The sequence below is a fragment of the Oryctolagus cuniculus genome, chromosome 13, assembly GCF_051225735.1.
Source record: "Oryctolagus cuniculus isolate XC-2025 breed Fujian yellow rabbit chromosome 13, ASM5122573v1, whole genome shotgun sequence".
Lineage (NCBI taxonomy): Eukaryota > Metazoa > Chordata > Mammalia > Lagomorpha > Leporidae > Oryctolagus > Oryctolagus cuniculus.
In genome coordinates this window covers 1,148,790-1,261,062 of record NC_142879.1, presented here as the reverse complement: position 1 = coordinate 1,261,062, position 112,273 = coordinate 1,148,790, and the positions used below count along the sequence as shown (strand labels likewise).

The following is a 112,273-nucleotide window of genomic DNA, read 5'->3' as shown; positions in this document are numbered from 1 at the left end:
AAAGGCAAGAAGCGTGTGCAGGAAGTCAGCCCTGGGGCACAGCTTCCTGCGGGCGTGGCCCTGGAGGCCCTGGAAGTCCCCCTCACCCCCAGAGCACGCGTCAGTCATGTCACAGCACTGTCGCTGTCCCCCACCCCCACCCCAGCAGTGACAAACCCCGGCCTGGGGTTTTGCTGTGACCCCTCATTGCCTGAGTTAACTTCTGAATGGCTGGCTGCCCCTCCCCCCACCGGCCCCAACCCCGCCCTGCACACCCTCCCCAGACGCTGGGGAGCCCCTCTCCCGGAACGCTCCCTGCAAAAACACGCCCCGGAGCGCCCTTTGTTCTGGAAATGCCCATACATGGCAAGCACGGCAGGCTGGCGGGGCTCCAGGAGCCTCGGCCCGCGCAGGTCCCTGCTGCCGCCCGGTGGGGCCGCGGCCTCCGCAGCCGGAGCTGAGTAAGGGCGCCGTGGCCGGTGACACACCTGGGCCGGGAGGGAGGGGGAGCCGCACCCACGGAGCAGGCACTGCCGTCCTCTCTCGAGTGGCCGCGGAGTTCCCCAGGGACAGAAGGAGAGCACGGGGAGTGGGCAGGGAGGGGGACAAAGGACAGGGACCCAGGCCCAGCCCCCCGACCCGAACCCCGGGTGCCCAGGTGTGAGCGCACACGCAGGAGCTCCCTGCGGGGCCACGGACACCAGCCAGGCGGTGTCACCCCGGCTGCCCAGGGTTCCCCCCCCCCCGACCACAGGAGCCCCTCACCTTGGGAAGGCGGGAGCGATAGGCGGGGCGGGGTGGGCCGGGGCGGGGGACCTGCATCCATCACTCAGCCAGGACGCCCGACAGCTCTCTGCTCAGATCCTGTCCTCTGCCACGCGGGGCACACGCTGGCCATATGTAAAGTCTGACGGAACTTCTGACAACTCCAGTACCCACAGCCCCTGCCTGGAGGCCACGGGCTGACCCCCCAGCAGGGGCCACGGGGCTTACCCACCCTAGTAGGGGCCACGGGCTGACTTCCACAGCAGGGTCCACAGGCCAAGCCCACCCCCCAGCAGGGGCCACGGGGCTGACGCCCCAGCAGTGGCCATGGGGCTGACCCCCCCAGCAGGGGCCACGGGCTGACCCCCCAGCAGCAGCTCCCTCCCGAGTGCCCGCCTGCTCCCGTCTCGTCCCTCACCACGAGGACAGCGGTGGCCTCTGCGGCAGGAGCCCGCCTTCCCCAGAGAAGGGGCGCGGGTGGAAGCTGCACTAAGGGGGGCCTGGTGCCTCCCCCCCCCCAGCCGCCCGGCCCCTGCAAGGCCTCCCAGCGGAGTTGTCCGCAGAGCCCGGGGCTGTGTCCGAGCTCTGCTTCTCTAGGATTTTCACAGAAATTCCCGAACACCCCCGGCGCGGCTGTGGGAAGACGGCCCAGTGGTCAGCTGGGGCGGAGCTGCAACCCCCCAGGCGCGCCGGAGCCCCGCCTCGCTGTGCTGGGTGCAGGCGCGGACCCAGCGGGAGCCCTCGGGCCACCCCAGACCCCACCAACCGACAGCCCCCTCGTCCAACCTCGAGCTGGCCTGCGTGCCAGGGCGGGCTGTCCCGCTGTCCTGGGAGTCGGCCCCGCCCCTCCGGGTCCGCAAGGCCCTCTCGGCAGCCCGCGTGCCCGGCCACAGCACCGCACGGCGGCCTGGTTTTGCCGTAGAATTGCTTGTGCCTCAGGTAAACCCACAGATGACACAGATGCTGAAACTTCACACGCGCACTCACACAAGTACACGCTCACTCACACAATACACGCTCACTCACACGCGCACACACACAAGTACACACTCAGCCACACAAGTACACACTCACACAAGTACATACTCACACGTGCACACGCACACTCACACAAGTACATGCTCACTCACATGCGCACACGCTCACACAAGTACACACTCACACAAGTACACACTCACTCACACGCATACACATGCGCACACACACACACGCAGGTGCACATGTACACATAGACATGCTCACTCCTGCATACACCCGTGCGCACGTGCTTGCTTACACAGTGCACATTCATGCGCACACGCATTGCTCGCATGTGCACACACGTACACTCACGCATGCACGTGTCTGTCACTCGGGCTCTGGGTGCAGATTCTTGGTCCCCGGTTGGGGTTTGGTCTGGCGGACCGCCTGCCAGCTCCCACTCCGCTCTCTGGGACTCCCAAGGAGAAGGCAGTTCTAAGCCCGAGGCTCTCCGGGGTCTCGGGAGAGACCGCCCCGCGGAGCTCAGCCTCACCGCGGCCGTCCCCTTTCCAGAGGGTTCCGAGTGGCCGTGCGAGGGCATCTGTTTGCATAAAAACTGGGTCAGGGCGCTTCCCTTCCGACGCAGACCCTGTCTAACCAGGGCACCTGGCGGCTCCCCTCTCCGGCGGGGCTCAGGCCAGCGCCCCCACCCTGGCCCGGCCCCACCAGCAGGGGCGCCGGCAAGGAGCCGGCACAGGGCGCACCTCTGACTTCACCTTACACGCTCAGGAAAGCGTCTACAATACCTTGGTGCTTTCTGGCCAGCACAGTGTGGGATTCTCCGCGATTGCCGCCCCTTTTTAAGGTCATTTATTTATTTTAAGGAATTTCCTGCTACATTAGAGCCTCGGGATCAGGGTAAATGCGTGGTCATTGCTGCAACGCAATTCTCACCCATTCTCAGAATCACATTAGTGATACCGATACAGAGAGGACAGATCGACCAACCCTAGACACATCTTAGACATATGCTACACCTCATACTTAGCAATACACATATCGTGTGCACATCTTGGACATGTCTTATCTTAGACATATCGATATTTTCTGGAAGCTCCTGACCCACCACGTAAAGTCGGCAGCTTTTGCACTGAGGGGGCTCTCAGCTGCCACTGGGCCGAGGCATCAGGATTTGCTGGTTCTCTTGCAGGCTTGGGAGGGGACCCGTGTCAGCCGGTGTCCCTTGGCCCACCCGGCTGGAAGACCCCGCTGTCGGGATTTTCCTGGGGACCCCGACCCCGTCTCAGGGTGCGTCCTTCCTCTCCCTCGTGTGTGTGGCTAAGACAGACCCAGTCTCCAACGTCTGCCACCCTTGCTCGAAGCACAGCCCGGCAAGTTCCCTGGGGTCACCTAGCAAGGTCATGTCAGCCCTGCGCGCCCGGCAGGGCGTCCTGGGTGCTGGGATGGCGTGGACAACTCTGGGTGCAGGCGTCCTGGGTGCTGGGATGGCGTGGACAACTCTGGGTGCAGGCGTCCTGGGTGCTGGGATGGCGTGGACATCTCTGGGTGCAGGCGTCCTGGGTGCTGGGATGGCGTGGACGCCTCTGGGTGCAGGGGTCCTGGGTGCTGGGTCCGGCGTGGACGCCTCTGGGTGCAGGGGCCCTGGGTGCTGGGTCCGGCGTGGACGCCTCTGGGTGCAGGGGCCCTGGGTGCTGGGTCCGGCGTGGACGCCTCTGGGTGCAGGGGCCCTGGGTGCTGGGTCCGGCGTGGACGCCTCTGGGTGCAGGGGCCCTGGGTGCTGGGTCCTGCGTGGACGCCTCTGGGTGCAGGGGCCCTGGGTGCTGGGTCCGGCGTGGACGCCTCTGGGTGCAGGGGTCCTGGGTGCTGGGTCCGGCGTGGACGCCTCTGGGTGCAGGGGTCCTGGGTGCTGGGTCCGGCGTGGACGCCTCTGGGTGCAGGGGCCCTGGGTGCTGGGTCCGGCGTGGACGCCTCTGGGTGCAGGGGCCCTGGGTGCTGGGTCCGGCGTGGACGCCTCTGGGTGCAGGGGCCCTGGGTGCTGGGTCCGGCGTGGACGCCTCTGGGTGCAGGGGCCCTGGGTGCTGGGTCCGGCGTGGACGCCTCTGGGTGCAGGGGCCCTGGGTGCTGGGTCCGGCGTGGACGCCTCTGGGTGCAGGGGCCCTGGGTGCTGGGTCCGGCGTGGACGCCTCTGGGTGCAGGGGTCCTGGGTGCTGGGTCCGGCGTGGACGCCTCTGGGTGCAGGGGTCCTGGGTGCTGGGTCCGGCGTGGACGCCTCTGTCCAAGCTGATGAGCGCAGGGCTGCGCCTCTCTGACCCGTCTGCCCGGAGGCGCTCGCTGCTCTCCTGCTGCCTGCAGGGGCTGAGTGCTGAGCCGGACGTGGCCTCCCCAGCCCTCAGCAGGAAGCAGGAACCATGGTCCCTCTCCGACTTCTTTTTTAAGATTTGTTTCACTTGTTTGAAAGGCAGGGAGAGAGACAGAGAGGACTTCCTTTCCCTGGCTCACTCCCCAAGTGGCCGCATTGGTCAGGCCTGGGTCGGGCCAAGGCCAGGAGCCGGGAGCTCCTTCCGGGTCGCCCACGTGGGTGCAGGGCCCGAGCACCCGGGCCGTCTTCTGCTGCTTTCCCAGAGGTGTTGGCAGGGCGGGATGCTGGCGGCACGGGGGGCTGCCCCACCCCTGCACGGTGCAGTCGCTGCCACAGGACTTCTTGATCCTGTCCTGGATGGGAAGCAGACGCGGTCCCCTCGGCTCTCACGGTTCACCTCCCGCTTCCCCCATTCCCAGAGCCGTCTGGGGGGTTTACTTGCTGTTTGGCACTGACTTCGGCAAAGCCTCACCTGGAAGGTTCTGTTTGGGAAAATGTTGCCGCCACGGCCACCTCTGGGGACGCGTCCTCCGCCCATGCCCTCAGCAGGTGTGCGCGGGCACCAAGATGTCCATCCAGGTCTTGGGCATGAGAACTTAACTAGCTCCTGGCACGGGCGTCTCCTAGCTGCTGTCTCTCCCACTACAAGTAGAGGACCCTCCCTCCCCCGGAAGCTGTGCAGCCCGTGCCAGGGCAGGTGCACAGCCCCCTCCTCGGAGCCCATCCACTGGCTCCGTCTCCACGGCGACGGAAGCGCTCAGTGCCTCCTGCTGGGGCAGCCACAGGGCGGACGCCACGAGGAACTCAGTTCTTGTCATTGATTAAATTTTAATTCCAGTAGCTGCAGGTGACTAGTGGCAGACCGGGTCCTAGGACGTCTCAAACCGCTCCCACGTTGGTCATCACACCAGGTACCTCCTTGCAGCCTCCGCTTGGAACCAGATGTCAGTGTTGGGGTCAGCGAATGGGGACTTCACCCTCGAGCTCTTTCGAGACGAGTGAGTGGCGGGCAAGCCCGGGAAAGCGAGAGCGACCGTGCAGTCTTCCCCGCACAGGCTGTGGCGCTAGCCTCCTGGTTCTGCGCCGGCAACCTCTGGGAGCCAGGTGCGGGGAGTGGTGCCTGCTAACGCGCAGCTGAGTGCCAGCCTCCCGTGTCCGCACCCCCCTCCGGAGTCTCCACGGCCGGAAAGCGAGGCGTTCGCCTTGCTGTACCCTGGGAGAAACGAAACAGCAAGGGTTTGCTGAGTTCCAGAAAAGTGTGCTCTGAGCTGCTTCCGAAAACACTCGCGCACTTGCTCGGGTGTTGCGATCGCCCCAAACGGCATTGCCCTCGGATACCGCCCGCGTGGCCACAGGCTCCCTGCGGGACTGGAGACGCCGGGAGGAAAGAGTCCGCAAGAAGCGCTTGTGCCCCGCGCACCCCCCCCCCCCCGGGCCTTGGCTGAGTTCTCCACGTCCCAGCCCGCGAGTTCCCGCTACTGAGATGACTCCACGGAGAGTCCGCCGTGTGGCGGACCTTGCTGGTGACCTCCCACGAGACCGCGGCACCCACCCCTGGGGACAGGTAGGACAGGTGTGCAGAAATAGCCCTACCCGGGCTGCCAGAGGGCAGCTCCCAGGCGGCCCGGCTGAGTCCGTCTCACCCAGCAGGAGCGCGGCTGGCTGCTGGGTGAGACAGGGGCCCACGGAGATGACTGCCGCTGGTACTGCTGGGGACCCGAGGGCAGGCCAGTGGGGGCGGGGCCAGTGGGGGCGAGGGCGCCTGTCCCTCTCAGAGTAAAACCCAGCGTCCCAGTGGTGGCCTCCGAGGTCCTCGTGCTGTGCCCTGGCCGCCCCCCGAGCCCGTGTCTGCCGTCTCCCCACCCCCTCTGCTGGATCCAAGGAGGACGGGGACCCAGGCCCCCCAGGGCGTGCCCCACTGCAGTCAGAGGCCCCGGCAGCCCCTCCTCCCTGTGGGTCACCACCTGTCTCCCGCAGGCCGGCCCTCAGCCGACCCTCAGAGACATCTCTGAGTGGGCAAAGGGGAGCCATCCATCGCTTACCCTACAAGGCTCCAGGCTCCGTCCTGTGTCCCGGCACGGTCGCCGGTGTGACTGGGGAGCTGTGCCTCACCCCTAAGGCTGTTGGGGAGGGGGCCACACTGAAATCACCCAAGCTGGCCGGCTTGGGGGACGGTCGGTCCCACAACTCGAGTTCCTTCCTTTATTAGAATAAAATGAACCCAGGGCACTCATGACACTGAGACCAAACAGACACAAAGGATGGCGAGTGACCACAGCAGGAGAGGTGTGGGAGATGGCGGGCCGGGCCGGTGCGGTGGTGCCGTGGTTAAGCAGCTGCCTGCTGCGCTAGGCGCCGGTTCTAGTCCTGGCTGCTCCTCTTCTGATCCAGCTCTCTGCTGTGGCCTGGGACCGCAGTGGAGGACGGTCTGAGTGCTTGGGCCCCTGCACCTGCGTGGGAGACCGGGAAGAAGCTCCTGGCTCCTGGCTTCGGCCTGGCTCAGCCCTGGCCGTTGTGGTCATCTGGGGAGTGAATCAGCAGATGGAAGATCTCTCTGTCTCTGTCTTTGTCTCTGCTTCTCTGTAATGCTGACTTTCAAATAAACAAATAAATCTTTAAAGGGAAGAAAAAGAGCAGTGAGCCCCGCGGGAGCGAGTGCTGTGGACACACTTGGCCGTGCTCGCAGTAGGAAGGTCCCAGAGGCGCGCTCCGCAGGGACCGGGGTGTGCGCGGGGGCGGAGGCCCCATCCAAGCCCTGCAGAGGAGGCGCCTGCACCCGACACCCACGGCCCGCAGACTGCCCAGCCCAGGGTCCCCAGCGCCTCCCAGGCTCTTGTCCTGACGGCGGCAGGGGACGTTCCGGCAGCACGCGCGGCTGTTTCCGGGCTTGCAAACTGTGGGAGCCACGTACTTGTTTTCCGACTTCCCGGCAGCCAGGCCAGGACTCACGCTCACGCTCACGCAGGGGCAGGAGGCAGGGCTCCGGCGTCCGCCCAGCCGGCTGCTCGCCCTGTGGAAACGGCCTGCTGCTTCCCTCCCAACGGGCGGGGGCACTTTTTTCCATTCGCCTTCCTCTATTTTTAAAATAAATTTCATTGATTTATCCGAAAGGCAGAAACAGAGAGAGGGAGAGGCAGAGAGAGACTTTCCGTCTGCTGCTTCACTCCCCAGAAGGCCACGCCAGCCGGGGCTGGGCCAGGCCGAAGCAGGAGCTCCATCCGGGCTCCCACGTGGTGGCGGGAGCCTTCCAAGGCAGCCGAGCAGGAGCCGATCGGACGTGGAGCAGCCGGGGCCTGGCCAGCGCTCTGATGTGGGGTGCCAGCCGCTGAGCCCGCTGCGCCACACACCGGCCCCCAAACCAGCCTCGCCGGGGGTCGTTATCAACTCCGTTAGGGAGATTTCTGGAGAGGGCAGAGTCGGAGAAGTCGCTGTTGCGAAGCAGTCGCCTGCCGCCTCCCACAGGCCGTGGACGCATCTGCCCACGCGGCCCACGCTGCTTCCCTGGGCCAGTGCTGGCGATTTCTCCGGAGTCTGAAATGAAAGGGGCTGAAGCACAGGTCTGGGAGCACCTTCAGGACACAGAAACCATGGGGCCACGCGAGCAGGGACAGCTGGGGGGCCACGGGAGCAGGGTGGACACCTGGGGGGCCATGGGAGCAGGCGGGACGGCTGGGGGGCCATGTGAGCAGGGTGGACGGCTGGGAGGCCACAGGAGCAGGGTGGACGGCTGGGGGGCCATGTGAGCAGGTGGACACCTGGGGGGCCACGGAAGCAGGCGGGATGGCTGTGGGACCATGTGAGCAGGGTGGACACCTGGGGGGCCACGAGAGCAGGCGGGACGGCTGGGGGGCCATGTGAGCAGGGTGGACACCTGGGGGGCCACGGGAGCAGGGTGGACACCTGGGGGGCCACGGAAGCAGGCGGGACGGCTGTGGGACCATGTGAGCAGGGTGGACACCTGAGGGGCCACGGGAGCAGGCGGGATGGCTGTGGGACCATGTGAGCAAGGTGGACACCTGGGGGGCCATGTGAGCAGGGTGGACACCTGGGGGGCCACGAGAGCAGGCGGGACGGCTGGGGGGCCATGTGAGCAGGCGGGACAGCTGGGGGGTCACCTGTAGATTATAGGAACCACTGACAGTGCCCGGGACACCAGGGCGAGCAGCGCTGGGTTTGAGGCGAGAAGGGACTGAAGATCTGTATTCAGCCCCACGGGGGTCCCTGGACACCAGGCATGCTGTCCATGGGCAAGCTCACAGCACCCGCCCACCCCCGAGTCGTCCACACCGTGGGTGTGGTCGTCCTAAGCTCCACCACTCACACTCCAAGGGCAGCCCCTGTGGATAGCGCCGACCCCCACATGTCTGCGGGGAGGGGTGATGGGGAGCCAAGGACGCGACAGAGGTCAGGCTGTCTGCACCTGGATCCCTGCCCACCCACAGGCAATGGTGGTCCTGGACAAGGTCCCCCTTTCGCAAGGAGTAAATAAAGCTTATTCCAGAGTGTTCTCAATGTTAGTACAGGCTGAATGGAGGTGAGAGGCCAGAGAAGGGCTAGGAACGTGCACAGCACAGCCCCTGTTGCTCCCTCTTCTCTGTGCAGGGGAGGGTGCAGAACCAGGACGATGCCCGCCCACCACACGGATGGACAGGTGCCTGAGCTGTGGGGCGGGGCCAGACTCTGCACCAGACCTGGGGGCGGGGCCAGACTCTGCACTAGACCTGGGGGCGGAGCTAGACTGCACCAGACCTGGGGGTGGGGCCAGATGCTGAACCAGACCTGGGGCGGGGCCAGACTCTCCTCATCAGAGCCAGGGCCGGAGTCAGACTGCACCAGACCTGGGGGCGGAGCCAGACTCTGCACCAGACCTGAGGCGGGGCTAGACTCTCCTCACCAGAGCCAGGGGTGGGGTCAGACTTTCTACACTAGAGCTGGGGGCAGGGTCAGACTGCACCAGAGCTGGGGGCAGGTTAGATGCTGCACCAGAGCTGGGGGCAGGGCTAGACTCTGCACCAGACCTGGGGGCGGAGCCAGACTCTGCACCAGACCTGGGGCGGGGCCAGACTGCACCAGACCTGGGGGCGGGGCCAGACTCTGCACCAGAGCTGGGGCGGGGCCAGACTCTGCACCAGACCTGGGGGCGGGGCCAGACTGCACCAGACCTGGGGGCGGGGCCAGACTGCACCAGACCTGGGGGCGGGGCCAGACTCTGCACCAGAGCTGGGGGCGGGGCCAGACTCTGCACCAGAGCTGGGGCGGGGCCAGACTCTGCACCAGACCTGGGGGCAGGGCCAGACTCTGCACCAGACCTGGGGGCGGAGCCAGACTCTGCACCAGACCTGGGGGCGGGGCTAGACTGCACCAGACCTGGGGGCAGGGCTAGACTCTGCACCAGACCTGGGAGCGGGGCCAGACTGCACCAGACCTGGGGGCGGGGCCAGACTCTGCACCAGACCTGGGGGCGGGGCTAGACTGCACCAGACCTGGGGCGGGGCCAGACTCTGCACCAGACCTGGGGGCGGGGCCAGACTCTGCACCAGACCTGGGGGCGGGGCCAGACTGCACCAGACCTGGGGGCGGGTTAGATTCTGCACCAGAGCTGGGGCGGGGCAGACTCTCCGCGCCAGACCTGGCTCTGAGAGCAGTGGGGCTCATCTGTCAGTGAGGTAGTTGTTTCTCTAACTAGATGTTATTTCTACAAACAGCTGTAGACCTACAGAAACCTGGGCAAGGCAGAGAGCCCCGCCTGGCCCACACGCGGCCTCCCTCTCTTCCCATCACTGACACTGCTGACCACGTCCCTTGTCCGCGCACAGGAGCTCCCCGGACAGCAGGTGGCCGCCCTGGCCGTTGGAATCTTCGGTGGCCTTGAGAGTTCGGGGAGCACAGGCGGTGTTGGCAGGAGTGCCGACGGGAGGTGCTGGTGTTTTCTCGCCATGCGCCAGGGCTCTGGGCGTGGCACGCCGTCTCCGTGCCTCTGCTCAGGAGCGTGAGCCCCGAGCGTCCGCCTGGGACCCTCCTGGTCGTCTCCTCTCCCGGGGGCACAGGGCGATCCTCGGCGGGAGGGCTGTCTCCTCTCGAGGAGTTTTAGTCTAATCTTTACGTGGATGGATGATTTTAGTTCACTGATATCTGTGGAAAGTGGGCTAGGGCCGATTTCCTCCAAGTGGGTGGAATTTTCTGGAATTAGGCGTGTCCGTAGTCTGGGCATGCAGGAAACACGACAGACGCCTCGCTCCCAGCCCCTGATGTCATCTGCAGGCTGAGTGTCCGCTGGGTCAGCGCCAGGGTCAGCAGCTCCTGGCTGACCCCACACGGCACGGGGCTGCTCCACGGGGCCTGGCCACCAGGCAGGTATCTGCAGGTTTGAGCTGGTCCCGGCCGGGCTGTCCCGGATCTGCGCCCTTGGCCTTCCTGCCATCAGCGCCTTCGTGGGCGTGGACCCTGCCCTCCCACACGGGGTGGCTGTCCCCACGCTCTCCTGAAACACACACCTGCAGGTTGGCCTGGCCTTACTGCTCCTGGACAGCCACCCGTCCGCAGCCGCGGGGGACGGAAGCCGCGACATGGAACAACGAGGGTCTTCTGCTCGGTGTCGGGCTCTGCCGGGCTGCTCTTCAGAGACGCCTGTGAAACCAAAGCCCACCCTGGCCAGAACATGGGCGGAGGTGCTGGTGTGACCAGGCTGTCGGGGTCCTGCGTCTGTTTGGCCAGATCAGCCCTCAGCCTGAAAACAGCCCAGGATCTGCTCCCAGAGCCTGGGCTGGCAGGCGAGGCTCCCCGGGGCAGAGAGCCGGCTCCAGCACCGGCACCGGCTCTGGCAGGTGGCCGTCGACCCTGGGGTGGTCCGACCCCCGCCTCCTGCCCCTATGTAGGCCTGGGTTGTGGGCGGGGCTGGCAGGGGCGGGGCCAGATTGGAGGCGGGGCCATCGCGGGGTGGGGCCGTCGTGGGGACGGGCCACCGGGGGGCGGGGCCTGCTGGACACTCCGGCTCCCCAGGGCGGCAGCTCGGAATCCGCAGGGATCCAGAACCACTCCTTGCAGCCCATGAACTAAAGCGGGATCCATGAATCGGCAACAACGTGTGCAGCGCCCTCGAAGGTTCACGGCGAACGCCTGGGATGACACTACGCAAGGATTTCAGTTCTCACACCCAAACAATCTTTTTATAAAAAAGATGTTGGTTTATTTCAAAGGCAGAGTGACAGAGCATCTTCTATCCGCTGCTGGTTCACTCCCCACCACCTGCTGCCTCCAGGGCGAGCGTTAGCAGGGAGCCAGCTGGGAGGTGGAGCTGGGGCAGCCAGCACATTGTCACACAGCCCTGACCCGAGCAGTAGACGCCTCCCGCCTCCTGCTCAGGGCCACTGGGGCTGGACACCAACCCAGGGGCTGAGAAAACGCTGGCCTCGCCCAGCCCCGCCCAGCCCCGCCCAGCCCAGGCAAACTCCACCCAGCCCCGCCCCGCCCCACCCAGTCCAGGCACAGCCTCAGCCTGCCGCATGGCCCCGGCACGTGTGCCTATTCGGGGTCTCCGCGCCGCCCACTGCGCCTGCCTCTGGAAGCTCCTAGAGTCCCACGGGGAGCACAGGGGTCCCAGCAACGCGGGAAACGCGGACATTCGGGGCATCTGGGAGCAGGAAACCTGGGGGCTTTTGCTGCCAAAGTCGCCGCTCTGTGCTCTGAAATTCAGCGGATTTTAAACGTCTAGGACGCAGCGTCCCTAGCGTAAGTCAGCCCTGAGACCCAAGCCTGCGGTTCCCGTGCTGAGTCAGCTCTCGTGCGCAGCTGGGTAACGAGTCACTAAGTCACCTTGGCGGTCACCTGTGCCCAAGCCCACGCCGGGACGACGAGCGGGACAGGAAACGGAGTCCATTATTTTGGGCTCCGTGCTCCTGTTGCCCTACAGCTCGAGAATTAATGTTGAGTGTTCTCATTTTCTGCTAAAAAGTCCAGCCTTCCTGCAAAAATGAAGCCTTGGGAAAATGTTTAGAAGTAGGCAGGAGGCTGTAATTTAGTTAACAGTCCTGGAACGGCAGTGCACGAGAGAGAGAGAGGGAGGGAGGGAGAGAAGGGGGCAGTGGTGTCTTCCATCTGCTGGTTCTCTCCCCAGGTGCCCACAGACCGCCCAGGAGCCTGGAGCTCCATCCGGGTCTCCCACGCGGGCGGCAGGGCCCAGGCACCTGAGCCACCATCCAGGCACCTGAGCCACCGTCCAGGCACCTGAGCTACCGTCCAGGCACCTGAGCCACCATCCAGGCACCTGAGCCACCGTCCAGGCACCTGAGCTACCGTCCAGGCACCTGAGCCACCATCCAGGCACCTGAGCCACCGTCCAGGCACCTGAGCCACCGTCCAGGCACCGTCCGCTGCCTCCTGGACGCGCTGGCAGGAGGAAGCTGAATGGGAAGCAGCGGACCCAGGCCTTGAAGCAGGCACTGACAGGGGGTGGGGGTGGGGGTGCCTGCCACGCTCGCGCCAGCCCCTCAGCTTTGACTGTGATCTCCGTGCACAACCACGTCAGCAGCCACGTCTGGGGGAGCAGGTGACGTGTACAGGGCACTCAGCATGGCCTTCGTCACTCCAAGCCTCAAAGTCTCAAAGTAAACAACATTTGAAAAAGCAGAAAAAAGAGCTACAGAACGCAGGACTACAATCGCATGTTCACCACATGCTGCAGGACTGGGTTCATGTACAGCACTGTGACGAGGATTCGCGCTCACAGGCAGCATGAGGAGTAGGACAGCGGACGCGGAGTAGGACAGCAGACGCGGAGTAGGACAGCGGACGCGGAGTAGGACAGCGGACGCAGTACCGAGACATCCCAAGAAAGGACTTGCAGGTGAATTCCTCTGCTTTTTAAAAGATTGCTTTTATGATTATTTATTTAAAGGCAGAGTTACAGAGCCAAATGGATAAACAGAGGTCTTCCATCTGCTGGTTCTCTCCCCAAATGGCTGCAAAGACTGGGGCTGGGCCAGGCCGAAGCCAGGAGTCCGGAGCTGCATCCCAGTCTCCCCCGAGTGTAGCAGGGGTCCATGTACTTGGTACATCTTCCACTGCTTTCCTGGGCGCATTATCAGGGAGCTGGATAGGAAGTGGAGCAGCAGGACTCGAACCGGGGCCGGTATGAGATGCTGGTGTTGCAGGCAGTGGCTTAACCTGCTGCGCCACAGTGCTGGCCCCTGAATCCCTCTTTCAGCCAAGTTACAGGAGCGGCCTTGGATGATCACTCCTGAGCCCAAGCAGGGGAGAGGCGGACGCAGGCAGCCAGCGGGGAGAGGGGCCAGCTCTGTGATGTGCGGGCCCACGCCTGCGGAACCCGGGGTTCTGAGTGAGAATCCTGCCCTCGCTGGTCCCTCGCGCTGGGCACGTTGCTGGTGTATTCAAATCTGCCCTGCCCCCTCCAGAGCAGGGATCAGAGGCGGCTCGTCACGCAGGTGTGCAGCCAGGGCCCCAACAAGACGACACAGTAGACCCGGGAGCGAGGCAGGAACAGGCGGACAACAGAGCCCAGAGGTCGGCAGCCACATGCCCTGGGAAACCCTTAGAATGTCACCCTGGGTCCAGTGAACTGGGGCCCCAAGAGGAGACTGCGGGTGCACGCGGCCTCCACGGTGCCGGTCCTGGCAGGACGCAGCCGAGACACGGAGGGCCGACTGTCAGCTGCACAGCGTCTGCAGGTTCCAACACACCCCGGCCACGACGACCCCGTCATCACCGCAACCACAGCCGGCTCGGGCGCTGGCTCAGCAGCCCCAGAACCTGTAATCCCCGGCCGGTGTCCGCTCCCAGACGGCTCTGCTCGGGCTGACCTCGCACTTGCTCCGCACTGACCCCAGCCTGAGGCCACGGGCAGGCAGAAAAGGGCTGGGGGCCATCCGTAACTCTGTGCCCAGGCTGGGGGGCCTTCCCCTCGGACTGTGCTGCCCCACCTCAGGACCCTGCAGCCTTGGGAGCTGGTGGAGGAGCTGGCACACCCACATTCCTCACGGGGCGAGGATGGGCACTGAGCTGGCCACGTTAGGGGGTGCTCATCTGAGGTGCGGCCCCCAAATGGCGGAGGGTAGGAGCCCCTTGAGCCGCCTCTTCCCGGCTCCCAGTGGCCACACAGGAGCACCGTGTCTCTGATCCCGCCAGCACCTCCCCAGGGGACACCCCAGGAGCCGGGATCCTCCTTATGGGGCCTGAGGGCTCTGCCCTCCGGGGGCGGGGTGCACTCCACTTCTAGCTAGCTTGCACTTTTTCGGGTGCGTCTGTGAAAGCCATTGTTTACTTGAAAGGTAGACAGACCTTCCATCTGCTGGGTCACTCCCAGAATGCCCACAACAGCCAGGGCTGGGCCAGGCGGGAGCCGGGAGCCAGGAGCTCCCCCGGTGTCTCCCACAAGCCACTACTTCCCAGGGTGTCCATCGGCAGGAGGTTGGACGGGAAGTGGAGCCAGGACTTGAACTGGGTGCTGCACCATGGGAAGTGGACGTCCCAAGTAGTGTCTTCCCCACTGTGCCAAACGACCCCTCGGTTCTGTTCCCATGGGACCCCAGGACCTGCCTTGGAAGGCTGCGCACAGGGCAGCCTCGACGGCGTCTGCCCGGGGACCCCAGGACCTGGCCGCCTCTCGCTGCCCCAGCACAGCCGGTCCGAGAGTGTGGGGCCCTGGTGCCCTTGGAGCTACACCGCGGTGTCCCAAGGTGCCGGGTAGCCCGGAGACGCCGCTCATCCTGCCTGGCACATGCCGGCGTCCCCAGAAACACACTCAGGCCACGCCCAAGAGAAAGGGTTACAAATATTCAGATTTTATTATAAATAAAATACTGTTTTTTAAACATAAAAAATGCCAAGTGTTGCATTTTATTAACCACCCTGAAAGCAAGACTGCAGAGATTAAGGCAAACAGCTCAAGTGAAGGCACGGAGGCACGGGCCGCGGCCGCGGGCGGGGCGGGGCGGGGCGGGGGCACCTGCGCCCCTCGGCAGGCATCCTGTCGGCCACTGCGGCCACGCCGGGAGGCCACGCTGGCCCGTGGGAGTGTGATCGTCTACAAGAACTCTTCTTTGAAAAATAAAATCTGTTTAAAAATACACCACACAGGTGGAGAAGGAAAGAAACCCACAACGCGACAGAAACCCCGCGGTGGCCTCAGAGTTGCCAGTGTGACCCCGGCGTCCACCCTCGGCCCTTCCCCCGTCCCCTGCGACCTCGGCCAGCACATACGCAGGAGGCTGTGGCCGCTTAACAACAGGCACGAGCCAGGAAACACGGATGGGACCCTGGGCAAGTAAGAGCTGTGCCTCCCAAGACACGGGGGTGGGCGGAGGCCGCCGTGCGCTCCTCCCCGCCCAGAGAGCCGGGGACTCCACCACCCACCCGGCTCTAACCGCCGCCAGAAAGGCCGCAGCCAGCTCAATGCTGGGGAGACCCAGGAGGCACCGACGGTGGAGCCCAAGGCCCCCACCCGCCTGGGAGGGGGGGAGCAGGCGCTGTGGGCGGAGGCACCCGGACCTGGGCCGGGAGTGTGGAGTGGAGCCGACAAGCACGGGCTCCTGGGACAGGGCCGGGGAGGGGGTCCCGGGGGCGCGGCCAGGGGAGCAGAGGGCCTGAGGCGGCGACAGCAGGGCCGGGGATATTCACATGAGTTCCTTACTCTATGGTCATGGTAAAACACAATGTTCACACAAAAATATAGATCTGAAATAAGTCATAGCACCAGTGTGTCAGGTCCCGGCTCCTCCCCCGCGGGTAAGGGCCGACGTTGCATAGTGTTAGAGGCTAAGGGAGAGACTCGTGGCAGGCGACGGTGTCGGGGGCGACCACGGGGCAGAGAGGCAAGGCCGGGAGGCCCCCGGGGGCCGCCGCACCACAAAGGGCGGGGCCTGGGGGCTCGAGGCCAGGCGCTAAGAGCCAGACACGCTCTCTCTCCAGCACAGAAACACAGCGCAGGGTCCGTGACTGAGCTGCAGCCGGCCCCTCCCCAACCTGCTCTTCCGCTGCGATCCCACCGGGGACGAGTCCCGGACAGCTCGCTGGGTTTCAGGAAAACCGCAGCGGTCACACGTCCCTGTTGCTTCTGCACCAGGCCCTCTGGAAGGGGCTCGGCGGGGGTCTCCCGCCTCTGCGTCGCATGGTCGGCGGCCTGGACAGCGGGAGCCCACCGGGCCAGCATCGGAAGGCCCACGCCCCGCTCTGCCGGACTCGGTCACTGCGGCCTCCGCGCGCGGGCGTCTGCCTGCTGTGGCTCCGTGGGGGAGGACACGGCACCGACGCTGGTGGCCATCCCACTGTCTGGGCCCGGCCTTTCCTTCATAGACGTGAGTGCGGGGATGGGAGGGGGCGGGGTGCCGAGGCTGCCCGGTGTGTGCCGCGCCCGCGCTGAGCCTGGGGCTGTTCCCAGCGCTGAGGGGCAGTGCGGGGCAGCGCGGGCCCGCGGCCGCGCCTAGGGCTTCTCGATGGACGGCGTGTTGAAGCAGCCGGCCGGCAGCGAGCCGCGGATGTCCTCCAGGTTGCGGATGTCGCGCAGCACCTGCTCGATGTCGCGCTCGTAGTCCAGCAGGGCGGCCTCCTGCTTCCGGGCTTCCCGCTCCAGCTCCGCCACCTTGCGGTCCACGTCGCTGGCCTGCATCTCCTCCTTGGCCTTGTTCAGGCTGCCCTCGATCTCACTCAGCTTGTTCAGGTCCACCGTGTCCAGCTGCCCTGCAGGCCAGAGGGGACACAGGAGGGCTCGGACGCGCGCGGCACCTCGCCCCGAGGGCCTGCAGCAGGGACCTGCGGGCCGTGCTGTCCTCCAGGGCCTGACGGCGCGAGCCCAGGGCAGACGCACGCGGCTGCTGCTTCCCTGAGAGGGGCCGGGCCTGCTAAGAGCAGTCTCCGCCCCCAGACCTGACCGGGCCGGACTCCGGGGACGGACAACACCTTCTGCCGGTGCACACCCGGACACCGCGTCATGTTAGCCACAGAGAAGTGGCTGGGTCACGTCAGCGCCACGTGGGCACACAGCAGGGAACACAGGCCCCAGCCCTAGGCTCAGACACAGCGAGGAGGAAGCCCTCAGGAGACGCCGCTGGGGGCGCTAGATGACTCCAGCTGCACGGTCAGCTTGGGAAGGCGATTCTCGTGAAGAAACCACTTCCACGGGAAAGCACGCAGGCGCAAAGTGCTCAGGAAACCCTCCCGGCCCCGGCACCGCCGGCCGACGACCGCCCCCCACCCTGGATCCCAGCACCGCCGGCCGACGACCGCCCCCCACCCTGGATCCCAGCACCGCCGGCCGACGACCGCCCCCCACCCTGGGCCCCGGCACCGCCGGCCGACGACCGCCCCCCACCCTGGATCCCAGCACCGCCGGCCGACGACCGCCCCCCACCCTGGACCCCGGCACCACCGGCCGACGACCACCCCGTCGCTCCTCCGCGAGCGGAGGAACGGCACCGGGCCTTGCGCTGTTTTTCCCTAGGTTCTCCCTAGTTTCCCTCCGGTATTTTCCCGGCTTTCCTCCTCCTGTCCGTATCCGAGTCACGGCACCACTTGTCGCTCCTCTGCGAGCGGAGGAACGGCAGCGGACCCTGTTTTCTTTCCCCGGCACTTCCCGGATTTGCTGCCGCTCGCCCGCCTCCGCGGAGGAGCGGCACCCCCGCCACTCCCCTGCTTTTGCGGAGGAGCGGCACCAGCGAGCTCCCCGACCAGCTCTCTCAGGGGGCCCCGCATGTTGTCTCTCTCCCCCTTTTATAGTCCCCTCCCACCAATCCGTGCTCTGCTGCCCATGTGCTGAGCTCGCCGCTTTCTTCCAAACAGGGGTTGGGTCAGGAATCAGCTAATTAACGAAGCAGCTGTGTAAGATTTGTTTACTCTCTCAGCGCCATATGGTGGGAGATCAGACGCATAGTTAGTTTCAGTCCACAGTCTCAGTACTTATTTGTCTCCCGGGCACCCTGCCATGTGGCGGGAGACGGGCCCTGCTCCCCACACCCCCCACCCTGGACCCCGGCACCGCCAGCTGACGACTACCCCCCCCTCCCAGCCCTGGACCCCAGCACTGCTGGCTGAAGACTGCCATCCCCCCCCCCCCGCTGTCCTGGACCCCAGCACTACCGGCTGACGACTGACCCCGCTGCCCTGGGTCCTGGCACTGCAGGGTGGCGACCGCCCCCCCACTGCTGCCCTGGGTCCTGGCACTGCAGGCTGGCGACCCCCCCCGCTGCCCTGGGTCCCGGCACTGCAGGCTGGCAACCACCCCCCCTGCTGCCCTGGGTCCTGGCACTGCAGGCTGGTGACCCCCCCGCTGCCCTGGGTCCTGGCACTGCAGGCTGGCGACCCCCCCCGCTGCCCTGGGTCCTGGCACTGCAGGCTGGTGACCCCCCCGCTGCCCTGGGTCCTGGCACTGCAGGCTGGTGACCACCCCCTGATGCCCTGGGTCCCGGCACTGCAGGCTGGTGACACCCCCCCTTGCTGCCCTGGGTCCTGGCACTGCAGGCTGGCGACCACCCCCCCTGCTGCCCTGGGTCCCGGCACTGCAGGCTGGCGACCACCCCACCGCTGCCCTGGGTCCTGGCACTGCAGGCTGGCAACCACCCCCCTGCTGCCCTGGGTCCCGGCACTGCAGGCTGGCGACCCCCCCCCGCTGCCCTGGGCTCCCTCGCTCTAGCCCGCGTGCATTTTCCATCTGCTGCTGGTACACAACACACTCTGCCTGACCCTTGAGACAAAGTGCCCACCCCAACGAGAACCCCACACAAAACTCACCACCCCCTAAAGCCTACACTCCTGGCTGCAGCGGGCACAGCTGGAGCGGCTCCCTGACGGCTGGCCCGCACCTGTCCCCCAGCCCCAAGCTGCTGGTTGGCTCTGGCATGTCCCCCACTGGGTAAGGAAGCCCCGAGCAATCAGACCTCACCGCTCTCGGGGCAGAGACCCCCGGGCCGCGTCCTCTACCCGCTCACAACCTTCACCGTGAACCCTTGAGGCGCTGCCAGAAGATGGCCGGGGAAGCCCGGCTCGGCCCCGCTCTGCCTAGCCCAGACCGAGGACACAGCCCAAAGCCACGCCACGGCTCCCCCTCCAGCTGACACCATTCACCGTGTGCGGCATCTCACACCGGAGCCAGACGACGCGGGTGACTCCGAGGGGGCCTCTGGCCCGCGGCCCCCCGGCCCTGGCCCCGGCACAGAGCCAGCTCCTGCCACTCACCCAGCTGCTGCAGGAGGTCGCTGACGATGCCCAGGAGGCTGGTGGCAGAGTTCTTCACCTTCCGGGCGTTGATCTCGGCTTCCTGGGCGGCCTGCGACGCCTGGGGGAGGAGGCACGTGCTCAGGGTCCTGCCCCAACCCCACGGCAGGGTGTGGTTGGGCAGGCTCGGGGGGGAATTTCTCATCTGCACCCGGGTGACAACACGTAGAGTGGCCAGCGGGCTCTAGATGATCGCGCCTTTCCCTGTGGGTCCGTCAGGAGTGCCCAGGGGTGCAAACCCAGCCTGCGGAGGCCGTGCACGGGGCGAGGGCAGGGGCCTCCGGGGCAGCCAGTGCTCGCCCTCCAGGCCTCCTGGGGCCCCACAGAAACAAGTGCTCTTCAAAGACGTCGTGGCCAAGGGACGTCTCCTGCAGCCCCCTCACCCAGACTCCAGCTGCAGACACACCATGCATGGACACGCCACACACAGCACACACAAACACGCCACACAGCACACACCAGAGACACAGTGTCTACCACACACAAACACGCCACACAGCACACGCCAGAGACAGTGTCTACCACACACAAACCACACACAGCACACGCCAGAGACACAGTGTCTACCACACACAAAGCACACAGCACACGCCAGAGACACAGCGTGTACCACACACAAACATGCCACACAGCACACGCCAGAGACACAGCGTGTACCACACACAAACACGCCACACAGCACACGCCAGAGACACAGTGTCTACCACACACAAACCACGCACAGCACACGCCAGACACAGCGTCTACCACACACAAACATACCACACAGCACACGCCAGAGACACAGTGTCTACCACACACAAACCACACACAGCACACGCCAGACACAGCGTCTACCACACACAAACACGCCATACAGCACACACCAGAGACACAGTGTCTACCACACACAAAGCACACAGCACACGCCAGAGACACAGCGTGTACCACACACAAACACGCCACACAGCACACGCCAGAGACACAGTGTCTACCACACACAAACCACGCACAGCACACGCCAGACACAGCGTCTACCACACACAAACCACACACAGCACACGCCAGACACAGCGTCTACCACACACAAACCACACACAGGGCACGCCAGAGATACAACACATGTAGCACACATCAGAGACACAGCACCCATCATGCAGACACGACACACACTGAACACGCCAGAGACACAGCACCCACCACACCATGCAGAGCACACATCCCAGACAACACCCAGCTACAACTACAAGCACGCAGGCACACCACACACATAAAACCCATCACAGACCCGAGACACAGCCGCAATGACACGGCACGCATAGGCAAGCATGGCACACACACAGCATGTACCACGCAAACATGCCCAGACACAATACCCAGCTACAACTACACACCATGGAGACACACCCCCCCCCCCACAGAAACACCACCCGCACAGCACACCAGACACACAGCACACAGCCCTCCGCAGAGACAGATAAGTGGGGAAGCCCGTGGCAGCTGACATGCAGGCAAGGCCGAGGCCCAGGAAGCAGGTGCGCTCCAGACACGGCTGCAGGGAGTGACCCGGTGGCCCCGCACGGCCTTGCACACCCCGCCTTCCTGTTCTCAGCGTGTTCTGCGCTCAGAGCCACAGGCACCTCACACCAAGCAGCAGCACGCGGGGTCAGCGGCAAGCCTGGGGCCCCGTCGTGGCTGCCGTCCCACGCCGGGCTGGCAGGACGAGCCCAGCCGGCCCCAGTGTGGGTCCTGGCAGGCAGTGTGTGAGGGGGACACAGCGGGAGCTCCGCCCTGTCATTTCAATAAACCCACGCGGAACCCAGCGTCCCGCAGCCCAGGGACCCCCTCACTGCCTACATGGGGATGCGCCCTGCCCCCAGCTGAGGTGAAGTGATGAGCAGCTGGGTGCTGCCTTGGCAGCAGAGGGCAACGCCCTGTCTGCCTCAAGAGCTCCTGTGCGGGTCAGCCAAGGTCCCTGCCCAGCCCTGCCCCGGACAGAAGGCGCCTTCTGCCAAGACCTGCACCCCAGTTCCAAGGCACAGTGGGAATAGGAGGGTGCTGGCACCCACAAGTCACCCGCACGTGGCCGCGGAGGCGAGCCTGGGGGCTGCTTCTCTGGGGCTGCCCCGGAGCCAGCGCTGGGGGACACTAACTCTGACCTCACACCGCTTAGCCATCAGCCACTCAGAGGCACGCCTGCTCTGCCGCGTCCCCCGGCCTCCATGCGAGAGCGAGTCGTGGCCGTGGGCGGGGATGTGTGGCAGAACTCCTGGTGGAGGCCAGGATTCGGACTTCCTACGCAGCCGCAAACCCAATGCCTGGGCAGAACACGCTCGCAGTAGAAAGCAATCAATGGACAGGACCCTGCATGGCACACCGGCCTCCGTGCGCTGCCTTGCCTCCACTGTGGCCACCGCGAGCCCATGCCCCCGCCACCCTGCCCCGCTCAGCACCCTGGGCTCCTCACCATCCCCCCTGCCCCGCTCAGCACCTGGGCTCCTCACCCCCCCCACCCTGCCCCGCTCAGCACCCTGTGCTCCTCACCCCCCCCCACCCTGCCCCGCTCAGCACCCTGGGCTCCTCACCCCCGCCCCGCCCCACTCAGCACCCGGGCCCACGCCCCCGCCCCCGCCCCCCGCCCCGCTCAGCACCCGGGCCCTCGCCCCCACCCGCTCAGCACCCGGGCCCACGCCCCCGCCCCCCGCCCCGCTCAGCACCCGGGCCCTCGCCCCCACCCGCTCAGCACCCGGGCCCACGCCCCCGCCCCCCGCCCCGCTCAGCACCTGGGCCCTCGCCCCCGCCCGCTCAGCACCCGGGCCCTCGCCCCGCCCCTCCTGCCCCGCTCAGCACCGGGGCCCTCGCCCCCGCCCCCCTCAGCACCCGGGCCCACGCCCCCGCCACCCTGCCCCGTTCAGCACCCAGGCCCACGCCCCCGCCACCCCGCCACCCTGCCCCGCTCAGCACCTGGGCTCCTCACTACCCCCCCCCCCGCCCCGCTCAGCACCCGGGCCCTCGCCCCCACCCGCTCAGCACCCGGGCCCCCGCCCCCGCCCTGCCCTACCATCCCCGCCATCATCATGTCCTGGTCGGCGTCGTCCTGCTTCCTCCTCAGCTCCCTCTCTGCGTCCTGCAGCTGCTTCAACATTTCGTTCACCTCGTGGTCCAGACCCGTGACCTCCGCAAACGTCCGCTCAGCTTCTGCCTTGGTGCTGGTCGCGTTCTGGGCCAAGAGCAGCAAACTGCTGAGCACACCGACCCCGTGTCCGAGGGCGGCTCCGGCCCTGACGGGCACAGCGGCCGCTGGCCTCCGCCACCCGAGGAACCGACGGCTCCCAGCGCGGCGCCTCACGGGTTACAGGCACCTCCAGGTGCAACCGCTTTGACCCCGACGTCCGCTCTGCTCCTGCCGTTCCCACCCAAGACCGCAGGGCCAGCGCACGACCAGCGCACGACCACGCTTCCCGGCACGCCAGGCCACGCACGCGGCTGCGGCCCTGCCTCCTCCCAGTTCACAACTACAAGACCTCAGCCCCAGACCAATCCAGAGCCCCCTGGGGAAAGACACCCACAAACCCCTGTGAACCTCCATCTCTCCTCCGGGAGGGGTCTCTGTGGGAGGGGTCTCTGGGAGGGGTCTCTGTGGGAGGGGTCTCTGGGAGGGGTCTCTGTGGGGGTCTCTGGAGGGGCGGGTGATGCACTTGCTCACTTGCTGGCTTGCAGGTGAGTCGTGTTCAAGGCACTCGGAGCAAGGTGGAAAACGTGCCAGTGCTATGGCTGAGGGACCCAGGAAGGGGCTGCTCTCTGGGAGGGGCTCGCTGGCCTTCAGAGCCCCCATGGAGACGCAGCAGGGGTCCCCGAGCAGGGGGCTTGTCTGGCGTCCTCCCCAGTCGGGGTGGGCGCTGCTCTAACCCTAGCCTACGAGGGGAGCACAGGGTCTCGGCAGTTTTGCTGGAGCCCAGGAAAGGGGGGCAGGCCTGTGGGCACCTTCTGGACGGCACTGGCGATCCGCTCAGCCTCGTGGGCCTTGAGCTTGGCCTCAGTGGCGTCGGCCGCGGCGTTGCCCAACGCCAGCTGCGCCTCGCGGGTCTTCTCGTTGGCCTCGGCGAGCGTCTGGCTGATGGCCGGGATCCTGCGCAGCGCCTCCTCCGCAGCCGTCTTGTTGTCATTCACGCGCCTGTCGAAGTCTGCCAGGGACGGGCGGGGGAGAGACCGCTGACCACAGGTGTGCGGCAACACAGACGCCCCGGGGCGTGTCACCGCCACACACGGTCACGCCTGAGACACGCCTCATGGAAAACGTGTCACCGGGAGCCCAGGGAGGCCAGCCCCCGCCGCTGGACTGCGCAACGGCCGAGTGTCCCTTGTGTGCCGTTCTGTGAGTGAGAAACCAAGGGGGCAGAGCTGACCCAATCCATGAGTGGGGATTCAGACGCAGGCCACGGGCCCCACCCCCGTGTGGACAGGGGCACCGGGGCTGCTCAGGGAATTGGGTGAAAAGACCAAGAACAGTGGGACGCCATAGGCAGGGGACAGGGAAGCCAGCGCAGCAGGCGACGCAGCCGTCCCGAGCTTGCGGGGGGCATGGGGACGCAGGCTCTGGGGGTGCTCTGAAGCCCTGGGCAGCAGAGGGGACGTGGGTGCAGGCCCACCCCGCCTCCCCTACCTTTCAGGTTGCTCAGGATGTCGTTAGCTTCCTGCAAAGTGTCTCGGCCCCGCTTCGCTGCCTCCTCGGCAAGGGCCTTGGCCGCATCGGCACGGGCCAGCAGCTGGTCTGCGGTCTGTGAGGGCAGGCGGCGAGGCGTGAGCCCGGCACGGCTCAACAGGCACGGCACCCTGACGGACATGGCCCGACGGGCAGGGTCCCTGATGGCCAGGACCCCGATGGGCAGGCCCCTGATAGGCAGGGTCCCTGATGGGCAGGCCCCCGACGGGCACGGCCCCTGATGGCAGGACCCCCGACGGGCAGGCCCCCGACAGGCAGGGTCCCTGATGGGCAGGCCCCCGACGGGCACGGCCTCCGATGGCAGGACCCCCGACGGGCAGGCCCCTGATGGGCAGGCCCCGACCCCCACCGGCCAGGCTCAGCTCTGCACGCTCTGGACACCGCCCACACGTTCAGCCAGAGGCAGCCCCGGTCAGACCGACCTGCTGCTCTGTCTTCCCCTTCTCCAGAAGGTTCTTCACGTCAAACTCCTTCCCTCTCATGTCTTCCCTGAGGTCCTCGTAGTCGCTCAGCTTCTGGTCCACCAGCCGGGCCAGGTCCTCAGCTTCCTTCTTTATCTTGCGTGCTTCATTCTGAGGGAGACGGCTCCACTTCAGACAGGGCACACAGCGACGCGTGGCAGGATGCCACGGACGTGACACGCGGGACCACGTGCACCCACGCCCTGACCAGGACACGGGACGGCCCCTGTGTCCTTCCAGGCACCACAGCAGCGGACACTTCCTGGCTTTGGTCACAGCCTTGTCTGTTTTCCAAATTCCCCGTCCGAGGAAGCAGGTGGCAGGCGCGTGTCTGAAGAGCCCTGACCCTAACAGTAAAGACTGGCCTAGCCCCTCGGACACGGCGAGTGACAGCCGGCACCCTGCATGGTCCATGGGCAGGCACTGTGGCGTGGCAGGTGCAGCCATCGCCGGGGTGCCACGTCCCACACTGGGAGTGCTGGTGTGAGTCCCGGCTGCTCCACATCCCATCCAGCTCCCTGCTCACGGTCTGGGAAGGCAGTGGAAGGTGGCCCGGGTGCTTGGGCCCCTGCACCCACGTGGGAGACCTGGATGGAGCTCCTGGCTCCTGACTTCAGTGTGGCCCAGTCCTGGCTTCTGTGGGCATTTGGGGAGTGAACCAGAGAATGGAAGATCTTTTTAGCCTCCCTGTCACTCAGCCTTTTGAACAAATAAATAAAAAAAGTTTGATGTGGAAAATGTACCATCCATTCAGAGCCTAGGGAGAGGCCCCCCAACAGACAGGAACACAGAGCCCACGCAGCCCCAGCCTGGGGCACGCCCCTCTGTCCCTGGGAGTCCCCTGCTGCAGGTGAGTGCCGTGCACCAGAGCTGGGCTGACATGGGGGCCTCAGGCCCAGGCGCCTCTGCCGTGCATGGGTGCCACCTGTGCCCATGCGCCACGACGCAGCGGCTCGCCGGGGGTGGGTCTCGGTGTGCATGCCCTCGGCTGCCCCGTACCTCCAGGGCCTCCGAGTCCACGGGGCTCAGCTGGGCCACGCTGGCGTAGATCTCCACGGCCTTGTCCCCGGCACGCTTGGCCTCCTCGTGGACGCGGGCGGCCTGCTTCTCCAGGTCCTGAGAGATGTTCCTCGCCTGCTCGTACCTGGAGTGAGCGATGAGATTTGACAGAACCTTAGCCGCTCGCAGCCTCGTGGCAGCCAGACCCCACTCAGTGTCCGTGACCGAGGAGACTCCGTCACGGGATCCAGCCCACGTTCACGCCTTGGCTTCTCTGTAACGTGGGGTCTGCCACACAAGGCCCGAGCACCCAACCCAGAAACGCTGCCAAGCCTGGAGCTCTGGGGCCCACAGGGCGCCTCACGAGGCAGCAGGGTGAACGCCTAGGCGTCTGTGAGGTGCACAGAACACAGTGGATTCTGGGTTCAGACCTGGGTCCCAACCCCAAGGCATCTCGGTACGTACACACAAATATTCCACAATCTGGAACACCCCCCGCCCCAGCACTCGGGTGCAGGAGGGACGAACAGGCACGTTTCCTCTGGCAGCGAGTGCACTGCTGTGAGGCCTCTCACCCTACCCTACTACATAACGCCTTCTTCCCCTTGAAGCAGAAGCGTGAGGCCAGGGCTGTCTCGCCCCCGCCCCTACAGCTGCAGTCACGGGATCCAACTCGACCCGGCTCCACGGCCCTGCCCTGACCACCGCGCAGTCCTGGTGGGCTCCAGTCCCGATGCCGCCAGCACTGTGACGTCACTCACTTCCTGTTGAGGTCTTCGATCTCGAGCGCCGTCTGGTTTTCTCCGGCCAGCGTTCTCAGGAGCAGCGCCAACGCCTCCGCGGACGTGTCGTTGGCTGTTGTCGCCACTCGGACGATGTCATCGGCTTCCTGCTTGTGGCTGCGGGCAAAGGCGACAGAGTGAGCTCCGAACAGGTGCGCCTGTGGCTGTGGAGGGGCGGGGACTGCTTCACCGTGCTGGCACACACTGGTGGGAGCAGAGTTCTACTGGGGGAGCCCCTAACCCGGCCGCGTGCGGTCACTTCAGCTGGCTGAGGTTACAGTGTTCTGCAGACAGGGATGCTGTCCAAGACTGATGGTCTCAAACTTGCAGCTAAAGGACTATTCCAGAAAGACTACCTTGAAACACACTTATCCGGGGAAAACTCACAGGTCAAACCACATGTGCTGAGCAGAACCTGCTGCTCTCATCACGAACGTGGTCTCAGGCTCTCAGGCCACCTTCTGTGCAGCCGACCCTGGCTCCTGGCGGCCACGCCCCAGACGCTGCCAGGGAACGCCACTGGACCCCCATGGTCATGCATGGCACAGTGGTCCGGCCAGTGCCTGGGGTCTCTTCACCTCCCCAGTTCTCACAGAGGCTACATTCTAGCAATTCTGCCTTTTTTTCTTTTTCTTTTCTTTCTTTTTTTTTTTTTTTTTTTTTTTTTTGACAGGCAGAGTTAGACAGTGAGAGAAAGAGAAAGGTCTTCCTTCCATTGGTTCACTCCCCAAATGGCCACTACAGCCCGTGCACTGCACCGATCCGAAGCCAGGAGCCAGGTGCTTCTTCCAGGTCTCCCATGGGGTGCAGGGCCCAAGCACTTGGGCCATCCTCCACTGCACTCCTGGGCCACAGCAGAGAGCTGGACTGGAAGAGGGACAACCGGGACAGAATCCGGTGCCCCGACTGGGACTATAACCTGGGGCGCCGGACTCTGCTTTTAAAATCTAACGTGAGCTGGTGCTGTGGCACAGCAGGTTAAGCTTCCGCCTGTGGCGCTGGAATCCTATATGGGCACAGGTTCATGTCCCAGCAGCTCCACCTGATCCAGCTCCCTGCTGATGGCCTAAGAAAGCAGTAGAAGATGACCCAAGTGCTTGGGGCCCTGCCCCCATGTGGGAGACCTGGAGGAAGCTCCTGGTCAGCTCAGCTCTGGCCGTTGTGGGCATTTTGGGGGAAAATCAGTGGATGGAAGACTTCTCTCTCTCTCTCCCTCTCTCTGTAACTCCACCTCTCAAATAAATAAATAAACCTTAAAAAAAAACTTTCTAACTTGAGACTTCTCAAGTCTCCTAAAGAAATCACCTATGTTTAATAAAAAAAAAAAGTCTAAAAAATCAGGAATTAAAATGGTTGCTTTCCTTGGCATATTTTCAAATGCACTATGGGCTATTAAATGCTTTCTATTGAGATTTGAAAATTAAACTTTTCTGTTAGAAGTTAATTTAAAATTTTTTTAAAGTTTGTGATTGGATGCTACTGAGCCTCTTAGCCGCGTGTTCACTGCAAGGCCTTGATGCTAAAATCTAAGCAGGCCGGAGTTAGCTCTGGGAGGTGCAATGTCACTGCCCCCCCAGGACAACGTGGAGGGGCGGGGCCGTTACCGTTCTGCGAGCTGCCGGGCCTCCTCCGCCAGCAGGGTCATGTTGTTCGGATCCCCCGTGGACTCTGGCTGCGTGATGGACTGAGGGAACAACAGCGCTGAGTCACGCCCATCTGAGCGGGCGCGGCCGCCTCGTGTCCTGGGGAGTCACCGGGCGCCAGCACCTCGGATGGCAGATCCCCCCGCTCTCACTCCCGGACAGAGGACACCCCCGTGCCCACGAGGAGCAGGGCCTGGCTTCTGTCCTGTCTCACGTGTTGGCAGCCAGGCCTCCCTGCTCCTGACTTAGGGACTGATGTTCACTGCTCCACGGCCAGGGACAGATCACAGGTGACTGGCCCCCCGGGACCGCCCTGTGCGCTCACCACGTTGGCCACGGCCACTTTCGCCTTCTCCAGCTCTCTGGACGCGATTTCTATGAGTCGCTCCGTGTTGGCCACTCGGCTGCGGGCTTGTTCAGCCAAGTCTCCCGTGTCCTCGATGGTCTTCCGGATGTCCTGCAGACGGCCGAGCTGGCTGGACAGGGTGCTGTTCACTCTTTGAAGCCGACCCAGCAAGTTCTGGTCCACGTCTGGTGGGGGGAACGGACCCGTGAGCGTCTAGGGTACTTAGCACCTCACACGCAACCCAGGCCTCACGGCACCCTCCTCTCCGACGGCCTCTGTTGCCGCCCCCACGCTGTGCGCTCACAGCACGGGCCCCAGGCGCCCGTCTGCCCCCACCCCTGCCTCCATGAGCTCCTCTTCCTCACTGCTCACTCCGACGCCAGGCTTGGCAGAGGGGACACTCGGGGACAGCTAGACACAGGAGAAATGCCTACTGAGAGTCCAGCCCAGACCCGGCTTAACCAGAGATGGTGCCAGGCCCAATGGCCGTTTACCACAGCTCGGCTAAACCTGGCTGGGAACAGAGGCTGAAGGCCAGGAAACTGTGTACTTCCCTCCCTCTCTGCTGTAAACCATCTTCAAACTGCTTCACTAACTGCGCCCATCCCACTTAGCTCTTGTACTCTGGTCCTGGTACAGCCAAAGATAAACACGAGCCATGCGAATGCAGCCTGCTCATGTCAGATCCACACAACAAACCGAGTCCTTCTGAGAGCTGAGCCGTTCTTACGTCAGCCTGACGCACAGTGCCGGCCCGACTTTCCCAAGGAAAGTAAGAGGGTGGGAGGTCGAAGTTCACAAAGATGAACACAGATCTGGAAGCAGGGCCTCACCGGCTGGGCGCCCTCGGCGCAGTCCCTGGCCGGAGGACCGCCTGCACTGTCCTCTGATATGGAAAGACTTGTAAGAAACAGGGGCCCTTGGCCAGCGCCGCAGCTCACTAGGCTAATCCTCCACCTGCGGCGCCGGCACCCCGGGTTCTAGTCCCGGCTGGAGTGCCGGATTCTGTCCCGGTTGCCCCTCTTCCAGGCCAGCTCTCTGCTGTGGCCTGGGATGCAGTGGAGGATGGCCCAAGTGCTTGGGCCCTGCACCCACATGGGAGACCAGGAGAAGCACCCGGCTCTTGGCTTTGGATCAGCGCGGTGTGCCGGCTGCAGCAGCCATTGAGGGGTGAACCAATGGAAAAGGAAGACCTTTCAAAAGAAAAAAAAAAAAAAAGAAACAGGGGCCAGCGTTGTTGTGGAGTGGGTAAAACCACTGCCTCTGATACCGGCATCTCACATGGGCACCGGTTCAAGTCCCGGCTACTCTACTTCCGATCCAGCTCCCTGCTAATGGCCCAGGGAAGGCAGTGGAGGATGGCCCAAGTACTCGGGCCTCTGCTGCCTATGTGGGAGTCCTGGAAGAAGCTCCTGGCTCCTTGCTCCTGGCTTTGGCCTGGCCCAGCCCTGGCCGCTGCAGCCATGTGGAGAGTGAAACAGTGAATAGAAGATCTCTCTCTTTATCTATCTCTGTAACTCTTTCAAATAGAGAAAATGAACCTTTAAAAAAAAAAAAAAGATCCGTAAGAAACAACAGAGAACAAAAGCAACTTGGCATCAGAGAGTCATCTGGACTTAGCAGAGGAGGGTATAACACCCCCTTCTCTCTCGAGCCGACCCCGAGAAGGCAGCAAGGGCGGCCCCTCCGTCCAGTTCTCGAGACACAACTTCATCTGCGAGGGCAGACGCCCTAACTGCTGGGCTCACTTCGAGGTCACCCGCAGGCCCTACCAGCACCTCACGCCCTCCTTCGGCGTGTGCGGAATGAACGTGAGCTCTAACTACGAGTGGACATGCACGAGCCTCAGGAGACAGGTCACACCGAAGCCACGGTCCTCCCTGGCTGGTCGGGACTCCAGCTGGACAGGTCAGCCGGGGCCTGGACCTCAGCCCAGCCCTGTGGGGACGCTCCCAGAGCGACACGAAGAGGAGCCCAGCGGACCGTCCAGACGTCTGTGGGCCCTTGCTGGGCCGGCTGCTCCGTGCTGCGTGTGGAGGCCCCGTTCCCTGTCCCCGGATGGCACGCCGGCGTGCTGTCACCAGGGCCGTGCACCACACGGAGGCAGATTGGACAGGAATGTCCTGGCAAGTGCTGATGTCTGCTGCTCATTTCTGCAGGGGCTGGGTGCGGCGTGGTCAGCAGCCCCGTCCAGGCCAGACGTGGAGACCACGGCATTTCCTTTGGGGCTCCTCTCTGAGGCCATGAGGCAGCACAGAGGGAGAGGCCCACTGCCCCACCCCCAACCGTGTGCAATGAAAGCGGACTCCCATAGGACACCTGTGACCGACTCAGTGGCTCAGGACACATGTGGCGCATGTGGCTTGCTAAGTACTTGAACTCTGACAGCTCTGACTGCGTCAGGAGAGCGGCCGCTCACGGCAGCTGAACGCAGAGCCCTCGGGCTGTGCCAGCAGCCACGGCGTGGAACGAACTCCCGTCCACGGAGCCCTGCAGCTAGGAAGGGTCGGTGCAGCCGCCCCGGGGACCCCACCAGCCGCCTACCTTTGACGTCCTGGGCCTCGCGGAGGAGGTCGGTGACCTCCCTCTCGGCCTCCTTCAGCCTGTCCTCGAAGGCCTGGTCCGTCACCGCCTCATCGCCCGTGCCCAGGTTCGCTATGAGGCTCTCTAACTCCTGGAGCCTGGCGCGATGCTCGGCAACCTGAACACAGGGAGGGAAGGCAGAGTCGGAGAAGGGGCTCCCCGTGGCCTCCCCGCCCCAGCCTGACTACCCCTCGGACCACACAGGCTAACTCCCGGCTTCTGAGAGGTTCTCGCACCCTGCGTGGGGCCGGAGCTGCACGCGCACCCCCCGCCCAGGGCCTCACCAGGCCGGACCCCTGGAGAGGCTCGGCACAGCGCCCCCAGGCCCTCCGCCCCCAGGCCCTCCTCTCTGGGTCTCCCTGACTCGCCACCCAACGTGGGCGCAGCGGCTGCAGCTGGCTCACCTTGTCCTTCACCAGCCGGTAGCAGGCCGGGCACTCCTGGCAGCCGGGCCAGGAGCGGTTGTAGAAGTAGTTCTCCTCACACTGGTCACAGCGGCTGCCCACGAAGCCCGGCCGGCACTCGCAGCGCCCGTCCTCTCCACACTGCAGCGACAGGGACCCCTCGGGGTGGCAGTCACAGGCTGCGGGACACAGGGGGCCACAGTGAGGGGAGGGCAGGGAGGCGCAGTGCACCTGCGCCCGCCCGGGCCTCGCCCCCACGGCTGCGCACCAAACCCCAGCATTCCAGTCTGCTGAGAGCAGGCAGACCTTTCAAATGAAGACAAGCCTTCAGGGAAAAAAAGTGCACCCCTGGGGAACAGCACGCGACTTACAAACCCCAGAGACTGCCGACGGGCCTGCGCCGTTCCCTTGAGCTCACCTCCCCCTCGCCTCCCCATGGCCGCCCTTCACTAGGCTGTGATTGGCTCATGTGCCCTGTGCCCTGTGGCTCTGGTTGCGCCCACAGGAGAAGGCAGGCACCCATGAGACAGAAAAGCCAACTGTCCCGGGGAAGACAGCGAGGGGGTGGGGCGGCGGCCAGCGGGTCATCGGCACCCACAGCTGACCCCCTACAGCGCCCACTGAGTACATGGAGGCTCAGGGAACACCGGGAGGCTTGCTCGCAGAAACCGGCACTGGGAAAACCAGGGATCAGAACCCCAGCACGGCGGCTGCCGGGGACCGGAGAAGCGGGGCCCAGGGCTGTGGAAGGTGCGGGTTGCGGAGCAGGCACCTAAGCCCGGGTGGGGGCAGCCGCAGCTGGGAACCAGGCGGCCGGATGGGGCTGGCAGGCTCCTCCCGGACTCAAGGTGCCTGCTGGAATGGGGGGTGGGCGAGGGGCTCTCCTTACGTTTGCAGCCTTCAGGGCCAAACCCGAAGTGGTTGACCTCGCAGCGCTCACAGTGCTGGCCAGTGACGCCCGGCTGGCACTCACACTGCCCGGTGCGGATGTCGCACTGCCCGTCGGTGGAGCCCAGGGCGTGGCAGTCACACCTGAAAGCAAGCACAGGGCGCTCCCAGGTGAGGCCGGTGGGCGGGCGCTGCTGGGCCGTACGGCGGAGACACTGCCTTCCCAGGAGCCATGCACAACCTCTTTTCTTCCTTTTTTTTTTTCTTTTTTTTAAAGATCTATCTATTTGTTTGAAAGGCAAAGGGCGAGAAAGACAGATCTTCCATCTGCTGGTTTATTCCCCAGATGGGCTGGGCCAGCCAAAGTCAGGAGCCTGGAGCTTCACCCAGTCTCCAAGCACAGCCGGGGTCCAAGCACTTCCGCTGCCTCCCAGGGTCTGCATTAGTTCCAGCACAGCCGGAACTCAACCGGTGCAGGTGGGGGCTTAGCCCGCTGTGCCACGACGCTGGGCTCTGCAGCTCCTTCCTAGCCTCGCCTCCACGAGCGCCGTCCCACCCACACTGCGCGGGCACTGCCTGGGTTCGGAAGCCCTGGAGGGCTGACCCCGAGCACCTGAGGCAGCACCCTGCCGTCTGCATCTTCACATGGCGGCTCAGGTGGGTCTGCGCACCCTTCTGGTCCCATCAGCTCCCTGCTGCTTCCCCAGAGCCGCCCCCCAGGGCCTCGCCTGTGCCAGGCACGGGCCGGCACCTCACCTCTCGCAGCCACGCCCGCTCTGCAGGTTGTAGAAGCCGGGCTCACAAGCCCCACAGTCCCGGCCGGCCACGTGGGGCAGACACGCGCACTGCCCAGTCACAGGGTTGCAGCCGCCCTGCTGCCTCAGGGTCCCGTAGGGGTTGCAATCGCAGGCTGAGGTGGGAGACAGAGACGGAGACAGAGACAGAGTCAGGGGAGGCGCCCATGAGCCGGCGCTGCCTGGGTGTGGGGCTTGGTGTGAGGAGAGGCCATCTATCTCACGGGTTTCACCTCAGCTAGGGGAGGTTGCGCGACTGCGTTACAGTCGAGAAAGCGTGAGCCGGTGTGGCTGCCCCGCGGCCCGTGGCCAGTACCTCTGCACTTGTCCGTGGGGCTGGGCGCCAGGGGGTTCCCGAAGAAGCCGTCCTTGCAGCGGTCACAGTAGAAGCCGGCGGTGTTGTAGATGCACTTGAGGCACTCTCCCGTCGAGCGGTCACAGTTGCCAACAGCGTTGGGGTCCACGTTGTCACTGCACTGGCACGGGCGGCACAGCCTCACGGGGCCACCTCTGCCCAGAGGGTCTCCGAAGTAGCCGTCGTCACAGAGCTCACACCTCTTACCTGCGGGGAGATGACGGCAGGCTCAGACAGACGCCGGCAGCGCGACCACGCCGCTGGCTGTAAGCAGACCAGCCCAATCCCCACAGGCAAGGCGGGTGGCGCTGCGGCGGGCGAGGGACCGGGTTGCATCCGGCACTGGCCCGTGCCTGAATTCCACCCGCCTTCCCGTTACACATCCTCCAGTCAGAACTCAGCACAGGGATTACTCAGTGGAGATACAAGGACGTCACAACGACACGGCGCTCTGCTCTGCAGCTGCCTGCCCACTGTCCCTGAAATGCCCCACGGCCCGGGCACCCCAATCTGAAACCGTGACATCCGGCGCTTCTGGCACCAGCACGAGGGTGCTCGGCCAGCAAAGCCAGTGAGGCAGGAGTGGCTGTTTCCAAATCCCACAACTCCGCAAGCGGGTCACGATGGAGCAGACGTGCCAGGTCCCGTGGCTCGTGCTGGGCCACTGGGGGCAGCCTTCCTGAGAGAGCGACGTGTCCACCCAGCCCATGGGCCAGATGCCAGGGGACAGGGAACTGGACGGACCAACAGGCTCCGCCCAGTGGGCCGGGCATGGGGCGCGGGCTGCCCAGGCTTCGGCTGGGTCACCACTTAGGGAGGGAAAAGGCAGGAGCAGCCGGACGCTAATTCTGTGACTCACTGGCCCAGCCACCCGACATGCGTGACAGCCCCTGGTTGGACACTTCCCAGCGATGGTGACGGCGGAACAGGCGGCGGCCGTGGTCTGTCTCGCTTTGCTTACTCTCACGCAGAGGAGGCAAAGCCAGGCCAGAGCCTCTGCACCCCGGGGGCCGCCCTGGGGTCCTCACAGGGCAGGACAGCTCTCAGAGCAGCTGGCAGAGGCAGGCTTCACACTCCCGTGAGTGTGGGCTGGGGACAGGTGCCTCTGTGGATCCCCAGCCCCCTGACCGCACGTGCTGGACGCTGCTGGTGCCTCTGTGGACCCCCGACCCTGACCTCACGTGCTGGACGCTGCCGGCGCCTCTGTGGACCCCCGTCCCCCTGACCGCACGTGCTGGACGCTGCCGGCGCCTCTGTGGACCCCCGTCCCCCTGACCGCACGTGCTGGACGCTGCCGGCGCCTCTGTGGACCCCCCTGACCGCACGTGCTGGACGCTGCCGGCGCCTCTGTGGACCCCCGACCCCCTGACCGCACGTGCTGGACGCTGCCGGCGCCTCTGTGGACCCCCGTCCCCCTGACCACACGTGCTGGACGCTGCCGGCGCCTCTGTGGACCCCCCTGACCGCACGTGCTGGACGCTGCCGGCGCCTCTGTGGACCCCCGACCCCCTGACCGCACGTGCTGGACGCTGTCGGCGCCTCTGTGGACCCCCGTCCCCCTGACCGTACGTGCTGGATGCTGCCGGCGCCTCTGTGGACCCCCGTCCCCCTGACCGCACGTGCTGGATGCTGCCGGCGCCTCTGTGGACCACGTCCCCCTGATTGCATGTGCTGGACGCTGCCGGCGCCTCTGTGGACCCCCGACCCCCTGACCGCACGTGCTGGACGCTGCTCCACTGGCCGGAAGACTGCCAGGGAGAATTTACAAATGACCACTTCCTGTCAAGAACCCTGGGACAGACTCCGAGTGAACCCGACTTGGGGTCCTCATCCTCAAAGTGAACTGTTGCCATCGTCATCTGTGGTGTCAGGCCACTTGGCCACACGGCCTGGACAGCAGCCCAGGGTCCCCATGCCTGTTTTCTCAGCCGTGACTCGGAGGGACAGCAGCACCTGCCCCCGGGGTCCAGGGAATGGACAGCCCAGCCAGATACCAAACACGTGCTGGCCTCTCTCGCTGCCCTCAACCTCCTCCCACAAAGCCTCTGCTGCTCGGAAAATCGCAACCACCAAGCCACACACAAACCCCCAAGCTCCAGGGTCCCGGCCCCGGGTCTCGCCCAGCACGGACCCGAGGGCAGTGGGGAAGGGCGGACTCACCGGGTCTCGCCCAGCACGGACCCGAGGGCAGGGGGAAGGGCGGACTCACCGGTGGTGCCCGTGGGGCAGTTGGTGCACACCACCTCCTTCGTCGTGGGGACCACGGCACAGCTGGAGCTCCCGGGGCACGGGCAGGGCTGGCAGTCGGCGGAGGTGCCCGCCGTCGAGTCTCCGTAGAACCCATCGCCGCATCTCTCGCAGTGGGGACCGGCTGTGTTGTCTCTGCAGTTACACACGCCTGACCAGGGAGGACACAGGCACACAGGTAAACACTGCGACGCATGTCTCCCACAAGCCAGGCCCAGCGGCCGCCACAGCTCGGCCCTCACCTGTCTCGGGGTCACAGGTCTCGCTGTGTCCGTTGCAGGTACAGGGCACGCATGGGCTGTACGGTCCGAGACTCGGGGTTTCTCTTCTGTAGCCCGAGAGGCACGACTCACAGACCTGCCCTCCGTAGCCAGCAGGGCAGGTGCACGACTCCACCCAGGTTGCAGGGGCCCCAGGCCCGGGGCGAGCACTGGCCAGGGTGACGTCATCCAAGTACCCCGCACCTGTGCACAGTGTGGAAACACAGCTAGTGACCTGGCTTCCCCTTCCCAGAGCTCGTGGAAAGTTAGCGACGCGAAAGATGAGCCCACAATCCCGGAGAAGGCCAGTCATCAGTTAATTCACCCACTGGAGCAGAGAATGAGAAACGGTGTCTAGGGGGGCTGGTGCTGTGGCACAGCAGGCTAAGAATCCACCGCAGCGCCAGCATCCCATGGGGCACTGGTTCGAGTCCCAGCTGCTGCACTTCCCATCCAGCTCCCTGCTAATGCATCTGGGAAAGCAGTGCAAGACGGCCCAAGGCCTTGGGCCCCTGCACCCAGATGAGAGATGTAGAAGCAGCTCCTGGTTCCTGGCTTCGGCCTGGCCTGGCTCTGGTCATTGCGGTTATTTGGGGAGTGAACCAGAGGAGGGAAGATCTCTCTGTGTCTCTGCCTTTCAAGTAAATAAATAAACCTTAAGAAACAAAATGCTGTGTAGAACAGTGCGGGGTTCACGGCTGAAACTTCCACGCAGCCCTGCTGACCGTTCAGCCGCCCTTTCACCAGCACAACCCGGAAGAGCGCTGCACAGTCTGGGGAGCCCAGAAGAGGGAAGAAGCGGTCAACTGAGGCAGGAGGCGGAGCCTCCGCTCAGCGGCACATAGGCAGGTGCTGCCTGCAGAGCAAGGACAGGAAGCGAGAGCTGGTGCCCACGGGGGACACTCGGGCTGCACACGCTCCCGCCCTCCCCACCCCGTGGACCATCACAGCCCCCATCCCCCCAGGGGGACGCCACGCCTCAGACCCCCCCACCCCCCGTTTCTGTAGCCACAGGCCCCCGAGACCCTCGCCCCTGGCTCTGGGCTTCTGTAGCCTGGGGCTCGCAGTGTGTTTCACCGAGTTACGAAACACCCCTGGCTGGTTACATAACCGCCTGCAGCCTGACCCCTCTGCCATGGCCTCGAGCCCACTTCACTTCCACGATGTCTGTGTTTGTCCTCGGATCAGACCGGTCTGCACCGGTCAGCGTGCGCCCAGATCAAGACGTCCCTCCGTCTCCCCTCCGGAAACACCCGCTCCATCCTGCTCTGCTCCGTCGCCAAGCTGCCCGAGTCCCGTGAAACTCCCTCACTCTCCACTTCAAGCTTCTCTCCCAGCTCTGCCACCCAGCCCGGGTCTGCACAGCGCCGTGGGCAGCACCCCTCCCACAGGCCCCAAGGGGGCCTCGCACCCCAAACTGCGCCTCTCCTCAGGAGACCCCACATCTCCTCTCTCTAGAGCTTGTGGCGCTTCCGAGTTTGCCCACCACCCCTGCACTCACACCCCATTCACCCACCCTGCACCCCCAGCCTCTGCCCACCATCCCTGCACTCTCACCCCTCCCCCGACCCTGCACCCCAGCCTTTCCCAGGCCAGGCCCCTACTTCTCACTGCCTGTGACACACTTTCATCGGACACCCTCCAACACCAACACACGCACGCAGAGGACGCTACGCTGACGCCACCACGGCTCTGACATCACGTCCCCCACAGCCCTCCCTTGCAGAGAAACGTCCCCATTTCAGAAAGCCCTCGCAGGAGGAGATGTAAAGGCGCGTTTACAAAGTCGTGTTTGCCTGTGGTGACAGGTGTCCACGAGTAATGAAGAATCTCCTCATCCCGTCTCGACATCCGCTGAGCGAGCCAAGTGGGGGTCACAACCAGGCGGCCTGACCCACACCACAGCCGTGTCTCCACCGGCGCCGGCGGCTCCAGGGCCTCGGGAGCAACCGGAGCCAGCACCTCACACGGAAGGCAGGCCCAGCGTGGCTGCGGGCCGCCCCCTGCCCAGGCCTCCTGCCCGCCAGTCCCGGCGCTCACTTCTCTCGCTGTAGGTCCCGCGGATCTTGATGGCCGTCAGGTTGTTGAGGAGCTTCTGGAACTCAAACGCGGAGAGTGCGGGCCGCCAAGGGTACTCGGCCGCTTCGTGGAGCCTGCAGCGGGAGGGCGCGGCCACCGCGAGGGTCGGGAAGCCCGTCTCCCCGCGGGCACCTGCCCTGGCTGCCCAACCCGGTCCCGAGGTCCCCAGGTCGGAGGGCCCCCTTCCCACGCACCCCAGGGCCGGCGGGCGCTCACCTGAAGACGTACTTCCCGGCGGTCTCGCTCGGGTACGAGTTGCCCTGTGCGATGAGGGGCACGGACACGCGCAGGCCGGCCCCCTCGAGCACGACGTCCTCGGCGGAGAGGCGGGTGTCGCGCCTGTCCACGCGGAAGGAGAAGGACAGGTTCTGGCCGTAACTCAGCAGCTGGTTGCCCAAGAACTTGGCTGGAAGACAGATGGGACGTGAGGCAAGGGTGTGAGCGCAGGGGCGGGGGCGGGCAGGCGAGCCCGGGGCTGGCTGCGGTGCAGCTGCACTCACCTGGCGCCACGAAGTACCTGGGGAAGTAGCTGTCTGAGATCACGGAGATGTCCTGCCTCTCCGAGGACCACTCGAGAGAGGCCTCGGAGCCGTCCCTCTGCTCCACACGCCAGCCATCCTGGTCTGCAGGGACACAGGCCGCCCGCTACACCCAGCACACGCCGTGCACCCCGCACGCGGCCCCGCGGCTCTGGATGAGCGGAGCTGACACCCACGCTGCGTTCCGCTTTGTTGATTTACACAGCAGCGGTACTCACCACTCAGCCCCTCGTTCTAAACCCACAAGTCTGCTTCCACACGGAGGAAGCCATGACCTTCAACAGCGCAAGGTGACCCTACTACAAAACCCCAAAAGCCCCCAAGTGAGAGAAGCCCCACCCTGCAAGCATCCTCCCGGAACCCTGCAGGGGAGCTGGGGAGGCGGGGCCGGCGTTACCAGCGTGGAAGGTGGAGGACACGGCGTGCGCGCTGTAGCCCACGGCGCTGCTGCACACGGAGGAGTGACCATAGCAGAAGCAGGGTGTGCAGCCCCCGGGATGCGACGACTCCAGGTTAAAGAATCCAGGTTTGCATCTGAAGGAGATCAAGACGGAGCTGTCTGTCCGTCTCTGTTCGTTGGAACAGGCACACAGAGCACGCGGCACACGCTCTACCTCTCACAGGCGAAGCCCTCCACGTGGTCGCGGCACACGCATCTGCCCGTCTCCACGTTGCACTCCTCGGTGCTGCCCGCCGGGTTGCAGGAACACGGCCTGTGGTGGGGGGGAGCCGGGATAGAAGCAGGGGCGTGGGCGGGAGGGCAGCGTTTTGAGGAAACACGCACAGCATGGGCCGAATCCTGAAGGCAGCACCGTGTGTGTTCAGATACCGATGGCCCCGCACAGACCAGAGCCCTGAGCCCTGAGCCTCACCACAACCTCTGGGGGAAGCGTTCCCGCCCCCGCCTGTAAACTCACGAGCCCTGACACCGCGGCCTTGGGCTGAGCACACGGTACCTGCATCCTGCCTCGGTCAGAGAGTGGAACCCGGGCTGGCAGCGGTCACACTTGTCACCTGTCACGCCTGGCTTGCAGCTGCATCGGCCGTAGCTGTCGCACTGTGTGCTCAGAGAACCTAAGACCCGAGGGGCTGTGGTCAGCCGCAGATCCGGCCAGAAAGGTCGGGAAAGCCCACAGGCAGGGGACGGAGCATCGCCCACCGAGGGCCGTGCTGGGGAAGCTACGCAGTCCCCAGACGCTCTTGGGTGGGGAAAGGTGGACTTCCAGTCAGGACCCTGACCATGGCACTTGGCTAAGCTGCTGGCACTTCCAGTTTGGCCCTGCCCCTCCTCCCCAGCTGTGCTGCAGGCAGAAGCAGCGCGAGTCAGGCCAACTCCTGGTGGAGGGGAAGGGACCGAGTGCCGAGTATCTGGGACACACACCCCTGCTCTGAGAGCAGCTCGGCCTCCGAGGAGGGCAGACTAAACAAGCACAGACCAGCCAGAACCTCGCGGGTCAGGTTCAAGTGGTCCTGCTTTCCTGTTACTAGTTATTTACAGAGCCGCTGCCCCGGCCGCCCCCACAGGGACACACACGGGGCAACTGTCGGAAAGCTCACCCTGGCTGGACGAGGCAGGTGGCCGAGCCCCGGGCACGGGGGTCTGCACTTACCGACCGGGCTGCAGTGGCACGGCGAGCAGGCCTCGCTGTTCCCCAGGCGGAAGAAGTTCTCCCGGCACCTCTCGCAGTGGGCGCCATCGGTGTTGTCCCGGCAGTTGATGCAGTGGCCCCCGTGGCCGGTGGAGCGGTACAGCTCGGGGTCGAAGTAGCATTCCTGCGACCGCCCGCTGCAGTCACAGGCTGTGGGCCGAGGCACGAGAGCGCCGTCAGGGCCTCGACACCAAGCCTCGGGCGGCGCCCGCATCAGTGGCGTGTGTCTGCATCCCCACGACCGCTGCTAGGAAAGGCCCGCCTCCCGGAGCCAGCACTGCCAGCCCGGGGATGCCCGTGCTCGGCCACGGCCCGTCCGGGCAGGTGCTCACATGTGAGAGGAGCCGAGGGCTTCTCTCCTGCAACCTGAGACGTGGGCGCCAAGTCACGCGCAAGCTTCACCTGACCTCGACCTCTCGGGCGTCAGAGGATTCGAACCCGTTCAGACACTGACTTCCGCAGTGCCTGATTCCCGGTGATCCACTCTGGGGGCCCAGGAGCCGCCCACAGATGGGGGCTGGATCACAGGAAGCGGAGGGCGTCCCCGCGGGGCCCTGTCCAGGGCCAGAACCTGCAGGCACTGCAAGCCTGTGTGTTCGGGTGGTCTTCCCAGGACTCCCGACCCTGCCCGAGGCACATGCGGCAGCGTGAGCGCCGAGCAAAGCTGGATCCGGCGCAGCGCGGCTGTTACTAAGGAAAACCCGACTGCCTCTCCTTCCCGGGCAGTTCTTCAAGACCTCGAATCGCCGAGGGCTGCTGGCAGGTCTCGCGGCCCCGGTCCTTCCGAGAGCTTCGGCCCCCTCTCCATCACCGAGTTCCCCTCGTGGGTCTCCTTGTAGCTGTACCCCCGTCTCCCACAGGCCTGGTGCTCTGAGACCACAACGTGGAAGGACCCGGGCCCCTGCTGTCCCCGCCCGGTGGGCACAGGACTGTGGCTCCCTCCCCAGAGGAGGCAGCTGTCACGTCCCCACCGCAGGCCCCCGCAGCCTGATACACCCCCGAGAAGGCCGAGAACGGACTCAGCCCACGCCCACGTCCCCGGCGTGGCAGGCCAGCGGTCAGTTTCGTTTGTTGTTGCTGTCATTTCCCGGACAGGCTCACAGGCGACCCCACCGGGCACAGCGCTCCTCGGCACAGGCGTCTGCAGACCCAGAGGCCTGCCCGGCCACTGGAGCCGTCCTCCCTCGCCCGCCGTGATTCACGGTGCAGGGCCAGCCCCAGGTGGCACAGTGCAGACGGGAGGGCAGGACGTGCGAGCCAGGGCTCAGGGCCGTGGGGAGACTGTGAGAGCTATGTGCAAATCGGGGCTTGTTGCAAGAAAGAAAGGATGAGAAAGGAAGTCTGCTCTGACCAGCTGCAGGGGGAGGCCGTCAGGAACAAGATGCAGGGCTGGGCACCGGGCCTGGCGGTTCAGTGCCACCAGGATGCCCACGTCCCACCTCGCACAGGAGCCCTGCTCCCGGCTCCAGCTTCCTGACGCGGCGGTGATGGCTCCAATGGCTGGGTCCCTGCCGCCCACGTGGGAGCCCAGACCGAGCTCCTGTTTCCTGGCTTTGGCTTGGCCCAGGCCTGGCTGCAGTGGGCATTTGGGGAGTGGATCGGGAGACAGGAATTCTGTATGCCCGGCCCTCTCTGCCTCTCAAACCAATCGCTCTTCAGTGAGATAAAAGGGACAGCCATTCAGAGAAGCCATCTGCTGAATGGTTGTCTCGCTGGCGCCCACGGCGCTGAGGCTCTCCCCGGGACCCGGGCTGCCCGGGCGGCAGGGGCCTCCTCCGGCTGGGCCCCCTCCCTCCAGCCCCCGGCACTCACGCAGGCACTCGCTGGCGCTCTCGGCCGTGGCCCTCCTCCAGGGCCGGTCGTTGAAGAAGGGCAGGCACTTCTCACAGTCCACGCCGTGCGTGTTGTGCCTGCAGTCGCACACCAGCTGGTCCTGCTCATTCCTCACGCACTCGCTGGCGTGGCCGTTGCACTTGCACCTGGGGGGGGGGCGCGGGGCGGGGACGCTGAGGCCCGGCTGCCTGCCGGGGCCCCTCGCGTTCAGTGGGACGGACCCCAGGAAGGTAGAGGTGCCAGCTCTGCCTCTCGGTGGCACCCGCACCTTCTGCCGCGACGCCACCTCGACACCCCCACCTGCAGGTGGAGAGACAGCCCGGCACCCCCTCAGGTGTGTCGGGTGAGCCCCCGAGGGTCGGGGGAGGGTGTTGATACACGACGGCACAGCAGTGCTTCCCTGCCGCCTGCCCGCCAGCAGGCTCCAGGAGAGCTCCAGGCTGGAGCCTGGCTCTCAGCTCGTCCCTACTCTCAGCTGAGCTGACGCTGTGACCTGACGTCCCACACCCACGTCCGTCAGCCCCTCCGATCAGCCCCCCTGCGACCTCCTGACCTCACAAGAGCCTTTGGCCGGCGCCTCCTCCCCAAGCACTCCTGCCCGACACCTGCAGGACAGGCACCCGGCAGGGAACGGCCAGCACGGCCCCACTCCAAGAATCGCACTCGACTTTCCTTTGGCTGAGGCTGCCCCAGCTCTCGCTAGTTTCAACCCATCCAAGGAATTCGCGGGCAAGACGGCTCCTCTGCTCGGGACCCTGTGGTCCACACAGGCACCTGCCGTCTGGTCTCTGGCCACCTAAGTGCCAAACTCTACAAACTGGGCAGGCGCCGGCCGGGCCTGGGTTCGCTGCCCAGCACAGCTCCCGACCCCACCTCCTGCTGACGCACGCCCCGGGAGGCAGTGGTGGGGCTCAGGTGCCGGGGCCCTGCCACGCACACGGAGCCCCGGACTGAGCTCCCAGGCCTCAGCTCTGCCTGGCCCAGCCCTGGCTGCTACGTATTCAGGGTGGGAGGCAGTGCCCAGGAGCGCTCCGTGCCTCTGCCTCAGGTGGAAAAGCACCAAACGCTGCAAACTCACAGCGACTTTCCGCACGCAGGGCTGTGCTCTCCGAGTGTCCGCTCGGGCCTGCCCGCCCCCGGCCGCCTCCGTCCAGTCCTTCCTGTTCCTCCAGGCCTCGCTCCAACCCCACTCTCTACCCGAGCCCGGCACTGGCATGCGGCCCACACTTTTCATCTCGGAGCGACCGCTGCACGGTCTGAGTGAGAGGCGCCCTGCACCCGGGCGGTTGGGGACACCCCCATGGCGCTGGCCAGGACAAGCTGCTCCAGTACAAGGCGGAGTCACGAAGGAAAGCCGGCCCAGGCTCCGGCACACACACCTGCCGCCCACGGCGAAGTCGGAGACGGCGTAGTAGTAGGACTTGAGCACCTTGGGGTCGTTGAACACCTCGTCTCCGAAGGTGTTGAGCCGGTTGAGCGTGACTCTGATGTCCGTGGCTGTCACCCACTCCTGTCAGGAGGAAAAACCCGGCAGAAACATCAGGAGACAGACGGATGGGCAGGGGACAGGCAGTCAGCGTCAGACCCTGCCCTCTCCCCACTCCCTCAGTCTCCAGATGTCGCCTTGTCACTCGGACTCAGAGAGGGACACGCGTGCGCGCTCCCTCACGAAGATCTTCAGGGGAAAAGCGAGCATCTGGTCTGATGGCCTGAGTGCTCAGTGCACGCCCCTCCCCCCACGCCTCTGCACCTGCTGGTCACCACCCACGGGCCTCCCCCACGCCTCTGTGCACCTGCTGGTCACCACCCATGGGCCTCCCCCACGCCTCTGCACCTGCTGGTCACCACCCACGGGCCTCCCCCACGCCTCTGTGCACCTACTGGTCACCACCCACGAGCCTCCCCCACGCCTCTGCACCTGCTGGTCACCACCCACGGGCCTCCCCCACGCCTCTGTGCACCTGCTGGTCACCACCCACGGGCCTCCCCCATGCCTCTGCACCTGCTGGTCACCACCCACGGGCCTCCCCCACGCCTCTGTGCACCTGCTGGTCACCACCCACGGGCCTCCCCCACGCCTCTGCACCTGCTGGTCACCACCCACGGGCCTCCCCCACGCCTCTGTGCACCTGCTGGTCACCACCCACGGGCCTCCCCCACGCCTCTGTGCACCTGCTGGTCACCACCCACGGGCCTCCCCCACGCCTCTGCACCTGCTGGTCACCACCCACGGGCCTCCCCCACGCCTCTGTGCACCTGCTGGTCACCACCCACAGGGCCTCCCCATCTCTGTACCTGAGGGGAAGAGAGAGGGGAAGGGGAAGAGGAAGGGGAGTTTGTCCCCCTACATGTTGTTGTGGTCACTCCTCCCTTGACCGTTCTGCACCGTCTGCCCCTCCCTCAAGACCCTGTGTGCTGCGGGCAGAGGGCAGCAGACCCAGAACAGAAAGCGACAGACCATTACACTGGCCCAGGCCAAGCAGTGCAGCCACGTCGGTCTGGACCCTTCCAGAAATCACCCTCTGTGGGGCCTGCCTTAGCCCTGGGTGTGGAACTGCCCCCGGGCCACTGCAAACCCCAGCAGACAGAGCACTTGCACTGGGCTTCCCACAGTGCCCACCGAGCGGCTGTGTGAATGCCAAGCCCCTGGTGCTGGGAACCAGCTGCCTTCACCCTGATCGTGCAGGTTGGTCACTCCCAACGGCCCCAGGCATGACCCCTCTCCACACTGACCCTGGCCTGCAGGGGACACCCACAGACGTGACCCAGCAGAGGCAGGATAAGTTCTCATGCTCCGCGCCTTGCCCTCACTGGAAGTGTCCACTTCCCTGTGAAGACGGCCAGTCCAGCCTCCTCCAGAGAGAAGACCCTAGCAAGGGGGACCCAGCCCCCAGCCGACCTATCAGGAGTGAGCCCAGGCTAACGCAGAAATCACACCATTTAAATCGTCACCATCAGGGTGGTGCGTCACACTCCAGTTCAGAGCCCCACAGTGAGCCCGTGGGCGCTTCCAGAAGCCGACCCCCAGGCAGCCTGGGATTGGGGCGGGGGGGGGGCCCACGGCTCAGTGCCCTGTTGGCGTCTGAGAGGGAGCAGCACCACAATCCTCCCGGCATGCAGTGCTCGTCACACCTCCCACTGCTGCACCCCCACTGCAGCTTCTCCACGCGGAAGCGCCTCTTCCCAAAGCGCTGGGAGTTAGGGTTTATGGGTTCCTCATCTGTAACAGGGGACAAGGAGAGGGCCGGCGCCGGCTGACCACCTAGGCTCAGCACAGCGTTCAGCACAGGGGAGCGTGGTAAAGGCGGAGACGAACACCGACTGCTGCATGTCGGCACACTCCTGGTAGCTGGTCAGCCTCATGGGCCAGCTACGCACTCTCTGCTTCCTCTAGACATGTGTGGTCAGTCACGTGAGCCAGGTGCACCCTTGCCACTTGTCCTGGACACACGTGGTCAGCCACGTGAGCCAGGTGCACCCTTGCCACTTGTCCTGGACACGCGCGGTCAGCCACGGGAGCCAGGTGCACCCTTGCCACTTGTTCTGGACACGCGTGGTCAGCCACGGGAGCCAGGTGCACCCTTGCCACTTGTTCTGGACACGCGTGGTCAGCCACGTGAGCCAGGTGCACCCTTGCCACTTGTTCTGGTCAGCCACGGGAGCCAGGTGCACCCTTGCCACTTGTCCTGGACACACGCGGTCAGCCACGGGAGCCAGGTGCACCCTTGCCACTTGTTCTGGACACGCGTGGTCAGCCATGGGAGCCAGGTGCACCCCTGCCACTTGTCCTGGACACGCGCGGTCAGCCACGGGAGCCAGGTGCACCCCTGCCACTTGTTCTGGACACGCGTGGTCAGCCATGGGAGCCAGGTGCACCCTTGCCACTTGTTCTGGACACGCATGGTCAGCCACGGGAGCCAGGTGCACCCTTGCCACTTGTTCTGGACACGCGTGGTCAGCCACGGGAGCCAGGTGCACCCCTGCCACTTGTCCTGGACACACGCGGTCAGCCACGTGAGCCAGGTGCACCCTTGCCACTTGTCCTGGTCAGCCACGTGAGCCAGGTGCACCCTTGCCACTTGTCCTCCGCTACAAGAGACACATTAGACACATTCCCGAAAAGCCTCTGCCAACACGCCCTGCTCAGCTTAGCCACAGAAGCATAAGGAAGGGCCCACCCCAGGGAGATGGACTGGCCTCTGTTGCCACAGCCAGAGCCACATAGCCCATTAAGAATGAAACCCAAATCAGTCCATGAACGGCAGAATCCATCTGAGAGAAAGAACAAGAGGACACAGAAGAAGAAAACCCAGAGACCAGGGCCTGGCACAGGTGCCAATGCTCCTGGGTGCCAGCCTGGGAGGTGGTACCAGCTCAGAGAAAGAGGGAAGAGGGGCTGTGAGGAGACGGGCCACATCTGGCCAAATCCCTCGCCAGATGGAGACTAAAGTCAGAGCCGCTCAGGCTTTACAAACCTGGCCGAGCCCACCCGGCAGGACGCACGTGCAGGTGCCCAGCCGCCCTCGTCACCAGCAGGGACTCTGGAGAGCAGAGGGAGCTGCCGCCCACTGGACCTGGGACCCACCTGCAGCACCGGGCTGTTGTCAAAGTTGTAGGCGCTGGGCCTCCCCTCCAGCGTGGAGAAGGCCACGTTGCCGCCGGTGAGCGGGGAGATGTCGCTGAACTCGTCGGTGCACAGGGCCTGCTGCTCGTCCTCGCCCGTGCGGATGAAGCCCCGGCTGGGCCTGGAGTAGGTGTTCTCGCAGGAGCCGCTGTAGTACTGGTAGGGGACCCAGGGCCCGTCCTCCCGCGTGCGCTTGTAGATGGCGAAGCTCTCGGGGCGGCTGGTGTGGAACTTGAGGCGCACATAGGTGATGTCGAAGGCTTTGCCTGTGGGGCAGACGGTCACAGGTGTGAGCCACACGGGTGGACGAGGGACACGCCCATCCCAGGCTGTTTTGGGGCTCAGCAAGGAGAATGCGCACGGTATGAGGCCGCGAGAGCCCACAGGGCAGTTCCCACAAACCACGCAGGCCACTCCCCTTGATGAAGAGCCAGCAGGTAAGAGGGCCCCTGCCAGGCCAGGTCTCAAGGCTGGGCTCGTCTGACCATGCCCTGGTCACCACGCCCTGGTCACCACACAGCACAGGGTGTGTCAGGCACGAGGAGTCATGACCGGTGGTCACTGCCCAGACACGGGTCCCAAGTTCAGCCCCGGTCCCATGACATCCGCTCTGCAGCAAGGTCAACCGTGGTTAACGGTAGGCTCCACAAGGACACGAGGTGTGATGGAAAATCCCGGGCTGGGTCCCAAGTGTGTTCACGCAGGAGGCCACGACCCTATGGGGCAACTTGGTGCAGCCGCCACTGCACAAACACGACCTTCCACATGGGATGCGGCCACACAGGCACGGGTCACACACCTCCCGACAGCCTCTTCTCCACGTTGAGACAGGACGCCCATCTGAACCAGGTGAGGCCACAGGGTGGTGTGGGATGCTTCCGCTACCTGCACATCACACACGCACTCACTCCTCTGCTGTTCCCGGACACAGCCGGGGCTGGCAGGAGGAGGCGAAGCAGACCGGGGGTCCCGCACCCCAGCCCAGCAGCCACACCACAGAGCCCCAGGCAGACGTCCAGAGGGCGGCCTGGCCTGCAGGTGCCAGCCTGGCTCCATGGGCTCTGCGCCTCCTCTCGGAGCTGCCCATGCAGGGCTGGACGTGGACACGGAGCTGGTGGCATCTGTGTGGCGGCTGACACTTCCTCCCTCGGGGCCGCCTCGTGCACAGCCTGAGTTGGCACAGCTGCCAGTGATGACCTGACCAGAGGGATGCGCCCCACCCTTGGGGGCACAGACCTGCCAGGCCAAGGCTGGCTTCCGAGAGGAGGAGGCAGCTAAGCCCAGGACCTGAGGGTGCTCAGAATCCGCACCCGGGGATGGGCTGTCCAGCAGATGAAGGGCAGAGGAGGGCTCGCTCAGGGCAGGCGACAGCGTCATGCAGAGCGGCCGCAGAGAAAGGTGGGAGGCACCGGCCGGAGGGCAGGACAGGGAGCGGCTTCAGCTCCAGGGCGGGGCCCTTCGACAGGCAGTGCGTGGCCACCCTGAACGCTCAGCGGGGGCACGGTGCCTCGGCGGGTCAGGCCACCGTTCGGCATACCCACATCCTGTATCAGATACCTGGGATGAAGCCCAGGGACTCCCCGTGGCGGGAAAGCTGCCTCGTGGCCTCCCGCCGCGCAGAACATCCCAGAACAGACACGGGACAGGAGCCGAGGGCTACAGCCAAGTGAGGGGCTGTCGGCTGCAGAGAGCACAGGGGCTTGGCGGGCACAGAAAAGGAGGGGCCTGGCAGTGTGCAGACGCCGCGGAGCTGTGCCTGTCCGCAGCGGCACCCTCCCCCAGGCCGCGGAGGACAGCGAGCCGAGGGGCCTCCGGTTACCGCAGGGGTAAACAAGGATGCAGACAGGAGGCGGGTCAGGCTGAAGCGACCAGGAAAGACCGTGGCAGTGGCTGGGCTCATCCAGCAGCCCCCTGGGAGCCAGCGCACTGCCCGCTCTCCTCCGCGGGTCCCACTCAGCCCATGTGGACTCCCAGGCCAGCACCTCGCGTGCCGTCACCACCCCAGGGGCGCTCACGGGGACGCATCCCATCAACAGCGGGGACGCATCCCATCAACAGCGGGGACGCCCGTGAGCACGGCTCTGCACGCATTCCAGCCGCCGCACGCTCGGCCCGTCCAGCCGTCCTGCCAGCCCCGGCACATGGAGCCCGACCTGGACCCGCACTGCAGGGCAGCCTTCCACTCCTGCCAAAGCTCTGCCGCGGCCCCTCCGCCTGCACATTCCTCCCATCAACAAAAAGCCTCAAGTGCAGATGTTTAGAGCAAAGCACAGAGAATTAGCGAATGCTTCCGGCTCCCTGCTCCGGTCACACCGCTGGGGGGAGGGGGCGGAGCCCAAGGAGAATCCAGCCTCTGTCCACGCCGGGCCGGCCTGGAATCCTGAGGCCTCCTACGCAAAGGGCTTCTAATCTCAGGGCCGGGGAGGGACTTCCCGTCTGGGGGCCTCGGCCAGGACTGACCGCTAGGAACAGAAGCGCCTCTCTGTGCTGTGCAGCTCGGAATTCCAGGGGCTCAGCCACAGACAATGGAGATGACCAGCTCGCGCCACAGCACCAAATTAGGAAGCCAGGAGCAGAGCTCTCCTGACGGCCAGACCTGAGCGTCCAGATGCAAAACCTTGACCAAAGCAGCTCGAGGCCAGCAGACAGGCGCCTGTTTAGGCTACTAACTGGGGCTCTCCAAACAGTCACCACAAACAGTAGCCAGGGAGAGCAGCTCTTTGGAAACGTTCTCGATTTTGTTGGCATAAGCGCTGGCTGGAAACGGAGTTCCCAGGACAGAGCGTCCAGCTGCACCCCAGCTGCTACTGTTCACCTCGACAGCCGAAGGCACAAACAGAGCCTCAGCAATTAGGATCACTCAGGGCCAAGTTAACACTGACGTGGGAGCCTCGGCAGACACACGCGGTGCAGGGAGCAGGCCCGGGCCACACTCAGCCCTGCCGTTGTCTGCTGGAGGGCGAGGTCGGAACTCACCGCGAGGTGCAAGGCTGACTGCCCTCACGAAGTCCCCCCCGCACGACGCGCTGGAAGCACATGGGGGTGGGGTGCGGAGGACACGATCCAAGGCGGGCGCGTCCCCACGACTCTGCAGACCTTAACTTCTTTTTGAGAAGTTTTTAAGAAAACCTTTGTTTACTTATTTGAAAGGCCGAGAGACAGAGCTAGAAAGACCTCTTCCATCTGCCGGTTCACTCCCAAATGGCCACAATGGCTGGGGTGGGCCAGGCGAAGCCAGGAACCTGGACTCCATCCCGGTCTCCCACGCGGGTGCAGGGGTCCGAGCACCTGGACCGTCCACTGCTCTCCCAGGAGCAGCAGCAGGGAGCTGGGTCAGACGTGGAGCAGCCGGGACTCCAACCAGTGCTCCGGTATGAGATGCTGGCACTGCAAGGCGCAGCCTAACCCTGTGCGCCTCCATGCCAACCCCAACATCAGCTTCTAACTGAACGACCTACAGCGCGAGCAAAGGAACCCACAGTTCGAGAAAGCGCCCCTCCAGGAGGAACAAGCAAGTGGCTGCAGCAGCCCCTGTCCCCAGCACACGCTACAGCGCTTCCTATCACACCCACGTCTCGGTGACAGGGACGCGGGCTGTCACCAAAAACACGCAGAGTGGGCAGATGAAGAAGAGGCAAAGACAACGACATTCTACAGTTTTTGGAAGCTCACAGCATTCTATGCCAAAGGTCTCCGTGAAGACAACGGCCCAGCTAGGACCTCGGAGCGAGAGGAAAGCCACTTGGAAAGAGAGGGCATGAGCGGGGGGGAGGAACCTGTGATCTCTTAGGGGAGCTGGAGTTTTTCCCGAGGAGCAAACTTAGCGTCCAAGCGCAGAACACGGCGCCACTCCCTCCCCGCTGTCTCCAGGCCGAGCAGGCCGGTGGTGCCCACGTGGTGCTACAGGCTTCCCGCCACGCGACCTGACCCAGCAACGCTACAGGAGACGGTGAGATGGCAGGATGTGAGCAGAGAGAAGTCCTAACCCTTGGAGGGTAACTTCAAACAGGTGCAAGTTACTGTCGGCGGCACTGTCCTTTATCAAAACACAAGACAAACGCATCCGAACCTCTGCCGTCTCATTTGATCTCTTCACAAGAGACAGTCCCGGGTGAAATCCCAAGCCGAGGACCTGGGCCCGTGCCTCACCCGCCCTGGGTTCCTGTGCACAGGACTCGGGCCAGCCGATCCAGGCTAGTAGGTCACAGACAGGCCTGGGAGCCTGCGCTGGGCTCAGGCACGCGGCCAGTGCTCACTCCCACTCCCCGAGCTGGGACAAAACGTTCTCACAGCTGCACGAGGCCCAGGTTCCAACTGCAGGGGACGGACTGACGGGAGGCACACTGTCCCCGCGAGAAGCCAAGTTACCAGGGAAACGCAGAAGCAACAGGCAAGGAACACAAGCCACACACACACACGTACAAGGAAAAGGTCGCTGTAACCGCACAGAACACGCTTCCAGGGCAGACACACACGCGTTCCTGAGGTCTGGCTACAGGCTGGCGTTCGCCTGCAACAGAAGCGTTACAGTGGTAAGAGACGACAAGAAAATAACCTGGCTGCCAAGAGAGACTGTAACCGGCAGTCACCGGGGCTGGGGGCGGTGGGCCTCAGACGTACGTAGGGCGGCCTTCTCCCCCACTGTAGCTTCCTGTGCCACATGTGTGACCTTGCGGCTTTAATCGCATCTTCAAGTCAGCTGCAGTCTTCCACCCAGAGCGAGCAGAGGAGGGGGCTGAGCCCCTAAGGGGAGACCCCCACTGTCTCCATGAGCCCCAAACCAATCAACATACAGCATGTGAACCCCGCCCCGTCCAATGGGCACCCCCAAGAATGACCCAATGAACAGAGCAATGCCTTAAAGACCCGGGACACTTCCTCAAAGCCAGGGCCCGCTCGGCCACTCTGCCTGCTCTCCTCTCGGGCCACAGGCTTCACTGACACTTGCCAATCAAATCAAAGTTTCCACCTCTGTGAAAATTGTTTCCCGACTTTTTGTTTCAATACTGAGCTGAGGAAAAAAGAACCCACGAGATTCGCTCCGGCAACGCCTCCCCTCTTGGACCGGTACCACACCCCAACAGTGCCCTCCTCACACATGAGGCGACAACGCTAACCCATAGTGCAGTGCTTATTCAACAGCCACCTGCTGAGCGAACACTCACAAACACCCACCATGACATGCTGACCAGAACATTCTAGTCCATGTGCCAGCAAGTCTCTCGCTCCTAAGGAACCTGCCCCCCAGCACGCAGTCTGTGCCCCCGGCCTCAGAAGGAACAACCACAGGTACTTGGGACATCTTACCGCTAAAATGTCTTTCTCAGGCCTCACGCCACCAGGTCAAGGTTAATGGCCATGACCAGGCTTGCTCAATGCTCAAGTCCAAGCTCAGCCATTCACTGGACACATATGGTTACCAAGCACCCACCACGCCCCAGCCGCTGCTCCCGTCCAGAGGCTGAGGTCCCAGGGTCTGCAGTGCAGCCGGGAGCAGGAGTGAGTAGGGGACAGAAGCAAAAACAAAAATACAAGCCATCTGGGTCAGACGACAGTGGACTGACAGGGACAGGGAGCGTGGGACAAAGAGCGCCACTCACCACAGCATTATATATCTGCATATTAACTACACAGCAGCGTCAGAGGCAGTCTCCCTGACCAGGGAGGTACCAGAGACCCCAGCAAGAAAAACAGCAGTCGGCCAGACGGGCAGAGCACCTCCTGCGGCCCTGGGCAAGCTCCCACCAGCCGGGAGTGTCGGGGTCTGACTACAGCTTCCACCAGTGGGGAGTGTCAGGGATCGGACTACAGCTTCCACCAGTGGGGAGTGTCGGGGTCGGACTACAGCTCCCATCAGTGGGGTGAGTCGGGGGTCGGACCATAGCTCCCACCAGCCAGGAGTGTCGGGGTCGGACTACAGCTCCCCCTAGCCAGGAGCATGGGGGGTCGGACTACAGCTCCCACCAGTGGGGAGTGTCGGGGGTCAGAACTGTAGCACCTGCCAGCTGGGAGTGTTGGGGGAGGGGCAGAGTCGGACCGCAGGTCCTGTAGGGACCTGAAACTTGGTTTTGACGCTGAATGAGGTGAAAACCCACAGAAGTCAACACAAGGCAGCGCCGTGCTCTGCCCTCCCTAGACAAGGGCACCGAGGGCACGCCAGGGCGGCGGCTAGGGGCTCTGCAGTAATCCAGGGAGACAGGGCAGTCTGCCAGAGAAACAGCGGGCAGTGTTGAGTGCAGCTGTACCCGCGGGCAGAACGGACCGGGCTCACGGAGGCACTGGATGTGGACGGAGCACTGGTTTACGCAGCTGCCGTTCACTGAGGCCAGACAAGGAAACCGGCAGTGAATTTAGGACACAGTGAGCGTGGGATGCCCACGGGACGTGAGTGGAGACGTCATGTGGGCAGTATGAGGCACCTGTGCAGCATGGCAGTGGGGAGAACCTGGGGTCACCACCGGCTGTCTCATCTCAAGGTCACGGACTTCTACGGACGGGGCACAGGGAGGACGCGGCCAGGAAGGCTGGAGAGCAGCACCCACCGACGTGGGAAGCGGGGGACAGCAGGGACTCTGGAGGCAAACGCTCCCGCAGGGTGGAGAGAGAGATGCGGCGCTGGCTCCTGAGTGCAGCCGCCCCCGGTTACTGCTGACCTTACGAGAAGCTGGCTAGAATGACCGGGTACGATCCAGACCGTGCGCAGGGCGGGGCAGGAAACAGACAGCTATTAATACAGACAATAAAGACGATTTCCCAAGGAACTGTGCTATGGAGAACTGGGTAGCTGGAGGGAAGAGGCGGCTTCTTAAAGTCACAGCCGCAGCCTGCATTCAGGTGGTGCTGGACTTGCAGGGACAGCGAGGGCTCCTCTAGTGGAGAGCAGGCGGGTTTCCCAGAGCTGCCTGGGTCCATGGGGCAAGGCCAGGCCCAGGGCTACTGAGGGTGTCCAGAGCCCAGACGTTCAGAACCCGTGGGCCATTGGGGGTCGGCCTCTCCGGCAGGACTTCCTGCCCGGTGGTCCCCACAGCCTGGCTGGCAGCATCCCTGGAGAGCTGCTCGGCCTCATCGCCACCAGTTCCACCTGGCAGGTTCCAGGTGCGGCCCCTGCACCTGAGCTCAAGCATGGAAGGCGGTCACATCGGGGCAACACTACCCTACGGCGGACTCCGGCTCCTGCGCTGGGCTGCTCTGCAGGGGGCCCGGGCTCTCCCGCACGTGCTCCAGGGCGCTGCGTTTCCACGGCAGGGCACACGCAGACAGCAGGACGTACAGAGTGGACTACAGAGAGTGCACGTGGACAGACAGCACTGTCCACTTCCTCCAGGACACACAGATGGCAATCATGTGAACCCAACTCCCTACGTTTTCCTCTGGGGAAATTTCCAGCCCGCTCGGCCTGTACCCCAGGCTCGCGGAGAAACACTCTGAGGGTTAGAAACCACCTCTGCCGGCGCCCGGCCCTAGGCTCCCGCCCCACCTTCCTCTCCCCTGGGCCCCACCATCACTGGTACTTCGTAAAGCAGCACGGGACCCCAACAACCGTCCTGGGCGAGGGGCAGGCCAGGAAGCAAACGGCAAAGCCAAGCTTCAGTGCACTCCGTCTGCAGGCCTGCACCCAGCTAACCCTCTCGCGGGGTGGAGCCGTGCGGGGACGTTCACTTTCCAGAGAACTCCAGGTGCTTGTTTTAGTGAACATACAGAATACAGGGGGCTCAGGGGGAACGCGCCAGGAGCTGCCCTGGCCACGATGGGGCGGGGGGGGGGGGCGGCTGGGAGACGAAGGGCTGCAGACGTCTGTCCCCCAGCACTCGCACTGACCTACAGGCCACACTGCTGCAGTCACCACGGGAACACCGAGTCCCTGAGCCCACCTCCTTCCACTCTTTAAACACAGATTCGTCCATTTATTTGAAAGGCAGTTTTACAGAGAGAGAGAGAGAGAGAATCCTCCATCTGCGGGTTCACTCCCCAGATGGCCTCAAGGTCAGGGCTAGGCCAGGCTGAAGCCAGGAGCTTCCTCCAGGTCTCCCACATGGGTGCTGGGGCCCAAGCACTTGGTCATCTTCCACTGCTTTCCCAGGCTCTCACCTGAGCCTTGACAGCTCAGTCTGGGACGCAGGGGTGAGTGAGCGACCTTCACAGCCAAACGCAGAACCCACCACCTCCGTGTACAGTGCACACAGGCACCGCCCGGCACAGCCATGGTGGCTGCTCTGCCTACGAGGCGGGGCTGAGCAACCGTGGGAGACCCTGGGGGCCCACAGGGCCGGGAGATGGACTCTGTGGCCCTGTGCGGGGGAGGGCTGCTGATTCCTGACCTCAGCCATCAGAACAGCAGCGACAGCTTCTGCGAAGCCTCGTCCGCCTGCTGCTGCGGCGCTTGCCACAGACACCCTGGTCCAGGGAAGTGGGTTCTTCCTCTGTCACAGCCGCCGCGTCGGCTCGGAACTTCCACAAGGCCAGACGTGGCTGAGACATGGCTCCCACCCAGGATTACCTGCTGTCCCACAGGAACCAGGACGCAAACACAATGGCCGTTACACGGTGAGGGCACACCGAGTGGACGCCTCTCAGAAGCAGCTCTGGCCCCCTCCACCCCCCGCGATTCACCCAGTGAAGCCGAAAGATGAGATCAGCACTGGGGCAGAGGCTCCACCCCCACCCCCCGCACCCCTCCCAAGCCCACCCCAGCAGGAGCAGCCAGCTGGGAGGGGCTTCGGGCAGCTCTGGATGGCCCCTCCCTGGACAGGTCTGCTCGCAGACCTCTGACCCTCAGTGGACAGCCTGCCAGCTGGCAGTGGGTGCACGTGCACACCTCTTCCACGCTGTGCTTGGGGCGCTGCGTGTCTCTGACCGAACCCCCATATCTAGGAAGCCGCTCAAGGCCCTGCACGCTCAGAGGCCAGCGTTCGCTTGCTTCTGCTGGTAATGCAGATCAAACACCAAAAGCGTTCTGGTACGGCCTGAGCATTGGCCCCGGCTTCCGGGTGAATCAACGCTTCTGGTGTACGTAGTGTTATGGATTCAACAGGCTTCTAACAAAAACCCTATTCATGGATTTTAAAGACAGAGTGACAGAGAGGGGAGAGAGAGATCTTCCACCTGCTGGTTCACTCCCCCAAGTGCTGGCAACAGCCAACGCTGGGCCAAGCCAACGCCGGGAACCAGGAGCCCAGGAGTCTTCTGTGCGAGCAGCAGGGACTCAGCCACTCGAGCCGCCCCTGCCGCCTGCAAGGCCCACTGGCAGGAAGCCGAACTGGAAGCTGAGCAGCCGGGAGCCAGGCCCAGGCCCAGGCCCAGGCACAGGCAGAGGCAGGGCCTGGCTTTGAGTTCTTCCCCTAGTTAAACCCCTCTCTCTAATGCACATCACTATTCGGGACTTTGTTTCACATTTCTCTTCCACTGGGAAGCAGCGATAAATGAGGGACTTCTGTGTGATGGCTCCGCAGTGATTTCATGAATGTACCCACGCCGGATTCCTCCGGAACGGGCGGGGGCCCAGACGGCACCTCCGGACAAACGGCTCACGTGCGTACCTCAGGCGGGCCGCGCACTCCAGGACTTCAGACACACCGGCACTTTTCATCTGCTTTCCCTCCACAGCGAGAGCAAACACTGAGCAGTGCTATCAGGAGGAGCGCTCTTCCAACCGTCCTGTTTACCTTCCGAGAGCGGCCCGCTCTGCAGGCTTCCTTTGAAGTGATGCCAGAGACCTGGTATCCAACACCCACCTGGGAAACATTCCCTAAGGACTGGAGAGCGGCAGGAGGCAGATGGAAAACCGGCTAGAAGCCCAGCTGAGCTCCCGCCTCCTCCGCGGAGGCGGCCTCGCAGGTCCCGCGATCCAGCGTGGGCGCCGTGCTGGGGCTGTTCTTACCCAGCATTCTCAGGTCCGAAAGGCTGGGCTTCAGCTCCCACCTGGGAACCACCCTCACCTCCCCAGCGTAAACTGTGCCCCAGGCTCGCACCTGCGTCGCCCACGCCGCCTCCGGTCCATTCTCCTCCCAGACCCCCGCCTGTCTCCCGGGCGTTACTCTGGGGCCGGAGTCCAGGGCATCACGCTGCCCTGCTGGGCGTACAGCACCCCTGGTCCGAGCCACAGCACCCACCTCCTGAGGGCCGCTCCTGCCTCAACGAGAGCCTGACTTACTCAAAGGCCAGGAGCGTCTCGGGACTTTCTGGTGCCCTCTAGAGAGCTTTTGCCAAGCTTTTCTGACCACAGCACAGGACTGCATCACTAAACAGGCACACAATTATCACTCAAGTCTGGTAAAATCCGACGTTCTCTGAGGAAATGCTGGTCCCAGCTCACCAACCTGACTTCACGGCAACAGCAGGGTCTACCGTGCATACATGCGGTCTCCAGGCAGCCTTGCCGATGATTTTTTACAAAGGTCACAGAGGGGCTGGTGCTGTGGCGTATGGGTTAACGCCCTGGTCTGAAGCGCCGGCATCCCATATGGGCGCCAGTTCTAGTCCCGGCTGCTCTACTTCCGATCCAGCTCTCTGCTATGGCCTGGGAGAGCAGTAGAAGATGGCCTGAGTCCTTGGGCCCCTGCACCCGTGTGGGAGACCTGGAAGAAGCTCCTGGCTTCGGATCAGCACAGCTCTGGCTGTTGCGGCCAATTGGGGAGTGAACCAGCGGATGAAGACCTCTCTCTCTCTCTCTCTCTCTGTGTAACTCTTTCAAATAAATAATTAATCTTTAAAAAAAAAGTCACAGAATAATATTTTCAAAAAATCAGGCATAGATTTCTGAATTTTTTGTACCTAAATAAATTTAATTCCATTTTCCCATGAATTTTTGGAGTACACTTCTATCTGAACCCTCCAGCCCCACACAAAGCGAACTTCGGAGAGGCACCACCCCAGCAGCGCTGGCTCCTCCGAGAACCCCCACGGCGTGGCCACGCGCCAATGCCGGCTCCCACAGGCGTGCAGGGGATCTCCTCTGAGGGAGATGGACAGAGGCCCCCGTGCGTGGGCACAGGTCTCCACTGAACTAAAGGGAGCACACGGGGCATTTACTGGGAAGCTCAGCTTTCCCTGCCCCGTGCCTGTGGCACTTTTTCCGTGGGATTATCAGTATCTGGAATTATCTCTCTTTTTTTTTTTTTATGACCTATTTGAAAAGCAAAGAGAGAGAACTCCGATCCTCTGGTTCACGTGTCACACGTGTGCCAGGGCCCGGTCAGGGCTGAGTCGGAGCTGAGAACTCACGCACATCTCCCACGTGGGTGGCAGGAGCCCGATTACCTCAGTCCCACTGCTGCCGCCCACAGTGTGCATCAGCAGGAGGCTGGGGTCAGGGGCCACCGTGGGACACGGCACCTCGACTCGGGGCAGCGCCCGCTCCTCGTTCACTCCTTCACTCCCTGCCCCTGCATGCACAAGGCCCCCGAGGCTTCGGAAGGCCAGACTCCGCCTCTGTCCCCGCTTTGCTCTGGGGGACACTGCCGCCCGGTAGGACGAAGCACCGCCTGCTGAAAGCGGCAGCCGTGGACAGGACCACGAGGGCCTCCCTGGCTCGGGTCATTCGTTCAGTGACTCATACGTTTTATAAACACATCCTGGAACGTACCGTGCGCCACAGGGCACTGGGGACACAGAAGTCTGGGTGGGCCCCGGCCCCAAGGGGACAAGGTCATGAACACGCGACGCTGGGTCCCTGAGGAGGAGCCGGGGCACCCCCTGATGGCTAGCTCCCCACATTCACCTGTCAATCACCCCCCTCCCTGCATCCTACGCCGCCACAGCGAGGACCCGACGGGGCCAGCTGGCTTGCAGCGAGGCTCAGCGGCAGGCCACGGACACTGGGAGCCACGGTCACGAGCTCAGCCGGTTCTCCGTGCCCGGGCAGGTGGCCTGTGCGGAACAACGAGTGCAGGGAGACAGGCTGAGGCTCTGCTTCCAAGGTGGGGACTTTCTAGTGCCCAAGCTCAGGGTCCTCAGGCAGCCGTTCACTCTGGGTTTCCAGCTTCAACGGCCAGGCTCCACGCGGGACAGCTGCCTGCGCCCAAGCCACGCGGGACAGGACAGCCGCCTGCGCCCAAGCCACGCGGGACAGCTGCCTGCGCCCAAGCCACGCGGGACAGGACAGCCACCTGCGCCCAAGCCACGCGGGACAGGCTCCCAGTGGACGGGACAGCCGCCTGTGCACCAGACCACGAGGGACAGGCTCCCCAGTGGACGGGACAGCCACCTGCGCCCAAGCCACGCAGGACAGGCTCCCCAGTGGACGGGACAGCCGCCTGCGCCCCGGGCCACGCGGGACAGGCTCCCCAGTGGACGGGACAGCCGTCTGCGCCCCGGGCCACGCGGGACAGGCTCCCAGTGAAGCAGGATGGGGGCTCGGGTTCTGTCCTGGAGGAGGCAGCATGGCGTGGAAGTGACGGCACGCCCGGCATGCTCAGCCTTGCGGGCTCCGTGCTTCCTCCTCAGGTCTGGAACAAAGACCCCATTGAGCCCGGCGCGGGGGCGGGCCAGCCCTGGAGCACACTGGCTCGGCTCGGGGTTGCGCGGGGGAGCGCGGCAGCCGCCCCAGGCCTGCATGCCTCCTGCAGATGCAGCTCAGCGAGTCTGCCCCGTGCCACAGTGCAGGAGCTGAGCACGAGACAGGCCCGTTGTGCTGTACTCGGATACGGGCACCCATCCTGTATCTGCCACCCAGGGCTGGGCACCCATCCTGTATCTGCCACCTGGGGCTGTCCCCAGCCTCCCCAGGCTCACCTAGAAGGCTGGGTCGAGTGGACCCAAACGTACGAATGCATGTCCGGCGAGAACAGAGAAACAGGCCGTCCCGGAGGGCCCTGGGCCCTGGGCACGGGGGCCAGCCTTCCAGCCGCACCTATAGCCCCTGTCTGCGCGGGAATCGGGCAGCAGCGGCGCCCGAGTCCGAGCTGATGAAGGAGATCAGATCCCTCCCCAGAGCCCGTGAGGAAGGCCGGGGCGGCTGCGACACACGGCCACACGTGGGCCCCCCAACGGCGCAAGTGCGGAGCACATTCACACGGAGTAGAATGCAAAGGGGCGCTGCTGGCCCCAGAGCAGCTGCGTGGACCCCACAGCCTGAACTTCCTTGCCAGGACTCCCGGCTTCCCACAAATCCCCATCAGGAAACCAAACTAGCTTGAGGAAACCCCAAATGACTCATGTTTTGGAAACTGACATAGGACACGCATGGAAGGGCTTCCGCTTTTCAAGAAGCACCCAGATTCACACGGTCACCTCCAGGGAGGTCACAGGTCACTCCTCCAGGGAGTCGCGGGGAAGTGCTGAGCGTGCCGGGCACCGGGCCTCTGATGGACACCTGGAGGCAGGAGGGCGCACGTGGTGCCGGAAGACTCCAGGCACAAACCAAGGGGGCAAACGGGGAAATGGGCCGTGTTACAGGAGCAGTGGGGGGGCCGAGAGGGAAATTCAGTGACCACAACCTCACCCAATCTCCAAATGCGCTGTGTCACAATCGGTCACAAAAACGAGCAGGACAGGATCTGAAGGACGCTGCCGATGGCCACGATCAGCTGCACTGGAGACGCAGAAGGAAGCACCAAAACTACGCCATAGCCTCAGAACAGGGGCCGGCGCTGTGGCACGGTGGGTGGAGCTGCCATATGGGGACTTATATGCCAAGGTGGGGCCAGCATCCCATATGGGCACTTGTCTTGAGTCTCGGCTGCTCCACTTCCAATCCAGCTCTCTGCTAATGCAGGAGACCCAGAAGAAGCTCCTGGCTCCGGCCTGGCCCAGCCCTGGCCATGGTGACCATTAGGGGAGTGAACCAGCAGTTGGAAGAGCTCTCTCTCTCTCTCCCCCCTCACTCTCTGTAACTCTGCATTTCAAATAAATAAAAATAAACCTTAAAAAATAAAAAGACTCAGCACAGACATGAAAGTTGATACAGCAGCATCTGATTACGTCGCCTAGTAGGTCCCTAAATTTTTTATATATTTAAGCTGGCAAAAACCATCTTTTAAAAATCTTTTAAAATGGCAAAGGGTAAACAGCTACATGGGGCTGCCACACACGCGTACCAGGATGAATCTCACATGGGGACCTGCAGACTTCAGGGCGCACACAGGGGCTCCGCGGGAGGGCCTCGTGTCCAGCAGGCGGCCTCTCCCCAGGATGCTTTCCCCCGTCCACGGGGAGCGGGTGCCTGGCTGAGCCACTCCCCCCTTCTCATCTCATTCCTACTTCACAATAGCAAAGCCAGTTCCTTGTATTACTGCCTCATAATTTTTGTTTTGTAGATGTAAAGCTACTCTGATTAAAATGTTGAAAGGAAAAACGCCTTCATGTGTCATGGGGACAAAAGGCAGAGCGGGGTTGGCCTTTGGCAGAGCAGTGAAGACGCTGCTCCGGGGCCCACATCCGGCATTGCAATCCCTGGGTTCGAGTCCCAGCTCCACTCCCGATTCCAGCACCCACGTGGGAGACCCGGAAGCAGCTCCGGGCTCCTGGCTTCAGATCAGCGCAGCTCCAGCCGTTGTGGCCATCTGAGGAATGAACCAGGGAATGGAAGACCTCTCTCTCTCTGTCTCTCCCTCTCTGTCTATAACTCTACCTCTTAAAAAAAAATAGATAAAATCTTAAAAAAAAAAAAAACACACAACTCAGGTGACGGAAGAGTGCCAGTGCTGCTCCCACGTGAACAGCGCATCTGCACGTCCCACACTGATGCAGAGCGAGCCCCAGGATGAGGTGTGGAACCTGAAGGGAGCCCTCCACCAGACCCCCGCCCCCACCTGCCTGTGCACACACACCCTGCCCCCGACACACGTCAGGGTCTCTTGCACGCTGAAACCCACAAGTCATCAGAAGTGCACCCCAGGCACCAGCCCCTAGGCCTCAAAAGCATCGCTGCCCTCACTCACAGCGGCGTGGCAGCTTCTTGCAAGACCAAACGGTTCAGCCCAGACTCCGCACTCACAACGCTGGGCTTGGCCAAGCAGGTTAGAGAGTGTCGTACACACAAACCCTGCACACGTACGTGTGGACAGCTTTATTCACAATCAGTAAGCGAGTGAACAAACATGCCATGCACAGACAACAGTGTCAGGGATAGAAACACGCAGTCAACATGGAGGAGCACACACGCGTGCTACCAATGTGGACAGGCCACCTGCCGTGTGGCTCCAGCTCTCAAAGGCGGGACCACAGAGATGCTGAAAAGGTCATTGTGGCCAGGGCCAGGGACACTGACCACTGCCCACCGTTCAGATCCACAGAACGAGAGCCGGCCTGCACTGGGGACTTCAGGACCACGGTGTGTGCCGCGGGGGTGGCGCTGTGGTGGGGGAGGGGCAGGACGTGAGCCACTGTGCTTCCACTGTTTGTGAGTCTAAAAACACCCTGAAGTCTGTTCATTCCAAAAGGAAAGAGCATCCGTGGAATGTCCGAGAAACCTGGTAAACGCCCAGCCTTTCACAGGCACCAGCAGAACGTGAGCCGGCACTGCCCGAACGCGGCCAGCGGCCGGTCACGAGCGCAGCTGGCGCTGAAGTCCTAGCCACAGACAAGGACTGAGTTAACAGTACCGGTGGAGCCTCCACTAGCTACTGTGTTGGAAAAACTAACACCCCAGGCTGAGCATGTGTTCCCTCACTGTCGCTCCCCCATCTTCGTGGAGGAACGACACAGGACCCTGCGAACGACACAGGACCCTGCGTTGTTCTTTTGTCTGCTCGGCCCTCCCTAGGTTTGCTGCTGGTTCTTCCCGGGTTGGCACGGAGGTGGAAGGGCGGCTCCCCCTGCCACTTTCCCCACTTCCGCGGGGGAGCGGCACACCGCCGGCCGGCTCTCTCGGGGGCTGCTCAGATGTTATCCGGATGTTCCCCTTAGATGTTCCTGGTGCATGTTGTCTCTCTCCTCCTTTATAGTCCTCTTCCACCAATCCCAACTCTGCTACCCACACGCCGAGTACGCTGCTCTCCTCCAATCAGGAGCAGGATCAGCTCCTGCAGGTTATTGGTCGAACTGGAGGCAGCTGTGTAGAAGCTGTTTACTCCTCTCTCAGCGCCATATTGTGGGAGAGCAGATGCATAGAATAAGTCTTAATTCCAGTAACTTAGTCTAGTCCGAGTTGCTCCCCACACCTCACTGCGCCCGAGCTGAGCACACGTGTTCCCTCACTGCGCCCAAGTAAGCACGCGTGTTCTCTCACTGCACCCGAGCTGAGCACGTGTGCTCCCTCACTGTGCCTGAGTGAGCACGCGTGTTCCCTCACTGCGCCCAAGCTGAGCACGCGTGTTCCCTCACTGTGCCCACATGTTATGCACACGCACATCTCATGACTGTTTAGCTCTCTGGGAATGATGCTGGACCCAGCCTAAATAAAACTGTACACGGACACCTCAAACACCCCCCAGGGAGGGGAGCTTGGTGCTGCAGCCTCCTCACAGCACCCCCGGGACAGGTCCCTGACTTAGGAAACACCCAGGATCTGGCCGGCGCCGCAGTGTAGTAGGTTAAGCCTCTACCTGCAGTGCTGGTAGCCCGTTGGAGTCCCGGCTGCTCCACTTCCAATCCAGCTCCCTGCTCATGTGTCTAGGAAGGCAGAGGAGGAAGGCCCACGTCTTTGGGCCCCCACACCCATGGGGGAGACTGGAAGAAGCTCCTGGCTTCAGCCTGGCCCAGCCTGCATCCTTGCAGCCACGGAGGGGAGTGAACCGGCAGATGGAAGACCTCTCTCCTTCTTTGTACCCTGCCTTTAAAACAGAGAAAAAGGAAATGCCTAGGACCGCGTCTCCACCTGGCAGGACCCCAGGCAGCCATGTAGACACTGGTGTCTGTGGCGGTGTCCACACATTTGCAAGGCCAGTTTCTCTCCGCCCACTGAAGTCCATGAGGCTGCAGGGCAGTGGGGCACACAGCACAGAACACTGCAGGTGCAGCTCCACTGACCCAGAGCCCACAGCTGCACACAGCACAGACCACTGCAGGTGCAGGTCCACTGACCCACGCCCCAGAGTGCACACGGCACAGACCGCCGCAGGTGTGGTTCCAGGGACCTGTGTCCCACAGTGCACACGGCACAGACCGCCGCAGGTGTGGTTCCAGGGACCTGTGTCCCACAGTGCACACAGCACAGACCACCGCAGGTGTGGTTCCAGGGACCTGTGTCCCACAGTGCACACGGCACAGACCACCGCAGGTGTGGTTCCAGGGACCTGTGTCCCACAGTGCACACGGCACAGACCACCGCAGGTGTGGTTCCAGGGACCTGTGTCCTATGGTGCACACGGCACAGACCACCGCAGGTGTGGTTCCAGGGACCTGTGTCCCACAGTGCACACAGCAGACCACCGCAGGTGTGGTTCCAGGGACCTGTGTCCCACAGTGCACACGGCACAGACCACCGCAGGTGTGGTTCCAGGGACCTGTGTCCCACAGTGCACACGGCACAGACCACCGCAGGTGTGGTTCCAGGGACCTGTGTCCCACAGTGCACACGGCACAGACCACCGCAGGTGTGGTTCCAGGGACCTGTGTCCCACAGTGCACACGGCACAGACCACCGCAGGTGTGGTTCCAGGGACCTGTGTCCCACAGTGCACACGGCACAGACCACCGCAGGTGTGGTTCCAGGGACCTGTGTCCCACAGTGCACACGGCACAGACCACCGCAGGTGTGGTTCCAGGGACCTGTGTCCCACAGTGCACACGGCACAGACCACCGCAGGTGTGGTTCCAGGGACCTGTGTCCCACAGTGCACACGGCACAGACCACTGCAGGTGTGGTTCCAGGGACCTGTGTCATATGGTGCACACGGCACAGACCGCCACAGGTGTGGTTCCAGGGACCTGTGTCATATGGTGCACACGGCACAGACCACCGCAGGTGTGGTTCCAGGGACCTGTGTCCTATGGTGCACACGGCACAGACCACTGCAGGTGTGGTTCCAGGGACCTGTGTCATATGGTGCACACGGCACAGACCACCGCAGGTGTGGTTCCAGGGACCTGTGTCATATGGTACACATGGCACAGACCACTGCAGGTGTGGTTCCAGGGACCTGTGTCCCACAGTGCACACAGCACAGACCACCGCAGGTGTGGTTCCAGGGACCTGTGTCCTACGGTGCACACGGCACAGACCACCGCAGGTGTGGTTCCACAGACCTGTGTCCCACAGTGCACACAGCACAGACCACCGCAGGTGTGGCTCCAAAGACCCACGCCCCACAGTGCACACAGCACAGACCACCGCAGGTGTGGCTCCAAAGACCCACGCCCCACAGTGCACACAGCACAGACCACCGCAGGTGTGGTTCCACAGACCCACGCCCCACAGTGCATACGGCACAGACCACTGCAGGTGTGGTTCCAGGGACCTGTGTCCTACGGTGCACATGGCACAGACCACCGCAGGTGTGGTCCCACAGACCTGTGTCCCACAGTGCACACGGCACAGAACAGCACAGGTGTGGATCCACTGACCTGTGTCCTACGGTGCACACGGCGCAGACCACCACAGGTACAGCTCCCCTAACCCATGCCCCACAGTGCACATGGCACAGATCACACCAGGTGTGGTCCCACAGACCCACACCCCACAGTGCACATGGCAGGTATGGTTCCACGGACCCATGCCCCATAGTGCACATGGCACAGACCATAGCAGGTATGGTCCCATGGACCCACGCCCCACGGTGCACACGGCAGAGACCACAGCAGGTGTGGTCCCACGAACCCATGCCCCATGGTGTGCACAGAACAGCACAGGTGTGGTTCCTGACAGGGCAGTGGTCAGGACAGTGGGAGCAGTCCCCACCCAGGCCTGTCCTCGTGACACACCAGGCCCCGGGGGGCAGGGCTGGAGCGCAGGAGCCAAGCAGTCTCAGGCCAGCTTCCACAGGGCAATGCCAGCATTCTCTAAAAATAATCAGACTGGGCTAAAATTAGGGTGCTCTCCCACAGAGCACCAGAGATGAACATTTTTACTCTCTTACTCTGTTTCTCTTTTCAGCTTCAGTCCTTACTGTTAGTGAACTCTGAGCTCAGCCCCTTAACCTTGCACTGTGGCTGGCAAACCAGTCCACGGGCTGCAGCTCTCCCTGGACTGCACACGACGAAGTGGGCTTCCAGCAGGAAGCGCCGCTAACACAGAACCAGCTGCAGTGGGAGACCCTCAGTCGGCGCCTCATACCCAGGTGCAGGAAGCTCAGGGCGCAACAAAGTCTCTCCCGACACCTGGATTTAGCCTGTGTCTGAGATACCGGGAAAAGCCACTAAAACGCATACACATGTGCGAGAAGGCAGAACGCTGCATTTAAAGGATAAGAAAAATAGAAGCCAGGGTTGACTGAGCGGAAGGGAGAACTCTGCACCCGAGATAAGTGCACTCCTAAGAGACAGGAGCCGGGGGCACCCGGGCCGCACGAGGCCGGACAGAGGTGCCCTGTGAAGCGGGCAGCTCAGCTGACAGCTGTGCCACGAGCGCCCCGTCTGCCATGGCCCGGCAGGACCGCCCTGGGGACCTCTGTGCGGAAGGGCTCCTGCCTCCCTGAGACAGCCGGGGAGGGCCAAGGGTTCTCCCTCTCGGGGGCCCTTCTTCTCCCTTCAAACCACACAGGAGCTGCCCAGGCTGGCCGTCAAGCACGGACGCGCTGTTCCAGACGGCCGCAGAGGGAGGGCCGGCTCCCTGGCCTGCACCAACCGCCTTCCGCTCAGCTAGCTGGGCACAGGCTCACCTGTGCGCAGGTATCGAGGGCAGGGTTGTAGACGGTGAGAAGGAACCTAGCAGACCTCCAACGGGAACAGGGACTTCTCATGCACACGAGTGTTTCCATGCTAAGTGATTTTCTATAAAAACATCCATCAAGGCTTCAAGATCCAGTGGTTGGCCGGCGCCGCGGCTCACTAGGCTAATCCTCCGCCTGCGGCACTGGCACCCCGGGCTCTCGTCCCGGTCGGGGCGCCGGATTCTGTCCCGGTTGCCCCTCTTCCAGGCCAGCTCTCTGCTGTGGTCTGGGAAGGCAGTGGAGGATGGCCGAAGTGCTTGGGCCCTGCACACCATGGGAGACCAGGAGAAGCACCTGGCTCCTGGCTTCGGATTGGTGCAGCGCACCGGCCGTGGTGGCCATTTCGGGGGTGAACCAGCGGAAAAAGGGAAGACCTTTCTCTCTGTCTAGCTTTGCCTGTCAAAAAATTAAAAAATAAATGAAAAAAGACCCTTGGTCAGCCTCTGACCTCATGCTGGAGACAGCGACCAGTGCAGGAAGGGGTAAGGATTGAAGAAGCGTTTATGGCTAATAAACAGTCACATGGCCTGGCTTTTTAATCAGGAATAAATGAGATGCCGCTTCACATCCGAGACCTACCAAAACAACGCGTCATCAGGGAGGTGAGCCAGTCCACCGGCACTGTCTGGCACTTCCGAGCCTCGCCAGCCACTGGGGGTCCACGCCACATGCGCAGGTGTGGCGCTCAGTCCTCTGACATGGCCCTTGTGGAGCCGCCGGGCCACGTGCATTTCTTCCAAGCTGGCCGTGAGCATGCAGCTCCTACAGCCCCCCAGGGACAATGGTCAGCAGAAACCCCACACTGCCCAGGACGTCGCACAGGGTGCAGACCAGGAACAGGGAGCAAGGAACTATGTAGGGAGAGGGCTGGACGCAGCGGACACGAGGCCCTGCCGTCTCCCCGAGGGCTCTGAGTGCATCACCCTCCCGAGGCGCCGTGGTCTGGGTGTCCACGCTGTGACACTGGCAATCTCCACCTCCCCGGGGACCCGGTGGCCGAGCTCCGAGTCTCTAATCACACGGAGTCTTCCTGGTGACCATGCCCCCACTGAAGCCCTCGAGGGCCCACCGTGAATCACCGATCCACAGAACACACATTCTTGTTATGTGGAAAATTCCAGAGGTTTCTGAAACTCTGCGCCAGGAACCAGAGACAAAGATGGGGCAAATTCTCATGGCACCACACGCAGTGTCATTGACGACCTCCATGCTGCAGTCTGCGTGAGCTGCAGATGGCCAGACTCGACGTGGACTTCATTTAGTAACTTTTACGGAAAAAAAGACTCCACAAAGCCAACCACAGCCGCTTGTCCGGGGCCTGAGCTTGGGCGGAAGCTGCGGCGTGACCCCGACGCCTGCTCCACGCGCCTCCGCCAGCTACTCGGAACGTGTCAGCATTTCTCTGCCGTGTCACCTCAGAGCCCAAGTTCAAGACCTGCTACTCTGCTTCCAGCCCAGCTCCCTGCTAACACACCAGACAAGGCCCTGGGAGACGGCCTAAGTGCTTGGGCCCCTGCCACACACGTGGGAGACCCGGATAAAGCTCCTGGCTTTGGACCGGCACAGCCCCAGTCGCGGCAGCACCTGGGAAACGAATCTTGGTTAAAAAGGTAAAACCCCACTGTCAGTGCTACTCAAGCTAACTCCCAGCAGTGATGCTGACGCCACACCCAGTACTAACAGGAACGAGGAAAGCTCCACGCCCCGGCTCCAAGTGACGAGGGGTCCCCACCATGTACGGTAACAGCTGAGACGCAGCCGTCAGCTGGACCCTGCGGAAGTCCAAGAAAGTCAGGGTCGGGACCGGCACTGTGGCCATAGCAGGTAAAGCCGCTGCCTGCAGTGCCGGCACCCCATATGGATGCTGTTTCTAGTCCCGGCTGCTCCTCTTCCAATCCAGCTCTCTGCTATGGCCTGGGAGAGCAGTGGAAGATGGTCCGAGTCCTTGGGCCCCTGCACCTGTGTGGGAGACCTGGAAGAAGCTCCTGGCTCCTGGCTTCGGATCGGCACAGCTCCAGCCGTTGCGGCCAACTGGGGAGTGAACCAGTGGATGGAAGACCTCTCTCTCTCTCTGCCTCTCCTCTCTCTGTGTAACTCTTTCAAATAAATAAATAAATCTTAAAAACAACAGCAAAGTCAGGGTCAGCCGAGGACCCCGCCAAGACCACATAAATGTCCATGCTCCACCGGGGTCCGCCGTGTGCTGTGACTGCCCCGCAGGCGGTCTCCACGCCCGTCCCCACCGCACATGTACTCCAAGTTGAACAGCTCTTTTCCTCTTCAGGATGTAATTTTGCTTACATTTTAAAAGATGTAAAAGTCCTGCAAGTTCTCCCAGATATCTGAGCCACGCTCGGGACTGGTGAGCACCCACTGGCAACGCCCATTCTCCTAGTTCCTCTGCCCCAGAGCCGGACCAGGGAGCCTGGAGCCACGGGATCAACCCGCAGCCTTGTGTCATGCGCTTCTACTTAAATGCACCTGCTCCACGGACACTTGTGCATGGACAAGGAACTCGCGGCCAATAGCACCACCTCCCCACACGTGCACCTCCCGCGCCCCAGGAGCCTGGTGAGGCAGGGGCATCGCTGGGATGAGGCACAAACTGCACACTGAGGCACCCCACACACCAAGCAAGGAATGCCCTGGACCACGGCGACAAGAGAGGCACAGCTCCGCGCCTGCCCCAGACACCCGCGGGTGACACCCAGGCAAAGCCGCACACACTGAGGCTGCACGGGGGAGTCCACACCCGCACCCCGAGAGCTCCTGCCGAGCTGTGGTCTCCTCCCTCCAGAGTGCAGAGAAAAGGCACGCGGGCTGTGCGGCACCCAGTGCCACTTCTACACCTGTGTCTGCACTCAGGTTCCAGCCCCAAGTGAGACCCCACAGGGCAACAGCTGCGGAACACACGTCAGTACTCCCCTCCCCGTCAGGCAAACCTCCACACACAATTCCAGGCTCCTTGGCAGCCCCTTCCTGTGCCAACCCCCATGCCCTCACCCACCCCCACCCACCCCAGCTCTGCGCCAGGGAGCTCTGAGGGAGGCTTCCTGGGCCATTCTATTGTGGGACACCCCCAAAACCGGCTTCCTGACCCGCCGATTTCCTAAACAGCCTTTGCAAAGTGTTGTTACTTTGTATAGGACACAGCAGGTGGCACGCCAGGATCAAACAGGAAATGGCACAAATGTCCCCCATGCATTCCCAGAGCAGCCAACTCCCGTGGCTGCAGGGCCACCGGCCACCATCCTAGGAGCTCTGTCCTCCAGCTCACCCCCGCCCCGCGCTCAACCACTGCATATTCACACCAGAAGGCTGTCAAGGGTGACTGTGACAGAAAGGGAACTGAAAAAGACCCCAGGGAATTCAAGGTGGTGACGCCTTCCTAGGGACAATACTGACTCCACCCACAGCTTTATAAAACTTTAATGGGTGCTTTTATCAGAGATCCAAGTGGCCCGATCAGTCCAACACTGGGACAGCTGTGAGATCATGGCCCCGGCAACAAGGAGGGAGCACAGTGCAACCATCACCCCCAGAACTGAGAGCAGCCCAGGCTGCGGACGTCGGGACCACCCTGAGCCAGGACAACACACCAAGAGCAAAGCAAATCCCAACAGAATGCGCTGGTCTCGGCCCTGTGCCCAAACCTCAGCCGTGGGGCGGGCATTCGGCCTGGCGCTCAACACACCTGCCCAGCTTCTGACCCGCTTCCGGCTCATCCACACGGGAGGCAGCAGTGATGGCTGAGTACCGGGTTCCTGCCACCCACACTGGACCCCGACTGTGTTCCTGTCTCCTGACTGAGCTGCCTTGGTCCCGGCTGCTGCACACCTCAGGGGACAACCAGTGGACACAGCACTCTGTCTCGCCGATGCTAGAGTGGACAGGCAGGGGACGACACGGCAGGGGACTCGGCCACCTGCAAATGCAACCCCCGGGTCACAGGCAGAGCTGACGGCTGAGGATCTGCTTCCCAGCGGGCAACAGCAGGCGCCTGGCAGACAAGAAACCCAGTTCTGGGAGAACACAAGCCCCGTCACTTCATCCTGGCCTGGAGCTTCCAGTAACTTCCCCGAGCACCTGGATGCAAAGCCCTCATCACCTGGCACACGGGTGCTCATGGCTGAGAACAACCCCTGCCCTACACGGTGCCACCAGCACGCTCATCCCTCCGTCCACACTGCACCAGCTCACCCATCCCTCGTCTACACTACTCACTGCCACCAGCACACCCATCCCTCCTTCTACACTGCCACCAGCACACCCATCCCTCCGTCTACACTATGCACTGCCACCAGCACACCCATCCCTCCGTCTACACTACACACTGCCACCAGCTCACCCATCCGTCTACACTACACACTGCCACCAGCTCACCCATCCCTTCATCTGCACTGCCACCAGCACACCCATCCCTCCGTCTACACTACGCACTGCCACCAGCACACCCATCCTTCCATCTACACTGCCACCAGCACACCCATCCCTCCATCTACACTACACACTGCCACCAGCACACCCATCCCTCCATCTACACTACACACTGCCACCAGCTCACTCATCCCTCCGTCTACACTACACACTGCCACCAGCTCACTCATCCCTCCGTCTACACTACACACTGCCACCAGCTCACTCATCCCTCCGTCTACACTACACACTGCCACCAGCTCACCCATCCCTCCGTCTACACTACACACTGCCACCAGCACACCCATCCCTCCGTCTACACTACACACTGCCACCAGCACGCTCATCCGTCTACACTACACACTGCCACCAGCTCACCCATCCCTCCGTCTACACTACACACTGCCACCAGCTCACCCATCCCTCCATCTACACTACACACTGCCACCAGCTCACCCATCCCTCCGTCTACACTACACACTGCCACCAGCACACCCATCCCTCCGTCTACACTACACACTGCCACCAGCACGCTCATCCGTCTACACTACACACTGCCACCAGCTCACCCATCCCTCCGTCTACACTACACACTGCCACCAGCTCACCCATCCCTCCTTCTATACCACACACTGCCACCAGCACACCCATCCCTCCATCTACACTACACACCGCCACCAGCTCACTCATCCCTCCATCTACACTATGCACTGCCACCAGCTCACTCATCCCTCCGTCTATACTATGCACTGCCACCAGCACACCCATCCCTCCATCTACACTGCCACCAGCACACCCATCCCTCCTTCTACACTACACACTGCCACCAGCACACCCATCCCTCCGTCTACACTACACACTGCCACCAGCTCACTCATCCCTCCATCTACACTACACACTGCCACCAGCTCACCCATCCCTCCGTCTACACTACACACTGCCACCAGCACACCCATCCCTCCGTCTACACTACACACTGCCACCAGCACGCTCATCCGTCTACACTACACACTGCCACCAGCTCACCCATCCCTCCGTCTACACTACACACTGCCACCAGCTCACCCATCCCTCCTTCTATACCACACACTGCCACCAGCTCACCCATCCCTCCTTCTATACCACACACTGCCACCAGCTCACTCATCCCTCCATCTACACTATGCACTGCCACCAGCTCACTCATCCCTCCGTCTATACTATGCACTGCCACCAGCACACCCATCCCTCCATCTACACTGCCACCAGCACACCCATCCCTCCTTCTACACTACACACTGCCACCAGCTCACCCATCCCTCCATCTACACTGCCACCAGCACACCCATCCCTCCGTCTACACTATGCACTGCCACCAGCACACCCATCCCTTCATCTACACTGCCACCAGGACACCCATCCCTCCATCTACACTACACACTGCCACCAGCTCACTCATCCCTCCGTCTACACTACACACTGCCACCAGCTCACCCATCCCTCTGTCTACACTACACACTGCCACCAGCTCACCCATCCCTCCTTCTACACTACACACTGCCACCAGCACACCCATCCCTCCGTCTACACTACACACTGCCACCAGCACGCTCATCCGTCTACACTACACACTGCCACCAGCTCACCCATCCCTCCGTCTACACTACACACTGCCACCAGCTCACCCATCCCTCCGTCTACACTACACACTGCCACCAGCTCACCCATCCCTCTGTCTACACTACACACCGCCACCAGCACACCCACTCATCTACACAGCACACTACACACTAGCACACCCACTCATCTACACGGCACACTACACACTAGCACACCCGTCTGCCCTGCTCTAACACCCCCACCAGCCAGCACCCCCGCGCTCCATCACTCTGAGCAGCCATTGCAGGGCACGGGGCCATCCCAGCCCCCAGCGTCCTCAGCAAGGCCGCCCTCCTCCCACCCACCGTCTACCTGGAAAGCCCTTCCTTCCCACCTCGCTCTACTTCTGGTTCTGGTAGAAGCTGAGGACCACTAGTGGTGGCTACCTTCAGAGCCTGCTTTAGAACGTCCACAGACAGGACAGAGGCCAGCGCTGCGGCGTGGTGGGCTGGGCCTACACCTGCAGGGCCGGCATCCCATACGGGCACCGGTTCTAGTCCTGGCTGCTCCTCTTCCAATCCAGCTCTCTACTGTGGCCTGGGAAAGCAGTGGAGGATGGCCCAAGTGCTTGGGGCCCCGCACCCTGAGGGAGACCCAGAAGAAGCTCCTGGCTCCTGGCTTCAGATTAGTGCAGCTCTGGCTGTTGCGGCCATCTGGGGAGTGAACCAACGGAAGGAAGATCTCTCTGTCTCTCCCTCTCTGTCTCTGTAACTCTACCTCTCAAATATTTTTTAAAAAAGCCTACAGGACACAGCACCCAGGCTGCACAGGGGACCGGCGCGGGCGCGGGTGCCGGGAGCAGCCCTAGACTCGGAGTGGCTGCTGCAGGCACACACCCGAGACTCCCACGGGCCCGTGCTCCACTCTGACGCCCAGCCCCGACCCCGGCCCCCCACGCCCCTGCTCCAGATCCATCAGGACGGGGACAGAGGAGACTGAACACCACGAACTGGACCGGGACCTCCTGTGGACAAGGGCCTGGGTTTGCCTCTCCCGGGCCTCCCGCTGCACAAGCTCAGGACGTGACCCACACTTTAACGCTCCCCTTCACGCCGGTGAGCAGCCGTCGCCGTCACACCGCTCACAAGCCGGAGCACACCGGGGAGGCTCACATCCTGGGGTAGCCGCCGACACACAGGCGTCCCGAGGACGCCAGTGCCCAAGGGCCCTGGCCAGCCCAAGGAGCCAACACTGCCCGCTGCGCCCTGGAGGTGCCAGGCACAAGGCGGGACTGCGGCCCGTGGCTGACACCCCTGCCCACAGCCACGTCAACGCCTGCGCTCAACGCCCAGCTCGCCTGCTGCAGCTCTGCGACGCACGCCCTGGGAGGCCCAAGAACGCCGCACGGGCCTGGGCCCCGCCGCCCCTGCGGGACCAGGAGAGGGTTCCAGCCCCGGTTCGGCCCGGGCAGCGCCAGCCGTCGCGGGCCTCTGGGAGGGAGCCAGCGCGTGTCAGATGCATCCAGTCCCCGCCTCCCCGCAAACCCGCCATTCACACACGTGCATCGTTAACACAGAGAAACACAAACAGCTCAGCCGAGCGAAGGTCGGCGGTCATTTTCGACGACGCCTAACAGCACAACGGAAGCCTGCCCCGTCACCCCCGCCACGTCCCTCAGAACAGCAACGGCGCCCACCGCGTTCACGGCCCCCGCCAGGCCCGCAGCCTCCGCAGCGCCAGCTCTGCGTGCTCGGGCCCGCTGCTCAGGCGAGTCGGGGGCGACACGCGCAGGGGGCACGCCGGCCCGGGACCTGGGGGCTGCGGCGGGAGAGACCCCGGGCCGGCGCCGACGGTGTGCGCAGCAGGGACAGACGCAGGTAGGGATTCCCGAAATTCCCCAGACCGCCCTAAGGGCGGGTCACAGCGCACACCTGCCCGAGGAACGCAGCAATGGGACCGTCACGAGGGGACTCAAGGGGAGACGAAAGCATGGCACCCGCAAGCCTCTGCGCGTGTGCGGCACCGGGGCTCCGGGGCGCATGCGTGCTGGGTGTTCCCGCGCTTTCTCCTCAGCCGCGGGCACGGGGGCGCATGCGTGCCAGCTATTCCCGCGCTTTCTCCTCAGCGGCGGGCACGGGGGCGCACGCGTGCCGGGTGTTCCCGCGCTTTCTCCTCAGCCGCGGGCACGGGGGCGCATGCGTGCCAGCTATTCCCGCGCTTTCTCCTCAGTGGCGGGCGCGGGGGCGCACGCGTGCCGGGTATTCCCACGCTTTCTCCTCATTGGTGGGCGCAGGGGCGCACGCGTGCTGGGTGTTCCCGCGCTTTCTCCTCATTGGTGGGTGCGGGGGGGCACGCGTGCCGGATGTTCCCACGCTTTCTCCTCATTGGTGGGTGCGGGGGCGCACGCGTGCCGGGTGTTCCCGCATTTCCCTCAGCGAGGAAGCCCCTCGGAGTCTGCCGTCGGAGAGGCTCTTTAACCAGGCCCTCCTGGTTGGGATTTTCAAGTTCACGCCAACTCTTTGGCAAAACGTGAGGCGAAGCGCCACGGGCTGTCCCACGCCGGGGATGTGGGCGCGGGTTAGCTCGGCGCCAGCCTTCGTTAGAGGGGAGCCCGCCGCGGGCCCTCGGGGCGAACCGCACGCGACAGCCCCGGCCCCGCAGCGCACCACAAACCCCGGTTTCTGCTCCAGGTGCGCAGGGTCCCGCGTCATCGTGCGCCCGCACCAGACAGCGCACGCGCACTTAGGCAACAGGCTTTGGGGCAGGCTTCTACAGAAGGCACACTCCACAATGGGTTGGGTGCTGAAACTCGGTACCCGCAGGCGAGCCTGGCCCGGCGCCAGGTCTCACAGGGAGCGACGCTGGGCTGACCTGCTGGCCCCGGGACGCTGGGCCCCAAGGCCCTCGTCTTCAGGACGGACAGCTGCAAAGCACGCCATCTTCCTGCCCTCGCTTTCACCACAGAGCACCATGCACGAGCTCCTACCAAGTCCTCCCTGCCGCCATGGTGCCCCACACCGCGACGCCACGGTCACCCCCACGAGCCACGCAAGAGCCAGAGGGCTGCTGGCATCGAGCTCCCCACGCCGCGGGGGCCAGCAGACAGGGCGCTGCGGCAAGGAAGATGCGCCAACTGAGTTTTGCAGCAGAGTGGTCAACCCCGGGGGGTACAGCGGGCTTCTCCCCTAATGAGGACGAGCGCTTTCACACTGCACCGACCAAGCCAAAGGACCTAAAGCAAGACGGAACAGTGTAATGGGTCGAAGGTTGTCTATTTCTGAGAAAAATCCCAGAGCCTAGCACCAGGTCCTCGCGGTGCCTGACAAGGTCCCGCGTAGGAAGGACGTAAGATCGTGATTGCTTTAAAGCCTTACTGGAAAATACAATCCCACTGCGCAAACACCGCTTCCCAACCGAAACGTAAGCTACGGCGGACCCTTGGGACAGACTTCCCTGTAATGCCAGCCTCAGGGAATCACACGCCCGTGAGTACAGCAAGCCCAGCTCAGCGCCCACGCCGGAGAGGCTTTCAGGACAGCGCCTCAGCCCGCGTCCCCGTCACCCCTCCCGGGGCGTCCACTGTAGCCCCTCAGAAAGGGAGTAAGCTGAGAGGTGCCCCTTAAACCACCCGGATGCACTCAGCACCCCCCGCGTGCCAGGCACTGTGCAGACGACTTGGAGGGAACCCCAAGCGATCATGAAGCCTGGCTGAGACTCACTCCCACGCAGTCATCCCACAGGCGTGCTCCCCTGGAGGACAGACTTTCCCTCGTGGACTTAAGAGTAGCCCGGTGAGGTCACGTCTAACTTTACAAATGCGCAAACCCAGACTCCAGGTCAAGAAACTTGGCCAAAGGCACGCACACTGAACCCACGCTGCCCAGCTCCACCTCCACGTCCTCCACGTGGCGTTCACGTCCACGCTGCCCCTGCACTCTCCGCTCTTCTCAGAGCCCGTGCTTGAGAACGGTCAAAGTCCCGCGAACAGGGCCGTGACAGGACTGACCGGAAGCCGCCGACTCCGAGTGAAGCGAGGGACCTTCCACAGCGGGTAGGCCTCGTCCTGTCAGCGGCCTTCAGAGCAAAGTCTTAGGTCCCCGAAGAAGGGATTCTGTCCCCAGACTGTACCGCAGAAACCCTGGCCAAAGTCCCAGCAGCATCCACTCTCCGCCAGCTTCAGCCTGCTGGTCTGTCCTACAAATGTCAGACACGTCAGCCCCAATGTCATGTGAGCTAACTAAACTCTCGATGTATGTAGAACCCCTGGGGGATGCGTACATCAACGTATATCCCACTTACCCCACTGGGCCTGTCTCTCTGGAGAGCCTGAACCAATACACACATTTTCAATGTATTACACGTAAAATGTGGACCATCAGCTGCAATAGCTCACACAATTATCTCGTTTTCATGCAGACCTTGGACAAACTCTCCTTCCTCGTGTGGTATTTCTGATCATGGTGCCCTTACTTAGGTATCCCACGCGCTCGTCTTCCTGTAAACTCAGTCCAAGACCTGCAGTGAACACTCACTATCACTGCCGACCTTGTCCCACCCAATGACAGGGAGAGGGTGCACGCACCTGCCTCAGCTCGAGCGGCCCCTGTGCACTGCTGAGCTTCAGCCACTTGGCTTCTGACACTTTAATAATGGATTTCAACCTTTGCGTATTACTCTCTGTTATGGTTACAGCCTGACAATAAAAATATAAGTACTCTGTCATTCAAAGTAAATCACCACGGGGCCGGTGCCATAGCGCAGTAGGTTAATCCTCTGCCTGCGGCGCCGGCATCCCATTTGGGCACCAGTTCTAGTCCCGGCTGCTCCTATTCCAATCCAGCTCTCTGCTGTGGCCTGGGAAAGCAGTAGAAGATGGCCCAAGTCCTTGGGCCCCTGCACCCGCATGGGAGACTGGGAAGAAGCACCTGGCTCCTGGCTTTGGATCGGCACAGCTCCAGCCATTGCGGCCATCTGGGGAGTGAACCAATGGAAGGAAGACCTTTCTCTCTGTCTCTCCCTCTCAAATAAATAAGTAAAATCTTAAAAAAAAAAAAAAAACTCAAAGAAACAAAGTAAATTGCCACAAATGATCCACATTAGAAGCAAACATCCAACAAAAGATAGAAAACTGGATCATGGATTGCCAGTTTGGTGGCTAGAGGGTTAAGCCGCCAGCCGGGACACTTGGTCTCCCATATGAGCTCCAGTTCAAGTCTCAGATGCTCCACTTCTGATCCAGCTCCCTGCTAACGCACCAGGGAAAGCAGCAGAATATGGTTCAAGTACTTGGGCCCCTGCCACTCACGTGGGAGACCCAGACGGAGTTCATGGCTCTTGACTTCGGTCTGGACCAGCCCTGCCCTGGTTGCTGCAGCCATTTGGGGAGTGAACCGGCAGATGACGAGACCGATCTCTATCTCTACTTCTCTCTTTCTCCAGTAGATGGAAGATCTCTCACTCACTCACTCTGTAGCTCTGCCTTAAATAGGTCAGTCTTTTTAAAAAAGGAAAAACTGCACCACGTAGGATGGATGAGCAAGGCATCATGGGAATAAAATGCACAATAGTCTCACAACCACACCGGGGAATCCAGCATGAGCGCATGCTGGCACTGGGCGGGCCCCTTCAATATGGGAGCTGACTGAACTCTAATCGCCTGAGCTGACGAGACAGGGGGCCTCCTTCATGCTAGCTTCTGTAGAAGCCAAAGGAGGCAGACTTGGGGGACCCTGGCCTAGAGGGCACTGTGATAGGAAAGGTCACAGGAGCAACATGGTCCCTGAAAGGCAACTCGCAGACACAGGTCTCATGGTCAGCTCTCATGACCAGTTCTCATGGTCAGATCCAGTGGCCAGTCCTAGCTGTCATTTCTCATGGTCAGATCCAATGGCCAGTTCTCGTCATTCTAGTGGTCAGGGCTGACGCCGCGGCTCACTAGGCTAATCCTCCGCCTTGTGGCGCCGGCACACCAGGTTCTAGTCCCGGTCGGGGCGCCGGATTCTGTCCCGGTTGCCCCTCTTCCAGGCCAGCTCTCTGCTGTGGCCAGGGAGTGCAGTGGAGGATGGCCCAAGTCCTTGGGCCCTGCACCCCATGGGAGACCAGGAGAAGCACCTGGCTCCTGCCTTCAGATCAGCGCGGTGTGCCGGCCTCAGCGCGCCGGCCATTGGAGGGTGAACCAACGGCAAAGGAAGACCTTTCTCCCTGTCTCTCTCTCTCACTGTCCACTCTGCCTGACAAAAAAAAAGAGAATATTCTAGTGGTCAGGTCTAGCAGTCAGTTCTCATGGTCAGGTCTAGCAGTCAGTTCTCGTGGTCAGGTCTAGCAGTCAGTTCTCGTGGTCAGGTCTAGCGGTCAGTTCTCATGGTCAGGTCCAGTGGTCAGTTCTAACAGTCGATGCTGAACGTCAGATGCCAGCACCTCTCAGAAGGGCGGATCTCACCCTGGAAGTGGTCAGGGTTACTAGGCAGCTCCTCAAGGACTCACCATCCGGGGGGCTACACCCACACATAACAATTTCTTTTTTTTTTTTTTTTAAGATTTTATTTATTTATTTGAAAGAGTTACAGACAATGAGAAGGAGAGACAGAAAGAAAAGGTCTTCCGTCCGCTGGTTCACTCCCCAGTTGGCCGCAACGGCCGGGGCTGCACTGATCCGAAGCCAGGAGCCAGGAGCTTCCTCCAGTCTCCCACATGGGTGCAGGGCCCAAGCTCTTGGGCCATCTTCTACTGCTTTCCCAGGCCATAGCAGAGAGCTGGATCAGAAGAGGAGCAGCCAGGACTCGAACCGGTGCCCATATAGATGCCGGTGCTGCAAGCGGAGGATTAACCTACTGCGCCACAGCACTGGCCTCACACATAACAATTTCAACCTTTTTTTTTTTTTTTTTTTTTCCAGACCTGGGTTTGCTTTTTGCAATGTGCTGTCTTAATATGTCAACAGCTTTTAAAAAAAATCACTGTGGTTGGGCCTGGGGTTGTGGCACAGTGAGTTAAGCTACCACTTAGCATGTTAGCATCCATAGGAGTGCCGGTTCAAGTCCCCACTGCTCCACCTCCGATCCAGCTCCCTAAGAATGCACCTCAGAAGGAAGTGGAAGGTGAAAGTACTTGGGCCCCTGACATCCACGTGGGAGACCAGACACCAGGCTCCTGGCTTCAGCCGGGCCCAGCCCTGGCTGTTGCAGGCATTTGAGGAATGAACCAGCGAATGAAAGATCTTTCTCTCTCTCCCGCTCTGCCTTTCAAATAAATAAATAAATCTTTTAAAATATCACTCCTGTTGCTAAGCTTCCTTCACTGCCTGTCTCTGAAATGAAACACAAGCACCGACTGGCCCATCTTGCTGAGCAAGCGAGCTCCAGGCCCCCGACGCTGAGATCGGCAGGAACGCGTTCACTTGGACACAACTGCGAGAACTCGGGTGGCCCCCCACGGGCCTGGCAATCAACTTTAACCCAAGTGCTTACTGATAATCCTTCAGGTTTTCTGGATCAGTGCAGCCGAATGCTACCCTGAAATTCAGAACAAGCCGCTCAGAAAGCTAGTGGTTTAAAGACCCAAATGTGACTTCCAGCGTGTTCTGACAAGAATGTTCTGACAAGAAAACATCGTAAATAATATTGATGCAGCCAGAAAGCAGCTATTAGAATTTTCATATCCACATGACTTTGAACTTGTGTTTTGCAAACAGAATACACAGATGAAATCCAGTGCACCGCGTGCAATACGTGTACACAGCGAAGCCCCACTCCACCCATCTCTCTGGGCAGGGGGCTCTGCTACCAACGTGCAGAGGCAAACAGCAGACGGGTCCTGAAAAGACATGGCTTCCTTTCCTGCCCCGCTCTGCTCAGTCGTGCAGAGAGGAGTGGCAGCAGTGGCCCACAGCCTTGGCTTCCCTAATAAGGCAGCTCGTCCAGGTACTCGACCAGCCCCTGCGCACAGGCGAGACGAGCCACGTCTGAGCGGCCCAGCCAGGGACAGGAAAGCTCTCACCGGCCTTCCCTTCCACGTCCAGGGAACTGGTCCGTTCAATCAACACAGAAACTCCCAGCAAACCCACGTCTGCCCGGAACTCCCGCTGCCGTCCTTCACAACCCGCGGAGAGGGACCTTACAGAGACACCTGGGCCGGACAGAACTTCTCAGATCGGGCAGCCGAACGGGGGCCCGGGGGGCCAGCTCCCAGAAGCCCCGACCAGCTCAGAGCCGGGCGGCTGCTGAGGGCACTTGCGCTCCCCTTCAGCCCTCAGTGCAGGTTCAGGATTCAGGTGGAGAGAACTGCACTCCTGGAGGACGAGGGGCGGCCTTGGCAAAACAAACTGTGAGCCCCATGCGCGGGTCTGAGGGGGCGCTGCCGAGCGGGGCAGGGGAAGGCGCACACCCGAGGCTGCGTGTGCTGTGAACACTTCCAGCCTCGTCTCGCCGCGTCACCTGACCCGCTGTTCCGGCCCAAGCCCTCTGGCCACCGGGTGACCTTGCCCTCTGCTCTCTGACCACGTTGCCTCCCTAGCCACCAGCTCCAAGGGCCCCTCTTGTCACACGGTTCAACCTGGGTGTGCGTCTTCTGTCTGTCTCAAACAAGCCTCTGCTGCACACGGCCCCTACCCAGCCCCCTCCACGTCCCACCAAAACCATGGCACTTTCACATGCTGGGCTTTGTCCCCACTGATGCACAAGCCGAGAGTCCCATGTGAGGCCAGCGTGTGCGAGACCGCACTGACATTTCTCTGACCGGGAGTGCTGGCATGCACAGCGCGTCTCCACACGGACTCCATCCACGCTTCGTCATGCTTCGTGCTCGCACGCAGACACCAGGATTCTGTGTCACATGCACACGCCTGTGTCCTGACTGCGGCCCGTCACTTGCAGCGTCACGCTGCTGCTCAGACTTGGAATCAAGGATGTCCCGCTGGCGTCGCTCAGGCGAGCCTCTCTATTTCTGCTTCTCTCACTCATCCGGTCATGCAGGCATCTAGGGGCACCTGCAGGCGTCTGGAACACAGACGTGACTCGGCCCCGTCCTCGACCCCAGGAATACGAGCATGACTGAGTGAGTCAGATGTGCAGACACAAGCTGGACACTCACAGGCAACTGTGGCAAAACAGCAGCAGCAGGGAAGGGCTGGTGCCTGGGCAACAGAGCCCACAGAAGGGGCTGGATGGCCCCGGCAGAACACAGGAGGGCGGCGCATCCGAGTTCCAGGCCTGGCAGGAGTCAGCACAGAGCGGGAGCAGTGCTGGTGCCAAGGAGGAGAGCCTGAAGCGTAGGGCGGCGTGCTCAGATGCGAGGCTCTCAGCTCTGCCCTGCAGGGGCACTGGGGGTCCCCCGTCCCTCCTGGCTTCCCCGGCTCCTGATGGATCCCCTCGTCCCACCGGCACTGCCCTGGTCTCTCTGGTCCATCTACCCTGGGAAGCGCTCAGGGTGGCCACGGAGAGCTGCTGACTCACCCCGGCAAGTCACCCACCCTGGCTGGGGGAGTTTCGGGAAACAGGCTGAGCTGAGGAACTGCGAGGGGCTCTCGAGGGCCACTCCCACTACTGCCTGCCTCCCACTCAGGACCCCTCCCGGGCCGGCCACGCTCAACGGTCACCATCCCTGTCTGCAAACACAGCTCGCAGCAGTGAAGACACAAACGAACGGAGGCCACGCTGCTCCCGGTGGCTGCAGGGAGAGCCACGGAAGCTATCGGCCACGCCCGATTTCCGGGGCCAGAGGGCAGCGTGGGTCCTGCCCCGGCCCAGCCATCTCTCCTGAGCGTCTTCTGCCTTCGAGACCCCAGGAGAAAATCTCACCATTAGGGAAGCAGAGCGACGGCAGAGAGCGCCTTGCCGGGCTCAGGCGGTGGCTGGCGGGCCCTCCTTTAAAACATAAACACGCGTGTGCCCTCGTGCCCACAGCGCCTCCTGCATTAATCACCTTCTCTGTCCCTCCAGGGAAACCAAGTAGGTGGGCAGATTCCTGGTGGGCAGATTCCTGGATGTTTTCTGGAAAGTTCTCAGGACACCCACAGACACAAGAACTATTTCCAGGCTACATAAACAGTCTTGGGAGATGATCTGGCTAACAAGAAGCACTGTATGAGTGGAGAGGAACTATTTACCTGCGGGGACAGAAGGCGCTACAGGAACTCAGCTAAGATGTATCTGAACAAGGAGACTGGAAGGTGGCTGCCGGCCCACGTTTTCTAACAACGCACACACACACCAGACCCCTCACAAAACCCACCACTCTTCACCTCAGCCAGGGCTCCCCGGGGAGAGGAAACAGAACCAGTCTCCCCCATCAACCAGCAGCGGCGAAGCAGCAGGACCAGACTTGAATGTGCGCCCGCCAGGCAGGGGGGTGCGTCAGAGGCAAAGGCCCCCGGCCGCAGGTGTGACATGCCGTCAGCCACGCCCCCACATCCACACACCCCGGAGCAGGCCTCAGACCAGACCTGGAACGGCTGTGTTTAGAACAGAAGTGAAGCCGCCAGTACAGGCACTTTTGGAAAACTACATCACAGACAAAAAATAAATGGTCTCCCACATCGCGAGAGAATGAGGCGCCTCCTTCTAGAAGGCTTGGAAATACCCAGCGACTTATTTTTAGAAAGAGATGCAGTCTGCTATTATTGGCCAAACAAAGGCAGATCCCTCTTCCATCAAAAACACATTTGATGTCTACAGATATTTATACAAGCGGAGAAAGAAACAGCAACAGAGGGTAAGCGACGGTGGAGTACTGTGTCACACACACTCAGGCTGCCTCTGCTGTGTCTCCACGGCTCAGGGACACAGAGACAACGCGGTCCATCTGGAGCCTGGCCTGTCGTGACGCCAAAGACGGTGCCCAGACAGAGAGGCTGCCACAGGAGGTTCTGGCCCATCCAGAGAGCCATGTGGTGGGCACCACTGTGGCCTCAGAATAAGAACACCTACCACCACCCAACGCCTTTCCCCCGGGACGAGGAGGTGAGGGGACCCAGACCTCGGCGCTGCGCAAGCTCCCCTCATTCCCCAGGGGTCCCAGCTCCCTCCTGGAAGGCACAAAGCTCACAGGGGGTGCTTGGTGAATATACGATAGTCCACCTTTTTCTCTTAAAGATTTATTCATTTATTTGAAAGGCAGAGAAAGAGGCACATGGCCAGAGCTGAGCCAGCCAGAGGCTGGGAGCCAGGAACTCCATCCAGCTTTCCCACGTGGGTGACAGTGGCCCAAGTCCTTGGGCCATCCTCTGCTGCCTTCCCAGGAGCGTTCGTTGGAGCTGGATCGGAAGCAGAGCAGCCGGGACCGGGACCAGAACCGGTGCACCAACACGGATACCAGCAGTCCAAGTGACAGCTTAACTCACTGCACCGCAACGCTGGGCCCAGGAGAATCAATCCCGTGTTGAGACCGTATAAGAGCATGGCTCAAACACCCCTCGACCCACTGAGGCAGGACAGGGGCAGGGCTGGGTGCAGGACACCAACCCAGGAGAGGCTCGGGCTTGCGTGGGCTTCCTGTTTTGTTTCTTTCTGGCCTGGGCTCTCACGTGGAGGTGGGCGCCCATCTGGAGTGACGGCCAACCTCGGGCCACTGCCACTCCCCGGGTCTCGGTTCAGCCACGTGCAAACCAAGGCAGCCAGAGCCAGCTGAGCGACTTCCAAGGCCACAAGCCCCGGGGACCTGTGGACTGAGCACATGGCAGCGAGGCGTGGGGGGACGCCTGCTCAGGGCAGGCCTGGGAGCCCTGTCCAGTGGCGGCACACAGCAGAAGTGGCCCAGCCACCCAGGAGAGACGGGACAGAGGGCGCCCGCCCTCAGCGTCATGCACAGGACAAGGAGGCGGGGGCTGTCCTGGCAGCTCCGTGCTCTCTGTCTCGGCACCCTCGCCAGCCGGGTTCCACCCACAGCACCACACGGCCCCTCCCCCACGCCGGGCAGCCCCCCCCCCGGGGGGGGGGCCGGGGCCAATTCCAGCCTCTGTGAAACCGCTGCCGGATTCTCACTCCACACAGGTGACATGGGGGACAAGGGAGGCGTCAGGGAGCCTCACCTCCCTTCAGAGCACTCAGAACACCAACCCCACGGGACTTTACAGCAGTCGGACAGAACCCAGGGCTGCTCTGAGAAACTGCTCTCCTAAAAAAAGAAAGGCATGCAGCTGCCCCGCGGCCCTGGAAGGCACAGAGCTCCCGGCGGGCCCGGCTCTCCCCGTCCCCCTCAGGCAAGCCTGCGTTACTGCCGTCCAGGACACCTGGAGTTCCGAGAAGCAGACCTGACCCCCGCCAAGCCGGGTCAGCGACTGCAGCCCTCCCGAGACCCCCAGAGCCGTGGTGCTCAGACCGAGTCTTCGGTGCCAGACAGCCACCCAGCGCCCCTGCTCCCTGACTGAGCAGCGCCTCGGGCTCCCAGCCGCAGTGCACAGTGCGCCAGGCAGGGAAACAAGACAAGGACACATCACAAAGATCCGGGGGACAACAGGTGCGCGGGACCTCCGAGGGCCACACCAGCCCCGTCGCAGCCCCGAGGGATAAACGGGGACAATAAAACCCAGAGGACAACACGACGTGGCTGGGTGAAAGGTGAGGGACTCTGCTCAGGTCAAGAATGACGAAGGAAAAAAGCTGCCGAGTCGTGACCGCCAGCGGAGGTCCCAGGGCTGGCGCGACCCTCCACAGCCACCCCGCGAAGACGCCCGCAGAGGCGCCTGCGACAACACAAACCTAAACAGATGTGGGAGAAGAGTGGGGGGGGCAGCCAGGGAAGACAGACGTCCCCCGTCACCTGCTGCTGTGTGACAGGGTTAACTCTCAGTCCAGAAAGGGCTCAGAGCCGGGGCGCTGTGGGGGGCAGGTAAAAGCCACTGCCTGGGACGCCAGCATCCACATGGGTGCCAGTTCTAGTCCCGGCTGCTCCTCTTCCGATCCGGCTCTCTGCTATGTCCTGGGAAAGCAGTGGAGGATGGCCCGAGTGCCTGGGCCCTGCACCCGCATAGGAGACCCAGATGGAGCTCCAGGCTCCTGGCCTCCGCCTGGCCCAGCCCCGGCCACTGCAGCCATCTGGGGAGTGACCCAGCAGATGGAAGAGCTCTCTCCTATCCTCTGCTGTGTGTGTGTAACTCTGCCTTTCAAGTTAAATAAATCTTTAAAAAAAAAAAAAAAAAAAAAAAAAAGGATTTGCCACCTGCGAGGGAACGCCGAGTCAAGCGAAAAGCTCTGGAAGCCCAGCTGGGTCAGTCCCTGAACCGCAGGATCGCACCCAGGACACGGCCGCTGGGTGGTCTGGCGCAGGCCCATGAGTCTCACTGGATAGTGGGTGACATCGGGGCACCACCAGGTCCCCTTGTGCTCGGCGGGCTCCCTTGTCCTCGGCGGGCTCCCTTGTCCTCGGCGGGCTCCCCTTGTCCTCGGCGGGCTCCCTTGTCCTCGGCGGGCTCCCTTGTCCTCGGCGGGCTCCCTTGTCCTCGGCGGGCTCCCCTTGTCCTCGGCGGGCTCCCTTGTCCTCGGCGGGCTCCCTTGTCCTCGGCGGGCTCCCTTGTCCTCGGCGGGCTCCCTTGTCCTCAGTGGGCTCCCCTTGTCCTCGGCGGGCTCCCTTGTCCTCGGCGGGCTCCCTTGTCGACAGCAGGCTCCCCGCTCCCACCCAGCCGGGCACGCGCTGAGGTCTGGAAACAAACCTGACAGGGGCCGTGCAGGTGCAGGAGGGTCAGAACCAGCAAAGCGCCCGCGGCAGGTGAAATTCCACCAGCCCACAGGGACGACAAGGAGGCGGGCAGAGACGCAGGGAAGCCAGTGCCCGGGCCAGGTGGCCAGCCCGGACCCTGGGCTGAGGCATCCACAGAACCCGCCCATGTGCCACGAACCCAGGGCTCCTGCTTGTTAACCTTCCAAGATCAGGACACACGTGGATGGCAGGACCCTCGGAGGCTGCCACACAGACAGCGGGGCCACGCTCGTGCGGCCTCTGCAGCGCCCTGTGCTTGGGCTCCGAGAGCAGGCCCGGGACCTGTGACTCAGTCTCCCCGTCCGCCACCGCTCAGCAGTCAAGACTGCGTCAATCCAGCCCCTGGGCCCCTGCCACGCCCACCTGCTGCCCACCAGGGCTCAGCCGCGGTGCCACCCAGGCCATTCCTCCCAGAGACAGAGCCCCTTCCTGTGGTTACTGCCACCGACGCCACACCCGTTTCTCCCCGAGCACTAGCACTAAGCCCTAACCGGGCTGGGAGCTGGGCGCGGCCCAGAGCCGCCTGGACGGTCCCCTGCGGATGCCTTCCTGTCCCTTCTTTGTTCCCCGGGACTTCCTGTTTGAACAAGCACACGCTCGGGCATTCAATCGCCCGCGTCCTCTCCTCACCATAAAAGGGGCCTGGGGAAGCCGCCGGGCAGCTGGACGCGACGGGATGCGAGCCGGAACAGCTGTGTGTTAGCAGGGGGCAGGGGACACAGGGACCCTGGCCTGTTTAGTCAGGCCCGGCAGAGGGCCGCCCAGCCGAGCCACCACACGGCCCCAGGGGTGGGAATGAAACCTCCGGAGCTCCTTCTGGAGCCCCCCGCCCGGGGACAAGCTGCCTCCACTCTCCCCACAGGAACGTCAGCCCGGAGTCACCGGTGTCACACAAAAACCTGCTGCCAAACGGATCTCCCGACCCAAGCAGCCGACAGTGAAGGCAGAGAGAGCGCCGCCCTGGGCAGACACACAGAGCACATGCGGCCCTGCAGACGGGCCTGCCTCCCCGACGCCAGGGCCGGTGCATACGCGGGGGGCCGCACTGACCACTAGGGTCAGTGCCGGGCACGGGGGCCGCAGCAGGGACGCAAGTCTGCAGCAAGCCTTGGCGGAATGGCCACAAAGCCGCGCGGCCCCCATCCGCCAGGGTTGGCACACAAACGCTGGCAACGGCAAAGCCACGCCCGTTTGCGCCTCCAAAGCAGTCCTGATAAAGTAAACAAGTTTAACCTCAGCTGTGTTACAGATGTTCCCAGACGTTCCTCATCCGGAAAACCCTAAGAATGCAGCGGCCAGCAGGCTCTCTATCCCACGCACCTACCTGGAGTGCTGACCGCAAATCCCAAGCTACACACGGAGCCGCCCCCAACACCACCTCCCCACAGAGAGGTGGTCACGTGACCAAGGCAGCCCAAGGACACACTCGGACACCCCCCCCTTCTCATCCTCGGCCCCTTGCTCCGCCCACCTCCACAAAGCTCCAGGATGCGGCATCAATCTCAGCCTGCCACTCAAAGCACCACCACTAAAAAGCTGGGCCACTGGGAGGCCACGTCACAGCCCCCACCAGAGTCGGGCGCGGGAGGAGGCCGAGCAGGAGCAGGTGCGCAGGGAACTGCCGACCCGGGGCAACCGCACCTGCGGCTGCCTGCCGAGAGACTAAGCAGCGCGAACCAGGATCCACTCAGGACACCTTCCTTCCACTCCTACGCACCGGATCTTGCCATTCCCATGGGCGCCACCTGGAACACCACCCACTGGGGTAATTTACAGACAGCAACATGTCCGCCTCCCGCTCTGCCGGCCGAGCAGGCCAGTGGCTGGCGAGGGTGTCCTGCCACGTCCCAGGGGCAGCGGGCACCGGAGGGCCCAGGAGCAGGGCTCCCCCTCACCGCAGTAGCAGGCCCACCCCGCGGCAAGGATGGGAGGCGCCCCTGAAGGCCCCACCTCCCAGCCCACTGCCCGGGGATTCAGCGCGCGACATGGACAGATTGCAGCGGCCACATGTGACGATCCAGGGTCCAAAGTCTCCACTTCCGGAAAGAACACCTGACACCGCCAACAACCTGCCATTTGCATCTTCTTTTTAACTTGAAAGGCAGACGAGAGCGCTCTGGTTCACTCCCAAATGCCCACAACAGCGGGGGCTGCGCCAGGCGGAAGCCAGGAGCCGGCAACTCAGCCCAGGTCTCCCAAGTACGCGAGCCAGCACCTGCCCTGGCCCCCAGGGCTGCATCAGCAGAGCCGGAGCTGGGAGCAGAGCCAGGGCTGCGACCCGGGCCCTCTAGCACGGGCCAGGGGCGCTGTGACCACTAGGCCCTCCCCCTTTCTGGACGTCCGACCGCGGTAGATTTTCCTGCCTCTATTAGGATCTGTGTTTGCATCACTTCCCAGTCCCTGCTGGTGAGTGGAAAACTCAAAAACAGCATCTGACTCAGCCCGGGCGTTGCCTCCACACCCCCCACAGGCCGGGCGGCCTCGCGGGATGCGCCAAGGACCGCCCACTCCTACAGAAAGCCAAAGCTGCACAGCCGCCCTCGGGGTCCACGCTTCTGAACTCCAGCAACTGGCAACAAGGGGGCACCCACGCCCAGCACCCAGCACCCAGCACGGCAGTGGGGCCATCCACCGGCCTCCTCCGCAGGAGGGAAGGCAGAGCCTGCAGCTTGAAGACCCAGCCACACGCACACATGTGTACGGGAAGGCGGGGTGATGACGGAGCCACACGCACACAGAGGCACACACGTGTACGGGAAGGCGGGGTGATGACGGAGCCACACACACACAGAGGCACACACGTGTACGCAGGCGGGGTGATGACGGAGCCACACGCACACAGAGGCACACACATGTACGCAGGCGGGGTGATGACGGAGCCACAGGCACACAGAGGCACACACGTGTACGCAGGCGGGGTGATGACGGAGCCACAGGCACACAGAGGCACACACGTGTACAGGCAGGCGGGGTGATGACGGAGCCACAGGCACACAGAGGCACACACGTGTACAGGCAGGCGGGGTGATGACGGAGCCACAGGCACACAGAGGCACACACGTGTACGCAGGCGGGGTGATGATGGAGCCACACGCACACAGAGGCACACACGTGTACGCAGGCGGGGTGATGATGGAACCACACGCACACAGAGGCACACACGTGTATTGGCAGGTGGCGTGACTGGGCCACACACTCACGGGAACACACGTGTACTAGCATGTGTCTAAGGGAAGCAGAGGGGCAGGGCGTGATCAGCCAGGGCCCACCTGTGAAGCTCCAGGTTCCAGGAGGAGGAGCTTCGGGTTTGCCTGAACGGAAGAACCAATGCTGAGTGCCAGGTTCCCGAGGGGCTGGAGCAGCAAAGACCCCCTGCAGCCGCGTCGGCCTGGGGTCAGCCTCAGCCCAGCCAGGCAGGGGGCGCGCGACGACCGAGTCACAAACTCGCAAACACGGAAATCAGGCGGACGCAGGAGGCCTGGGCCTGGGAGAGGGAGATGGAGATGGAGACGGAGATGCTCTGGGTCGCGGTGACTGAGCCGTCGGCAGAGGCGACTCTGGGCCACGGTGACTGCGCTGTCGGCAGAGGCGGCTCTGGGCCACGGTGACTGCGCTGTCGGCAGAGGCGGCTCTGGGACACGGTGACTGCGCTGTCGGCAGAGGCGACTCTGGGCCACGGTGACTGCGCTGTCGGCAGAGGCGGCTCTGGGCCACGGTGACTGCGCTGTCAGCAGAGGTGGCTCTGGGACACGGTGACTGAGCCGTCGGCAGAGGCGGCTCTAGGACACGGTGACTGCACTGTCTGCAGAGGTGGCTCTAGGACACGGTGACTGAGCCGTCGGCAGAGGCGCCTCTGGGCCACAGTGACTGCACTGTCGGCAGAGGCGGCTCTAGGACACGGTGACTGAGCACTGTTGGCAGAGGCAGCTCTAGGACACGGTGACTGAGCACTGTTGGCAGAGGCAGCTCTAGGACACGGTGACTGAGCACTGTTGGCAGAGGCGGCTCTAGGACACAGTGACTGAGTGCCATGGCAGAGGCGGCTCTAGGACATGGTGACTGAGCACCGTCGGCAGAGGCGGCTCTAGGACACGGTGACTGAGTGCCATGGCAGAGGCGGCTCTAGGACATGGTGACTGAGCACCGTCGGCAGAGGCGGCTCTGGGACATGGTGACTGAGCACCGTCGGCAGAGGCTGCTCTGGGACACGGTGACTGCGCTGTCGGCAGAGGCGGCTCTGGGACACGGTGACTGAGCCGTTGGCAGAGGTGGCTCTGGGCCACGGTGACTGAGCGCCGTCGACAGAGGTGGCTCTGGGACACAGTGACTGAGCGCCGTTGCAGGCCTGAGCAGAGCGGGAGCGGCGGGAAGGTCAGCTCTCACCAGAAGCACAGGCCCTCCAGGCACCGCGGTGGAGGCGGTGAGCCATGCGGCCACCTTCCGGACATAGGCCGGGCACTGCTCCTGGGAGCAGACGCTCACAGAGCCCAGGCCTAGGCTCTGAGACCCAGTGAACTCCTAGAAGCGTTAACCACAACTCCAGTACAAGGACCCGAAACCCGAATTCTCCCACTGAGGACAGATCTGCAGCTTTCGCAGGCACAGTGCAGGTCACCCCCCAACGCAGGGCAGCAGAGCGCCGGGTGCCCCATCTGGGCTCCAAGGAGCCACCCTCCAGGGGCTGGGCCTGCCTCGTGTCACTCAGCACTCAAGCCCCGCCCCCAAGGCCCCAGTGTACCGCAGGAACCACAGAGCACCAGCCAGTGCCACCGCTTCCGCCAGCTCCCCGGACTGCCCCAGGCTTCGCCCGCGCCAGGCAGGTGCTCCCGAGGACGCAGTCCACGGACGAGGCCTCAGACTCTGCCTCCTGAAGTCAGCACCCCTGTGGGTGACTCAGCCCAGGGCCCTGCACCACAGCTCCCCAGACGCAGTGAGGACCTGCTGCCTCGCTCCAGAGGGGCACAGCCCACCCTGCTAGGCTGCTCCACTCCCGACCCAGCTGCCTGCCGACACACGAGGGGCCCTCCAGTGCCGGGCCGCACCCCTGGGGAGACCGGGAGAGGCTCCTGCTGCGGCCTGGCCCAGGCCTGGGAGTTACAGTCACCCAGGGGTTTGCTATCCCACCAGTGTCCCAGCGCAAGAGGACAAGACAACAGAAATGCAAAGAACAAAGCTCCAGTGTTGACTGCGGGCCACAGGAAGCGGCCGCACAGCTGGAAACCAGGAATCAAAGAAGGGGCGGAGACCGCCGGTGCTGGTCCCGGCCCCGGCCCTGGACCAGAGCGCGTGGGCCCAGCTCCTTCAGGCTGCGCACGAGGAGCCCACGGCGGGCCTCCAGGGCCCAGCACTGGCTCACAGGGCACTGGCCAGTGCGAGGCCTGAGGGAACTGACCCCTCTCCACCCGCGGATGCCACCAGGACCACACAAAGGTCCTGGGACAGTGACCGGCACTCACAGCACCAGCACTCAGCACTGAGCACCCAGTGAGGAGCAGCACCCAGTGAGGAGCAGCACCAGCACTGAGCACCCAGTGGAGAGCAGCACCCAGCACTCAGCACCCAGCACTCAGCATCCCAGTGAGGAACAGTACCCAGCACTAAGCACCCTGAGCACCCCAGTGAGGAGCAGCACCCAGCACTGAGCACCCAGTGAGGAACAGTACCCAGCACTCAGCACCTTGAGCACCCCAGTGAGGAGCAGCACCCAGCACTGAACACCCCAGTAAGGAGCAGCACCCAGCACTCAGCACCCAGTGAGGAACAGCACCCAGCACTCAGCACCCAGTGAGGAACAGTATCCAGCACTCAGCACTCTGAGCACCCCAGTGAGGAGCAGCACCCAGCACTCAGCACTCTAGTCAGGAGCAGCACCCAGCACTGAGCACCCAGTGAGGAGCAGCACCCAGCACCGTGCAATCTACCCTCTGCACAGATTAATCCTCATTTTCAGTTTCCTCAGGAATTCTAAGCAGTAAAAGCACACAACGGCTCTGCAGGAAACAGTGACACTTTTTCCAGACCCCGACCCACAGCGGGAGAGCAGTGTGGCTGGGCTGGGCTGGGGCCTGCCTGTCCTTAGCCTCTGCCTGGGGTGCCCTCCACAGCCCTGCCTTTCTCTCCCCCAGCGGAGACTTAACAGAGACATTGCTGCAATGTCCCCTCACCTGCCTGTGACCCCTCAAGAGTTCATTTCAGGGGCCGGCGCAGCGGCGTAGCGGGTAAAGCCGCCACCTGCACTGCCAGCATCCCATGTGGGCGTGAGTTTGAGTCCCGGCTGCTCCACTTCTGATCCAGCTCTCTGCTGTGGCCTGGGAAGGCAGCAGAAGATGGCCCAAGTCCTTGGGCCCCTGCACCTGCGTGGGAGACCCGGATGAAGCGCCTGGCTCCTGGCTTCGGATCAGCACAGCTCTGGTCATTGTGGCCACTTGGGGAGTGAACAGCGGATGGAAGACCCTCCCCTCGCTCTCTGCCTCGCTGTAACTCCACCTTCAAATACATAAATGAATCTTTTAAAAAAAAAGCTATTTCAGCAATGGCAGCACGTGTGTGCTTTAAATAAAATGTGCTCACGTAAGAAACCAAATTGACGCTAAAACCTCAGCAAACGTTCGCGTGAGAACCCTCGAGCAGCTTCCTCAGGACACTCGCCCGGGCTCCCGCCACGCCCGACAGAGCCTGCTCTCTCCCACGACAGCCACAGATCTTGATCCACTCGCTCCAGGCCTCACTGCGTTCTGACAGAAATGAAACCACGCACCACACTCCACATCAGCCACTAACTGTGGGGAGCAGCCCGGACTGGACTGAGTTACTGGAATTAAGACTTATTCTATGCATCTGCTCTCCTACAATATGGCGCTGGGAGAGGAGAAAACAGCTTCTACCCAGCTGCCTCCAGTTCAACCAATAAACTGTAGGACTTGCTCCTGATTGGAGAGCAGCGTACTCGGCGTGTGGGCAGCCGAGTTAGGATTGGCGGAGGAGGACTATAAAGGAGGAGAGAGACGGCATGCACCAGGAACATCTAAGGGGAACATCTGAAGGAACACCTGTGCAGCCCCCCAGAGAGCCGGCCGGCGGTGTGCCGCTCCCCTGCGGAAGTGGGGAATGTGGCCAGGGGGAACTGCCCTTCCACGGAGGTGGAAGGGATAGTAGCCAACCCGGGAAGAACCAGCAGCAAACCCGGGGAGGGCCGAGCAGACGAAAGAACAGTGCAGGGTCCTGTGTTGCTCCTCCACGAAGAGGGGGAGCGACAACTAACACCTCACGAAAATGAAGAGCCGCGTGGACAGAAACAGGCTAGAAGCCGGCTCTGACGGGCTGGGCGTGTGGCAAAGCGGCTGGAGCCGGCTAAAATGCGTGTGGCCGCCTGGGTTCAAGCTCCCACCCTACTGACCCGGCTTCCTGTAACGGGCACCCTGGAGACAGAGGTGATGGCCAAGGGTGTGGGCCCCAGCCCCCACATGGAGACCCAGATGGAGTTCCTGGCCTCTTTCTGTCACTCTGCCTTTGAAACAGATAAAAATAATAATAGTAATAATAATAACAACAGAAACAAAAATGCTGATTAGAAGAATCCAAACTGGCCAGCTCTGGGGCCAGTGCTGTGGAGTAGAAGGCCAAGCCTCTGCCTACAGTGCTGGCCGCTCCACTTCCGATCCAGCTGCCTGCGAATGAGCCTGGGAAAGCAGTGGAAGGTGGCCCAGCATGCAAGTGGGAGACTCGGATGAAGCTCCTGGCTTCAGCCTGGCCCAGCACTGGCCATTGCAGCCATTTGGGGAGTGAACCAGAGGATGGAAGACCTCTCTCTCTCTCTCCTTCTCTTTCTGCACCTCTTTGAAATGAATAATAAATAAATAAATGTTCACATTGGCCAGCCCCAGGGGTCAGGAGCATCACCGTCCGCTCCCACCCTGCGGCCAGGGCAGCAGCAGGACCGCCCACCAGTGAGGCCAGCACTGCCACCGCCCCGGGGCGAGAGGCCGCCCACAGGGGGCAGAGGTCAGGAGGGAGGCAGGGAGCGGAGCCCTGGTCAGAGGCGGTCAGCGCGGTGCGGGAGGCAGCGGGAGCTCCACTGCCCATCACGCAACAGCGCTGAGCTGGGTCACGGGACTGACGGACACGGCCTCAGACACCCAGACGGACCTTGGCCAGCGGCCTCCAGCCCTGGAGAACGGCAAATCCAGAAACGCAACACAGAGCCTGCAGGCAGGACGGGGCGTGGCAACCTGGGAGGACAGGGACAGGACAAGCCCAGGCGGTGGCCTCTCTGAGCCAGCAGGGATGCAAAGGCCTCTGGGAGTGGCCCTGGAGAAATCCCCAGAGCCTCTTCAGAGATTGTCAGAGACAAGCGGGGGGGGGGGGGGGGGGGGGGGGAGGAGGAGGCAGGGGCCTCCCCACAGCCTCAGCCTGGCCCCCCTGGGGGCCCTGCCCAGGACAATGGGGGGCGTGACCACCACCTCCAGAGCAAGGGCTGGGACAGGGCTCTCAGCAGAGGGCACCCAACTTCCTGAGGGCTCAGCCTCAAACAGACTGCTCCCCACAGGGGCCCTGCCCCCGCCCCGGGGTGGCTTTCTCCCAGCATGCCCGAGAAGCATGGAGCCGGCGGGAGGCCGGGGCACTGCGGGCGGCCACTTGCAGACTCAAGTTGAAACCTGCAGTCGCACACCAGGCCTCAGAGGCCATGGCAAGAGTGTCCCCGGGCCCTGGAATACCAGCGAAGTCAGCGCGGCTCAGCGACAGCCACACCCACCTTGTGAGGCCTGTGGGGGAGGGGGAGCCCAGCGAGGGCCCGGGAACAGAACGCGCTGGGCGTCCATGCGCTGGGCGTCCATCTCCGTCCGCCTCCTGAGCACGCCCACAGGCTCAGGCGCTGCTCACTGCGGGAGCGCCAGCGGCCTGCAGACCCACCCCGGCCCCCGCTCTGCGCTCGAGAGCCGTCTGCTTCTAGCAGGGACAGGACCATCCTCCAAGCACCAGACCCGTCCCCCAGTCCATCCACAGCCCCCGATAAGAGGCAGTCCGCAGTGGCCACGTGACTGCCAGCTCCCCAGTCCATCCACAGCCCCTGATAAGAGGCAGTCCGCAGTGGCCACGTGACTGCCAGCCCCCCAATCCATCCACAGCCCCGATAAGAGGCAGTCCGCAGTGGCCACGTGACCGCCAGCTGCCCGGCCTCCCTCCACGGCTCGGAACCCACCCACGCCAGCAGGGAGCACCCGCAAACCGGGGCAGGATGAGAAAGACTTTCTGGGCAGGGGTGCCTGGCCGAGGTTTCTCCCCACAGGCGTCCGTGCCACAGCACACCTCCCCCGTGGGCACGACTGTGGCCGTGGATCTGCACCTGCGGGGGCCACGTCTGAAGGGCGTGTGACTGAGCCGCCTGGCCGCCGTGTCCTTACACGCTCTGTTTCATCTGTATTACGAAAACGTGGCTGAAACACACGTGTTTCAGTGACCACTCCCGCGTGGCCTGACCCGGCTGGTGTGACTGCGCTGCCTTCCAGGTCTGCCCCAGAGAAAGGCCGGCCCGGTGGGGCTGCACGCGGCTCCCGGGACCCTGGGAAGCACGCCTCACTTGTCCGAGGGTATGTGAAACCAGCCAATGGCTGCACACGGCCGACACGGTCCCTGACTCCGTGGGAAACAGCCACAGCCCAGGGAGCGGCTGCAGGGAGGAAGGGAATTCGCTGAGAATCAAAACACAGGGGCGCACGCAGCCTGGCCTGCCGGCCACACACTGCCGGCCCGGGCAGCGCAGCCTGGACCCCGGTCACTGAGGGGGGGGAGAGGGGGGAAGAGGGAGGGGAGGGAAAGGGAGGGAGGGAAAGGGGGGAGAGGGAGAGAGGGAAAGGAGAGGGAGAGAGGGAAAGGGGGGAGGGAGGGAAAGGGGGGAGAGAGGGAAGGGGGAGGGAGGGAAAGGGGGAGAGGGGGAGGGAGAGAGGGAAAGGGGGAGGGAGAGAGGGAAGGGGGAGAGGGAGAGAGGGAAGGGGGGAGAGGGAGAGAGGGAAGGGGGAGAGGGAGAGAGGGAAAGGGGGAGGGGGAGAGAGGGAAAGGAGGAGAGAGGGAGGGAAAAGGGGGAGAGGGAAAGGGGGAGAGGGGGAGGGAGGGAAGGGGGGAGAGGGAGAGAGGAAAGGGGGAGGGAGGGAAAGGGGGGAGAGGGGGAGGGAGGGAAGGGGGGAGAGGGAGAGAGGGAAGGGGGAGGGAGGGAAAGGGGGGAGAGGGGGAGGGAGAGCGGGCTGCACGCATCTCCTGCCTCCCACCTCCAGGACACCACTTCCGATCCGGACCGAGCGGGTAATTTCGCCTCCATCTTCCCAAGCCGCTAACGGCCGCGCCCGCAGTTCACCCGCCCCTGCGCGGAGCAGCCGCACTGCCTCTCTGGTCTCCAGGCTCGGCCCCGCGAGGCCGGGGTCGGGACGGAGGGGTCTTCCCGCAGAGGCAGGTCCGAGCACGCGCCGGCCGGGACGCGGGGCCTGCGGCCTGCCGGCCACCCAGCCGCTCCAGGTCCGCGCCTCCGGCCCGCGCCGCACCACTTCCAGTCCCATCCCACGGCGGCGCCTCCGGGAAAGCCCAAGACCCCAGAGGCGCTGGCGGCCACACGCGGCAGCCGCGAGTCGACGTCCGAACTCTCAATCAGTGCAAACTCGGGGCAGCCGGGACGGGGCGCCGAAGGGCAGGGGCGCAGGCCCAGGCCGCCCGCCTCGCCCGAGCCCGCTGTCCCCTCGGGCCCCGCTTCGGGCGCAGCCGCCGCAGACACCACGGAGCTCGCCGCGAAGGCGCTGCCCGGGGCTCGGCCCGCGCGCCCCGCCAGCCCGGCGGCCGCTCCTCCCGCCCCGGGCCCGCCGGCCCCGCGCTCACCGAGGTGCAGCGTGAGGTTGATGGCGCTGGGGTACTGCACGCCGGCCAGCATGGTCTGGCTCTGCCACCAGGTGGTGTCGGCCTGGTTGTTGTAGTCGGTGAGGAAGGCGGCGCCGTGCCGCAGGTGCGGCTGCGCGGCGTCGCACAGGTGGCAGGACTTGGTGACCCCGGTCACCCCGGTCTGCACGCAGTACTCCTCGGGCGGGCTCCCGCACGTGTTGGTGGCCACCACCGTGGCGTTGAAGGCGGCGTTGACGAACTCGGGCATGCAGCGCTGCGGCCGCCCGCGCTCGTCCGCGCACTCGTCCATGGCCGCCCGCGCGCAGCCCGCCGCCGCCGCCGCCAGCACGGCCAGCGCCGGCCACAGCGCCCGGGCCCGCATGTCCGCGCCGCCGCTCCGCCCCGCGCCCCGCGCCCCGCACACCGCGCCCGCGCCCTCCGCTCGCGGCGCCCACCCGGCCCGACCTCCGCGCCCGCCCGAGCGCGCCGGGAGGAAGAGCAGGGGGTGGGGCCGGCAGGCGGGTGGGGTCGGCGCGGGAGGAGGAGGGGAGGGGAGGGGAGGGGAGGGGCGGAGCGCAGGCCCGGCCCCGCGCCCGCCCCCGCCCCCGCCCCGCGCGCAGCCCGCACTCGCTCGGCGTCGGGAGGGGCGCCGGGGCAGGGCCGGGGGCGCTGCGGAGGGGGGGGCGGCGAGGGATGGGGGGGCGCGGGCAGAGCGCGGAGGGGGAGGGGCGCGGGCGGTGCATGCCGGGAGGGCGGCGGGGGCGGCGGGGACCCTGCGCCCCGCCCCGGCCTTTCTCGGGGTCCTCCGGGAGGGGCTGAGGGGCGCCGCGAGCTCGGCCCGGGCGTGGGCGCGGCCTCGGCGTCCCCGCCTGCTCCTCGGCCCTGTTCGGGGCTGCTGAGTCACGGGGCTCGGGTGGGGGACTAGGCCCGCGGGGCCGAGCCCCGGGCCGGGAGTGCGCCTGTGAGTGCGCGCGTGACAGTGAGATGGTGAGTGCGTCCGTGGTTGCGAGATGGTGTGCGTCAGTGTGATTGTGAGTGTGAGACGGTGATTGTGGCAGACGGTGTGAGAGTGTGAGCGTCAGTGAGCGCGTGACAGTGAGATGGTGAGTGCGTCCGTGGTTGTGTGAGGTGGTGTGTGTCAGTGTGAGTGATTGTGAGACGGTGTGTGAGTGTGTGACAGATGATGTGTCTGGTTGTGTGAGACGGTGTGTGAGGGTGAGAGTGAGCATCAGCGCGCGACAGATGGTGAGTGCATCCGTGGTTGTGTGAGGTGGTGTCAGTGATTGTGTGAGATGGTGTGTGTCAGTGTATGGTGAGTGAGTGTGAGCATCAGTGAGCGTGTGACAGTGAGATCGTGAGTGCATCAGTGGTTGTGTGTGAGGTGGTGTGTGTCGGTGTGAGTGATTGTGAGACAGTGTGTGAGCGTGTGACAGTGAGATGGTGTGTCTGGTTGTGAGTGTGATGGTGTGTGTCAGTGTGAGTGATTGTGAGACGGAAGGTGAGGGTGAGTGTGAGCATGTGACAGTGAGATGGTGAGTGCATCTGTGGTTGTGAGTGCGATGGTGTGTGTCAGTGTGAGTGATTGTGAGACGGAAGGTGAGGGTGAGTGTGAGCATGTGACAGTGAGATGGTGAGTGCATCTGTGGTTGTGAGTGCGATGGTGTGTGTCAGTGTGAGTGATTGTGAGACGGAAGGTGAGGGTGAGTGTGAGCATGTGACAGTGAGATGGTGTGAGTGTGAGACGGTGTGTGAGTGTGAACGTCAGTGCGTGACAGTGAGATGCTGAGTGCGTCCGTGGTTGTGTGTGAGGTGGTGTGTGTCAGTGATTGTGTGAGGGTGAGCGTCAGTGAGCGTGTCAGGGTCACAGTGCAGGAAGGTAGCTGTCCATCGGGACATGGGTGTGGCTGAGGGAGTGCAGTTGTGTCTGGGTGACCGTGGGAGGGAGTTGTGTGAGTGACGGTTGTGTGTGCAAGTGTGTGTGTGTGAGAAACCGTCCGTGTTTTGGGGCCTTACTGGCAGATTGAGATAACAAACAAGGGAACGCACAGACTGCAGGTGGCTGGCACCCGGGGGGGGCGTGTGAGGTGTGGCCCCCCACGTGTGGCCCCCGCGGGATTTCTGGCCTGAGGTGGGTGCTGAGCCCGCGCCCAGGGAAGGAAGCTGTGCTGGCTGTCACAGCGTTTGCCGAGACAAACTGCCCGGGCACGCGTCGCACGCAGAGGGGTGCTGTGTCTCAGTCTAGCACCCCAGGGCACGGGAGGGCGGCGGCCAAAGACAGGATGCCGTAACTAAAGCTGCAGCTCTGGTTTGTAAAAATTGTTCTTATTATTTATTTAAAGGGGGAGAGAGAGAGAGAGAGAGAGATCTGCCATCCACTGGTTCACTCCCCCAAATGGCCATGACAGCTGGGCTGTGGCGGGCCGAAGCCGGGAGCCTGGGGCTGCTTCCGGGTCTCCCACGGGGGTGCAGGGGCCCAAGCACTTGGGCCACGTTCTGCTGCTTTCCTGGGCCATTAGCAGGGAACTGCATGTGAAGTGGAGCAGCCGGGACTCGAACCAGCGCCCATATGAGAAGCCAGAATCCAGAATCACAGGTGGTGGCTTAACTGGTTACACTACAGTGCTGGCCCCGAGCTACAAATATTTTATTAAATATGTTCATGCGTCTTCCTGGTTATACACGCTCAGGACTTTATTCAGTACCGAGGAGCCAAAGAAAGACGGCAAAACCAGCGTGCATGCCTTTCCTTGTGCGGCTGCCTCCTTCACGCTGCAGCTCCCGACCACGGCTCCTCGCACTCAGGGAGCACAGGAGCAGGCCTGGCTCGGCTCTGGACTCTGCCACTCCCGGGAACAGCTCACAACGCCACTGTGCCGCGTGACACAAAGCGTGCGCACTGTTTGGACGCTGAGTCAACACACAAAGGTGTCGTTTGTTTTAAATTTGTTGTGTATGGGGCTGGCGCTGTAGTGTAGCAGGTAAGACTGCCGCCTGCCATACCCGCATTCCACATGGGCGTCGGTTCAAGACCGGCTGCTCCGTTTCGCCTCCAGCTCTCTGCTGTGGCCTGGAAAAGCAGTAGAGGATGGCCCAAGTCCTTGGGCCCCTGCACCCGTGTGGGAGACCTGGAAGCAGCTCCCAGCTCCTGGCTTCAGATCGGCACAGCTCCGGCTGTTGCAGCCAATTGGGGAGTGAACCAGCGGATGGAAGACTTCTCTCTCTCTCTGCCTCTCCTTCTCTTTGTAACTCTTTCAAATAAATAAATCAATCTTTGAACAATTCGTCCTGTATTTTTAAATTCCCTCCCGCAAGTATCTTAACACGAGAAAATGAAGGCGTACAAGCAGGAGTCAGGGTGGAAGGGGTCCGGGCAGGCCGGGGGCGCGCACGCCAGGAAAGGTGAGTGGGCTTTGGAGGCGTCCGCGCCCCTCGGCCGCCGTGTCCTTGCCCTCCGCCCAGCCCGCTTCCCGCCCCCTGCCACTGGGCACCTGACCGATTACCCGGAGCTCGGCCTAGGCAGACAGTCTGGGGAACCTGAACACACACTGGATCTTGGTGATGCCAACAGATCAATAAATCCAGGTGGCTGGAGACGCCGCGGCCTACTAAAGACTTGCCTTTTTGTGTTTATGCAGGGGCGTATGAAAGTTGCTGGTTCTGTTTTTTACCTTTTCCCCAAAGTCACCCTGTTTTGAAAAACTCCAGAGCCTTTTCCACACATGTGCTTGACTGCTTGGAAGGCCCGGTCTGAACAGACATCGCGAAGGTCCGCGGAGACTCGTGGCTGCTCTTAGTGCCCGGAAGGCGGGAGAGGTGAGGAGGGCCAAGACGCAGGGTCCACGCGAGAGGCTACTGCAATCCGGAGAGAGACGCTTTCTCCCTCAGGGTCTGTGCGGTGGTTTCTGGGGAGGATGCTCTGGGGAGCGGCTGGTTCCAAGGCCAGGCGCCAGGCGGGGTGTCCCCCCAGGGTGTCCACCCAGAGCCTGTGGTGCTTGGGACAATTAGAACATCTGCGCCCGCCTTCCAGGCCTGCAGCTCTGTCCTTCCTTCCCCTTGAGAGCAGTCTTCAGTCCTCCTGACCTCTGCTTGGAAGCCGAGGGTGAAGGGGGCCGGCCTGGGGTGCCGCACCTTCCCGATGGGACTGAAGGGGGTGGGGAAGTTGGGCTCAAGCCAAGGGCCCCTTGGGGGACCCCAGAGCCCCTCCGCCCCGCCTGTCGCCTGGGTTTTTAGGTCATCAGCTGGGAACTTAGAATCCGGGAAGAATGCATGGTGCAGCCCCACACAGGACCCGCCTGTGAGGCAGGGCAGCGGCAGGGGCGTGGTGCAGATCCCAGGGCAGCGAGATGAGCCTCCTCCACGCTCAGGCGCTCAGGCGAAGGCGGACTCGCCAGCCCACCCAGTGCCCCCGGGAAGTCACAGCTGGTGGGCGCTGAACCACACAGGGTCTTCACAAAACACGGAAATGCGCAGAATGAAAAAAATGCATGGGTTTCAAAATTTTTGCACCAAAACGAACTCTTTTAATTCCATTCTACCAACTTTCTGAAGGTCGCTTGTACAAATAAAAAAAAAAAAAAAAGCATTTCCAAATCCCACCCCAACTCCCAACCCCACCCAGATCTTGCCACTGAGCTCTCCCAAGTTTTCCTATTGTGTTGGCCAGAGCTGCACAGCAGGAGATGAAGGTCTTTTGTGTGCAGATCTGGCGGTTATCTATCCTGGGACTCAACCTTCCTTAGCAAGCGGTTGGCTCAGACTGTTAAGAGCAGTTACTCTGAAGCCAAAGTCATTTTTAAAAAAGATTTATTTTGCATTTGAAAAGCAGGTCCCAGAGATCTTCCATCTGTTGGTCCACTCTCCAAATGGCTGGAGAGGCCTGGGCTGGGCCAGGCTGAAGCCAGGAGCTGGGAGCGTCTTCCTGCTCTCCACGAGGGTGGCAGGGATCCACGCACTTGGGCGTCCCCTGCTGCTCTCCCAGGCCCATCAGCAGGGCTGGGTGGGAAGCAGAGCAGCTGGGCTTGACCGGGTGTTGTGGTGGGGACGCCGGCATCAGGAGCGGCAGCTTCTGCCCCGCGGACCCCTTGACCCGCAGTTACTGCCGTGGGCGTCCTCCACGTTCCGCTGCCTTGTGGTTGACTGCACCGCTCCACCACAGAGGCACAGACCAGCAGGCCGGGGAGAGGGCGCCTGGAGCCGCGGCGCTCAGATTGGCTGTTCCCAGCTGTGGCAGGGGATCGCCCGGGGTTGTGCCAGAGCCCACCCGTTTCCAGCTGAAGGCACCATGGATGACGCAGGATGACGCAGAGCGCCAGGGCCCAGCGCCTGTTTACGTGTGGTCTGAGCAAATGCTGACTGTTGCTTCTCGCTCCACTTTTATTTCTTCTAGCAACCAATCTGGCTGGTGCTGTGGCATAGTAGGCTAAGCCTCTGCCTGTGGCGCTGGCATCCCATATGGGCTCCGGTTCATGTCCCGGCTGCTCCTCTTCCCATCCAGCTCTCTGCTGTGGCCTGGGAGAGCAGTAGAAGATGGCTCAAGTCCGTGGGAGACCTGGAAGAAGCTCCTGGCTCCCGGCTTCAGATCAGCCCAGCTCTGGCCGTTGAGGCCTTCTGGGGAGTGAACCAGTGGATAGAAGACCTTTCTGTCTCTCCCTCTCTCTGACTCTACCTCTCAAATAAATAAAATCTTAAAAAACAATTTAAAACGAGCTTTCTTAGGAATGGGCACTTGGCCTGGGGTTAAGACGTCCACGTCACACACTGGAATACCTGGGCTCGGCTCCTGACCCGGCCTCCCGCTCACACACGCCCCGGAGGGCAGCAGGGATGGCTCAAGTGACTGGGACGCACAGGGGAGAAATTCTCTCCCTCGCTTTCTCAAGCCCTCCCTCCCCTCAGATACACAATTTTTAAACGACAAGATGTTTTTCACAGGACAACGTGAGATAATTTTTCAATCGCAGAGCGCCTCTCCTAGCCAGCCCCTCCTGACTGTGGTACACGCGTCACTGACACAGCTCACCTGCGGAGAGTGCCGGGAGCCTGAAGTGCTTCGCAGAGCTGCGCGCCCACTGCCGGCTCTGGGAACGGCGCAGAACCCGGCCCGCCCGCCGCCCGCCGCCCGCCGCCCGCCGGCCCAGAAGTGCCGCTTTCTGTCTTGCTGGTTTCCCGGCTGAGCTGCAGCCCGATGAGGTCCCTCCTCCCGGCCCGCGTGTCCCCACGCCGGCCGCCTCCCCTCCGCTTCCTCAGCTTTTCTCATGGGGACATCCAGGTGTTAACAAAAGTGCAGAGTTGTGCACGGAGCCCCAGCTTCCACAAAGGGTCCTGGCCACGCTTACCGGCTGCGCACGCTCCGTCCTCCACCTCTCTCCGACCACCTTGTCGTTATTTTGTAGTAAATAACACAAAATATGTGAGGAAAACTCCCCATTTTAGTGTAATCCAGGTAGAACTCGAGGGTTAACAGTGCTTGTATTCTCATTTAAGAAATCTTGGGGCAGCGCTGTGGCACGGGGTGGGGGGGTTAAGCATCCCATGTGAGCACTGACTGGAGCACATGCTGCCGCTAATGCAACTGGGAAAGCGGTGGGGGAGGCCCCAGTGCTCAGACCCCTGCACCCGCGAGGGAGACCCGGATGGAGCTCCTGGCTCCTGGCTTCAGCCTGGCCCAGCCTTGGCAGCTGCAGCCATTTGAGGCGTGAACCAGTGGACGGAATCTCTCTCTCTCTCTCTTCCTCTCTGTGTAACTCTGCCTTTCAAATAAATAAAATGAATCTTTAAAAATATATACACAAGCCAGCACCGCGGCTCACTAGGCTAATCCTCTGCCTGCGGCGCCGGCACTCCAGGTTCTAGTCCCGGTCGGGGCGCCGGATTCTGTCCCGGTTGCCCCTCTTCCAGGCCAGCTCTCTGCTGTGGCCCGGGAGTGCAGTGGAGGATGGCCCAAGTGCTTGGACCCTGCACCCCATGGGAGACCAGGAAAAGCACCTGGCTTCTGCCTTCGGATCAGCGCGGTGCGCCGGCCGCGGCGGCCATTGGAGGGTGAACCAACGGCAAAGGAAGACCTTTCTCTCTGTCTCTCTCTCTCACTGTCCACTCTGACTGTCAAAGAAATATGTATATATACACACACAGAAATCTTCAAGGACCTGGATACCCCCCCCAACGATGCGCCCGCCAGCCTTTGGTGACTGAGACTAAGCGCCCAGCACAGGACACCCATGAGGAGGGAGTGGACTACAGTGTATGGCTCTGGGGTCCACGTCCAGGGGCTGTGGAGCGTGCGCAGAGCAAGGGCCCAGGGGGAGCTGGGGAGCAGAGAGGCAGGGGGCACGCTTGTCATCCGTGCCTGTGTGATCTCTCCTTGTCCAGCCACGGGAGCTGGCCGTGGGGGTCCACCCCTACACTAACGCAGCCTGGTCACATCTTAGAGCCCCGGCCGTCAGGCACCATTCGTTAACAGGACTAAATTTCTACCCTCAATCTATTAACCTTAACGCACAGCTGGTCTGCCCGCCACAGCAGGGATGACCCTGGGATTCGGTTTCACCTGTCACAGGTCAGTCTGCACCCGGCAGGAGCTGACTCCCGTGTGGTGTGGGGTGGAGGCCACGCTGCATCCTCACGGCTGCCCGGGGACAGCCCCTGAGTTTCCCGCCTTCCTCGAAGTGCGACCTCCCCACCAAGAGCTGCAGGGCTCTGTTTGGCTCCACGGTGGCCTTGTGGGCTTCACCGTCCAGTTGGTTAGATTCCCCCAGCATCTGCGCTGGGCCCCTCTGGCCCTCTGTGCTGCCATTGACCTTTAGAATTTTCAGCTGGCTTCTCAGTTTCCACCAGAAAGAGGCGACCACGGATTTCACTTGTGGCTGCCTCAAATCTATGCGATGCTTTTGGAAGAAATAACGCCCATACGTGCTTCCTCGTGCGACGTCTGCTTCCTGAGGTCTCTGTAGATGTCCTCAGGAGTCTGATTTGCTACGCAGAGCACGGCACATCTTTCATTTAGTGTGTGGCTGGTGTGTGCTTCTTTAGCCGATTGTTTGTGGCTAGAATGTGGAATACAGTTGATTTTTCTGTACTGGTCTTCTGTCCGATATCCAACAACCTTGCGAGCTTCACTACTGTTCTCCATAGTTTGTGAATTATTTTCGAGTTTCCACCGGACAATCAGGTTCTCTGCGCCCGTGACAGCTTTGCTTCGTAGCTGCCGGTTTAAATTCCTTTAAGTCCTGTTTCTCGTCGACTTGCACTGGCGAGGATGCTGGTATAGTGCGGGTAGGGAGGACGCGAGGACTCTGTCTCGTTCCTGAGCTCTGAGGGGAGGTTTTCAACGCCTCGTCTTTAAGTAAACTGTTCGCTGCACACCCTCTGAGTGCACGTGTTCTTACACTAGATTCCTCGGCACGCCAGTGCGAGAACAGGTTTTGTAAAAGCACGAGTGGATTTGGAATTGGCCGTAAGTTTTCTCTCTACTCAAATGCTCGTGCGATGTTTCTTTCACACACATTATGTGATATTACAGGTTCTTCTTGACTTATGACGACGAACTTGTAAATGGAAAATATTATAAATTAAGAATGCGCTTAATAACCTGCCAAGTACACTGCTCAGTGTGCGCGTTCTGAAATGCGCCTGAACTGGGCCGGATCTTCTAACACAAAGCCTGCGTCACAACAGAGCCCAGTCGCTCATCACTGATTGAACACCTGTATCCAAAGGCTACAGGCAACACAGCCCACTGTCTCCCCTCCGGCCAGGGGGCTGGCTCAGAGCTGCACCTGCTGCCCAGCACCAGAGAGACGCGGCCCATGCAATCACACACCCCAGGCACAGTTCCCACTGCACTGCATCAAAAAGCAAACCCATGGTGGGCCAGGGACCGCCTGCACTTGCTAACGTGATGGATCACATCGAGTAGTGATTAAACACTCACCCAGCCTCACACCCTGGGCAAACCCACTGCAGTTTGCTGTTGACGCTTTGCCCGCCCCGCGATTTCTGGTTCCTCACATTTTGTGTGGATTTCGATCTCACTTAATGAGGGATATGTCCCTGGTGTTGTCCCTTTCTTCCCTCTCTCGTTAGACACGCTCCTCGGGATTTCATAGCCAGATCATGCTTGCTGCCAGGCGAGTTAGACAGCGCCTCTCCCTATTTTCTGGAAGAATATTTTACGTGTTATTTGATCTTTACTCCTCAGTAAAGCCGCCTGGGCCTATTTTTACTTATTTTAGGGGCTTTGGGGAAACTTCTATTTCTTTACTTAGTACAACATTTAAATTTTCTAATTCTTCTATAATCACTTCTAATACGCTGTGTCCTTCAAGGAATTTGTCAATTTCATCTCTATTTAAGATTTATTTTCACAGAACTATTTGTGTCTTTTAAAATATTGATATTTATTGAGAGACAGACCCTTCCTCTCCTGGTTCACTCTCCAGTGCCCACAAGGCTGGAACTGGAGCCGGGAACACAAGCCAGGTCGCCCACGTGGGCGGCAGGAACGCAGCTCTCCCATCACGGGGCTCGCGGGGCTGGGGCGGGAGCTGAGAGCGGGCGTCCCACGTGGGCTGGGGCGCCTCGACCAGCTCTGCAGTGCTGGGCTGTGTCTGCCGCTCCTACCTGTGTCCTTCTCTCCTTTTGTTTAACTTATTTGAGAGGTGGGGGTGGGGGGAGGGAGAGACAGAGATTCAGAGGTTCGGAGAGCTCCCATCCGCAGTTTTACTCCCCAGATGCCCACGATGGCTGGGCCTGGGCCAGGCTGAAGCCCGGGTTCTGGGTGAGTGGCAGGGACTCGAGCTCTGGGGCCATCGCCTGCTGGCCCCGGGGTCTGCACTGGCAGGAAGCTGGGCTCCAGGACCAGAGCTGGGAATTAAGCGCTAGCACTTACCTGTGGGACAAGGGCAGCGCCCGGAACCCCCCGGCTAGCTACGCTGCCCGGTTCTGGTCTCACTCACTACACTACCCGGTCTGGTCTACTCACTGAGGCACTAGCTACGCTGCCCAGTTCTGGTCTCACTCCCTGAGGCACTAGCTACGCTGTGTGGCTCTGGTCTCACTGAGGCACTAGCTACACTGCCCGGTTCTGGTCTCACTCCCTGAGGCACTAGCTACACTGCCCGGTTCTGGTCTCACTCGCTGAGGCACTAGCTACGCTGTGTGGTTCTGGTCTCTCTGTGGCACTTCTACTTGGACCCATAGGCTATTTACAAATGTGTTGCTTAATTTCCAAACATCTGGAAGTTGCTGTTACTACTAGTTTTGCTATTACCCTGTTTGTATTACATTGTTATTTAAAAGTGAATTCTTGCTTGGACCATGGGCTCTGCACCAGCTGTGCACTGAAAAGATGAGAAAGAGGCCCCTGGTGAGAGCAGATGGGGCAGGGCCGGCAGCACCTGCCCCGGGAGCACCAGCAGCACCTGCCCCGGGAGCACCAGCAGCACCTGCCCCGGGAGCACCAGCAGCGCCTGCCCCGGGAGCACCGGCAGCGCCTGCCCCGGGAGCACCGGCAGCGCCTGCCCCGGGAGCACCGGCAGCGCCTGCCCCGGGAGCACCGGCAGCGCCTGCCCCGGGAGCACCAGCAGCGCCGGCCCCGGGAGCAGCGCTGGCCTCCTTTCAGTAGCAGAGGGCACTCGTGGGACAGCCACCCCCGCTAGGGCCCTGAGTGGCCATGCCACGGGCACCCAAGGAGTCGCTGTCCAATAACGAGCAGGAGACGTTTGCCACCGCATCACTGCCAAGTACACGTGACCTGGAGTTTCGCTCCAAGCTGGTGAAATCCGATATAATACTTCCGGCTTGAAATCATAGTCATCGTTAGGCATTCCATGTGATGTGTGCAAAACGTGCATATGATTTCCACGTTAGGGTTCCTGTGAAAACAGGACCCCTCGCTAGCATCCCCCCAGCGGCCCCTGTGTGCTGGGCACGCCTCCACGTGCTGGCCTTGCTGGGTCAGCCATGTGTTACCACCATCTTCAGATGAAGACACGAGGCCGCTGTTTTGTCTAGGGCTGTCCACAGTCACTGTCCACAGTCACGACCTGACAGCAGGGGCTGGGCGCTGGCCACTGCTCAGGATGCCTGCGCCCCAGGGCAGGGTGCCCTCTCAAGTGCCAGCCCCGCTCCCGACGCCGACTTCCCACCAGTGCATCCCGGGAGGCAGATCTAAGAGCTTGGCCCCCCCCCCACATGGGAAACGCAGATGGAGTTCAGCACTTGTGGGCATTCGGGGGGTGAACCAGCAGGTGGGATCTCTCTCTGTCCCTCTCTCTCCTTCCAAGTGGGTAATAAATGAGTAAAGGTGTTTTTAAAGACATCGAACACCGGCACCCAGCTCTGCGATGCCGGCAGTCACGAGTGCCCCCTTGGCGTTTTCGGTGTAGCAGCGGCATTTTAAGTGCTCAATTTATATTAACTCACTCAATTTTGCCATAAACCAGGGAGATACGGGCTGCATAGACGTGCAAGCAGAGGCTTGGGGGGGGTCAGAGACCCAGAGCTGAGCACTCGCGGGGCAATCTGACCATGCGGTGGCCTCTCTGTCCTCGCCGTCACTTGGAGGTCTGCAGGGGTCAAGCTTCAGGTCACCAGGACCATCCCACTGTCACCTGTACATCAGAAATGATGGGACGTGGATCTCTGCACAGATATTCTGCCCATAAATAAGATCTTAGTAAAGTGTTTTCACATATTTAAAATGTAAGAACATATCTTACAGGGGCTGGCACTGTGGCGTAGCAGGTAAAGCCTCCGCCTGGGGCCCTGACATCCCATATGGTGCCAGTTCAAGTCCCAGCTGCTCCACTTCCAATCCAGCTCCCAGATAACAGCCTGGGAAAGCAGTGGAGGACGGCCCAGGTGCTCGGGCTCCCACACTCACGTGGGAGACCCAGAGGAACCTCGTGGCTCCTGGCTTCAGATTGGCCCAGCTCCACCACTGCAGCCATTTGGGGAGTGAATCAGTGGACGGAGGACCTTGTTCTCTGTCTCTCCCTCTCCTTGTCTGTAACTCTGGCTCTCAAGTAAATAAATAAATATTTTTTAGAAAAAAAAAACCCATACCTTTGAGGCACAATAGAAATATGGTGCAGGGGTGGGCACTGGGCACAGCAGTTGAGACCCTGCTTGGGGGCCCACAGCCCACATCACAGCCTGGGCTGCAGTCCTGGCTCCATTTCCTGTTCCGGCTTCCTGCGAATGTGCACCCTGGGAGGCCGCTGGTGATGGGCTCCTGGCTTTGGCCTGGCCCAGCCCTGGCTGAGGCATTCGGGGGAGTGAATGGAAGTGGATGGAAGACGTCTGGCTCTCTCTCGCTCTCTCGCTCTCTCTCGCTCTCGCTCTCTCTCTGCCTTACAAATAAATAAAAATTAAAAAAATAATTTGCAAGCCACTGTACTGACAAGCATCGTTAGCCCAAGCTTGCGTTCTGTGACGGAAGAAATGACTGTATGGAGACCAGCAACCATGCGCATCGGGTTCTTCAGGGGCTGCAGCCGGAATCATTCCAGCCAGAAGTCGACACTCAAACCCCTGTGGGCTCTGTGCCTGTGCTGCCGGGACGGGCTGGGTCGGCCCGAGGCCACGGCAAGGGTGGCGGGGCCCTCACGCCTGCGGGGGCGCTGGCTGTCCAGCGCGGGGCACCTGCTGTGATCTGACCAACTTCAACTCAAGTCGTGACCATTCGCTGCTGAAGCTTTCGCCGCCAGCCTCTGCTGGGTGTGCATGACCCCCCCTTCCCGAGGCAGGATCCACCCCGAGGCCAACTGGCTTTACGGAGTCATTCCAGGAAGGAAGCGGAGCCCGAGGACCCCCGAGGGCTTCAGCATAAGGCTCCCTTGTTCCCTCTGCAGAGCGTCTGCACATCTGTGCTGGTGCAGCCACCGCTCCCTTGTTCTGCCCCACACAAAGGGCCTCTGTGACGTCACGGCAGCCAGAGGCCTCGCGGCCTCCTGCAGAGGAGGGACAGGCCCTCCAAGACTTCGCCACGCATTGCAACGCTGAGAGCCCGCGGCCACGGCCACAGCAAAGGCCCAAGTGAGGGAAGTACAGTCCAGGACGGGAAAAAGGAACTCGGCAAACCGGGGCCACACCTGACAGCCGCAGCGCGGCAAGGAAGCAGCCTTTGCGCGCCGGGCGGCTGCCGGCCACAGGTCCCTGCCGCCGCCTGGGCTGCGGCCCTCGCCCGGGTGCAGGGTCTGGAGAGGAGGTCGTGAGGGCCCTGGTCTGCTGGGATTCCGGCCTTCAGAGGAGGCAAAGGGGCCCTCGTGAGAACAGAGCCCCGTGGGCCCCCAGCAACCCTGCCATCACACTGCCCGGTCTACGGCGCGTGCTCGATGGCCTGCAGTGAGCAGAGACGGCGGGTGCACCTGCGCCGTCTCAGGAACCCCGAGGACTGACGACGAGCCCGCTTGATTCCCAAGTCAGCTGTGGGACACGAACACACACTGAGCTCTTTCTTTCTTTTTAAGATTTTATTTATTTGAAAGAGTTGCACAGAGAGAGAAGGAGAGGCAGAGTTAGAGAGAAGAGAGAGGTCTTTCATCTGGGTCACTCCCCAGTTGGCAGCAACCGCCAGAGCTGCGCCGATCCGAAGCCAGGAGCCAGGAGTTTCCTCTGGGTCTCCCATGCGGGTGCAGGGGCCCGGGTCGTGGGCCATCCTCCACTGCTTTCCCAGGCCACAGCAGAGCTGGGTCGGAAGAGGAGCAGCCGGGACTTGAACTGGCATGCATACAGGATGCGGGCGCTGCAGATGGCGGCTTTACTGCCATGCCACAGCGCCGGCCCCTGAACTGTTTCTGAATAAGCCCATTTGGTTACCACCTGACCATCAGTACCCTCACAAGAGAAGCAGCTCCTTGGGAACGCAGAAAGCTCATGGAGTCAGCCACAGGCACAGGACGCCAAGCCCCGGGCCCCACGGGGTGGCTCGGGGCTCAGAGGTGTGGTTTCTGGGCGCGTCCTCTGGCTGCGATGCCACAGAGCATTCCTGCGGGATGAAGTGGGCAAGCTGTGGAGGGCGCCCCCCGTCTGGGGTCCCTGTGACACTGCTGTGAGACGCCCCCTAAGACACTCATTGTAAAGACGTCACCCCGAGGTGTGCCTTGTCATCTCTTGACATCTGTCCCCAGCTGAGATGGGCAAGAGCCCCCCGCAACACCGACAGCGGCCCCGCTCCGAGCGCAGCTCCTCGGATTCCGGATAACGGATGCCCCGGGCGTGGGTGGGGCAGCTGAGGGAGGCGCAATGTCCTCGGGAGACAGCTCTGCCCGGTGTGTGTGTGTGTGAGTGTGAGAGTGTGTGTGCATGTATATGTGTGCTGTGTGTGTGCGGTGTGAGTGTGTGTGCTGTGTGAGAGTGAGAGTGTGTGTATGTGCTGTGTGTGCTCTGTGTGTTGCGTGTGCTGTGTGTGTGTTGTGTGTGTGTGTGCCATGGACTGACGAGGGCCAGGGTGCATATGTGTGTGTGTGCTCTGTGTGTGTAGTGTGTGTAGTGTGTTTTGTGTATGTGTGCTGTGTGTTGTGTGTGTGCCATGGACTTACGAGGGCCAGGGTGCATGTGTGTGTGTGTGTGTGCTCTGTGTATGTGTGTTGTGTGTGTGCCATGGACTGACGAGGGCCAAGGTGCATGTGTGTGTGTGTGCTCTGTGTGTAGTGTGTATGTGTGTGTGCTGTGTATGTGTGCTGTGTGTGTGTAGTGTGTGTGTAGTGTGTTGTGTGTGTATGCTCTGTGTGTTGTGTGTGCGCCATGGACTGACGAGGGCCAGGGTGTAGTGTGTGTGTGTGTGTAGTGTGTGTGCCATGGAATGTGTGTGTGTGTGCTCTGTGTGTGTGTGTTGTGTGTGCCATGGGCTGACGAGGGCTGGGGGGTGAACCAAGGCTTCCGGCTTGGTTGGCCCCGTGAGCGGTGAGGCCAGCGGCAGAGGCACAGAAGCAGTGCCCGCGCCGCGCCGGACCGGACCACCGCTCGCGCCGGGGGCTCTCGGGCCCCTGGGCCACGGTTTGCAGGATCTGTCTGCTGAGAACCCGCCTGCAGCCATGTTGGGGCAGCAGCTCGGGAAGCGCAGGAGCAGCCGTCACCCGCTCACCGCCCGGCCCGCTGCCTCCGGCCCGCCGCTCGCCGTGCGTGGGGCACGTGGGAGCCCCGCGGCGGCCTTGCTTCCTTCCTCGAGCCAAAGCCCACTCCTCTGCGCTCGTCTCACGTCCGCCCTCGGTCCCGGGGGAGGATGCGGCCTTTGCACCAAGACAACGTGTGCTAAACAGAACAGCAGGACCTCGGCAGCTGCTTCGCAGAAGGGACTCACACGTCACACAGTCGACGCTCTGTGTCTGAAGATGGCTCAGGTTGCACAAAGGAGCTTTGTTTCGGTCTTCGGTGGGGCTTATTGTTGGTATCCTTCACTTATTTTTAAAATGCATTTGAAAGGCAGAATGGGGAGAGAGAGAAGTTGAGGGCGAGAGAAAGACACAGATCTCACATCTGCTGCTTCCCCCCCA

General features: G+C 62.6%; 1 protein-coding gene across 1 annotated transcript; it reads right to left on the bottom strand.

Annotated features, from left to right (window-relative positions):
- Nucleotides 1-14,857: 14,857 nt before the first annotated feature.
- LAMC1 (laminin subunit gamma 1) lies at nucleotides 14,858-97,854 on the bottom strand (the record flags this gene model as incomplete). The annotated part of the gene is made up of 28 exons (XM_051841433.3): nucleotides 14,858-16,774; nucleotides 19,265-19,364; nucleotides 22,344-22,502; nucleotides 23,267-23,466; nucleotides 23,946-24,060; nucleotides 24,428-24,577; nucleotides 25,466-25,610; nucleotides 26,227-26,364; nucleotides 27,852-27,931; nucleotides 28,216-28,421; nucleotides 30,781-30,937; nucleotides 31,224-31,402; nucleotides 32,113-32,255; nucleotides 32,868-33,021; nucleotides 33,222-33,467; nucleotides 35,470-35,658; nucleotides 35,750-35,971; nucleotides 37,808-37,920; nucleotides 38,063-38,252; nucleotides 38,347-38,469; nucleotides 38,783-38,919; nucleotides 39,000-39,098; nucleotides 39,342-39,459; nucleotides 39,996-40,184; nucleotides 41,847-42,013; nucleotides 43,247-43,377; nucleotides 46,453-46,757; nucleotides 96,780-97,854. Coding segments are annotated over 28 exons (5,487 nt in total), but the record flags the coding sequence as incomplete, so codon positions are not given.
- Between the last annotated feature and the right edge of the window lie 14,419 nt (nucleotides 97,855-112,273).